The sequence below is a fragment of the Artibeus jamaicensis genome, unplaced genomic scaffold (genome assembly GCF_021234435.1).
Source record: "Artibeus jamaicensis isolate MK-2021 breed Jamaican fruit bat unplaced genomic scaffold, CSHL_Jam_final scaffold_612, whole genome shotgun sequence".
NCBI classification, from domain to species: Eukaryota; Metazoa; Chordata; class Mammalia; order Chiroptera; family Phyllostomidae; genus Artibeus; species Artibeus jamaicensis.
Genome location: NW_026522049.1, coordinates 8,964,603 through 9,108,781, shown reverse-complemented (window position 1 = coordinate 9,108,781; position 144,179 = coordinate 8,964,603).

Here is a 144,179-nt window from a genome sequence, read left to right as displayed (position 1 = left end):
CAGGATTTTGAAGAAGAATCACACACAGATTGAATAGGGCAGAGCCTTGTGGGTCCGAAAGGAGCTAGATGGGACACTTTGGAGACAGATTTTTTTTCTTTTCATCCAAACTGAGTGTGGTACAGTCACAGGCAGCCCTGCTACATCTCTTAAGCATCTTTGCCAGACACAGGAATTCACAAAGCAGATCCGCTTCTGGGCCTTGACTGGGAGAGAAAAGGGAGTCTGGTCCTCAGTGCCCACGGATCGTTGGCTCCGCTCCCAAGTGTGCCAGAGAGGGTATCGGATGTGATTCTCAAAGGATGCTGGAGGGGGGCGTGCTCTGCAGACCAATGATGGTTTCCTAAAACTGCCTTTTGATCCAGAAGGACCTCCATTTTAACATTTCATTAAGTTGAGAGAATAACTCCAGTGTGCCTGAAATAGCCCCTTATAATTTGGAACAGGATTCATACCTGCAAACCCCCATTTTTTTTTTTTTTACCTATTTTGGGTTCATGATGGAACTCAACTATTCCAGTCCACATAATCGTTCCCACATCCATGATTGCTATTCGTAGCTGGCTAACCCACAAATCTAAACCTGGTGTTTAGTTGATTCTTTGTCCTTTAGTATTAAACAGATTGAATATGGCGTTGCTCCCTTATGCACATCCATTTGAAAGTCAATTTTAAAGGGATTATGTTGAAGTTAATTGAAAAGGAGAACAATGGTACAGTATGGTTAGATACAATTTTTCTTTTCAGTAGAACTTTAAAAACAAACAAACACATATTGGGTCAGATATGGCATAGAGTAAGAGCCATGACCACACGGAGCCAGTCCTGGGTGGCCAGGACAGGAGGTGACAGCTGGTGACTTTAATAAACAGATTTCAGTGTAGGATTTTCTGAACATTTTAACATGCTTCTCCGCTACATCTTTTGTGCCCACTTCAATAACAATTCCATGTTCTATGTGTTGCCTTGAAACATCGAGTCTGTTAGAAAACAGATATAGAAGAAATAAAATCAAGGAGCGTTAACACAAGATATTTCTAAATATCGGATGCAGCGTTATAGTAATATTGGGGAGATGAGGTGAAGGGGTGTTACCGGAAATGAAAGAGCAAGAGAAACTTTGCAAATAACGAGGCATATGTAACATCTAATTTCTCTGAGTAATTTTCCTTCAGTTACATTCTCTCTTTCCCAGCATGGCGTCTCCCAACTTCTACCAAACTGGTAAGAGGCCCAGCTAACCGGAGGTGGCTTGAAGGATAAAATAAAAACTGTGACTAGTGAAAGCCACAATGGCGTTGAAGGTGTTGCTCCTATTAACAGCCTCACTTGTTGCAAAGATGTTAGACGTGGGAGGGGGCAGCTATATTTCAGCCCCACACTATGTATGGCATGTATCGCCTTTCTCAGTAAGTGCCCATTTGCATTTCTTGTATAGATCTGCCAATACCATCTTATGGCAGCTGATGTGTAATTGTTGCTGGCCTGGAGGGGCTGTGATTGGGTGCCTGGGTGCTGCTTGAATATTGTATGTGAGATGCGGTTTGGGCCGTGGGGCTCTTCTTGGAGTAGAAATGTTCTCCTGTGGCTTAAGGGAGGGAGAGAAAGCCTTCAGAATTCAGCTCTTTCCTTTCTATTTTTAGTGACATTGCATTCATGTTCCTGAGATAGTGCTTTTGCCTCAGCCCATGATGCGACCAAATTATGCTGCTAATGTTTCTGTAACTTTTAGAATGGAAAGATAATTGAAATCAGGGAACAATGAAGCATCGCATAAAAGTTAGCATTTCATTTCATTCTACTATGGAAATAAATCAGGTTTCAACAGCATGCTGGTCACGATTTCTTAATTCTAGTTGGAACTTACAAAAAGAATGTAGATTGCATTGATAGATTTATAAAATATACAGATAAATCTGTTTATAAAATATATGTAATCTGTTTACAGAATAACTATATGTCGATTTTAGTAAGGCTATGCTAGGAATATTGTGAGAATTTCAAGAAAAGAGCAATGGAGAAAAGGAAGTTTCATGGTCTCGCTCTCTCTCTTTCTCAGGATTTTTGCTTTTCTCCTTCTTCCCTGAGCAACAAGTAGCCAATCTCTATGACCTCACATGACTTTTAGCTTATGTCTGTAACAGATCACCCAAAATCTGTTCCCTTGTCTTCCTACACATTCAGCTCTACTAGTTTTCCAGCATCCCTTGCAGCTAAGGGTCATTCCATGACTTATTCTCACTTGTGCAAGCTGAAGACAAGCAACAGCTTCCAGCCCAGACTTTTAAGAAGAAGCATAGGTTCTTCACACACATTCTTTCTCTAGGGGATGACAGAACCCCAAAGGCCAGAGAGGATGGCAAAGCTACAAGGTCCCTGAACCACACCATGACCAGAAACGTCTAAGTAGACTATTATGTGAGTGACAATAAGCTTCTCTTGTGTTGGGGCATTGAAAGTTTTCACAGTTAGATATTGTGTCCTTCCTGAGGTGAACTAATCCACATGACCCTGATCATCACATCGTAGTTTCTTTTTGCCACCTGCCACCAATTCCTCCAGTCCCTCTATTTCCCTTTCCCACTCCCAGCAGTCTGATTGGCCAGCTCCTGGTGCTGATTCAAGTCTCACAGTTAACAGGCTCTTGCATCTGCTGCTGATGCTGGTCCACTCTGTATCCAGTCAGCTCTAATCATTGTGGGCACGTCACACACTTCTTGGTCTCTCCTGTGAGGTGACGAGGACCACGGGGCAGGACAATGGCAGCAGGGTGGTGCAGCTGGGATGCTGGGAAGCCTGCACTTCCGCCCCTGCTGTGAGCTTCCAGCAGGACTCAGCCTCTGATCACCCTAATGTGTGAGAAGTGCCATCTCTACACTCACTGCTGGCTCTCAGTATTGCATCTGCCTCTTTATGTGGCATTCTGAGCTCCAGGCACATGCACCCAAATCCTAAATGAAGCAATGCTGCTGCCAACCATGACTCCTTTCCCTGCCTAATAATTTTCCCCTTTATCTAAATGAAGATGTTTATTTCACGAGGCACGGGATCTTTGTCCTATCCCATCAGGGTCCAGCTGTGGAGATGGCCACTGGACAGAAGTGGGAGACACGGACAATGGTTCTGAACCACAACTCAGCGTGTGAGGCAGATGCCCACACAGGGGGTGTGCACTATACAATCTGTACAGCCCACTCCAGAATGACAGGGGGCAGGAATGGTGCATTCCAGCAGAGCCAGGGCTGGGCAGAACTGGCCCTCAAGGCAGGTCACTGCGGTTCCTGTCACCTTGCAGCTGAGGTCAGATGCAGCAGCATAATATGTCTTCAGTGATAACAGAAATATCACGTGTGGTTTTGGTTTTTGTTTACAAGAAAAAGCATAAATACTGAGCTCCACCCAACAAGGGAGTAGCTCTCAAATGGATACCTGGTTTTCTCCAATAAATAGCCTCATTTGTTAGACTCCCTGAATTCTTAATATTATTGGCCAGTTCATTTTTATTTACCCTTAACATTAGTACAGATGGAGACATATTTAATAGGATCACCCTTAATAATGCCCCCATTGCTTTTGTACTCAAGCAATTGAACTATTTTTCCAATGTTGTCATATTTACGCACATGATGAAGTTTTTAAAAATGTGAAGGTGCTGTGGTTGGTGTGCCTCAGTGGGTTGGGCATCCATCCTTCAAAGCAAAAGGTCACTGGTTCGATTCCTGGTCAGGGTACATGTCTGGGTTGTAGGTTCGGTCCCTGGGTGGGGTGTGTTTGAGAGGTAGCCAATCAATGTTTCTCTCCCTCTCTTTCCCCCTCCTTTTTCTCTCTGTAAAACTAATTAAATAAGAAAGTAAATGGTAAATGACATATACTGTCTTTGCCCTAAATAAAAGGTATCCTTTTTCCTCCTCCAGTATCAGGGTTATGGAAAGATACACTGCATTTTCTCAGAGTCAGTATTTATATTCTTCTAACAATCATTTCCTGATTTGTATTCTGTAGCATTAATGTGTTTAGGGCCAGTTTATTACCACACCTGTGCCTTCACACACACACACACACACACACACACACACACACACACACACACACACGTGTGAGTTATTGTAACATGGTTGCACTAATGCACAAATATGCACCTTCTTTAAAAAAGAGAGCCATTCAAATCCATGCTTCTCAAACTTTAGGAAAGTTTATAATGAAACAAAGACTCCAGATTTAAAAGATAAATAAAGACATCATCTGCACATAGGTTGCAAGGAAGATCTTGGGTAGAGCTAAGACACTAAACAGAAACTCAAATCTGGAAGGCGAGGGGAGGAAAAGCATTAGGAGCAGAGACGTGCTGGAGAGAAAGGGGCTGCGGCTTTGGCCAGAAGTTTCAGGGTGCGTGGCCCAGGCGTCTGTGGGTTCGCTCCATGATTCATTCCCACCAGGTTCTCAAACAAAGTCCGGTGTCCTAAACATACCTGGAGCTAACACAAAGCATAAGTTATAAATGGGCCAGGGGAATGGAAAAAGGTGTCTCAGGCCTCCTCGGAGCTCCGAATGATGCCCGCCATTCTCCAACAAGGAGACGAACATCTTTTATTTCATTGATCCCGAACAGCTCCTTCTGTTGGCTGTCATTTGCCCACTCAGCACCATGTCAATAATTGCTAAATTAGCGGGGCGCCTGTGTCGTTTCGGCTCAAGTGTTGTTTACCGACAAGTAAAACAATGGGCCCGATCGAAAAGATGGGACTGCATCTCCTTATTTAAATGGGTTGCGCTCAGATGGGGAAACCCGAGCCCCTTCTTCTGAAGAAGGAGGGGGAGCTTGGTTTACGTTTTGTTCAGCTCAAGGACACAGAGTCAGAGGAAATGCCTTTTTAATATAAACCTCTTTTCATTTCCAGGGGACAAAAATGAAGGTTATTGAAAAGAATCACGCTTGGTGGAAGAAGTAATTACATTTTTTTTTTTCAGATCTCGGAGGAATAGTGCTTTAGATTTCCCGAGATGACCTACTTTGCACGGTGATGTGCTCCCTTAGGTGTCAGTGAGCGGACATCTGCCCTGCATTGTTTTTCCCAGGAAAGACGCCCCAGTCGTACTTCTGACTCATTTGCATCCTGCTCGCTCACCGTGCAGAAGTGACTGCAGGCCGGGCTGTCCCTCCCGATGTCCTCTATTTGCCTCCCCCTCTCCCAGGAAAGTGCACCAGAAGGGGCTGCTGCTGTAAACCGTCTTGCAAACTGTATAAAGTCAGACCTCCCACCCTTGGAACAGGATAAGGAGTAACCTGCTATGTAATTGTCCAGAAAAAGAACCTGGGCAACTGGGTGTAGAAGCCAGTGGGTGGCCATGCATCCTGGAAAGTGGGGTCCGTGACCCCAAGGTTTTTCCTCCAGCGCTGTGTGTATAGATGTCTGTCTCAGGGGCTGGACAAGACCCAATAGTTCAGGAATATTTTTTCTCTGCAATAAGAAATAGTATTTCTTAACCTTTATTGACTATTGCTTAAAATGTGGGTACCACCCTGTCTGGCATGGTTTGGTTGGTTGCCATGTCATCCCATAGACTGAAAGGCCGCGGGTTTGATTCCCAGTCAGGGTACACACCTAGGCTGCAGGTTTGATCCCTGGTCAGAGGGTGTACGAGAAGCAGCTGATTGATGTTTCTCTCTCACATCCATATTTCTCTCTCTCTTCCTTCCTCTCTAAAAACAATGGAAAAAGAAATACCCTTGAGTGAGGATAAAAAAATCTGGGGACTCAACAATATCATTGCCTTTTACACAAAACGCATTTACACACCTTTGAAACATTCTTTGATTATTTCAATTCAAATGCCTCAAGCACTCTCTGGAAGTTTATTTGCATTTGTTACAGGTAGGACCTCACTGGGCATAACGCTAAACTTAGCTTTGACATGCCAAACAGCTCTTTGACCACCTCCGGCTTGTAGCGAGGTAAACATTTACTTAGGAAACAGAGACATCGCCTGTTTTAGTTATTCACTGACAAACTCTTGATTTTGGGGAAAGTGATTATTCATAATGTCAGGTAACAGATTGTCAGGTCTTAACTTTTTTAGCCTTCAAAAGAAAAAAAAAAGGAAAGAAAGATAGGTAGTCACATCAACAATGTTCATGAGGTCACTATAGTTTTTACGGGAAGTTTTCTAGTTCTTTAGTTCTTTTCATTCATATTCTCCCATCAGCTGGAAAGGCAGCCATGTGGATACTTTGGGGAGTTTTGCTTCAAGAGCTGACATAGGGCTGTGGTTTCCTGTCGCCTGTGGTCATTCAAGGGGGCCATTGCAAGGACTAGCATATCAGAACTCCAACATATGAAAGAGAAGTGGCTTGTGTTTCACTAATGTGAATTGCCAACACTGCAGTGAAACTCCAGAAAGTTGGTGTTCACTGGTCAGTGAATACGCTCACCTCCTTTGAAAAGGGCTGCATCCGTTGATCACTGATGCTCAAGAACAAAACTGGAAGTCCGGCGGATTTCAACAATAAGTCTTAAGTTGTGCAGAAACCTGCAATGTGGCTATTTCTTTCAATGGTGGAAATGGGTGGGGGATTTCAGAGCTCTGGCTACTGATTGAGGGGGTACATAAGACAAGGGGAGAAAAGGGAGGAAAAGGAACTGAAAGGAATTAATAAAATAAGGCATTGTAAAATTAGCTAATTTGACAATGGCAATCTCTCTAATATTTGATTTTAATGATTTTACCTGGGTGTGTGTATGGTTCAGTCAACAGAGTTTTTTCCTCCACTGCCCTCACTGAATTCTTTGATTGCTTGCATCAGTATTAACCCTTTCAAGTCCTTTGGTGTGTATTTCATTGGATGGTGTGAGTGGAAATAATTCTTGAACCATCACCATTCGAGTTGGTTGTTCTTCCTTTTGGGTTTGTTTCCTTATTTGTTTAATATTAATATTTTTTGAAAGAAGCGCTTATATTGAGGTGCTGCCTAGTAATTTGGGTAGGTCTGTACACAGTATCTTAGTAGGAATATCATATTTTGGGTAGGGATATATTTATTTGATGTCACAGCTCTGTTTTGGGGAAAAATATCATCAAGGTGCTCCCTACATTGAAGCCTAGATTTACTAGGAACTTGAAAGTAAATCAATGCACTCTTCCTCCACTGAGAATGTTTTGCTATTTTTAAAAAAAGTGATCCCTGGCTGATATGGCTCAGTGGACTGAGTGAGGCCTGTGAGCCAAAGGGTTGCTGGTTTGATCCCCAGTCAGGGCACATGCCTGGGATGTGGGCCAAGTCCCCAGTAGGGGGCGCACAGGAGGTAACCACATATTGATGTTTCTCTCCCTCACTTTTTCTCTCCCTTCCCCTCTCTAAAAATAAATAAATAAAATCTTTTTTTAAGTGAGTTGAACAAAACAGTGACTTTTAATACAGTTGGAGGGTGTAGGGACAACTACGAGAGCCATATTTACTTTGTCGGCCTTGAAAGCAAGTAGGGTCCAGAGGAAATTAGAGGACTGGTCATCCCTGAAAGGAAGGCGGTGCACGTAGGTAGTGAGGATGTGGACGTTCTGGTTATTTCTGTTTCCTCGTGCATGGAGGAAACAGGGTTGCTAGTTGAGAGTAAAGGGGAGCGCATGTGCTGGGTGTATGAGAAGTCAGTGCCGAGAGCTGCCACAGATCCTGAACCCCAGAAGTGACCATTCATCATGGCTTTGACTCCTCTGGCCATGGGGAAGAGCTCCGTGGGGGCTCTGGAGTCACCTCAGAGTCGGATTTAGTGTGGTTTGGCATTGTCCTGATGAATGTGATAAGGAAATGAGGACCAAGGCACTGAGGGGACACAGGACATGACTATGTCAGATCACTGGCCCTCAAACTCCAAGCTGCGTAAGAACCACTGGGAGAGCTTGTCAAAGCCCAGTTTCCTGGGCACCATCTGTGGAGCTTCCGAGCCCACAGATGGCAATAGGGCCCATGCTCCTTCACTTCTGAGGAGCTCACAGACATTTTCAGTGCTGCTAGTCACAGGGCCGTGCTCGGAGAACCACGGGCTGCGAGGGCCATTGTGTTATGCAGGCTGCATAAATAAGACAGCGAGGGGTGAGGTGGGGTGCACAGGGAATGGTGGAAAGTGAGATGCATTGTTGGAGCCTCTGGGCCACTAAAAGTGAGAACAAAGGATCAGAGGCTTTGAAAAAAGACAATACAAACGACAGAAGCTGTTGCTCATGATGGGGTACAAGGTGTGACTTCCAAGTAGGAGACTGAGATATTGGATGCACCATGAGATCCTTGGAGGTGAGCTGGCCAAGGACCTGAGAGGCCAAAGTATATCACCTTTGACTTGGTATGTAGATATTGGCATTAGTGGGAGGTTTAATAAAAGTAGAGTGTAAGAAAGTGATGGCAAACCAGGTGAGCACAAGAACCCAGCTGTGCCTCTAAAGCCAAGTGAGAGGGTGCAGGAGTGAAAAGAGCCAACATCTCAGAGGGTTCATGGGAGGAGAAGGTGCTCTCGAGGGCTCTCCGGGTTCATCGGAGTGTGAAGATGAAGGACACATTCACATGTGTGTAGATCAAAGGAGTTTTACTAATGACCGGTCCTTTAGTCCCAACGGAATAGACAGATGAAGAGTCTGGAGCACTGGGGAGAGTTGGATGCTTGAGTTGTATTGGAGAATGCCCATTCTTTTCAGGTGTGAGAGCTTGGCATTGACGGATGACCTGGGGGTGTCGGCTTCTTAATGAATGACAGAGCAGAAGCAGGGGCATCATGGGACTCCTGATTATGGGAGTCCAAGGTAAATAGTCCCGTGCTGAGGAGGGAGACACGGGGCCTGGCCACTGCATCAGGCTTCCTGAGTGCCTGCAATCCCTCTTTGTGACTGCTACTAACCCACGGGCTCCACAAGACATCAATCTTATCACCTCTCATTGCCAGTCACCTCTTGCTCTTGGTGCCAGTTCTGAAGGTGAGGAGGACAGACATCATCCTGACAGATGGGTTCTCTTCTCATAGAACAGATATGTAATCAGGAGACCGAAAAGTAAATCAACAAGTAGATAAGTTCATACATAAAGTTGTTTCAAAAACTGACCAATCCTATCATGAACGTTAGATATATTACATGAAAATATCAGTTGGCTGTTTTGGACAAAATGGTTAGAAGAGTCTCTCTGGGGAGAGACTGAGATATGAGAAGAAAGGAAGAGAGGGAGAAGGTGGATGATTATTCCTGGCAAAGCAAACATTCAGGGCACTAGCCACGGGGTGGGAAGGAGCTTGGTTGGTTGCAGACCAGAGCAGCTGGTGAGCGAGAACACCGTGCACCAGGGAGTGGGGGGGGCAGGAAGTCAGAGGAGACAGGTGCAGATCAGTTGAGTTTGGAGTATGCTGGAAGGCATGAGAGCCTTGTTAAGAAGAAGTGTGACATAAACTTATTTTTATTTATGTAAATGAGCTTTCTGGGTACTATGGAGAGCTAACTGTGTGGGGAGTAGACCACACCAAGGTGGGTGTTGTTTCCAGATGTATTAGAATTCAAGCCAGAGGCTTGACTTGGGGTGGTGACCACACAATACGGGGTCCAGATGGCGTGTTGTGGAATTGTGCACCGGAAACCTGGATAATTTTGTGAGCAGTGATGTATTGTGACCCCAATACATTCGGCAGGAAAGGAGACAATTTTCAAGCAGAGCAAGACTTCCAGGGATGTGGAGTAGATGCTTGCAAAGCGAGGGTCAGTCATGCCAAAACCCACTTACAGCTTGATGTACCGGCCACTCTGAGTCACTTTGTCATTTCTCATCAAGATCATAAGACCACGACTCACCCAGGCTGCAACTCCTTCCCTCTAGAGTATGTCTGTGCTCTGATTGGATTTTATATCTGCCTGGCCAGGTTCATGGGCAGAGGCCCTTCCATTGCTGCATTAGGGATGGTGCTCCTCTGGGCAGGGAATCATGTCATTGCTGCTCACAGCACTTTGCTGACTTTTCCATCCACTACATGGAGGTTCGGCAACCTGTAATATTCACAACAGGAAGGAAAACTGTGGCCTGTTTTTGTAAGTCAGTAACTTAACCTGTTGGTTCCCTCCAGGTTCAGTAATTGAATTTAACAAGTAAGAGGGAATGGGCTTTTTCTGTGGGTGATACAAACCTTTAAATTAATTTGCAGCATTCAGAATAATGGATGCTAACCAAGCAGAGTGGGGGCCCGGCCGCAGAAGGAACAAGGGCGAACCTTCAATGTGTACCCAGAATTTTCATGTTTCAGTTAGGTTCTGACTTTAATGTCAAGGAAGATAAAGAATCTGGTTGCGAGCAGTGACTTCACTGGTTTTATAATGGAAGGGCCCCCAGGGGTCAGGGAATGTGGATGGGCATTCGTCTCTTTCACCTCGTGGGACAGAACGATCGTACTGTTCATAACGTGCAGAAGGAGACAGTAAGGGCCAACCACGATGGAAGGCCTTGCCCAGGATCACACAGCTAAAATGCACAGACCTGGAAATAGCATCTGCTCATTCCCCTCTTTCCGTGAACCTCCTGTGCCAGATGATATGAGCTTCCTCTTGGTGAAGGTGGGAAACGTATATTGCAGTGTCCCTGTCCCTGCGTGGTTCTGACCTAGAGCTGGCTAAAAAAAGTTGCTGAGAAAGGAGATCTTGGGGTTTCTCAACACACACACACACACACACACACACACACACACACACACACACACAAAGAAATGGTAACATTTCTTATGTGTGACATGATGGAGGTGTGAGTGAACACTCCGGTGATAATCATTGATAATGGTGGTTTCCCATGGGTTCTAGCTGGGCTTCCACTCACTGAGCTTGATGCAGTTGCAGCTACTCTTGAGTTCTCACCTCGCCCATGAGCGCACCTGTCTGTCACCCCTCCTCTTTCTCATGGCACCTAAGACATCTTCCTTTGCATGTCACATTCTCTGAATGTCAGTGACGGAATTCATCTGTATCACTTAACTTCACTAGGGCTTGGGAAACTGATGTATCTTCAATAATCACAAGTATTTTGAACTCGTTGAAATCGAAGTAGAACTTTAGTAGGAAGAGTGGTGGGATCTCATTGTTATCTAAGATGTGACTCCGTCCGCATCCCTTAGTTCTGGCCAATATTCCATAGAGAACAGAAAGCAAGCAGACTACCTGATTTAAAGCTCTCTCGCGTCTACAGAATGTCTTGCAAACCCTCCGGTATAATATTTATTCCCCTTGCCCATCAAGATTTACTCTATAATTTATAATTACACTTGAACTGTCAGTTCTAAATCAAAGAACATTTTTGAGATGGTAACACAATCCTGCTGAAGACTACTAAATCTCTCCCCTGAGCATGCTTGAACTTTCCAACACTCCTTGGAGAAAACTCATAAGATACAGTATTATGCTATGCAAGCTACTTTGAGAAAATATTATGATATTTGCTAATTGGACCATTAAAGCATAGGTTCTGATAAAACTTGAACTCTTCCTTGAATAGACTCAAATCTGATAACTAGAATTCAACACTTTTTCACACCTTACTCTATAGAGCCGCATATACCAGCTCCTTCAGCCAGGCAATAAATATACACTGGTGGGCCAGATAAAACTGACTTATCCAGCCCTGGCTGGTGTAGCTCAGTGGATTGAGTGCGGGCCTGTGAACCAAAAGATCTCTGTTTAATTCCCAGTCAGGGCACATGCCTGAGTTGCAGGCCAGTTCCTAGCAGGGGCCAGTTCCCAGCAGGGGATGCACCAGAAGCAACCATACATTGATGTTTCTCCTCTTCTCTCCTTCCCTTCTCTTCTAAAGATAAATAAATTAAAGAAAACTGACTTATCTAGTCCAGCCACACTGATATGGACTATCTAAACGCCAAGCAGCTGGACCGATGACCAATTTTTAAAAAATAAATAAGATTGAACTTTCTGGATGAATTCAGTGGCACTGAAGAGGCCAAAGGCAGTTAGAATCCTGTTTCTGAGATGAAGCCAATAGGATGTGATGTTGGACAGGTACGGAGTGCAGAAAGGGGAAGGAGTGAGGGTGCCTATTGCCCGCATCCTTTTCCAAGATAGACATCCCTTCATAACAAGAAGTTTATCACCTTCCTTCATAAAAGGGTTTATCACCTTATTCTTCAGTGATAAACATTCCTCCTAGTCCATCGGTCTGCCTGGTCGGAATTTAAGCTACTCAAATATGTGGAAGATGTTTGTAGAGCCAAACACCTGCAAACCTCTTCCTATTGAAACTTATCCTTTTTCCTTTTGAAACATAGGAAACCTATGCTCAAGGTCAGGAAGCAAAGGTGCTGACCACTCCACCTAAACTGAAAATAATTGGACGCTCCCACGTCAAAGCAGCAAGACACACCAAGCTTGGTACCTGAACATCAATGGAAAGGCAGGTGGGTCAGAAGATGACCCGTGTCTCCTGTATCTCTCTGTATCCGCATCTTCTGAAGGCTCTTTGTAGAATGGATGGTGTTCCCTGGTAACCCAATGGAGTTCAGCCTCTTATTAAATTATGTTAATAATGCTGGACGGGCCATTGAGATAAGACCCCTGAGATGGAAAGAAGTCATCTTTGAAGGCTCCAGGGAATGTAAGAACCTAAAATAAACCTCAGCAAATCCCTCCACTGTAAAAGAACGCATTTGAAAATATTTCTAAACCAAGTCTCCAAGCGTAAAGGAACTTTTCTGAGCTAATAATAGAAAGGGGAAGAAAACAATTGGACAATTGAGTCACTTACGTGTGGTAATTAGAGTACAAAAGGGTGCAAGTAACTCTCACAACACAAGGGGAAAAAACTGCTGAATTTCACTCCAGGTTTATTCTCCAAGATATACTGACATAAAAGCACATAATTTCTTGACATTGAATTTAGTTACTGTATAATGAACACTCTGTGTATTTTGAAAGGAGTGTAGTATTCCGACTTAAGAAATTCCTCAAGGGATGAATATATTTTAGGTTGAGTATTTACTTCCATTCCAGGCTTCTCATGACACTTAAGTCTTGTTTGAAAGATTATAGATCCCGAGCACTGAAAAATGATTCCCCACTCCACCCTGGTAGTAACCAACTTCTAATAGATCCTGGGAGGCAGAACTGTACAGTCCAGAGAAGGGCGTGAGTCTGAGACTGGTCGAAACCCAGCCTGGTCCCATTCTAGCTTTGTGAATTCAGGAAAAATAGCTTACCCTTCTGAGTGTTAGTCTTTTTCTTCCTGAAATGGGGACACAGGAGCTAATATCGTTCACTATGGTTATTTATTCCAAAAACCCATTTAGAGCAATAATCAATGTTTACTATACATCCATGTATTTTTCTCTCCTGCCGTTCTCTCTTTTTTCATCATTTAAAGATGAAAAGATTTTCATCAGTTCAACTCTAATTGATAGAATACTCCAAATAACAGTAGCTTCAACCAGATAGAAGTTTATTTTCCTCTTCTGAAAAGGTAGGACATCCAGGGCTTCCAGGGTGGCTCTGTGATCATGGTCGTAGCTCAGTGGAGCTCCCCTTCTCTCCCCATCACAGTGGCATGACAGGGGACAGGGTGAGGGGTGACACGTGGCTTCACTTCAGGGACACTTCTTAGAACTTAGACTCAGCACATCCATCTTAACTTCACCGAACAGGACTTTTAGTGACAAGGCTGGTGTGGTGGCTAATTTGACATGTCACCTTGACCTGGTCATCAGGTGTCCAGATATTTGGTTAAACATTATTTCTGGGTGTGTTTCAAAGGGTGCTTTGATGAGATTAGCATTTAAGGCAGGGGACCTACTAAGGCAGAGTGCCCCCTGACCCCCAGGGTGGGTGGGCCTCCTTCTACCCAATGAGGGTCTGAATGAAACCACGTGTTGGAAGAAGGGAGTCTTGGATCTGCCTGATGGCCAGGCTGGGACATCAGTCTTCTCTTGCCCTCACACTGGACCTTCGGCAGGAGGGCTCCCAGTTCTCAGGCCTTGAACAGACTATAAGCCGACCACTGGCTTTCCTGAGTCTCCAGTTTGCAGCCAATAGATTATGAGCCTTCTCGACCTCCATAATGTGTGAGCCCAATTGTCACATACGGGAATACCTATAAGGTAGGTAAAGGCAGCTCTTAGGTAGATAACTGTAGACAGACTTGTGTTTTCACAGTTTTTAAAAATAATTATTGGAAAATGGAGAACAGAGAGGATGAAAACTAAACCTCTGCTACACATTCTTCCTGCTTCCTGCCCCTACCACCTGAATGAAGTCAAACATTTTGGTGGAATTCAAACAAAGGGTCATTTCGAAGGGAAGTATAGTCTCATCTCTATAAAACCAAGTACTCTTGATTCAGTGCACTGATTTCGGTGATTGACCAAGAGGATCAGTTGCTTTGGCTTCATATAGACCGATTCCAAATGGAGATAGATACCTCATTTATAATCCAAGTAATACATGGCTTGATCTGTGCCTATGTTCTTAGCTCTGTCCATGAGAAATTTAGAAGACAGTGAAGAGAAATTATTATAAATTCATAGCCAGAGATATCAAGTATGCATTAACACTAAAAAAAAACCCTTTGTTTTAAGGAGAATGAGTTGGGATTTTAATTTCAAAAATCACCTTTTCTCATGTGTCCTCCAAATGAAAAAGAAAAAGAAGGAAAAAAGAAAAGCAAACTGTGCCTGTGCATTGACAATCCAAGGAACATATGAAAACCAGTAGCTAAATGAGTTTTCTGCCTCGCTATGGGGCGGATGCTCTATTTAATTGTAGATAAAGGAGCCTGGAACGAAGTAAAAATAAATTTGGCAGAAATACACTTTACTTAGGGGTTTGGGGATGCAAGTTAGAGAAACAGTGTTGGCCTGAAATAAAATTACACAGTCTGGGGTCCGTGGATTGAACAGGTGCACACTGAGCTGGAAACTCGGGAATGGCATCTTTTTTGGCTAGACAATACCTGGCCTCCCTAATCATACCTGGGGGCGGGATCACTGGGGGCCTCCTGGGTGGGTGTCCCCCAAAGGAGCTGGCCTGGGAGGGAGACCCCGCTGTGCATTGAGGAGAATGATTTCGGTCTGGCTCTTTCCAGCGCTACGATTCTCTGTCCCTGAGACTTCATCCCTTGACATTTCCTGACAAGCTCCCCAATGTTTGGTGTCAGATAGAAGTGTCTTGTGCAAGGTGACAGGAAGTGCAGGGACATTGCTGCTTGATGAGCTCCTGCCAGCCTTCGAAGCTCTTCGCTCACACGGCATTCCCTTGAACTTGCACGATTACCCCGCTGCTGCCGTTTAAATGATAACAGCAAGTTCAAGTGGTTTGCAAACTGTCAGAAAATGGCCCCTTCCTTCTCAGGGGACTGTGGATACACCCTGAGGCTAAAGCCACAGCAGAATTTTAAACAAATCAGGACAGGTCTGAGCTGAATGACATCTCCACTTCTGACACTTTGGATCCTTCAGGCCTCAGCAGCCTCATTCCCATCCTGATTCCAGTAGAAATGCCACGTGGTCTGTGGAGGGACCCCCCCAACCTCCCCCCTGCCCCCAGGACTGGCATATTCTAAGAAGAAAACTCTAATAGACACTTTGAATTTCAGTGTAATTTCCTACGCCGACAACCTGAAGGGCCTCTCTCTTCCCCTACCCCTGACTATACTCAGGATATTTTCAACACACCTAACAACCATTTGCATTCATTGTAATAGTTGCTTTCATTCTGAAATCTGACTTCACTACCAGAATTCCATCTTTTTCAGAGCAGGGACAGAGTCTGTATTGTATGATTTGATATTGTTTCCCATTGAATCCGGCTCATGACAGTGCTCCAGAAATCTGTGCTGAAGGAATGAATGAATCGGTCAATCAATACATGGATCTAAATTCAGACAGAAAGCCTGACATGAGAGTCAAGGAAAAAAGCATAGTTGGGAGTTAATAATTAATCTCTTTCATTGGTGCTACCACATTTTTCTGACACATCCGTGACCTTCTTTTGAGTCGGACATACTTTCGCTCACCATTCAGCTCTATTTTTAATTTGGTTTCAAGGCACGTCATTTTTTTCTCTGAGGTAATATACTTTTTACTGTGTTATAGATTTTCTAAATGCATGCAAATGTACCCGAGGTGGCTCATTTTGTTATTAGTTCCCCAGAGGCTGGGGCCCTAATCACAAACTAATTGTCTCTGTGCCCCGCTGACAACTTGGCCACCTTCTTGCTAATTTTTGCTGACACGGCAGAGGCCCCCAAGAACTGGGCTGACCTTTGGCCAATCGCTCATGAGCCACAGGTGGGTGGACGATCGATCCGACTGGCCTTTATGTCCTGGGAAACCTCATCAGCGTTCCAAGTGATTTGTCTAACCAGGCATCAGTAATTGGTAACGGGCAGGTAGATGAAGAAACTTCTTGATGAGGATTATGATTTTGCTAAAATGGACCAGAGCTGAGCAAAGCAGAAGCATGTGTCATACCTAGTGGAATGAATGATGAACTAAAGACTATCTTTTAGGCGAAGGCAAGAAACCGAGGCGGTGTCCTCAGATTTCTGCTCATGTGCAAAGCCTATGCAAGACGGCAACGCACATTGGAAGGAATGTACTGTAAATCCACCGCCATCAGTGCTTCCCACTTATAACCCGTGGGGTGGGTTTGTGAGCGCAGGATTAGGAATATGGATATTTATTTATTTTCTTAAAAGAAAAAAAAGCAGCTGGGACAAGATAGGGTTGTAGCTGGGAAGCGACTGGACTGGCAGAAGCTGGTGGTGGACTGGTCTCACCGCCTGCACTAAGCAGCCTAGTTACCCTTGCACTGGTACATCAGCCTGCAGTAGCTTTCATTCATCCGACCAGCATGGACTGAGTGCTTATTAAGTCCCAGAGGCTGTTCTGGTCCACGGGGGTATATTGGTCTGTTGATGCTTGTACCAGTTAACACTAGAAGTAAAAGAATGTCTGCCCATGAGGAACTTACCTTCTAATAATGGGAGAGAAATGAAAAGTAGGGAAGAGAATCAGTGAACAAAGTGCATAACATCACAAGGTTATAAGTGCTCTTTACTGGAAAAAAAAAACACAGAGTGGGCTTAAGGGGATGGGGGATGGAGGTGCAGGGGCGTGGCAAATTTAAATAAAGGTGGTTAGGCTTCACGGAAGATCGGAGAAGTGGAAGAAGTCAGCCAAGCTGGAGAAAAGAACCAAGGCAGGCAGCATGCGTATTTAAGAAATCTGAATTCAGCAGTGGAATTGATTTCTATAAAAATTGCGTTCCATCATCTTTAAATGTTTGCAAACACACGACAACTAAATAGCTGTTGTGTTATTGCTTTAGTTTCTATTTATTTTCCTCATTAGTGAAACAGAGTTTGGCGTCTATTCGCCGTGTTGTGGGTTGCCTGTTCATGTTCTCGGCCCTTTATGTTACGGTGACGTGGGGCAGGAGGCTGTCATTGTTTGGGTTTTGTTTTTTTCCCACTGATTAGTATGAGCTTTGTGCAGATAAATAAATTTGGTATTAGTTTGGAAAAAAATTTCGAAACGTGAAATTGTACATAGAAACCATTTGCTGGCAGATTTTACTTTTTTACTCCTGCTAAATGAAGGTCAATTCCCTTTTCTTCTCTCTTTGGTGGCTTTGCTTGTGAAGGAGTTTTAAATGTTAGCCTATGACTAAATTTGTCTGTCTGTTAAATTGTATTTATTATATCTTACATTGGTGCAATTAATATAGGTATAAAATTATACATGAGGTCTGAGTGTCACTAATAGTCAGTGCTACCAATATAGCAGACCAGGTACTGTAACCTAGCAGTGCAACAGAAATGTAATAATTGGGGAAAATAATTTAAATCTATGTACAGCATGGCCACGTGGGGTCTGGCTTAGAGACCAGTTACCCTTAATAACACTGCTATGCTTTTGGAAACTCTTATTTTTCCTGTTTTAATGTGCCTCCTACTCTGTTCATCTGGTTTAAAGGGTTTTTTAAATCATGAAACTGCAACCAAAGTTGCGTGAAGTAACAAAATTTTATCAAGCCACGCAACTTGGCATGTTTGGATTGCGTCTGAGGAAAAATTAAAAGGCTCGGTTCAATGTGTAGAGTGGCTTCTCTTCCTGCTCTAATCTGTCCCTTTTCTAAGTGACCCTGTGCTGTAACATTGTGATCCCCAAGCGTTGAGTTGATGCTAACTTGCAGGGCTGAGCAGACACAGCTCTAACACCCCAACACCCCAGGGAGGCGAAGGCCCCTGTGTAGTCAGAGTCCCAGCCCCTACTGTAAATGGGGAAGTCCATCTGGTGGTCAGTTGTTGTGGTGTCCAGGGGAGGGCTGGGCTTGGGCTCCTGGGCCCAGCTGACCCATCAGTGACATCTGGATAAGGGACAAAGTGGGACAGTCCTAGATGCTGCCATGCCTCCAACAGGTATTTGGATCCAGTGAACCCACAAGGGATAAATTTGTTCTGCTGTTTGCTCTGGAATCGTTGCTTATACCTTGGTCATGTTATTCAGTCTCTTTACTTAGAAAGCAGAAAGAATAAGAGCAATTACCCTTAAATGGTTTTCTGAAAAGTAAATAATGTGGTGTATGCAAAGAGTGACTTGTGCCTGGCAGAAGAATTTGGTCATTGTCATTGTCATGTTATCATTGTTGCTATTATTGTTATCTTAGCTATGATTTGGGGTGAGAGTGTGACTTCATTATTTTCTCAATGACCTCGTTATTTTCTGTTATTCAGAGGTTTGGATTCAGTTCATCTGAACAATCAATCGATAGGGAAAAACTAGTAAATACCTAAAAGAGTTCTGTTATGTATCTGTGCTGTATTTTTGGAAGTCTAGCACCAGTTTATTAATTTGTGCAATCCTTTGGGAACTTGGCCGCATTAACACGGATTAATACTGAATCAAGTGTCTGAACTTGAAAGATAATTTAGTTCATCCATGAAAAAGGGTGTGTTTTTACCTACCAGTGTTAGTGACATCACTGAGACAGCTTAACTGCCATAAACGTTAAGTTTCAGGTAATCCTGCTTGGAGGTAAACATTTTAACTGGAATTCAGACACATAATCTGACTCTTGTCCAATTAAGCTAATGGATTAAAAGAGAGGAAGTAAACAAAACTGGATTAACAAAATAGGGGCACATCCTGCAGTTCAAGGCAAACAGAATGAGACAGGAGAAGGGAAGAGCTGTGGCTGACAGACTGCTATCGCCGGTTGCTATAAGTGAAAATCTCATCTATGGCTTAACCACACGCTTCTGCACCCAAATGTCACAAATACGGTCTGCCATTTTCACAGCAGGTTATTAGGCATTTGAAATTTTCATTATTATACTGTTTTTATTACTAACTTACTGTTAAGAGACCAACCAAACAAGTTTCTGGTCCTTATCCACAAAACCTACATAGGTGGTCTTTTCTTTCCTCTCCTTGTTATTTCTCATTTTGCACCCCCCAAAAAAGATAATTTGCCTCTCCTCTGACAATTCATGTTTAATAGCCTGATAACCTTCTGTCACACTCAAGGTAATTTAGTTTTAAAATGTTGACAACGTAGTATCTTGACCAAAACCTCAACAGGGAGCTTCGTCTGGAGCCCCCGGTTTGTTGCTGTGCACAGATGACATCTACTTGGCTCTATCTCTGGTTACCATGGAAATCATTTATTATCGTTGTCAAAGATAGATGGTCCGCATGCATTTGAAATAAGGGCAACGCAGAAACTTTTTCATCGAAGGAGACTAGTTCTGTCGCTGCGTCTGACGAGGCAGCTCCGGGAGGCAGCCCCTGACGTTGCGGTCCAATTACGGACGCCATTAGCAGGGAACTTCCGTAAATATTTTCAAAAATGCTTTATAATACCATCCATCTCTGTGCAGCTCCCCGCTTTTCTATTACTTTTCTAACCCATCTAATCTTGCAAAAGAGCAAGGGAAAGGTTGCGCATATTTTGACGTTATTTTCATTACGCGCTATAAATCAGATCATAACTAAGCACATACTCGCATATACCGACACATGGAAATCAGGTAATCAGTTGGTGTCTCTTTGGAATAATATCCTCTCAGTAAAATGTTATTGGACAGAATACAACCAGTTGTCTGCCAAATGGGCCAACAAACGTCCCTATTCAAAACGGTGTGTGTTTCCCCTAACGCTATATATGTACGTCCATCTGCGATCGCAAATGTTCTGGGTGTGTGCATGCACTTTACTTCAGTTCCCTCCTTGATGTGTCCTTTCTGGGGTCTGTTACACTGACTCAGTCTTAACACTTAAAGGGCCCAGTATAATCCTTTCTCGGATGCGCAGAATCCCAATAAGTTGGCAACTGCAGCAAAAACGTAAAACACATGGCAAGGAAACATTTCTTGGCTCTGCAATTTCCCCGATCAGACCGTGGAAAGCAAATGTTGCACAGGTACCGATGGAGAAATTTGTATGCGCACGTAGGAAGATGTTCTCTTTTGCAGTAAAAAGTAGCCAAAAGGGATTTCCTTCAAATTGGCTTCTTATTACGTTTCAGTTCCTTCCCCACAGCATTGCTATTAGAGTTCATACCAGCTGAGTTGTAAAACATCACCTTCTTGGAAAACTATCACATAGTAGGGTCACTAGGCCAGGTTGGTTTGCCAAGACTGTCCTGGCTTTAAAATTCTGTGTCCCAGGAATCCCCCAATCTTGTTAAACAAAAATGGTTGGCCATCATGTAGCCTAGCTGGAAGTTTTATTATCTGCCCCCTGCCTATCTCCACTTACTATCTATCTATTGCTCTATCGATCTATCAATTTATCTAATCCTTACTCTGCATAGGGAGGATGGCCTTAATATTTTTGTTTATTTTTTAATGATGCCAGAGTTATGCTGGGTTTCAATCAGGACTGCTTGTTTGGAAAGAGCCCACATTGGATAATGAGTTTGAATTCAGTTTTCCTGCTTGCAGACTTCGACCAAGGCAGTGGGGTGAGCGGCATAAGGAAGGTCAGGGCACACGTGGCCTGAAGCCAGCCTGCCACCCTTCTGTCCCTGGAACCCTGTAGGTGGAGCCCGGGGCTAACTCCTAGGTCTCTCCAAGTTGACGATGATTGATTATGGTGGTTCCTTCATTACTTTAAACCTAATCAGGGCTCAGAGTAATTTGAGTAATGATTGCTCATTATTGGCAATTGTGAAGTTTGAGTCTTTCTTTATGTGGCTTCACAGACAGCCCGTCGGGCGGTACCGAGATGCCTCCTGGTTCACACGCATCTTCCAGGCGACAGTGGGAATAAAGGGTTCACAGAGCTCAGCGATGGACAGGAAGTCGGGAGGTTTTGCAGAAGTTACATTATGTATCCTCTTGGCAGGAAACAGTGACAGCTCCCACTAGATCAAATAGGACCATCAAAGAGACGGTTCTTACTGGATTTGAAAGCCATTCAGCCTTTTACTGAAATTCCCAAGTTCAATAAATCATGCTATTTCATGTAATAGCGGTATATCGCTCTGTCTTATAAATGAAGATCTATGATTCATCAACCAATTTGCTATTGTTAAGAAAAGATAATTAATGAGACTAGCATATAAACCAGTGCTGTTTTACGTTACAGTGTATTAGAAGGTGCATTTTTTGAGGTGCTTTCTCCGCTCTCCTCAGTTAAATCAAATTTTAAAGTCAGTTTGCTGGTATCTTTTGATTCATTTGCAGCCTGCAAATTGGCTCCATGAGAGGGAGGCATTTTAGGCTGTTCAGCAAGTCAATAATTAGCAAAGCCATTAGATACCCAAGGATATTACGCATAGTGGGCTTATTAAATTAACATTCCAGTACTGCTTGAAGGACCATGAATTCACAAAAGAAGCTAAATTTTAAGAGACGGCATTCACAATCTTAAAGTTGCAGATAATGTGGCTTCTTTGGTGTGTGTGTGTGTGTGTGTGTGTGTGTGTGTGTGTGTGACAGAGAGAGAGGAGTCTATATTTGTGAGAGTTCTAAAGGCATTTATACTTTCAGACCACCATCAACAAAGCCATGATTCATTAGGAAAGTTTCCAATTTGATCCTCGAATTTCCAGCATTTGTTTTTAATGGTTCTTAGTCTCATTAAGCCAAGAGGAAGGTTCAAGTGAGAGAAGACAGTTCTTATACATAAAGCAGAATTCGTATCCATTTTTTTCCCTCCAAGGACACAAAAAAAGCCTCTTCTAAGCCTCACTCAGTAGAAATGTTTCTCACTGTACATCACTCTAGTGGAAAGTCTTTGAATTTGGCTGCCATGCTGGTTTCTCCAGGGAGAATGTAGACTCCTCACCTGGGGGAGAATGTAGACATTCCTGAGCCAGCTGAGGACAAATTCGAGAGAAAATTGGATCCTGGCCATGCAAAAGCTTTATTACTCTCCTTCTCTGCTTCTTTTTTTGTTTTTTTTTCTTAAGCAAGGGCTGGGGGCATCTAAATCAATGTCAGTTAGTGACGCCTCCTGAGATTTGTAAGAGAAGAATTATAACAGATACAATTGTACATAGAAACACACTCTCTTACTATACCAGCCTGGTACCAAAAGTTACCTGGTATGATGGTTTTCTCTTTTTCCTGAGCTATCCCACTCCTGACTAGAGGCAGGAGTATTTTATCATTAAGATTATTTTACTTAATGTGACTAATTAACAATATAATTAATATAATTATTCAACTTCAATTGAGCAGAAGTATCAGTAGAATTAAGATAGTATAATGACGCAACTTGAGTTGATCAGAGATACTGACTCCCGTTTGAGTCCCGACTTTGAGAACGTCATTTCTGCAGCCCGGGCCCCGGCCCTGGATTGCAGAAATTAGGAAATTAGGGCTGGTCCTTCCCTCCAAAATTTAGGGAAGGACCAGCCCTAATTTCCAGGCCTGAGCTATACCAGCAGAGATAGTAATGGTGAGGACACTGGAAAAGGGCAAACCTGGGCCCTCAACTGAAGTTCATTCAAATGGACCTTCAGATGCCTTAAAACTAGCATTTCCTCTTCCCATCAGTAACTATTTTCCCTTTTCACATTTGCTTCCATGAAATATAGAGACTATTACATAAACTGCAACAAACATACAGGAACTTGTATGTAATGACTTCGAAAATGAATTGATTAAGGCTAAATAGACCGAGTGCACCAGGACATCAAATGGCAACCAAACTCTGGAATGCTCAAAAATTGTTCTGTTTGGTGAAACTGTTACCCAGCCTTCTCTCTTGATTTCTGGTTGATGGACACCGAGTTGGAGCGTAAGCCTTGAAGCACTCAGAAACCACAAGGCACACAGCCTCCACCCCGAGAGAAGTGATGCATTTTTGCATCTGTTTCCAAATGGTGCTCCTCATTTAACCCTGCTCAAAATGCAACCTGTGTGAGCAGGTGGACGCGGTTTAGGACCACACAGCTTCTCTGTCTAGTGTTGGGATTATTTATTTATTTTATTTTAGAGAGTGAGGGAGGGAGTACGCATTCATTGGTGGATTCTTGTATGTACCCTGGCTGGGGGTCGAACCCTTAACCTTGGTGTATGAGGACAATGCTCCAACCAACTGAGTCACCCGGCCATGGCAGAAGGATTTGGAATCACAAGTGCCACAGAGCTCAGTCACCAGTTAGGGATTAAAGGATGACCTTCAACAGAGGTTTGCTGTTTTCCCAGCGTGGGCGCAGGACATCCGCTGAGGTACATCTGCAGTTCAGTGGCATCTCTCTGGCCAGTGGAATGTGTCCGCTCTCTGGAGTGAGTCTGGGTTCCTATGTCTGTTCCAAAGGTATCGCTTATTGCCGGACCCTCAGGTCTCCCTGGAACACACATTAATAAAGATCGTTCCCCTGGATGACACAGACAAGAGTCCCTGGGAAGTGGGCCAGGGAATCGGTGTCTTCAAAGGGTCCCAGAAGACACACTTAGGAAAACTGGCCTCCCCTAAATCACAGCACGTCATTGTCACAGGGTTCCTAACAAGGAAATGGAGAATGACGGTAGTTCTGATCCAATCCTTGCAAGAAGAAAGGATTTGAAATTGCGGGGGGGGGCGGAATGGAGGATAAAGTGAGAAAGGATGTCTTCGACATTAGTTTTGAAAACAAAACTCATGGCGTCTATTTAAATGGGTAAGATAAGCACCCACATGTGAACAGTTTACGTAACAGGCCTCAGATCTTGAAACAGTGATCTCATCAAACACGGCGATAGAGTTATCATCAAATAAGAATCATTTAACATGAGACAGTGCAGCAAGCTGCATACCTTGCTGCCTTCAGAACCGGCAAAAAAACGACAGGATAGAAGCAAAACACCAAACGTTGGTTACGCAATTTTAAAAATATTTTTATTTATTTATTTTTAGAGAGAGGGGAAGGGAAGGAGAAAGAATGAGAGAGAAACATCAGTGTGTGGTTGCCTCTCATGTGTCCCCTACTGGGGACCTGGCCTGCAACCCAGGCATGTGCCCTGACTGGGAATCGACCCAGCAACCCTTTGCTTCACAGGCCCGTGCTCAATACACCAGGCTACACCAGCCAGGGCGGTTACGTAATTTTTTTATTGCAAAGTATTTTACGTATAACACTGTGTAAATTTAAGGCATACATTGATCTATTCTACACCTTATGTTTGTATGTGGTAATATGATTGTCAGTGTAGCGATAATTAGCACCTTTTATCGCAACTCGTGATTATAATTTCTCTTTTGTAGTTGGGATAATTAAGATCTGGTCCTGTAGCGAGATGGGTGATTGTAAGACAATGCCGTTGTCTATATTCATTACATTCTGCATTAGCTCTCTGGGACCCAGCTGCTACTCACGGAAAGTTTCTACCTTTGAACAGCATCTTGCCCAGCCCCCACCCCAGTCTCTGGGAGCCCCCTTTGACTCTCTGGGCTTTTTCAGCTTCCACATATACCATATTTTTAGGACTATAAGATGCACCTAGGTTTTAGAGGAGGAAAACAGGAAAAAAATTGAAGCAAAAAATGTGGTAAAATATTTAATAAGCTGTGACCCTGCTCCACTGCCGCCCTCCCCCCAGTGAGCCACGTAAGCTGCATTTGGACTATAAGACGCACCTGCCTTTTCCTCCCAAATTTGGCGGGAACGAGTGTGCCTTATAGTCCAAAAGATACGGATAAGTGAGATCCTACATTATGTCTTTCTCTGTGTGACTTCTTTCACTTAGCCTGGTGTCTCCCAGGCCCACCCATGTTGTCACAAACGGCAGGATTTCCTTCTTCCTCGTGGCTGAATGATACTCCACCCTATCATCTGTTGACGGGCTCTTTCCATATCCGGGCTATTGTGAATAATGCTGCCAGGAATGTGGCAGAGCATGCATCGCACGGCTAGCTCATCTCCCCTCCCTTTGGGTAAACACGCCGACACAGAATGTCTGGATCCTGCGGTAGGTCTGCGTGTGGTTTTTGAAGGAGCCCCCGTTGTTTTCCGTGGAGGCTGCACAGGTTTGCCTCCCCACCAACAGTGTCCAAGAGCTTCCTTTTCTCTACCTCCTCGCCCACATTTGGGGGTCTCTCCTTGCGCTATGATATCTCCTACCTTGAAGTATTATGAAACGATGAAGGAGAATGAGGTTTTACTCCAGGCACGGTCATGGGCAAAATCACTGGGATGTTCTCTAGCTGAAAACGACATTATCTATCTCCCCTGAGTCCATGTCTCTGGCTTGCTTATGTTTACAAAGGCGCCTTGAAGAACACCCATGGTTCCTTTGGCTCCTGCGGCCGCTTCTCTTGAAGGAAAGTGCTGGGTGGGAAGTGGTTCCAGGGTTATAAAAAGGGCACTCGAGTATTATTTGTGACTTTTAATATTTTTACAGAGATCATATTTACATATTATTTGGGGGAGATGAACTACGCATTGAAATACAAATCATCCAAAGCAATAGAATTAATGACAGTACATTTCAACGAAAACCAGGCTGTAATGTGAACTCAAGATAACAAAATGAACTCAAAATTACAATGCCTTATATAAGGAGTACTGACATCTTTAGAACAAATACAACTGGAACAGTCAGTATATTCCTACCCGCTATGTCTTTTTTTGCCCTTTACAGTTTGGGGTTAGAAAACTAAAATATGGCTAATAAAAGAAAGGCACTGCTTTGAATGTGTTTCAGGAAGCTTATCGGTGTGAGCCCCACCTGCTACAGTCCCGTGGGTCCCCCCCACGTATTCGGGTAGCCATAAATGTTGGAAGACTCAGGAGCCTGGTGAGAATGAATTAGCACCACTCAAAAAGAAAACCTCAAATGTGGCGAAGATTTACGCAGTGGGTCAACTAGAGAAAACAAGATAAATGCAAATTATTTATTGATAAACTATCTTGATTCAGAGCCAATGTTGTAAATAAGCCCGGGATAAAAGTCTCAAGTCTGCCGGAGCGGACTCAGAGGCTCAGAAAAATACCCTTTCCACGTTGAGTTACGAGCGGGTACAGAATTGGGTCTTCTACCCTTAATTTCAGGAAGAATTTATTGATGGTCCACCGCTAAGTGGTGAGCATTGTCCCCAGGGTTGTGGCTTCAGCAGCACATGAGACAGAGAGAAGCAGGCTCCTACCTCCTTCACGGTACTGGTGACAGCGCCATTCAAGTCAACCCTAAGTGCATTCATAAGAAATTTGGGAAAAGCCTTACACCCTGTCAGGCTGCTCACAAAGAGAGAGACTGCACAGCCCGAACTGAAACTACAGCTCATGCTTGAGTTGCCAAAAGGAGCGAGGAGACCCAAGACCTCTGAGGGGTTGCGTAGGGAGGTTTTAATCCAGGCCACTGTGTGTGTGTGTGGGGGGGGGCGTGGGGGCGTGGCTTCATGCTGGGAGGCCTGCTGGGAAGGCGTGATCTTAGAGCCAGAAGATCCTATCTCCCCTGAACCAGATAGCTGTCAGTTCACTCCCTTCGCTGTATTATCTGGGGAAAGTCATCTCTGACTCGGAGGGTTGTTGTGAAACCTGAAAGGCGATAATGCATGTCCGATCCCCTTGAAACATACAAACACATGGTGTTGGTTTGAACTTACAAGCTCCTTCCCAAGTCCTTTTCCCATTGAAATCTCGTATGTTAACTCGGCCATGGTGCGTGCGTGTAAACGCGCCCGTTAGGGGGAAGATTTATGGAAGGAAACAGTGAGTTCATTTTTCTAATTTCCTGGTTACAGCAAGAACCCACTTAAGAGGAGGCTGTGCGTATATTTAAAAAGACTCTGCCCAGAGGATGTGGTTAAGGATGACATCTCCTGTTTATGGGTATTTATGGGGCCTTGGCAAATTCTCGTGGAACCATTCAATGCCAACTCCAAATTGTTGGACCACACATTCCTGAGGTTCCTTCACATAGACAAATTGCTTCATCCACCAGCGTGAGTGAGAAAATATCCTCTCCAAATTAAGTTTGCTTAGGATGGAGTATATATATTTCACCCTCGAAAGCACTCAGCTGATTTGATAAAGAACGCTTAATACGTCCTCTCACAAAACATTGCCAAACACATCACCTGCCGACTGAGGGCCTCAAATCCCATTTATAAGAGTAGGTATCTAGGCGAGAGCAATTCCCAGCGGGTGGAGGTATTCGCTGGAGTACATCTGATCACTTTTAGCCGAGCTTTCCCCTCTATCCACCCTCCACCCGGAATGCCTGTGTGTTATGAGTTAAAGTTGCTATGCATTCTCTCCGGGTGCTTCCCACCAAGCCAGGGAACCACTAGACACTCTTAACTTTTATAATAGCAAGTGCAGAACTGTAACCTTTTCTCTGTTGCTCTATTTAGGTCAGTCTTGAAATTCACCCTTTGACAAGAAGCTCAGGCATTACAAAGGGCAAATTAGGATGCAAGACTGGGGGTACGTTGGAAACCCAGTGTTCATACACCTACAAGTAATTCAGTGTGACCTGGTTCTTCCCGAATTCATCCAGTACCTACTCTATAAATGGCACTATTTCCTATGTAAATGAATGAATTTAATGGTGTTGTTTTTTTTCATGAATACTGAGTGCCTACTGAGTGCTACAGAGTAGGTCTGCAGGGATTTAAAGACAGACAGAAATTGTATGAATAGTGTTCTTAAACAAGAGTGTCATTCATAAAACTGTGGCGTTGGAATGTGACACCCCTAGATTTCATTATGATGTGGAATGGCCTTCAAGATCTTTTCTTGTCCTGATTTCCTACATTCCCACCAGAGAAAAGGGCCTGAATGACTGGAGGAGCTTGGTCAAGTTTGCGTGCAGATGCAGACTCCGCAAGCCACTGCAACCTTCAGGCTGCGGGAAAACATGGCCGACCTCATGCCAATCAAGTCCAGAAGACGCGCCTGTTGTCTTCCGGACCTGACACAGGCAAAGCCTTATTTGTTCGAAACTTCAATTAGTATTTGTCTTGGTGAGTATTTGACTACTTAAAATGAATCCCCCTGCCAGATCTTTGGGAGAATTCTAGTTCGTGCCAAACAGTCTGTTCCCATCTTATTTCCCAAGCCCGTGCGTGGCACACCTGGGAATGTGAGCAGGAGGACCTGCTGCCTTCTGTGCGTGCTGTGCACGTGAACCCTAAGGCCCCCTATCTATCCTGTCGATTTGTAATTTCCAGAAATCCTAATATATCCATGTCCCAACACTTTCATGCAAATGATCTCACTGGAATCTTCTCATAGTCCCGCAAAGGTAAAAGTAGGTATTGTTACTTCTACTCAGCAGTTGGAAACACCGAGGTCTATGGCCCCTGACAGCAGTACCCACTGAGTCTGAGCTAAACAGCTCAATCTGGGGAATGGAATCCATATTCAGGACCATTTCATTCCACTGCTGGGCCTGGATCTTTTCAAATGCACAGTAGTCTGTATCTGATACCTCGGACTAGAGGGTGGAGGATGGAGACCATGAAGGGTCTTCAGGGTGTGATGTGAATCATTGTCTCCCATCCAAGTACTAACCAGGCCCGACCCTGCTTAGCTTCCGAGATCAGACGGGATCGGGCGCATTCTGGGTGGTATGGCCGTAGACGTGATGTGAATCATTGTAACGTCACAAAAATGTCCAGATCTCCAGCTTTATATGACACCAAACATAAGATTTCATATATGAAACTATGTGACTGATTCTCATATTTCTGTTTCATCTGCTTCCTTTCTGCCTCTTGCATCTGTTGGTGGTTTTGCTAAAACAAAGCAAAACACCTTCTAGTAGCCCCAGAATGGAGCAAAATTACCTCAGAATCACTACTGCTTCTAAAATAACCACCTCGCTGTGAGCTATGCAGGTCAAAATCGATTGAACTTTTGAAATCTGTTCGATCTGGTTGTTGATTTGTCACTTTGTAAATCACACCTTATCAGACCTTCACTACCCGCTGTTGAGAATCACAGGTTAACTGTTTCAACAATGTTAATCAAACATTCAGACCCCCTTTATCTCAATGTTGGACTCAAGATGCGGTTCTGTATTTTGGGTTTCGTTTCTGCAAAAGGGAAGGTTTGAATGAAGATCTCTAAGTTTCCTCCACTCTTCCCACGTCCGGGACTTCTGCCCCACACCCCCGGTCCCCCGCAGGGAATCCATGGCACCTGTTTTATACACTAGCACACTCAGCACATGTCGTACTGATGCGATGCCAGGCATTTGCCACCCAGGGGCCACCCAGGGCATGTTGTTTAAGAGATGGCATCTAACCCCTGTGCAACTTCAAACAGCAGTCAGCTCTGTCTCTGTCTCCATGACTACAGTAACTTTCCAATAAGCTCCAACCTGCACGGGGCCATATAAGTAGTTAATCCGTCCTTAGCAACTTCTGAAGTCTGGCTGGGACACAGGAAATATCTGGCTGTTAACTAAGCAGCCGCTGACCCTCCAAAATGGCATTGATTCAGGGTTAAACTGACTTTCTGTTAAGACATTTATAATATATAGATGTAAGGCCTAGGAATCTATCTTATTATTCATATACTTTATACTGCCCATAGATTTTTTAAAAGAATTCTTTCTTATTTTACTCATCATCTCTAAAGACCTATTCCGTTGACTTCCTGGCATTCAAACCTTCCAAAGAAGGAACCGTTTTACTGTGGTTGTTTTCTGACATCACACTACAATTAAGCCCTGTCCAATAGGGGGAACCCTGTCTTTATGCCGTTCTACATATGCTAATCCTAACTTGAAAACTAGTCCCCTACCAGTGTCTCATGGCAATGGTATTATAATCTCAACTCAGCACTAACAAAGGGATCCCAGCATAGTGCATGGATTTGGAGCACAATGAAAGTTATAAATTCATAGATAGATCGGGAAGGAGCGTGGAATCAGCGGGAGAGAGAGGGAGGGAGGGACTGGTGTATAGAATCATATGTGGGTTTTCTTCTTCCTTTTGCTCACTTTAGGTAAAAGGATGCAACCCCCCAAAAATTATAAGTAAAAAAAAAACATACTACCCGTAACAGTGGTTTCCCAGGGAGTATCTAGAAAGAGTTGTAATTAATATTAATATAGGAGAATGCTAAGTGAAGATACATTTTTTGTATAATTTCTGTAAGTTCTAAATATTCAGGCATTCTATGCTGATTGCAGGTTAAGAATGCACATCAAGAAAAGAGCCCGCTTTATTATGAAAAATAGCTTCAAATATACCAAAATATGTCCCCGGTATTAGATTTTCATTTCAAGGCTTGTTATGCCTATTTCCAGATAAGCATGACTTGCAACCATGGACTTGAAATGTGGGCGATGATTTCACTGTGAATTAGCAAAGAGAAATCTCCATGGCTCATGTTTCTCTCCAGGGAGGTCTGACGTGTTGTTTTTTTTCCAGCCAGGCTTCTCCCTAATATTGCTAGCAATTCCATCCAGCATTTTTTTTCTTCTTCACCACATTTATAAACCACAGTGCATTTTGATGCCAGGTGCAGGAGACTCCCAACTCCAAGATCCAAGTGAAATTTTTTTTTTCCTGGCCAGGCCAAAAAAAAAAAAAAATCAATAAACCTAATCACTCAGGAAGCTGATCTTTTGCCTCTGTTTCCTTTAAGAGCGCAGTATATATGATAATGACTTCATTGTCATCAAATAGAATACAATTAATTTTATTTTTTAGTATGTTATCAGCAAGCAAAGCACCAGTATTAGCTCGACGCCATCTGGGAGTGACGGTTTCCTTATTACAAAATATGTAAAAATATGGATTCCCTTAAGGAATCTGTTGCGTTACATCTGCTCCGATTTTTGTTATATGCTAATGGCTTGAACCCAGCATCTGAAGCATGCAAAAAAAAAAACAAAACTGGAATTTTTCAGCTAAATTACGCGTTTCACATTTAAAGTGTCGCGAGGATGGAGGAAGCTACCCGAGCGGCTTCAGTGACGGAGGCTGGAGCAGGGACAAAGAAGGGAGGAGCCAGCCTCTTTCCTCACCTGATGGCAAGTTCATCTCTAGCTTTGTCTCCAGGGAGCTCCGACTGCCCCCGTAATTAAGGACACTTGATATGTGAGGGACGTGAAGGGAGAGGAACTATTGATGGGAACTCCCAAATGAGCACTGCCGATAACAAAGAGATTGTGGCTGATAAGACAATTATTATCCTTATAGCTCTGTGCTAGTAATATATTAAACAATCACAGTGATTAAAATGAGCTATTATAATTATGAAACCATTCTCTGGGGTAGGGGGTCTGTTCTCGCAATCCCTGGCCTTTCTGTATTTTCTCACCTTTACTTGGATGCGAGGAATTCATTTGAATGAATTCTGCCTATTGACAGAAAGGAACGCTTGGGTTGGAGCCAGGAACATGGAGCCCATCGGAAACGCCAGGCCTCTGAGTCTCCACCGTTCTGGGAAAAGTCCCCTTTGTGAAGGAGACGGCAGTGACACGCTAAAGGAGGTTTCCAGAATAATTCCAGGGCAGAAGTTTTACGTGGGGCTGCTGTTTCTCTCGCGTGTGTGTGATGAGCGATGCTTCAGCCTGGTGGAATTTTCACACACCAACAACAACTCGGTACGCGTTGCTTTTCCCTGTATATCTGGCCTCCAGCTCCAAGTCACTGAACATACGAGGCGTGATGTCTTCATTAGCATCATCCCACGGTGCATGTACATATTCAATCCTGAAATTTTTATCAGTGCTTTGTCGTTATAGTTATTGACCACAATGGATGTTTTTCTTTTGGTAACTCTCCGGTTCTTTGACATTAGCGGTGCTGGTTTTCCCTGTATAAACTTTTCTCCAAAAAGATGGGGCATTTGAAACACGGGTTGGTCCCACCAAACGAGATGCTGATGCAGGAAGGATGTACCGGAAGTCGCGAAAGGCATCTTTGGCCGTCCTTCCGGGCTCGCCGAAATGTCTTTTGGGGATTCACTGATTTAAGAACTCTGAAGCACAGTGAGCAAGAAGATAATATCTCCACCCTGCAAAGACTTCTGTAAGGTCTATTGATTAGGAATGATATGGTTTTTTAATTTTAAAAAGACACTAGGATAAAACAAAACATAAATACCTTTCTTTTGTAACTGTCCATCGTGGAACTATTTTTTTGAATTCCTCGTTCGCCATCGTTCCCGGTCCTGCCTCCTGAGTTCAGCCTCGTGCACCTGGGTCACGTGGATGCACCCAGGTTAATCAGTACTTTCACTCACCCAAGTGCCAGGCCAGGAAATGGTGCTTTGCCATAGAATCTGCAGCCTAATCAGAGCTAGGATGCTTGCCCCAGAAAGAAGGTAGCTCTGGTTTTCATGCAGAGCAAAACTGGCTACTAAAATGAAAAGGTAATATTTAGCTGCAGTCAAAATGAAAATCTGGGAGATCTTTCAGACAAAATAGCACCTAATCACCCAGAAGTAGCTGGGTCGGGCAGTGTAGCTCAGGACAAAAAAAATGGAATGCAGACACTGAAAAGAGATCACTTGGACTGTGTGAGAGTTGGCCTCCACCAAGAGGTGAGCTTTCCTTTCTCCCAAAAGACTTCCGGTAAGTTCCAACCCTAAGGAGGAGTGGTCACCTTCACACATTGCACGTGTAAGTCTTGTAACCTGTGTCCACTCTAAAAGCTCTCTTTTTGTTAATATTGCTTGGATTTGTGTGAACTTGAGCAACTGCCCGGCTCTGTGATGAATGCTTCAACTGCATTTTCTCATTGTTTTCTTGCATTAATGCTTTGGGACGGGCACTATTTTAATCCCATGCTGCTGATCAGAAACTGAGAGGTGGAGCCCTGGCCGGGTAGCTCAGTTGGTCAGAGCACTGGCCTGATACACCAAGGTTGAAGGTTTGATCCCTGGTCAGGGCACATACAAGACTCAACCAAGGAATGTGTAGATAAGTGAAACAACAAATCAATCTTTTTCTTCCCCCCATTTCCTCTCTCTCTCTAAAAATCAGTAAAAGCCATCTAATGTGCAAAAATGTCCCAGGTATTTTAAAAAAATTGAGTTGGAGGAACAGGAAAAATGTTCCCTGGTTCAGCTGGAGTTTAAAGCCTTGCAGCCACAGTTCTTGGTGGTGGCAGGTCCCAGGGGATGAATTGGGACTTTTTTGCCCACCACTCCTCCTGTGAAGTACTGGGGGCATTAGAATATTTGTTACCAAGTGGAGACTGACTCAAGATGTGTTAGAAGATATTTAAAAATTCCATGTGGAGCCCTGGCCACCGTGGCTCAGTTGGTTGGAGTGTTGTCCCATAACCGAAAGGTTGCAGGTTCGATTCCCAGTCAGGGCACGTACCTAGGCTGTGGGTTCAATCTCCAGCGCGGGCACGTATGATCCCTGATTCAGATATGTATGGGAGGCAACCAATTGAGGCTTCTTCCTTGCATCAATGTTTTTCTTTTCCCCTTCCTCTCTCTCTAACAAGCAATGAAAAAAAAAAATCCTTGGGTGAGGATTAAAAAAAAATTCCATGTGACGCGCTTCTGTAGTACTTCGTTTTGTGCCAAACCCAGAGGAGTTCCATTAAATCTTTACTTAAAGTGACCTCACACCAAATGTCAATGTTAACACCGAAGGCACATGAGTTCTGGAGGTTCTCTTGGGCTTCTTCCTTGAGCTCTCTCTTTTATGCCAAAGAGCTAGTGAGAGCCAGCTTTCAACTATGGCCTGACAACCCAAATATTCTGTTAATTTTAGATGTGACTGCTAATTGATGGGAACCAGAAAGAAGAATCAGCCTTCGTCATCTTAAAAGCTAAGGATTTTTCGTGTTGGAGCTAGGCACTGTGTGAAGACAGAGCCAAAGGGGAGTTTGTAATGGATCTCGGTGAAGTCAGACTGAAGAGTTCTTCCAGGTTTCAGTGGTTCTTAATGCTCCCCCACTGTGCGTTGTCAGTAGACTTTAAATAAAATCGACCTGGAGTGTAGCTTTGAACTTGGGGAGCCAGGAAAGCTTAGTAGAACTTTACTGATGAGCTTGCAAAAGCTAGTTCAAGTTCATGAAGATATAATTAAAAATATGGCTGCATGACCCTTGATAAAGTTCGCCTTTTAAATAATTCAAGAGATGAAACATTACTTTTTTTCTACACCTTGATGGGATGTTCCTAGAGATACAAAAGCCATTTGAATTTAAAATTTATTACTGGGCTTAGAAAGAAAATGTATCCATATGCCATTATAATTTTATTTTATTTTTGTTTTAAATTGTGCTAGAAAGAAAGAGAAGGAGTTACCAAGGAGTTTAAAAGTCCAAAAAATAATTTGTTTTGGGACTCTATATAATCGACATTTTTAAGTTCAGAAAAATAATATATTTGATGCCCAGTATGTGATAAGAGCACTTCATGTTTTGTTGGAGAGACTATCACGCATCCTCAGTCCAGTGGTTTTGGGGATCAGAGGTGCTGGTCTTACCCATCTTGCTCTGCTCTTAGGATTTGACCTTGGCCTCGCCATACAGTGATTAGTGATGGGGATACAGTCCAACCAACGTTCACCCTCAGACCTCTAAGTGAACATTGGTACAGGGGAAAAAACACATTCCCTTTCTGTGAGGTGTAGACTGGATAGCACATCAGCTTGATGCTGTCGGTCTTGCCCCAGTGGGAGGACCCCTGAACCAAGATCGCAACCAGCTAGTAGAGGTGGAATCTTGACTCTCCCTCCCTCACCTTTTGGACCAACCTGGCTGTCCTCTGCTCTTTTCCACTGCGAGAGCCCTGCTGCTATGCTACCGTGCATCCAGGTCCTCTCGTTTGAACCCCTCTACCTGTCTTGACATCACTGGTTTCAAACTTCATGATCTACCATTGGCTGAAGCTATTCTTTCTCCTTTGAGTGGTTCCTTCGTGAGCATAGTGAAGGACAGCCTGTCCTTTATTACTTATGGCCCTCCGTAATTATGGCCCGGTCATTTAGTCATTCATCCATTCATTCATTCATTCATTCACTCAACAAATGGTGCGCCAGTAGTGTCACAAAGCAAATACTAAGCTAAGACTAAGACAATACAAGTCCTTGTCCTTAGTGGCTTTAGAGAGTGGTGGTGAGAAGGAAGACAGACAATCCCAGCATTTTGTTGTAAGATCAGGAAAAAGACCAGAGCAAGAAGAGGAAGACTCCCAAGACTCAGGAGGATTCTTAAGGAGGGAGCCAGTCAATTATACCTTGTGGGAGAGAAGCAGCTTATGTTTCAGGAGCAAAGGGGACAAGAAAGACGTAACAGGGAGAAGAACCAGCCTGTGACAATGCAGAGAGACGGTGTAGTTTCTTTTTGTGAGATGACACGTAGTGATAACGAGAATGAATGGAAGGGAGAACGAGTCAGGGAAGTGAGCAGGTGGGGTAGGGGGTGTGCAGTGGAAGAATTGTTAGAGGACCTGCCTACTTGGGTGTGGCCAGCAGGGCCTCATGGGCTGGTGAAGGTTTTATCCAGAGTTAAGGGAAGTGGGAAAGAGATTGTAGCAGAACAGCCACCTGGTCAGATTGCATTTGGGAAAGTGTTTTCATACAGTGTCTCATTTAATTTGCATCAACATGATATACATGTATGTGGAGGTGTATTATTCTTCATTTCAGAGCTAAAGAAACTGAGGTATAGGTGTGTATCTGGCACTGGAATCCAGGCAGTTTGGTTCTAGTTTGTGTCTTTTTGAACGTGTTGAATATATGGATGTCTGGCAGACATCTAGCTCCTCCTGGTACAGCTTAGACAATTGGGGCTAGTGTTTAGGGACAAGACATAATTTTAGAATTAGGCGTCATTAATATATAGATGGTGACTGAAATCATTTTAGCTCGTGACAGCATCTAGGTTGAGGGAAATGGGGATCTTGAGAGATTTCTTGGACCATGCTGTGAAAGATGTCGTGTTTTTTTAATTCATTTGTTATTTATTATTATTTGTTTTGTGCATTAAGCGCATTCACTTCTAAACTGATCTAGAGTGATGATTGAGGTGGCAAAGTGATTTTGGGGAAAAACGAGGGCACACGCCATCCCTGAGTGTTAGACTTCAAAGTCCTCACAAACTCTACGATTACTGTATTAATCTCCTAGTAACCAAGAAAAATAACTGTTTAGTAGAGCATTAGGCAAGAAATGTATCTTCAGTTCTTTGAACTCTTATTTTTCCCAAAGTTGTAATGTGATCTCCCATAAATACCTGGTCCGCTTTCCTAGGGGAAAAACACACACAGCCCCCGCGTGGGCCTTCAGGTTCCGTGGATCACCCTGGGAATCATCCTCCGTGAACTTCTGCAGCATCTTGCTGTTGGGGGACTTTTAAATAACAGGACGGCCGGGACCCATCCCTTTTCATCTTGGCCTCCCATCTTCTTTGGCAGAGGTCTTGTCAGAAATGCTTGATTTTTTCCTTCCCCAATTAGAACTCTTCAAAGGAGAGAAAATGAGGCTTGGGGCCCGGGTTTCATGGCGAATGCGTGAAGGGCCCCAGCAGCTCTGGCTTTTGAAGTTCCCTCAGCCCACCCCTCGGTGACGATGCAGGCTTCTAATAGCAGAACTGCCAGCTCCATTTTCCGGGCTGATGAGAGGAGAGTGAGGCAAAGCCTTTCATGTAGGGCTTTGCTACTCTGCTACCATGCTTGAAAGATAAAAATCATTTTCATTCATCCGGTGCTAGTACATACATATGGATCTTAATTTCTTTGCTTAGTAAGCAGTAATGCCTATCACTTGGGATTTTTCTAAATGTTTTATTATGATTTGTTTTTAGAGCAAGAGAGGAAGGGAGAGAGAAACAGAGAGAGAAACATCGACTTGTTCTACTTATTGATGCATTCACTGGTTGATTCTTGTATGTGTCCTGACTGGGGACCGAACCCACAACCATGGTGTATCAGTACGATGTTCTAACCAACAGAGCCACCCAGAGAGGGCAGAGAGAGGAGAGAGAAGCACCAATTTGTTGTTGGGATTTTCTTTATTCCACATTAACTGATAGAGGTGAGCACTCTACACAACTAATGTGAATGACAGTTTCTCAAGGATGCGTCTATTCAATGCAGCTGCCGTATAAGTCACAGAGTAAGGCCCAAATAGTCCAAATAATAAGCCTTTTCTACCCCTCATCAGAAATAGTTAATGAAAGAGGTGAATATGTATTGAAATAATGCCTTTGCATAGCTAGAGAGAAAGTAAAATATATTGTCTATCGTAAAACTCAAAAGAAGAAAAATGTGCAATAAAATCAAATTTTTGCTTTCATGGAAAACAATTTTAACATTTGTGACTTTAGCTGCATCGATGCCACCTAACTGGACACATGAAGTCACTTCTGTCCACCACCCACAGCCCCCTGGTCCCAATGAGTACCTTTTTCTCCAGGACAGGGTCATAAACTGCTAAAAGATATGACTAACAAGAATGGAAAAAAAAGAACCATCTTAGTAAATTCCTTAATTACAACCCCCTTTCCAGGAAGCAGCACTGGAGATAAATAAGTCAACAAAAGCTCACTGAGAAAGAAGAGGCCAAAAGCTTTCAACACCCAGAGGTTTTGTAAAGTTTCAAGCCTATTTTCCTTGTTGGAGAACTTCTAGCTTTTTCTAGTTCTAATATAGGGCCACGTACAGGTTCTGGGACACAGTCCTTAGCAGGGAACTTATTAAGGACCTTGATTTAAACAAGTCACTGGACCGACGACCTTACTTTTCTTACGCCAAATGTGTATTCAAGTCCTTGATATTTAAGGAGATCCTTAGCATGCAGCTGATAGGGAACTACTATCGCACACTGATAACTTTTCCAGTTCAAACCAACACTAGAAATAAGTTTATTGTGACTAACACAACAGTCTTCCAGGTCGCTATTCAAATTCACCATATTTTGTGAGAAGCCTCCTCCAATTTTTAAAGAAAAACTTATCTTTCTCTTCTCTCCCTTCTCTTTCTCTCTTTCTTTTTCCCTCCCTCCTTTCCTCTTTTTCTCCTTCCCTCACTCTCTCATATTTTCTTTCTCTTTCTGGTTTTGTTTAAGGCAGATTTCTTTCTTATCACCTGGGACCTAAATTAGTCACCATTCAAAAACCCACAGTTATCATCATCAGCCACTAATTTATTAAAACTCATGCACAATAATCCTCTTAGTGGTACTCAAAATGTGGACAACATAGTAAGTCTTGGCTACAGCAATAGCTTAAGATACAGGAGAAGAGTCCCATTACCTCTACTGTAAGTAGCAGCCATTCGAAGACACCCTAGTGGGTTGGTTTTCCAACATGATTTTCCTGATGTCCCAAGTTCCTCCCATAAAATGGGCTTTTACAAGCCATTTGCTCTTGGAAGAACTTGACTGCTGGCAAACTGGTCCAGGATTGGGCCCGACACATAGACACCAGCTTTGTCTAAGCCAATCGGATCCTCCCAGTGGCCCTGTCGGACAGAAGGAGCGCCCACAAAGGCCTGGTACTGAGGTTTCTGGGTTCTCTCTGGCTCTTCGCTTTCCTGAAGTTGCACCATTCAACTTTTTCTCCGATTCTGCACCACACTATTCTTGCAGAACGCCCGATGAGAGACTCCCAGAGTGACTTGCAGGTAAAATAATTTCAACCTACGTAAGAAAATTCAGAGAGTAACCGTGAGAAAATGTCAAATAGGGATTAGATATAAGCCTCTACAGCTACCTTCTTCTCTCAGAAGAAGCTCTAAGGCTTGGTAGTCTTGCTGGGCCCCAAGGTTATCTCTGTTGATTTAAGAATGGCTGAATGATAACAAGAGGATTTTTTTCTTTGTCATTGATTTCTGCCTATTTCTTTTTATTCTTTCGAGGAAAAAAGTTCATGAAATAAAATGGAATGCAACCAGAATATAGACAATCGATTCCTAATGATGGTCCATTCAAATGATAAAAACACACACTCAAATGAGGAAAAAATATTCAGGCACCTGCCAAAAGGTCAAAATGGAATGCTAGGAAAGTTGAAATAGACTTTATTGTATTGCTTTTCAGTTCCTTAGGTTTTAACTGGTTGGTCCATTATATAATGTACCTGCTTGCCATGTTTACAGTGAGGTTACCTCACCGTTCATTCAAAGTTGCGGATAGTGAAGTTATATGGCCAGTTTAATTTCTGTGCATATATGTTGCTTCCCATTCCAAGTCGCAAACTGTAGGGTATTATACCCCATCTGAATTCCTCGACTTTGGGTGATTCATGGGTATTTATCTTCCTACCACCCACATGCAGTTGTCCAGTTGCTCACGCGAATCCACCTTGCAGGCAAGAGGTGTAGCATTACAAACCAGGGTCATAAAAATAAAATGTTATAAAAATGTTATTAAGTGCTAACACATACTTTAACCCTTTAATGAGTAGATAGTGCTTCAATCAATACAACCACTTTTGGTTCATTTCCTAAAAATTTGTTCTGGGAGAGCATGTTCTACGAGAGCTGAACTGGCTGAACCTGTGTGAGGGAGATACTCAGGGAAGCCACCCTGAAGGTGCGGTTCTGCTTCCGGAAGGTTTCCAGACCCTAGCGAGTTGCTTTTCTTGTTTTGGGAAAGTTCTAGGGGCATTCCAAACGGGGGTCGTCTGTTGCATGTATACAGAGAGAGGATACAAAATTCTTTGTAGGATGTTCACTCTTTATTAATGATCTCTTGTCTCTACTTCCCCTGTAAGCTTTTGGTAGCTGAACTGCTATGACTGAAAGTTTATAAACCCCATCACTTATTCAGAATATAATCTGAAACATATCATCAGTCTATCTCCCTGGGGACAAATCGAATATAGACGGACATAATAGAAACATTGAGATTTTTAGTAGAAGGGAAACCAGTTGTCTTTCTTTTCCTTTCAATCACTACAATAAAAGATTTTTGAATCTTTCAGCTATTTACATAAAGACAATTCTACCTAAGTGACGGAATGCAATTCTAAAAGTTGGGGTACTGGAGCAAAGTTAGTTAACGTTTTTGAGGGTGTCAATTGTTAAGTCACTTTCATACCTCATTTTACCTCATTTTTATAATATCCCAGGGTGGTAAGTATTACAATGTCCATTTTACAAAAGTTCAGAAACATTAAATAAATGATCTACATACGCATATCTGGTAGATAGAAAAGCCGGTGTTTGAACTTTGGTTTGCAACCACAGCTCTTCACTACTTCCTTCCGTTACAACATTGTATTAAAGTCACACAGTCTGAAGGGGAAGTGAGATCATTAAAATGCGTACTCTCTCGTAGAGAGCAAATCCTAGCCATCTAATTTCTTGGGTGTGCTTACCGTCTTTTTCTCATTTGCAAAGTCCCTTTTGCCCTGTGCAATAAAATACATTATGTGTAACGTAAAGTTATTAATAGACAAAATCGCCTGACTTGATTATTCTCATTAGCTGATAAGTGTGTTTCTGTACAACCACTAATCTTAGTCTAAAATGAGAAAAATGACAGTAACAAGTGATTAAGGGAAGGAAAAGGTCCTATTTTCTCACAGTTCAATGCAAAAGGCAGCGTATTTTGACTGTATCACAAACCATAATGAAATTCAATGAATGTTTACAAAGTGAACACGCTGGCATTTATCACGTCTTATACAGTTTGTCACAAGAACTAATATTTCCATGGGGTATAAATGATGTAAGCAGAGGAGTACTGTGCCCCCCCCCAAAAAAAAGATGTATTGGTTGTGATTCATGCAACCTATGAATATGTTACCCTATGTGGCAAAAGAGATTTTGCAGATGTGATTAAGTTCAAGGGCACGGAGATGGGGAGATGACCCTGGGATGGCCTCAGTGAGGTTGCTGGCTTTGGAGATGGAAGGATTGGCTTTGAGCCACGGAAAGTAAGCAGCTTCTAGAAGCTTTTGAAAAGACAAGGGACCCTGAGCTGGTGGATTAGAGTGTCATCCCCATATGCCAAAGTCGTAGGGTCGATTCCCGGTTAGGACACAAACAGGAATCAATTAGTGGAACAGCAAATTGATCTCTCCCGCTCTTTGCTCTCAGACCAATAATTAGGATAGTGATGGTCAGTCACAAGGAGAGCAGCAGGGAGAAGCACTGGGCCAGTGAAAATAATTTTTAAAATATTTCAGCAGAATTGCATGCAGAGTCATACAGTTCTTTGCTTTCTTCTTTAAATCTTTGTCCAAATAGTAAAGTTTTCACAATGTCTACTCCTGGAAGGGATTTCCAAGTTTTCTGTTTGTTGATGATCTCTAGTTTAATTCCACTGTGGTTAGAGAACATATACATATAATAACAATATATTTTTAAAGAATGAATTGAGACTTATGCTGTGGCTCAGTGTACGGTCAACCACAGAAAAGGTTCCCTGTGTGCTGGAAAAAAATGTCTTTTCAGTAATAGCTGAGCAGAATGCTTGTGTATGTTCGTTGGGTCAAATGGTTTGACAGCCTCATCCAGGTCTTCTAGAAACTTTCAGAAGGTCTGTCTGTGTGCGCTATCAGTCATGAGAGTGAGCAACTGATTTCTCCAGCAGTTATTATTGAGGACTTGCTATTCCCTTCACTTTGTTTTTATTTCATATGTTTGGGATTCTGTTCCTAGGTAAGTCTACATATTTATAACTATGATGTCTTCCTGATGTTCTTGGATTTTCTCTCTTTCTTTAGATACCTTTTAAAAATTTCCAGCTTCATTATGTCTTTGGATCTAAGGTGTGTATCTTGTAGGGGTTATGAAATTAGTTCATTTAAAAAATTTTTTTTTAAATCCGACCTGGTGATCTCACTTTTTGAAGTTTAGAGTCCATCAGAAAAGTTTTTCACCGCAAAGCAGAGAGCTATTCCTTTTTCTTTTGAACAGAAATTCATAATGAGGCCACTGTAGACCGTGAATTAGTTTGGGATTGAATTCATGACAGTTCAGGATCGTTTTCTGGTGCAAGTTCATCAATAAGCCAAGCACGACCTACTGACCTCTTTCTGCCAATAGGCAAAATACTCCCATTTCAGAAATGGCTTTCAGTTGTTTTCATTCTTTAATCTGCCTTAGGTAATGTATCAGCATCGAAAATTCTCTCATTCTTTTTTTAACCAAATTTGTATATGAATTATTTGCACAACCGGGAGTGAGATTAAAATTTCGTGGTATATGTCCACCTGATTAAAAGCCATGGAACTGTTTTACAGTCTTTTCTTCTTTCCCTTGATAGAATAATGGCATGCATTACAGAAAATCATCTGTTTTATACGGGTATACGCTAACACCCAGTCGTTGGTGTGTCACCCTGAAGACACAGCTCACAGCGGTCAAAATGTGTCTGTACCTATGGACCATTCTCTTCCACTGCACCAAACGTATCAGCATAAACTCGTTATTATTTTCTTCTATTAGAAGGTAAAACATATCCTTCTAATGACCGAAACTCTTAGTTCAATCTTGTTTATCCCTTGCGGAAGAAAAAAAAAAGTGGATTTTACTCCCCACCCACCCCGCCACTCACTAAATTTATGGCTTGCATAATTTTCTGCTTTCCTACAATATTTCACAGCAGTCAATGTAAAGATTTCATCACCTGAGGTAACCTGTGTTCGCAGTTTAATGTTAAAGACACTCAATAAACCACCAGTGGGCAGGGAAGTCAGGGAGGAGCCCTCTTAGAGATTAAATGGCATACTGTCTTACCCTTCATTAGCATAAGCCCTTCCTGTTATCCCTCCTCTCTGTTCCTCTCTCTGAACCTTATTTTGACTGTGTGTTAAAATGGGAATAATCCCTAATTTTGGTTAACCCTCTGTGCTCAAGCCCAATAGCTTCATACAATTCCCTGAACCTTAGAAAAAGGGATTACGTTAAGCATCTTGTCCTGACTGGTGTGGCTCAGTTTGTTGGGTGTCATTGCACCAAGTCAAAGGTCACCTGTTAGATTCCTGGTCGGGGAACATGCCTGGGTTGTTGGTTCATTTCCTGGTGCGGGCAGGTATGAGAGCAGCCAATTGATGATTCTCTCTCATGTGGATGTTTCTCTCCATCTCTTTCTCTTCAAAAGAAAATGTTTCCAAAAGAGTCTAGTCTATGACTTGAGCATAGAATTTTGAGAAGCAGCCCTGTATTCTCCTGGAGGAACGACACTCCATCATTCAAGGGGGTCATATGGGGGGAGCCTTGGCAGAGAGCCAGAGTTTTGTGTTAACTTCCAGAGCCGGGGTGATTTTTAATGGTTCAGCATCACTCATGAAATATTATATGTATAATTTGTACTCACAAGAACAAGCGTGCTCTCCAAGGGAACATTAAAATAAACAGCTTCTTTAACTCTTTTGTACCTCGATCATATCTTACTTTGATGAACCCATAAAAAGGAGAAGGTAAGATTGATGCCGGACAGAGCAGCCGGGCAATCGTGGCGTTTATTACATATTTACGGCTCGGAAAGCTCAAAGGATGTTTTTATGCACGTAACTTGGCAAACGAATTTCGCCGCATTCAGATAGGTTTCCAAGTGACTTCAGTGGCGGAGTGAACAGATCTGGCGCATTGCCTGTGATGCTGTTTGGCAAGACATTGAATGATGGTGGGATTGGAGAACACAGTAACATACTGTATTACATGGATATATATATACACACTCTCTATATGTATACATACACTCCCTGGTCTATAGGCAATGTGTGACTGTATACACACTCCATGTGAATATGCCCAACTCCCCGGGCAGCGGGATTAGATAAAATATCGGCATCTGTACCTACTGAGCAACCATGCCTTTGGAAGGACGGCAGGTTCTTTCTTATTATCACATCTTCCTAAAAATTGTAAGTAAAAAGGCTACTATTCATACCCTGCCAGCTGGAAGATGGAGGTTTATTGATCAAGTCCTGTGAGGTTTTAGTTTGACAGTCTCACATTTTGTTGGCTGTGCAGAGTGGCGTCTCGTTGCGCCGTCAGGCCAAGGCTGCTAAGGTGCAACATGGCTCCTGCCCCATAGATGGGTGCCTCCCAGCCCCCCGGAACCCAGTGACTTCCTCACTTTCCCATTCTGGTCCAGCAAAATAGGAACCTCTTAGCATACATACGGCTTGCAAATATATCCTTCCGTTCCATAGACTGTCCCTTCCTTTTGTTGATGGTTTCTCTTGCTGTCAGAACTTTTTTATTTGATGGAATCCCATTTGTTCATCTTTACTTTTGTTCTCTGAGTTTTGGGGGGTCAGGTGGGTATGGTGTGCTTGTGTGTGCCTGCATTGGGGGTGATTCAGTCTAGATGTTCCTTTGCCATTATTAATTCAATCAGGATTGTCCGAGGGGCCTAGTATCTCATTCACCAAAATACTTTAAGTTTAAAATTAGAATCTAAAAAACCATAACCTTTGATTAATTTTTCCTGTATTCAAATCATGGCTTTTCTCTTCTTCTATATCAACAGATTGTTAAAATTCCACTGTCTTGGGGTTTTTCAAACCAACATCGCAAAAATACATCCATCATTGGGCCCCTGATAGGGGTTGCGTCAGAAAGAATGCATCGGTGAAATAGATTTGGGGGAACCTTGAGTTTGCACAAGTTCAGATGGATTTCCACAGCACAGATGGGCTAGTATTGCAAACTTCCAGGAGCTGCCCCCGTTTTCCCCAAGGTGACCAGAGTTAATAATTTCTTCATGCATTGTATCAGGAGCCTTGTACAGAACAGACTCTAATAAACCTCTGATTTCCAGATGGGTCTGCTGTTGCAATAATAATTTACAATCTACTATGACTAGTCATGGAGCGCTTACACGCCCTTGCTTATTTTACTAAGTACTTACCTAAAGACTCTTATCAGATTCTTAAGTCATTCTGTAGACAAAGAGAGTGGATCTAGGAGAGATGGCAGAGCCTGTGGCCTTGTCAGGATTTGCTCCAGCTCTGTCGGTGTCAAAGGCAATTTTTAAAATGACTTTGAAGTGAGTTTATCATGTGAGAATGTTTCCATCGATGTATGAGTCTTTGCTGGATCAGGTAAGCTGAGAAAGCCCCATTCCATCCACTTCCTCGCTGTATAACAAGTCACAGTTCTTTGTTGTCTGGGGCCCACATGCTTCCTGCTCCAGTTACTGTGTTTTTACAGCTGATGCATCAGATGTCAGCTTATGTCTGCAAACCATTACTGCGAAAGTCACCAAAGGGCAAACATCTGATGCCAAGAATGTTTGCATCTGTGTTCATCAGGGATATTGGACTGTGATTTTTTTCTTGTAGTGTCCTGGTCTGGATTTTAGCATAAAGGGTGATGCCAGCCTTATGAAATAAGTTAAGAAGTGTTCTTTCCTTTTCCAATTTTTGGAAGAATTTGAGAAAACTAGGTATTAACTTGTTTTTAAATGTTTGGTGGAATTCACCATTGAAGCAAGCAGGCCTGAACTTTTATTTATTGGAAGGTTTTTGACGACCAATTCAATGTTTTTACTCATTAGAGATTGGTTCAGATTTTCTATTTTTTCATGATTCAATCTTGGTAGGTGGTACATGTCTTACAATTTACCCTTTTCTTTTAAGTTATCCAATTTGTTGGCATATAATTATTCACAATAGTCTTTTATGATCTTTGTATTTCTGTGGTATCAATTATAATGCTTCCTCTTTCACTTATAATTTTACTTAAGTTTTCTCTCATCTTTTCTTATCCTCACTAAAGATATGCCAATTTTGTCCTTCTTTTCAAAAACTCTGTTTCATTCATCTCTTGTTTTTCTAGTGTCTCTTTTAATGAAATATGATTCTTATTTTATGTATCAAATAAACTGAAAATGGATTAGAGACAAATAAAAGGTCTGAAACCATAAAATTATGAGAAGAAAATACAGAGAAAAATTGTTGGCATTGCTCTCAGCAGTGAAGTTTGGATCTGACCCGGAAGCTCAGAGAACAAAAGCAAAGGTGAACAAAAGGGGTTCCATCAATTGAAAAACTGCTGCCAGCAAGAGAAACAATCAGCCAAGGGAAGAGACAACCTATGGAATGGAGGATGTATTTGCAAGCCATATATATGCTAAACAGTTAATATCCAAAATATATAAGAAATTCAGACAACTCGATAGCATGAAAACAACCTGATGTAAAAAAAAAGAAAAATGAGCAAAGGACTCGAAGAGACATTTCTCAAAAGAAGACATAAAAATGGCCAACAAGTACATGAAAAAAATTCTCAACACCACTTATCACTAAGGTAATGCAAATAAAACCCACTAGTTAGATAGACAGATACGGGAATAAAATATTTTTCAGCCATGAGAGGAAAAGTAAATTTATTGGTTATACTAATTGAAATAAGCCAAGGAGAGAAAGACAAATGTTGTATGATCTTACGTATATGTGGGATCTTGAAAGAAATACAAGGAAAGAAGGGAGCTGGCTGTGGGGGAAGTAGAGGGAGATGGAAATGTGGAGTTGTTAGTGGTCGAAGGGCAAAAAAATATGTAGGTGGAATGAATCAGTCTAGAGATCTAACGTACACCGGCATGATGACTATATTTGATACTACTGTATGAGCACTGGTAATATTCTAAGAGAGTAGATTTTAGGGAAACTCATCACACACAAAGAATGATAACTATGTGTACAGATGATAACACTAATTAGCCCAACTGTAATCATCATTTCCTACTTATATCAAATCATCACATTGCACACCTTAAGTATATACAGCTTTGTTAACAACATATAAATACATGAAAAGAAGAAAGGTTGAGACTTCATACTACTCATACTTCACGTGTTTAAATCTCAAAACTGAGATATTTTTAGCATGCCAAAATTTGTTCTTGCAAATCATTTTGTCCCCAAATCATAAGGTTAACTCCATGTTTGAAAGCGTTTTGTTCTTCAGATAGGATAGGCAGATACCAATGCTTACATTTGAGCTTCATAAGCTTGAAAAGGAAGAGCAATTCCTGAGTAGGGTTTCGTACAACTCAACTGACTCACAAAGCTAAAGAAGGGACATGTCAAAATGCACTAATATGTCCAGAACCTGGCAACACTGTGGGAGGAATTATCAGCATTCCCTAGAGCCAAGCAGCTCACCGCTGCTCGCCACATTTGAGTATGGCTCTCATGCCAATGATATTTTTAGTGTGTGTGTGTGGTGTCATGGACTTTGGGTATGTTTTATGTTTAGCATGTTGGTATAATAAAAAAGAGACAGCCTAGGAAATGATTCCTGTTGTTCTGAAAAATGATCATTTACAGATACAAATGTGTGGCCAAAGGTATAACAAAATATATACAAGATCACTTGAAATCATATTTCTTAAATAATGCCTTTACAGGTGAATCTTTTCCTTTTTCTTTCTCTTAGGCTCATTTGATCCCATTTTTGTCCAATTCCAGTTGGATTTACTCCTGCTGACCATTAAAAGGAGATAGAAGCCAAGACTTCAGTGAGGGGGACCCCTTGCTAAGTCCTGTGAAATAAAATATCCCCATGATTATTCAGCAATTGAGAGAGAATCAAACCTTGTGAAAATCCCAGATTTGGTTTCTATTTTTGTGTCTTTGGGCAGCAGAGTCTCCTCTACAAGGGCTTCTCCGAATGGGATGTGAGGGGGAGGAGTCTCTCCTAAAGACCAGCGTTCCTGCAGGGGATGCTCTTGTCTCTGGGGCAGTCGCTCCGTGTGTGGGTGGAGAGGTGGCGTCTTTGCTTTCTTTGAACTGAAGACCCTCGTACAGATGAAAGCTTATTCAACCAGGGCCTCGCCTGGGCTTCCTGCCATCAGCTGTGTGACCTTGTGACATGGCACAGTTGTCCCCAGTGCGACAAAATACCTCCACTTGGAGGATACCCATGGCCTTATTCCTACAGGAGAGTTCATACAGCTTTCTGCATTCCTCATTGCACAACGGAGGACTTTATCTATTGCCTGAGGGTTTGCAGACCGCAAGGTGAGGTGTACTACATAGTGGCTTCTGAAATTTTGAAGTGGACTACAGGCAAGACTCTTTGCTAGTTATTTTTACTAATTAGTCTTGTAATCAGTCTTCGTTTGGCCTCCAGAAAACACTGATGAGAAAGAGCTACATTTAATTAAACCCCAGATTTGCCAGATGCAGGGCGGTAGCACAGAGACCCAAGTGTATGAAGATCCTGGTCTAATGCTTTGCTGCCACGATCTTGAACTTCTTTCATACTTTTGGAAAATGGGGCTCGGCCTTCTGATTTTGCACAAAGGATGTAGCCAGTCCTGTTCGTAAGTGCTGGGTTTGCTTTTCCCAAGTGAAGTCTCAGGTGTGGCTTTTGGGATCATATCCCTTGCTGTAGCCACACAAGGACAAGCTGGCTAAGTCTTCCTCTGGAAGACCAGTATTCTCAGGAAAGTTGGTTTTTCCCAATTCCCTTACACACAAATATTCCCACTCCACCAGGTTAAGTAGCAAACTCCACTCCAGTCTTTTTATCTCTCCGTTGGCTGTTTGCAAACACTGAATTCTAGGCAGGGGTCAGGTAGCTGCATTGGAGGGGCTTGGAGATCCCAATCATATGTAGATAGGGACACAGTCAAGCAAACAAGAGAAAGTTATGAGGTCCTGCTGTTTCCTTACCTGGTCTAGTCTGGAAACAGAATGCTGAGCAGTTGGCCTATGATCGCTCATGATTTTAAAACAGAAAGCCTTGTAAGAGAAAGGGTCTTCTAAAATCACGTGGAAACATTCTAAGGACATTTATATCTGCGACTGCCTTGTGCTCACCTGAGCCGGGGCACTTCTGATGTCCAGACTTGCAAGCAGATGAAAAGGAGTTCCCTTCACTTCCGAGGCACGGTGGCCAGACATGGATGAGGGCCTTCGAAGGGCAAGCAGACTGGTGGGAGTGGTTTTGATGTTACACAGGCAGAATTCTCACCGTGGCAATGAAAATGCTAACTTCCCCCTTTTTGTTTCCTGCTGAAATGTGCAACCCTTCATTTAAAGAGCTCTTTGTACCAGTTTGTTTGCAGTTCCCCATCATGAGGTCCTGAGAAAAAGAGAAATCTCTGGAGAATGTCCTTTGAGAGAAATATCTTCTTTCAATAAAGGCTTTTTTTCCCATGCTGCTGATCATTTGTATCATCTAAAGATGATACTCTTAATTTTGCCCTGGCTGGTGTGGCTCAGTGGATTGAGCCCTGGCCTGGGAACCAAAGGGTATCTGGTTCGAATCCCAGTCAGGGCACATGCCTGGGTTGTGGGCCAGGTTCCCAGTAGGGGGCACGTGAGAGGCAACCACACATTGATGTTTCTCTCCCTCTCTTTCTCTCTCCCTTCTCCTCTCTAAAAATAAATAAATAAAATCTTTAATTTTGGAAGAACCTACTGAATCAGGGGGATGAGGCTATGAAACCGCTACTTGGAAGTGGACCAGAGGATCACCGTTTTTCTGCTGCTGTCTTCACAGGGGCTTTTAATTCTCTCTCCTTTGTTTAAATGTCCCTACTGCCTTCCTGGGTCCCCTCTCCTCCTTCATCCCATACCCTTCTGAGGTCTCTGTCTCTTGAGGGGGATCTGTAGCCTTGGCGTGATAGCAAACGTCCCCTTAATGGGGGTTGGTGCCATTTGCGGGCTCTTGGAGGTGGCTTGGCTGTGTGGTTGCCCCGGAGCATGCTTGGCAAAGGAATCTTCTCATCTCTGAGAAGCTCCCTGGACAAGTTCAAATCCTTACTACAGTTACGTGGGAAAGCCTCACTGGTTAGGTGGATGTGGTCTCGGCCCAGCAGAGAGATTTTCTCCAGCACGGCCCGGAACTTTGGTTCTAAACTGAAGTGAGTCGGCAGAGAATCTGCTCTGAGGAAACTATGGGACACTGTAGAAAGATTTCCTTCGGGCCTACATAAGAATTTTAAAAAATTCTGTCTATTTTCTCCCCCCTCTCTCAGCTCTCTCTCTGTTTATTTCCATCCTACCTAGATGAGAGTTTTCAAATGCACTCACGCAGGGCAAAGACTAATTCATTTTGTTTGTTGGGGAGATGAGTCACATCTCCCCAACTTTCTTTCTTGGAAGTTTGAATGAAAAGCTGCAGTGAAACTCTTTAAGTACTTACCTTAACCCACGCTCATTAAAATCCTTTAACAGAGGCTCATGGGGGTTGCGGGACCAAAAGCACATGTCTTTCTACAGAGTCAGGGTTCCAACACCATCAGGTCTGACTCCCAACCCAGGGCTCTTTCTGCTCTTTCTCAACGGTTTTCAAAGATGCTAATCAGTGCTACCCAGTGATGGAAGCATCCACTTTCTTATATAAGATATACCAGCCACGTGGTGTAATGAGGAGTCAGTTTGAGAGCTGCATTTCGAGGTTTATATTAAATTGAAAATCATGGTGCCATTCCACAATCGCTAAGTGAATAAGCAAATAAAATCACATGTAAGTGTGTGTGTGTGTGTGTGTGTGTGCATAACCAGAAAAAATTCAGCTGCTCGCGGGCACTTGGCACACAGTAGGGACATCGTAATTATGTGCTGAGTAAATGCACATGCAATTCTTCATTCTTTCTTTCCTTTAACCTGCCCATTCGGCTCATGGGGCAGAATTTGGGCCAGTGATTAACGTTGGAGCTGGAAACATGTTTCAGAGAACAATGCTTTTGAAAGCAAAGACCCCCGTCACTTTGGTGCACAAGAGCAGAGCCTTCTGTCCCTCTGCAGCCGGTTTATCACGGGGCTCACCAATGAGCTGATCAGTCATTAATTTAATTATTAATGCTATTTACACTGGGGGATTAGCACGGTCATTAAGCAGCCCCGCCACCCTCCCCTTTTCCTCTGCATTTTAAAATAAAAACAAGAGGGTGAAGAAGTGAGGAGATAAGGAGCAGATGGAGCTAGAGATTCAGAAGGCAAAGCAACCATAGGAAGTTCTAAGGAGAGAGGCCACAAAAGGAGAAAGGCATTCCGTGGATGTGAGCAAAGGATGGGTGACTTCTCTGGAGAGAGCTCACCTGGGAGGCAGAAGCTACAGACAAATGCACCTTCGTACACAGTTTATAACAAAACAGGGGAGCTTGGCCGCCTGATCACACATTCAGTGACCGCAGCAGCTGGGAAGCCACACATCCCCGTCACCCCCGGTGGTGGCTGGGATGAGATGGAAGGCCTGTTCAGCACCTTTCCTCTGGGTTTTGTGCGACCTGGAATCAGCCCTCCAATGCTGCGCTTCCCTTCCAGATGAGCACAGCCTCCCCCGCAAGAACAAAAGAGGTATCAATTCTGACCGACTGAACAAACACAGCTCCACCGTCGAGCAGCCAGTCAATGGGGAGGGCAGGCAAAGGCAATGGAGCAAGATGATGTGTAATCTCACCAGTCGATGGGCTGTGGGCTGGCCGGGGCGGCCCATCGCTGCACGTGTCAAGGAGATAAATAGCAGAGTGTCCTCCTCAAAAATATGATTAATACCCTCTTCGGTCCACTGCGGAAGATGTAGTGGGTGCAGCTGTCTGGACAGCAGTTGCAGAAAGGGAAAATCCGGGACGATCGCAGTGGAGCAGAGAGGGCAGAGGAGGACAGCAAGCCCGCCGAGCAGGAGTGCTAAGGCCTCGTGGGCGGAGGGCTGGGGCCGCGGAGCTCAGCCACGCTGCAGTTAAGTAACGCTTAGCTCTCCTAGGCGCGCACACCTGAGCCCTGGAAGGCATGGACTTGGGGGGAAAAGACAAGCTGGGGTTGGATCTGGGAGGAATATTACATACGTGTGTGGCATTTGTAGAATGGCCACTGGGTGACTGACACACTGCCTCCAGAGCCACATTTCATGCTCACAGATCGGGGTGTGGCCCTGGGGGAGGGGCAGTTCTTCACGTGGGAGACTGAGGCACAGAAACACTAAGGAACTTGTTCCAAGTTGTGTAGCTATGAGGTTGTACAGGAATCCGGGACTCACCGATTTTCAGTCTTCTCGCCAATCACACTGGTGCCTCAGAGATTTAAAATACTTTTTTTCAAAACTAAATTTATTGCGGTGACATTGGTGAACAAGATTATTAGGTTTTGAACACACAGCTCTTGGATATGTGATCTGTATAATGCATTGTGCACCCACCACCCAAAATCAGATCTTCTTCCCTCACCACAGGTTGAGCCCCTTTTTACCCTTCGTGAACTCACAGTAAGAGTTGATCTCTGGGTACTTGCCCCAGTTTCCATTCAGCATCACCTTTGCCCCATTTTTAAAAGAAAATATTGGCTGCATTTTCTTGTCTAATTTTTTCTTTCCTTGTATACAAGGATGTCAACCAAGGACTTTGAAGCATTCCCAGCTGAAATGCCCCTCAACACACAGGCACACTCAGATACACACACCATGGCTGCCTATGATGGAAAGCACATTGTTATGGGGTTTTGTTTTGTTTTTTAGAGAGAGGAGAAGGGAGGGAGAAAGAGAGGGAGATAAACGTTGATGTGAGAGAGGAACCTGGATCAGTTGCCTCTTGTACGTGGCCCAACAGGGGACCGAACCCACCACCCAGGCATGTATTTGCCCTGACCAGGAATCAAATCCACAGACATCACTTGTTTAGATGAAATACCTTCATTATAGACAGAACCAGCCAGGTGGGGGCAGCCGCCTGCCCATGAGGCCTCGGGCCCACACGCAGAAACTGAGAATATTTATTGGCACAACCTAGGAGACTGTGTCAAGGCCACCGGCTCAGGCCACAGTAGACTCTTCCATTCACCAGCTTCGGAAGTTGGTTTCACAGAGCTTTCCCCGCTGTCTTCTAATGCTCTGCAAACACATGAGCAGAGGTTTGTGTTCACATGACTCTGAAGTCACCAGCCTACCCAGGTAATCGGGCCACGTCACTGAAGACAAAGCCTGTGGCCAGAATCCCGAATCAACTTCTCCTCCTAGACGCAGCCAGAGATACCTGTGTTCAGTAAACAGTCAAAAGATGTAGCTCTACTGAATGGATCATTCTGGTAACCCTAAGTCGCGTGTACATTTTCACATTTTGTATGACAGCCATTTGTTATTTCATTGTTGACACTAGGACAACTGCCACTTCCCCTCCTGTGGCCCCCCTTCACTCAGCTCCCGCCCCAGCCCTTCCTTCACCACATTGTCGTCTGTGTCATGAACTTTGCATGATGCATGCATGTTCTTTGGCTAATCTCTTCCAGTCCCCCCGCCCCCCTCCCCTCTGAGATCTCTCTGTTTGTTCCTTGTCTCCATGCCTTTGGTTTTATTTTGTCCATCCATTTATTTTGTTCACTAGATTCCACATATATGTGAGATCACGTGGTACGCGTCTTTCTCTGGCTGGCTCATTTCACGTAACACGATACTCTCCAGGTCCATCCATGCTGTTGCAAAGAGTAAGAGTTCCTTCTTGTTCACAGCTGCATAGTATTCCACTGTGTAAAGGTACCCCAGCCATTCTCGTAGGATTTTATATCTATCACAGTAACAACAAATATTTTCTTTTTTAAAATATATTTTGTTGATTATGCCATTACAGTTGTTCTATTCCCCCCTTCATTCCCCTCCACCCTGCACACCCCCTCCCCCCATCCCCCCCTTTAGTTCATGACCGTGTCTCAAGTTCTTTAGATTCTATATTTCCCATACTATTTTTGCCCTCCCCTGTCTATTTTCTACCTACTGTCTATGCTACTTATTCTCTGTACCTTCTCCCCCCTTCTCCTCCTCCCACTCCTCTGTTGCTAACCCTCCATGTGATCTTCATTTCTATGGTTCTGATTTTCTGACTCTCTAGCCTCAATTTTTAAATATTATGGATCATAATCTATTACCATAGAGAGAAACAGATATATAGTAACACATATAAACACATTTCTGCATATTTCTATAAATATACCTATTTCCACTTAGTATTAATCTGAAGAAATAACTAGGTAGATTTGATCACCAAATGACTTTGGGAAGAGTTGTAAGCCAAATCTGCTTCTTGAAAATTCAGAAGAATATGAAAATTCCTGTTGTAAAGAAATCCATTTAATTTTATTCAGCTTGGCATTTCTAACAGCTCTTTGTTTTTTATTTGTGTTTCTAAAAGACCCTCAGATAATGTTTTGTGGAACATGGCTTAGGAAATGGGTCCCATGTCATTGGGCCTGTGTCTGTCTTATGGTGGGTGGAGTGCAGGACAGTGGACACTATGGAATTTGGTTGTAACGATCCATTTTAGGTCTTTGCAGCAACCACACATTGTTCAGAGAAGTGCAAGGTAGATTGTGCCCTCTGGCAGTTTCTTTCTTGCACCTTATGTGAAATAAATGTTTCTAATTGGTTGGCTCCTTACACAAAATGTTTAAGAGATATTTAATTAAAGGGCAAGGTGGTGCTGTTTCTGGGAATCCAAGCTTTATGATGTGTAGACATTCACAAGCACCCCACACAGATATGTGCGGTATTTACTTAGCATGACAACGAAATGAGTTCTCATTTTTGGAAAGGCGAGAATTTCTTTATTACTACACATGATTTAGCATCAGGATATTATGTGAAAAATTTCGAACTTGTTCAGTGCGTCTGTCTGGCTAACCCTGAGCCTTGACCCTGAGCTTTCAGCTTACAGGTGTAGGAAGACACTAGGAGTGATGCCCTCGAAGTCACACGGCGGGTGAGGGGACCGGCGGTACCCTGTACTCACGTTTTGGCAGCAGAGATGCAACACTTCCCACACTGACTGCTTCCCAAAGCTCCCCAAACACATCTTACTGGGGGCTTTTTCCAATGTGCTGTGATGGGCTCTTATAGCCCAAAAGTACTGGGTGAAAAGTGAAATCCTGACCCAACCCGTAGTGTTGGGAATGGGCTGGGATGGAGATAGTTCCGAAAGATACATATAAAATCCCATCAAAGGAGACGTACTTATATACTGTGGGACACTACTCAGCCATAAGAAAAGGTGAAATACCACCATTTGCAACAACGTGAGTGGACCTTGAGAATACCTTGCTAAGCAAAATACATCAGTCAGAAAAACCTAGGAACCCTATGATTTCACTCATATGTGGGATATCAAACTGAAACTCATAGACACACGCAACAGTAGGGTGGTGAGTGGAGGGAAGGGGGTGTTGGGTGTAGAGGGTAAAGAGGTCCAAATATATGGTGATGGGGGATGATCGGACTTTGCGTGGTGGGCACACAATGTAACATACGGATCATGTATCATAGAAATGCACATTTGAAACCTGTCTGAACTTACTAACTAATGTCACCCCAATAAAGGTAATAAGGGAAAAATACATATTCACTTGACATTTTCCCATAATTTTTACATAATCAAAATGAAGAAGCCTGTTATCCAAGTTACTGAAATAGCAACAGAAGTAAATACTTAGAGGTCAGTTTTTAGAAAGTGATCTATTAGCCCTGGCTGGTGTAGCTCAGTGGATTGAGTGCGGGCCTGCAAACCAGAGGATCGAGGTTTGAACCTCAGTCAGGGCACATGCCTGGGTCACAGGCCAGTTCCCAGCAGGGGACGCACGAGAGGCAACTATACATTGATATTTCTCTCCTTCTCTCCTTCCCTTCCCCTCTAAAGATAAATAAATAATTTTTTTTAAAGAGTGATCTATGAGTTGACTTGTAGCATCATTTTCTGGACTCTAAATAAGTCACATGAATTGAAATGGCCTTCGGTAGAGTTTTCATTATTATATGTTTAGGACGGGGAAGGCGTCAGCACAATGTCAAGCAGGTATTTTCTTCTGTCCTGGGGATGAAGAAACTCTGACATCATCCCATTTTTCTCCCAAATACAGACTCCTTTTAGTGAAACACTAAATTAATTCATGGACTCAGGACCTGGGCTAAAACGGGGTGCTTCCAGGGACCCTGGTTAATGAGGAATCTTTTAAATGTCACATCTACAGTGCAAATGAGCCAATATTGCATAACAAAAATCCCTCACAAGAAGTCTGGTCAATGGCTTCTGACAAAAAAATTAATGTTTTCTGTCAAGAATAAGGGTTAAGTTTAGTATTAATCATAAAATGACCTTTAATTGCCAAACAAAAGCACTTTGTTATTTCACTGCAATCCCGGACTCACCCCGAGCATCGGGAAAAAAAGTCATAATTTGCTTAGTATAAATATATTAAAGTATTAAGCCCGCTCTGCTACTCAATTAGTAAACATGTCAAGGGCTGGGTGAGTTATTCATGGTTCAGAGGGCCAGCCCCTTTTCGCCGGGAACTTTTTTTCCCCTCTAATGAAATGATGGATAATCTGGAAGTCGATGCTTTAAGAAGATATTAATCATTTGGGGAGGTGATGTTATTCACGCGTTCCATCAGCTCCAGATGCCGCGGCTCACCTTCCTCGAAGACAAAGGGCACCCCAGCCAGGACAGTGTCTTTGATCATCCGTCCCCAGAGCCTCTCATGGGTGGCTGGCATGAGGGACACAGCCTTAGACGTCAGAGCACCCTGAAGATGCCAGGACAAGGGGGGCCCAAAACTCACTCAGCAGCTTCCTGAGAAACACATGGGCTGGGATCTCTCTCAGGCCCTGGTGATGGGCATGGTTGCCGACGCTCAGAAGAGAGTGGGAGAGGAATTAAACTGCAGAAGTAGAAGATCAAAGTCCACGGAATAAAAGCTATAAATGTACACCCCGGCAAAGCTCTCTGAGAGCATAGACTTCTAATCTTACAACGTGTTAGCCTTCCTTGGGTCTGATGTGTCTCTTAAAACATCTCTGATGTCTCCTTGAGCTAACAAGACACCGTGCTTCCACAGAGGAGATGTCTAGCCAATGAAACATTTTTATGGCCAGTGTTTTTTAAAAGGGCAAAAAATCCGAGGGTATATCTTACGCAGCTAAAATAGCTCTCATCACAGACTCATTCTGAATGCTTCTTGCATCTCAGAAGCTAGAGAAGGAGCTGGGAAGGATTCTGCAGCTATGAGGCGGTTCCGTATGAATTGCCTCCAAAAGATAAAACTTAAGGGGAACCAGTATGACACCTGTCACTGTGCAGAAGAGTGCAGGATGCTAGGGGTTAGATTATGTCTTCATGTGAAAGGGGCACCATTGTCTCAAACCCATGTGTGTGCACAGATGGGACACGGGGCTTACAAATGAGGTGATGTGATTGCTTTTGGAGTCCAGGCCCACTTAGAGGCCAGGACTGGCCAGGTGGCAGCTGACAACCCTCAGACACAGTCACTAAATATTGGTGTCCACACGTGTTAACAGAGCTCACTTCCTCTGCTGGAGAAGACTAGTTATTTTGTTCTTTCCTCCGAGAGGGTATTCCCGCCAGCATCCTCCCTGTCGTCTTTCAAACTGGTCCATGGATCTCAGTAACCCACCAGATTAGTAAAGCACTTCTATGTAGGCGCATTTATCATTTGCCTAATGGGTTATTTATTTTATTGGGTTTTCCAACTCCAGGTGCCTGCCCCCCACCTACCTGACTTCTCCTCCCCACTACCTGGACCACATTACGAATGGTACCTCTTCTGGACCATCTTCTCAAATTGTACTGCAGATTCACCTCAACGCTTTATTTTTTTTATTTATTGATGAAAGCGGGAGAGAGAGGGGAAAGAAACATTGATTTGTTGTTCCACTTATTTACGTATTCCCTGGTTGTTGCTTGTTTGTGCCCTGACCGGGAATTGAGCCCACAAAAAACCTTGACCTATCAGGATGGCGCTTGAACCAACCGAGGTACTTCTCCAGGGCCTTGTCCTGAAACTATAAATCTCAGCAGCCAATGCCAGTCCTAGAGATGCTATGTCATTTTTCTGAGAACCTCACTCCCATTACACTTCCTCACTGACCTCAGCACGGTTTACTCCCTCCTGTCCCTTCCTTGCTTGGTCAGCACAGCTGGTCAGAACGTTTTCTCTCTGGCCAGCCCTCTCTTTTTGTCCAATGCATCCAAATAAGGAGAGCTCTTAAAATAATGTCTGGAAGCCCTTTGCCTGGCGTGCACTGGCTCATCAAAACAAATCATCCATGCTTCAGCTTGGAGCTCTATAAATAAATGGCCTCCAATGTCACTTGGCCTCGCTAATAATCATACTTCTTGGTCAATTCCTTAATAGCCCACCACAAAGTTTCTCCACGCTTCCCAAGCACCGTCCTTGAGCCTGTTCTGTCCCTCAGCCTCCGAGTTGACCCCGGAGGCCCACAGAAGAATCCTCGGGGCTATATTGCTGTCATCCCCCAACAGCCTTGCCCTTGGCCGGGTTCTTCTCCTCTGTTCTCAGCAATGATTTCTTCTCTCCCTGTTAAAGATTTTGTTTGAGCTCTTGACTTGGATCTCTGCCTTTTCCCCCTGGGTACCTGGCCTGTAGTCATGTTCTCTCACTCCAAAACACCTGAATTAGCTCAGTCTGTAAGTCATCCCAATAAAATGCGGACTTTATTCTACACCTTCTCGGTATCTCTCTTCCAGGTACCATCTAACATCTGGAAAGCTAGGCCTGTGCCATTAGAGTCTTTACTACATCACCATCCATTTTCCCTCAAGCCCATGTGACTAGATTGAAAGTCACTGCAGTCCCATCCCCAGGGTCTGCAGTGAATTCCTCATGCATTTCAAGAACTTGTCATTGGCCTGGCATGGTCTGGGTACTTGGGACACAGCAATGATCAACACAGACTAATATCTCAACTTCCTTGGACCTTGCATTATATTGTGAAGTGACTTTTACATAAATTGTCCCGTGTCATGACTGTTTACTTTTATTGACTTTCTGGAACTCCGGACTTTCTCCTGCATGCATCGCTTTGACAAACCTCTCCTCAGGGATTAGTCTAAAATGTGAGCATACTCCGGAGTTCCGTTGCCTTTCTCACGCAGTCATTTCTCTACTTAATTTTGTCCACCTCACAGGTTCAGTGATCGTCTGTCTGCCGAGTTCTTCCAATCTTCCTAAACTCCTCTCCTGATCATTGGCACTAGAGCTCTCCCTGCCACTGGATTTCTCCACTTAGACATACCACTGACACACGACCTTGGCATTCTCCCACCTAACTCATTACCTTCTCAGAATCAGCTCTTCTCTCTTTTCCTCACTTCATTGCGGAAGCGCCCAAACCTACTGTCCTCTCATGGGAGTATTTGCTGATTATCTGTCATTCCTACAACGTGCCCAGCCAGGTGCCCACACCCACAATCTTTGCTGCTCCGTTTCCGCACAATAGCATTTCATCATTGTCTGTTTAGATCTCACGGTCTTCAACCAGATCGATGATACTGCTGGATGTCTGATAGTAGCCCTGTCCTTCTGTGCGGTGGGTATTGTCAGGACCAAAAATGCCTGGGGTGGGGGGCCTCTTAGACTGGTGATTATCTAGAAGCAAGGGCTGGGACCCACCTGGGGCTGGCTTTCTCTGAGAGATGACTCTTGCTTGTGGCACCATTATCAGCTACATCCAGGGGAGACAGTTTTTCTATGTGTCCTTCCCCAGCTGAGATCTTTCCCAAGAAGTCATCCAGCTAACCTGACGCGCATTTCCTAACATGGGTAATGTCCCATAGCGGTGCACCTCTAGTCACAGCCCCTTCACGGCCTGCCCACCAGAAGGAGCTGAGCATACACCTCATTATTCTTCCACGTCACAGCAAGTGTTGGACACATATTCCTCTCCCCAGGTGAACATGAAATCCATACCCAGTTTAAATCCGTAAGGAGAAAAAAAAAGGCCAAAGGGCCTCACCATTTTCAGGGCCACTGTGCCCACGAGGGAGTTGGCCCTCAGTCCTGCTCTTGACCTAGTGTATTTTAATGGCATAAATATGCATTGATGATCAATTCACCTTCAACTGAAAAGAGAAACAGAACATCCATTTATCCAGTAAACGAAGCTTGTGTTTACTAAAGTTAATGACTGATATTTAAAATACTAAATTTTAAAAAGCCAGCTTTAGAAGCGTATTTTCTTTTCTGCAGACAGACTGAAGTTGAGGTAAATGAGTCCTACCCAACTTAGCAGAGGTTCTGACTCTCAAGTGTCCCCGTAAGGACTGAGGCCACTGCATTTCCTTGGCATTACTTCTTGCCAAGGAAGGGGAGGTTGAAGTGACTGTAGGAATCACACGCTAGTTTCTTGAATTTTGTAAAATTGAAGAGTTTTGTAGCCTTGGCATGAGTTGGCGAGAATATTGGAATCTCAGACATAATACAGGGTTATGTGATCTAATAGCTCCATTTTCTCCTATTCTAATCGATCGTGTTGGTATTCTCACATCAAAATGAGTCCATGGAAATAAATATTTTTTCCACAGATAGTTTCAAAATATAGACTACAATAAGAAATATGTACAATATTGGGGCTATGGACCATAGTGTTTTCTGTCATTGTAAATAGGAGATAAAAAGAACAAAATTGCTAGTTCGTCTTAATAGGCCAACTAGCTAAAAAAAAATGCTCACCAGTTGAGTGGATGACATCATACTACAGCTCATTACCCTAAAGATTTGGATAGGTCACAGGTCAAAGGTAATTCTTCAAAGTGCCTTACGCAAACAGGCCCCTTAAAATATCTGCATCATTTGCCTAAAACATGAGTGATCCTTCTGCTCCCTCTTGCGAGCGCCAAAATGATTTTCTAGTGTAAAACTTTTCTTCTTAAGCCCAGCACCTGTCTTGACATGACCACATCCTGAAAAACCATGAGTAGATTTTCCACTGGCTGCGACTTACATGTCAGGATGATTCACAGATCCAAGCTGTAGTTAGCAGATGAACTAGACAGGAGTCAACCAATGCAGTCTTAGCAGCGGCCTCCTTCATTTCACAGGGACTCACCGATGTAGCTTGGCAAGCAAATGAAAGACTTCACAGCAGAACAACAGGAGGTAGATCCAAAGCGAGGCTGGCTTAGATTTAAATGTTTGCTCCATCCCTTGCTATGTGGCTGAGGATAGGTTGGCTGTGGAATCTCTGGTACTCAGTGTAAAGCAGAGATATTCATACCTGGAAACACCTGATTCTGCGCCTGCCCTGGGATGTCTGCTCAGTAATTCATAGCTGTTGAGTTCTTAGAGAAATAGAGATCTCTGGACGTGGGGGAAAAGAGAATCGGTTACCCTCTGCTCTTTCATCAGATCTCACCATGTATTTTTTTCATATCTAGGGCCTACTCTCTAAGAAAAGGGACTTTGGCGGATGAGTAAACGGGCCAGAAGAGTAGAGTCTAAATGGCGTCCTGTGAGCAATGGCACAGAGGCAAGAATACATCAAAAGGATAGACAGATTTATAAGATCCTTGCAGGTCCATAACGTCTGAGAAAATAGTGAACTAACTATGCACGGGGTCCCGTGAGCAGGACTGAGCCTGGGACAGGGAAACTCTACGGCCAGCTTGACTCAGCAGAAGGAAGAACTGGGTCCTGATCCAGCTGCTGATGTAAAGGGTGGTGTGAAGTTCATCAGTTCAGGCAGAGGCTGGCCAACTGTGTGGGCAGGGCACCAGAGAGTCTGTGGTCAGAGAGATCATGGAGTGAAGTGGATTATTTGATATCCCAGGATCTACTCCCTAAGAATCTGTTTTGACACTGTGTGAATAACATCACTTAAGTTGATGACTGTGTTTTCATTTTCAAGAGATAGAGCTTCTACCATGGCCAGTGAGGAAGCAGCCAAGGGACATCATCACCTCCTCGTCGTCTAGTCACCCCAAGGTCTGTTTGTCACTAACACCTCTGTTCTCCATCACCGAATCCATCTACGCAATCTGGCCTCAGCCTACGGCCTTCAGCTCTTGCTGTTGCCTCTCCCTGGCATTCCTGGGTGAAGCCACATCATGCTATTTGTGCACTATCTCAAAAGGGACATATTGTCCCTCTCCTGATGGCCAATGCCTAGAGAACGTCTTCTCCCCCCCTTCATCCTCAGAACCTCTCTTCTTGGCCAACCCTAGAATTGTTTTCAGGAACATGGCCGACTGTCCCTTCGGCAACACCAAGAAGCCCCAGGGGCCAGGATTCTGTCTCCACGCCCACCATTGTCTCAATAGCTCTAAGCACCTATAAAGGCTTTGATAATTAGGAGAGGTCGCTTTACCCCAAGCATTCTCATTCAAAATAAATACAAATGTTTCTTTGAAATCCTGGTTCTTTATAGGGGTCTCCAGCCATAGTCCGCTGGGCAACTCTTGAGCTAAATATTGTCACACCCCACTGAAAGACACAAGAGGGAGAGGAGATGTGAACCCCGTTGCTAGGTAAAATGGAGATGCAGGGAGGCGGTCCAGGCAGCAGGTTCACTGCGGGTGAGGACCTTCCACATTTCCTAGGGAACCGTGACCACAGGCCACGTTGATTGATGGGGTCAGGCTCCCAGGGCAGCTCTGGCTGGAGCCTGTCTTGGCTTTGACAGGGACGCCTGCTCTCTTCTCAGTTAGACGGGGTCTCTGCTCTCTGCTGGGCACAGCCCAAGCCCATGTGGCCTGTGTAGAAAGGAGCCGTGCCTTTCATTAAGACCCAGGAGGAGAGTTAAAGGACACGAATGAGAATCACTTGTTCCAACATCCCGCTTCCCCCCCCCCCCCACACTGCCTCGGGACACAGAGGCTTTGGGAGACCCGAATGTGCACTCAGGGTACAATGTGGGTTCAGACAGTCTCTGTATTGACCGTGATGGGGCCACCCGCCAAACAGCATCCATTGTATCCAGGTTACTCCGCTTCTAAACTGCCTTTTCCAATGAGATGTAGGCATAGTTTCCTTGAACGTCAGAGCTGCCATTCACAAATACTTCCTAAATGAGCTATATGTCAACTTCTGCCTTCCACGGCTGCTCCGAGTTTGGTGCAGTGACTCAGCCTGCAGCTTCCTTTCCTCCTTGACCTCCAGTCCGACCAGGGAGGTGAGAGATCCCTCTTGCCACACGCTGCCACCCCAATTGGGCAGCTGCTTCCTCTTTGGGTTTCAGTCGAGGCCCTAATTGGTTGAGCATCAACCCAACGGGCAGTGCCCGCCTGAGGTTATGGTTACAGTCGTGTCAGGAGCCTACCTTTGTAAAGGACCAGGTCTCCATCAGTATCATTATCAGAAAATAAAACCAGTTTCTTCAGGATCAAGGGGGAAAGAGAAAGGGAAGGGTAGCCTACAGTAAAATCACAGACTTCAAATTGCTGAAGGATGCGCCTTCCTTGAATGCAAATCTTGAACACACTAGAAAGTCGTCATCTTGTCTTAATGTTTCTGCAGTGTGTTCCATGGTGGTGAAAATATGAGTGCCACTACTTAAATCTCGCCTCTGCTTCCGGGGAAAATACACACACGTAACAAAACAGTGAACTGACTGGCCTGCTCGTTGGAGTCATTATCTTCGCCTCGATATGCCTTGCATTCCTGCTCCAGTGCGCTGGTTCGAGACAATTAATCCTAATATCCAACCTCTCCTGTGGTCATTTCTCATCTTGGCAGGTGGCTTTCTGTAATGACTAAGGGGGAGTGGCCAGCTCCCCGAGCTGAGCCTTGTCCAGATGCGCGGTCCCCCACGGGTGTGAACAGCTGGTCTGGGCTCTCTCTGTATCTTTCTTCCTCTTGTCCTTCTTTCCTTCCCTCCCTTTCTCCTGTCTTCCTTCCTTCCTGTTTTCCTTCCTGTCTTCCTTCCTTCCTTCCTTCCTTCCTTCCTTCCTTCCTTCCTTCCTTCCTTCCTTCCTTCCTTCCTTCCTTCCTTCCTTCCTTCCTTCCTCAGTTCCCAGAAAAGCATTTTGACTTCCACAACCAGAAATAAAACAAAGCAACCGAGTCCCGCAGAAGCCTACAAAGCACCGCAGAACTTTGGCTGTGGGCCCCTCTCCCCAGTGTCATTAGGTGACTGACACACCGCAGGTAGCAACGGAGATGGAAAAGCACCCCTATTATCATGCCTCCCTTACTCCCAGAAAGAGCCCCCGTGTCCTAATATTTCAGCCCGATTCCAATTTTCTATTTATGAAAAGCTAGTCTTGCCCACTCCCCGGCAATCTGCTTATTGAAAGTCCTTTTCTGCAAGCGTAATTATACCCTCTGCGCCTCGATAGCACATCCGCTCATGTCATTTTTCTCTCCATCCCCTGCGGTGCGGACTGCCATCCGCACGCTTCGTGCTCCCACCAAGAGAATCGGTCATTGATTTGTATTTCTCCAAGCCAGGACCACTCTGGGAATTGGTCTCGATCCCTAGAGATGGTGAGTGGGAGACAGAGAGAGATGGGGAGAGTGCGATCACTCAGCCACGGGACACCGGTCAGAGGTCCCCATCCACTCAGCTGCAGCTGCATTGTGTTTCCCGTGACCCACGAGCTGCCTCCCCCGACCACAGACTAGGTGACCACGTGAGTGCTCACACTAGAAACTGGACGGCGTGTGATTATCACACGTCCACAGAGGCTGGAGCCGAGATGTGCCTTTGGAAAGCAGTGAGCAACAAGGAAAATGCCCATTAGTCTACAATTTTAGATTTTTTTTTACCAGCTTCCTCAGCCTGCACATCATGTATTCACATTTGAGTCCGCTTGGCCAGACTGGTGATTTACCAGTGACTCGGTAAACCAGTCATACTCTGACGCTCTGTGGTACTTCTGATCTGACGGAGACATTAAGGACGGCTGCCGAGTGTAGTGGCTCTACCTGAGAAAGCTCGGTAGTGACACTCTCCTCTGGCCTAATTTCACTGTCTGCAGCTCACAAACAGACCCGATTTTTCCTCTCTTTTCCTATATATCTTCGTCCGAACGAGGATGGACCATTAAGGAGCCCTCCTCCCTTCCTTTTTAATTCAATTTCTTTTGCCCCAAGTCTCTTCCTAGTCAATCCTTCACGAATGATTCATGCATATTTTGACACATTTTTTTAGTCAGTGTCAATTACAGGTATTTTTGTGTGTTTTGCTGAAAATTCCTGATATTGGGTACTATCAAGATGAACAATAAACACGGTTGGTTCAAAGTGAGAGATGGTCTGATCTTCTGAGAAGAATTAAAAGTGATTGTTTTGGGGGGGCGAAGTACGCCCTCAGGGAAACTCCCTAAATATACTCCCCAGGCCTATGAATAAGGAGTACCTTTTTTTTTAGTTTCAAAAGATTTTATTTATTTATAGAATAAGAGAAAGGGGAGGAGAAAAAGTAGGAGAGAAACATTGATTGGCTACCTCTCAGAAGCCCCCCAACTGGAGAATGATCCCGCAATCTAGGCACGTGTCCTGACTGGGAATTGAACCTGTGACCCTTTGCTTTGTGGGGCAGCACTCAACCCACTGAACCACACTGGCCAGGGAGAGGCACTGCATTGTTACACATTAAACACTCCTATCCAGTGAGACTTCAAGAAGAGGAGTATCACCACTTCCAATCAAAGCTTACGTAGGCCTGTGTCTGCAAAGAGGAAAACCAATGGGGAACAAGAAAATCAATTGAGTGGTGTCCCACACAGCCTCCTGGGAAATTGGCAATGAGTTACTGTGACCTCAATATGCTCTTTCTGAAAAAAAAAAACAAAAAAACAAAAAACCCACCCTGACCTTTAACTGTTATGATGAAAAACAACAAAAGTAGACGGCACTAAACAATGAAGACTTTTACATCTTAATTCTGATTCTGCCCAGGCTGGCCAGACTTGGAAGGTTCAGCCCGAGGCGCAGTCCCTGGCATTGACAGAGAAAGCCTCAGGTGGGCAGATCCCGCCTACTGTTGCATCCGGATCGCTGCAGCCTTTACAGAACAGTAGGAATCACACTTTGCAACCAGAGCATTGCATATCACGCAGGATGGTTCTCGTGGTCCCAGCAGCAAACCACAGGCTTAACCCAACAAACAGCAGCGGCTCTAGGCTACATAAAATCCCGCATAATTGATAGAATCACAGGATTCAATAAAAAGAAATACATCTTGCTAAAAATTAGAGTCAACATGTAAAATAAGAAGTTCTATCACTTGTTGCACCATATAAAACTTTCTGAATAGCAGTGCGTGTATTGTAATCCATAAAAATGTATTTGGGATGTTTTTGCAAGTGTAACTATACCCTCCACACCGTGATCCCGCATCCTCTCCTGTCCTTTTTCTCCACTGCGTTTTCTGCCTTTGTTTATTCTTCCTTTGAGTCAATGAGGGGTGTTTTTCTAAATTTTGGTCTTCAGAACTTATTTATGCATGTTTATTAAGTGTTCACTTCATTCAGTAAACGCCAAATACCCAGGGGAGAACCTCATAATAAATAATAATGTTATCACTAAAGGTTTTGTTCTCCAAGGCTCCGCCACCCTTGAGAGGCTGTGGTGCTGAGAGAATATTGACCTTCCTCAATACACTACTGAAAAGTCCGCATTGATGATACAAGGTAATTGATCAGAAATAGCCCCTCACTCCTCTGCCTGCCAGCTATGTAGCAAATATCAATGGGAGCAGTTGTCTTTGATTTTAGAAGCACACATTCCAGTTTCTGAAGCTGCAAGCCGAGGACAAAGGGATACTTTACCCTCCCTAAGTCTCCCGATAGCTGCTTAACCAGAAACATAACTCTCAGGTACTAACTCTTCATATACGACCTTGCGTCACCCAACTTTTCAAATGTTCCCGCCTTTGTATTGTACAGTTTTATTGTTTTTTTTTAAATGGTGATGAGAGATATACTGTCGCAAGAGAATCTATTTTCATTTTGGGTCATACAAAACCCTGGCTGTAGTATCTAAATGGTACACACATCTGTTTATAGACCAAAGACTGACCGACCCTCGTGTTTTCTCTCTCTTTCTCTCTCTCTCTTGTTTTTTTTTTCAAACTTGGCAGTTAACAAATTTTCAAAAAGTAGACTCAATAGCAAATGTCATACCATTTTGATTTTTTTATTCATACAAGTAACAGTTCACATACTGATGCACACTTGCACATACGTGATGGTGCCTAGTAAATGCCTCTGGAGAGAGGGGGTAGTCCAGATTTCTTCATTGTTAAGAAGCTTGACTGCGAAGCTAAAGGCCCTTCTGTTTAATGGGACCTTGCTTTGACCTCTGCGGCTCCAGCTGGTGAGCTGATGCGTCTGCTCCGAGTCCATCCTTTGTGCCGTTCTTCCCCACAAGGAGCCTTCCTTACAGAGTTTAGCAGGACCGCCTCCATTCTGTCTCAGAGGTGCCGTCCCCACTCCGTCAGAGGCAGAGCGGGCTTATTATTCACACTCAGGACCACTAACACCAGCAATCCGTCACCAGGGCCCACGCAGGCATCATCTGCGGTAACAAGAAAATTCACTCGGAGACCGGATCGTTCGTCCAGTCCCAGAGTCCAGCGGCGCAAAGCAGACAGAACACACTGAATACAGGGTACGCCTGCATTTCCCCGGCTTTTACGTTCCTCCTCCGCCACCTCCTCCCCCTTCTCTTCCTCCTCCTCATTCTCTTCCCTTCTGGCCCCAAAGACTGGTTCACTCTGGCCACTGTAGCAGAGAGTTGGTTACTTTGTAATCTTTCTGTCCCAGAGGAGCAAAGCTATACATATACATACATATACAAACGCATATACATTCACATAGACATATATATATACACACACAGACGCACACATATGCATCTATGTATTCACTGTCCTATAGCCTCCAAGAAACGATTCTGCCCACATGGTCTGAAGCCTCTGTGTGTGAGTTGCCTCTGTCCACAATCCCAAAGAATCAAATCAGCGTTGCCACGTTCTGCCGTTCAAAATGTGATTTTTCTCACAAGAAGTACCTTATACAAAATATCTACCACAACATTATTTTCTTCTCTCAATAATGGGAAATAATTATCTTCTGGAAGAGTTAAAATAATGTTATTCTGCTTTTCGGGCACCGGAAATGCCTCTTTCCAGTGGAGTTTTGTAGCTCGGATTATCACCTTTGCTTCAGTCTCACTCCTTACTGTGTCCTGAAGAGCAAACAAATGCTTTTAGGCCGCTGAGATCAAGAATATCTTCCTCCTTTTTTGTTGTTGTTGTTGTTTAATATAATCCTAATCTTTCCAAGCTCAAGTTGAAGTCTTGCAGCCTCACTGATACATTCTCCGACCTGACGCTCAGTGTGTTTCCAATCAAGAGTCAGACGCTGCGCTTTGGGTCACGGGCAAAAGTCTATGGGCCTGCACCCTCCAGGAATTGAAAAGAAAGTTTTTACACAGGGTATTTCTAACTTACTTCAATGAAACATTGAAGTGCTTAGTGAGCTGGTCAGTTTAGAGAATAGAATTTTGAGAAATGTTTGCCGGATTTAAATAAACAGGGGTACGGGTCGACATTTCCTTTACAGAACCCTTTCGAGTAGGTGTGTTTTATATACAGAATATTTCTGACTTTACGAGGGGAACATGGTGAACCCAGGCAAGCTTAGGGCTGTCCCCTGTATTAAATGCTTCAATATTTCCAGCCACACAGCCTCTTACATTCTTAGTAAGTGGCATAAATAAAGACCAAAAGGGGCCCCACTTAACTTCTCAGATTCAGAGTTTTATGAAAACTAAAACAAATGACTAAAAGCTGTCACAACTTTCAGGGTTCTGAGAGGCTTGGATTTTAGAGTTACGGAGAAAAGATGGTGGACGTGGAAATCAGTAAGGACTTTCTAACGGAGTTAACAAAACCTTACCCAGACTTAGATCAAGGCCTCTGAGACGAATAGTTCATAAAACTATTAAAACTTGGCTTATCATATGCTTCAGTTGGCCCCAGACACTTTAAAAATTTTTATTGAATTTATTGGGGGTGACATTGGTTAATAAAATTATATAGGTTTCAGGTGCATGGTTCTATAAAACATCACCTGTACATTGTATTGTGTGATCACCACCCCAAGTCAAGTCTCCCTCCATCACCACTTATCCCCCATTTACCTTCTTCCACCACCTCCACCCCCCTTTACCTCTGGTAGCTTTCATATTGCTCTGTTATCCAGGCTCACTATACTTTACCCCATTGGCTCTCCTAATTCTCCAGACGTACGAAGTCAATTACAGAGTCGCCTTAATAATAGTAAACATTTATTCTGAGCTTAATCCAGGTCAGTCTCTGTTCTCAGGGACTTCGCCTGTCCACCCCTATTTAACTCTCACCCTAGCCTGGGGAGACCAACACCATTCCCACACTGATGGAAACAGGATTCGAGCCGTGGAGAAGTGAGTTGACTTGTCCAAGTTCTCACGGTGATAATCGGGGAGCACCGACTTTGATTCAGAGCGAAGGGTTCCGAAGTCCTGCAAGCCCGGTCATCTGTGCTGCCACACAGCAAAGAAAGCTTCTCAGCTGAACTGCTTCTGCTTCCAGACAGAATCCTGAAATGATTCCTGGGTGTTGTGTTCTAAATCCTGCGGCTCTGTGAATTCCCGTTCTAAATGTAGACACCTGTGCTTTCATTGACTCCCTGACAGTTTCCGGATTCCCGAGCGACATCTAGATTGAGAACATGAAAGCGTGGCTTGTCCGAACACACAAATGATTCTGGAGATATTTCATAAACGCAGCTATTAATGTCGAATCAAACATGTTCCTCCACACAGCAACATGTGGTTTGTTGCACTTTATTTATTAGCAATAAATTTTAAAAAATTGAGGGGCCATGCCTATTTTTGTTTTTCAGGGTTTTTTGTTTTTAAAATAGAGTATAAGAAAAGAAGCCCTGGCTGGTGTCGCTCAGTGTATTGAGCACGGGCCTGCGAACCACAGGATCGTAGTTTGGTTCCTAGTCAGGGCACATGCCTGGGTTGCAGGCCAGTTCCCAGCAGGGGGCTCACGAGAGGCAACCATACATTGATATTTCTCTCCTTCTCTCCTTCCCTTCCTCTCTAAAGATAAATAAATAAAATCTTTTAAAACATTTAAAAAAGAAAGAATGCAGTATCTGAGTTGAGATTATGTGGCGTATTCATTTTCTAGGGCTACTGTAACAAAGAACCATGAATCTGGTGGCTTAAAACATCAGAAATATACTCTTTTGCAGTGTGGAGGCTGGAAGTTCAAGGTGCGGGCCGGGCTGGCTCCTTCTACGGCTCCAAGGGAGCACCTGGCCCAGGAGCCTCCGCGGCCAGGACTCCGTGGATTTCCTTGGCTGCAGGGACCTTCATGTCATCTGGCTCCCATGTCACGTGGTTCCCAGTGAAGCGGAGTATCCGGTTACCAGAGCCCTCCCTTTTTAAAGATTCTTGTACTCCCTAGCTTTTCAAAATGCTTCCTTTGAATAAAGTGGCCTCTTTTCAGAATCTACATGCCTGATAAAGTAAAAACCCATTCTTTTAAATAGAGAAGGATTCATTGAAATAGTTTACTCACTGGAATCATTTCTCTCTATAGATGTATATTTGGTATGTTTATATTATGTATTATACATTTGTATATATATTTAAGCATACACAGTATTTCTATTGTATACTACATATTTCTGTATATGTGTACATGTAGGTAAATATATCATATATTTAGAGTGTAGCATGGTGATGAAAAAAATACCCCGCGGCAGCTACAGTGTACCCCACTCAGAACTGGGCCTCAGAGGCCTGGCTGGGTAGCGCAGTTGGTTAGAGCATCATCCCTGTATGCCAAGGTCTGGGGTTCGATCCCCAGTCGGGGCACATACAAGAAGCAGCCAATGAGTGTATAAATAAGTGGAACAACAATGACAAAGAACTGGGCCTCAGGGTCTCAGCCCCGAGTAGAGGCTGGCAGTGGGAGCTTTGTAGGAATTTGGGGCCAGAGGCAAAATCTTGTGGGTAAGAAAATCAACTCACGATATCAGCCTGGTTGTACCACGTGTTACCGCCAACCTAAATGAACCCATTTTCATGTTTTTCCTTGCATTTCCCTTGCTGTACCACTTCACAATCCTACAAAGGATGTTTTATGGGGGGTAACAAATGTAAAACCCCAACTCCCTCACTTTGCTGGGGTGAAGGTCGGTCTTCCACGTGCAGAACACCCTGAACTGTCTTCAGTTCCCCAAACTGTGTTTAGTGGCCCATCTCTGTGGGGGGGCTTTGCTGTTAGGTGAATACACAGGTGCTGTTCTGTCATTGTTCCCTGGGGCTCATGGGCCTCATTTATTCTTATCAGTGCCACATTAAGAGTAGGGCGTGCATTGCGGGGCACTTAGCGACAGTTCTCCCATCTGTTTAAAATTCACTGGGTTAAAAAAATAAATACCAAACCAAGAGGAAATAAAAAATATGCATTTTCCCAGCAAGCACTGGAATACTACTGGAGCCGACAAAATGACTCGCTGGCATTGATCTTGCTCGATTGATCCAAATTTGTGAGTGTATCTTTGTGCTACCCCAACAGTGGAGGGCACTTTGGGGACCCAGCTGGGGGTCCTTACTTAGGCAATTCCGTTTGGGACCTGGGTAGGATCTGAGGTCTGCAAAACAGTGTGATTCTTGCCCTGTTGCCAGGGGGCATGTATAGTCCCCTGGTGGGTGGAGACATGAACTTGAGGAGTAGCCCCGTCACTGGCTAGAGGTCATGGGGACATATTATTGTAGTCACAGTGTTTGGACAGTTGTTCTAGACTGTTCATTATATATGAAACAATGGGCTAATATCTTAAAAAATGGAACTTGCTGCCTCTAATGGACAGTTTTAGCTTATAAAGCAGGTATGAATTTGTAAAGATTTATTCATATAACAACAACCTCATGAAAAAGACCACTCTCTCCATTTTTACATAGGAGAAACTAAGGCCTAAATATATTCATTGCAAAGCTCAAGGTCATCCCAGCAATTAGGTGGTGGAGCCAAGATTTTTACCCAGTTATCTGGCACCCTATTCTTTTTTAAAAATATATTTTATTTATTTATTTATTTTTAGAGAGAGGGGAAGGGAAGGAGAAAGAATGGGAGAAAAACATCAGTGTGTGGTTGCCTCTCATGTGTCCCCCACTGGAAACCTGGCCTGCAATCTAGGCATGTGCCCTGTCTGGGAATCAAACTGGCGACACTTTGCTTCACAGGCCCGTGCTCAATCCACTGAGCTACACCAGCCAGGGCTGGCATCCTATTCTTTTAACTTCTTTCTACACTGTTGACATCACACAATAATTTATCTTGCCACACTTGAGATCATGAACCATTGCAAAAGTATTTTAAACCTGATATCAGATTTATGAAGCATTGATATATCCATCTGCAAAATCATAATATAAGAAAACTGGACCTTAATACATACTGTTACCTACAAAAATAGGGCAGACCCTAAAGAATTTTAATTTAGAAAAGATTTTAGAGTGCATAGCATAAAAAAAAAACACTAAATTAGGTGAAAAGAGTCCACATTTTGTGAATTACTGGTACATTGTAATTTTTTATTTCAATGTTTTTTTTCAAAGATTTTATTTATTTATCTTTAGAGGGGAAGGGAAGGAGAAAGAGTGGGAGAGAAACATCAGTGTGTGGTTGCCTCTCATGTGTCCCCTGCTGGGAACCTGGCCTGCAACCCAGGCCTGTGCCCTGACTGGGAAGCAAACCGCGATTTCTTAGTTCGCGGGCCCACGCTCAATCCGCTGAGCTACGCCAGCCATGACCTGTACTTTTTTACTAAACTTCAATTGCATCGTCTTTCAGATGAGCAAGTACTATATAAATGACCTCACAGAGTTCTTGCATGGATAAAAATTACAGTAACTTTTTCTGTAATACTGTCTGTTCTCATTTATATTGGGTTGGCCGAAAAGTTCATTTAGATTTTCTCTACAATGACTCCACTAGTGCTTAGCTGTCTTTAACTTCATCCGAAGAAATTTAGTTAGATTGTATTGTGACAGCTGTTTTATCGATATACATTAAAAAAAAAACTTATCAAAACTGGTGAATTTTTGTGCAACCATTAGATATTGAAGATGGAGAAAATATGCTACATTTTTGGCATATTATGCTTTACTATGTCAAGAAAGGCAAAAACGCAACTGAAATGCAAAAAAAAGATGTGTGCAGTGTATGGAGAAGGTGCTGTGTCTGATCAAACGTGTCAAAAGTGGTTTGCAAAGCTTCTTGGTACTATTGACATTCTGGCCAAAGAGTTCTGTGCCGTGGGGCTGCCTCATGCACTGGAAGGTGTTTAGCAGCCCCCCCTAGAAGCCAATAGCGGGAGGCAGCCCACATACTCCAAATATCCAAATCAATGAAGTTATTGGTAAAATGAAAAACGTGTCTTTTATTTTACAGAAAACAAGAGAAATGGGCTTTTTGCCCACCCAATATACGGAGTCTAAAAAGGCAGAACTGATGCAAGTCGAGAGTACATGGGGTGTCAGGGATTGGGGTGTGGGGTAAGTGGGGGGTAGCAGTCCCAGGGCGCAAATGTCCAGCTGTGCGACGAGCCAGTTCTGGGCAGCTGAAGCCCAGCCTGGGGCTATAACTCGCAGGACTGGATTATGTATCCTTGGAAGCCGTGAAGAGCGTAGGTCTTCAGCGTTGTCACCACACACACAAACAGGTGATTGTGCAAGGGACGTGTTTACTAAGGTCGCCGTGGAAGTCTTTTCACAAGACACATGCGCACCGAGACATCACTTTCAAATAACATCTCCATGAGCTGGGAAAAGCTTTGTGGCAGACCTTATCAGACATAAAATTCTTGTTTCATTCATGCATTTTTATGTATTTTAAAAGGGACTACCACCCATAGAAGAGAATACTAAACAGGCATTAAAAGTTATCTCAGCAAGAGCAATAATACAATGAGAATTGTTGAATTATAAGGAAATAAGCCTAAGTATGCCCCTCACTTGGTTTAAAGCAGCGGCACACACACTGTGTATTGTTTTTGACGCTCACCCAAAGGCTACCGGGTTCGGTTTACGAACATTCTAAACGGTGGCAGGCACGGGGGTGCCGTCAGGACAAAGGCCTTGGGATGCGCTTGTTTGAAGTGGTAGTTTCTTCGGGGTAGGTGTGGGGGGCGCTTAAAAAAGTGAGAGGTTGACCTTGATCTTGGGCAGTCTCTGGGAGCAGGAGCATTTAGGGATTGGATGTTTTAATGACCTAAAGCAGGGCTGATACTGTCATTGTCTTCCTCGTTGGCGACACTAACCAACAGAGGCAGACGGCTGGTTATTTTTGTGGGCATGTGGCACCGCTGTCTTTCTTGTGTGTGGAAGCCTGATGACGCAGTGGCCTTGACTGCTTGTTAGTGACCTCCTGTGGGGTGTGTATGTTCGGTAGGAGACCTTCCGGTCAGTCTGCTGGCTTCCACTCTCTGGGGCCACTTGGCTGTCTTGCTATCAATCTATAGTGAAAACAGTGGGTGATTCAGTAGTTTTCTTTGGCTATCCCAATTTCTACTAATAGCAGGTATTTTTAAAATTATATATTATATGCAGTTGTATAAATAACATCATTTTATAATTATATAAGACTTAGAACCATGCATAATTTGTACTATGAACTGTATGTGATTTCATGTATGTATGTATATACATGTATGTGCACGCACACACACATGTAAAAAGAGAGAGGAGGAGACTTCTGTTATTCTCATCAAGAACTACCAAAGAGAAAGGAAACCTCTGTGTCTTCCCTGCCCTGGATTCAAATCCACATCCATGAAACGTGGAGAAACCAGGCCCCAGGGACTGTGAGGCTCTGAAGGGACAGTGAGCCGACGTGGGGGACAGTTCCCACTTGGATGGCAGGGTGAAGCTCCTCCCTTTGACAAGGCGGAAGACACAGTCTCTGGAGACCAGGGAGACCCCTGGCCCCTCTGGCCCCTGACACTGGACTTGGCTCCCGCTGAGGCTCTGGGAAAAATGGGAAGCAACACACAATTCCCATGTCGCTGGATGAGACATCACTCAGGGACTAGGGGACTAAAGAATGAGGCCATTGACAGAAAACAGAGAAGAGACGCAAACACACGTTTGCGGCTTTGAAGGAGGAACTCGGAAACTAGTGTTCTCCCGAGAGCGACTGGCAACGTGAAACTCTTGTGCCTTTAATGAAATATGAGAAGTCTGAAACCGTGGTGAGATGGCCCATCAGCCAGCTAATCAGCCCTGCAAGATGAAGTGCAGGCACTGAGCTCCTTACTCTGAAATGGGGAGACAGGAGAGGCAGCCGCCTTACAGGGTGAGCTGAGAGCTGTCGGGAAGGGAGTGCGCATTTCTGTGGTGAGTGTCAAGGTGTTGCTGCAATGCCCTGGAGCCTACCCTGGGCCTGGTTTCACAATTGTATTTGGCTCCTGCGTGTAAGGGATTCCCTTCGCTGTCATTTGAAATAGTGCCGTTAGGACTGTAGGACTGGATTCAATGTCTGCCAAGAGCACATTATCTTAATACAATTTTTTACTTGTATAAAACCACATGGGGAACCCAAAGAGAAGATTCGGGGAGAAGCTGGGAGCCAGGCTGACCTCTCTGTTGAATCCTCCTCTGCTTTGGAAATGGCAGCCACTCTGAGGGCTGTTTCCTTCCAGTGAAAAATAAGAGTTGGGTATCTCCATCGAAGTGGGCAAGTTAGAGGATTCAGTTTCGCAAAGCCGGCGGGGATGGCCCGAAACTCAGTTCACACAGGAGGAGGAAGAAGGCAGCTTCATGCCGAGAGAGGTGAGCATTTTACCCTGCCTTCCAAAATAAAAACAGCAAATGCTCACCTCAAAACCTGGGACAAATGTGATTGAAGCCCGAGACCCCCTAGATTCCCTCCCTCTGGGAATCCCAGCAAAGATCGTCTCCGGCCGAGGGGAAGACTAAAACCCACTTGTTGACACCATAGGGCTGGTGGGCATGTCCCTGTGAGAGGCACATCACAGCAACTGGGCGCAGGCAGCTCCTCGCAGCACCGAGTCTTAAAAAATTGGACATACTGCTTCCAGTAATTTAATGCAAGATAGGGATGTCCTTTTTTCCCTTTCTTTAGTAGGCGCTAATCATTGCATTTTAATAACATAAAATTGAAGCGGTCATTCCGACTGCCATCATCGTGGGCTCTTGGCGTGTCTGAGTGTACATCTATGGAAGACCATCTTATAGGTGGGGGGGGGTAGGTGTTTGCTTTATTAACCAGCTTGAATAAACAGCTTTTGAGTTAACTGGTTGGAATGTAACCATTTCCCTGGACTAACAACAAGGGCTCATAGGGAAGGGCTGGTGTCGTGAGAGCAGTTGTGTTTCACGGAGGCTTTGTCACAGGTGCTTCTCGTGATTCAGAGCATCTTGTGGGGCTGAGAGAGGGGAGGGGACTAGGGCAGAACGAGAGCAGAAACTAGGAGAGGAAGAAATGGAAATGATAGATTACATAGGTGAATTACTCTTTATTGCAAGCTAAAGGGTGCTTTTCTAAAATCCTGTAAAAAAAACATTTTACAGGATTTTTCACCTGCAAAGTTTCACTTGTCCCCAAAAGGGTTTTAAATGGAGACCTCGTGTCACCATCGATCCTTGCCCCAAGGACATGCCAACCTGGGTTGCATCTTGATTAATTCTCAACAATACCTTTTTTAAGCCAACAGCCCACGTGCCTGTCCCTGATCTAGAAGAGAGGTGGCTTTGCACATTAGCACCCCCTCCCCAGTTTCCCAGAGAAGCAGCACGAGGATTCTACCTCTGCCAACTGAACCCATTCATCTGGTCTCCGCAGAACATGAAGGCTCAGTTGCCTGGGAGAGTGAGGGTAACGGCAGGAGAGAATGAGGGTGAAGGTACGACCATTGTAATTCAGTGCAGTCGCTCGGGGTCATTTACCCCTGGTGGCGGCTGCTGAGGAGTGCTCTGCGTCTTATCTACGTGGGTGCGGGGTCATGCAGGTCAGAGTGCAAATGCCAAGTGTGAGGCGGGGCAGAGGAAAGCAGGCGTGGAAGGAGAACTATTCCAGAGAAGGGGATCGATGGGGTGCAGAGGGGAATGCAGCATCCAAACAAAGAACTTGGAAGCTCCCCGGGAAATTTATAGCTGTAGGATCTGCACCCAAAGGGGGGTGTCTCCAGAAGAACACTCCCCGCCCATAAAAATGTATTAGGTGGTGATGGTCCCTGATGGCGCAGTGTTCTCTGCCCGACTGTGACACATCATATTTTGAAGGAGGCTGGAAAGAGAAGGGGAGGAGGTGTGGGTTCTCCGCAGCCAGAGCTCCCTGTGTAGTTGCTCAGGGCATTGGCCGTTTCAGGACCCCCGCTAAGGGGGCGGCCGGGGGCTGCAATCCAGCCTGAAATCGAGCCTGCAGCCCTGGAGAGGGTTGGGCTTTGCTGCATGAAGCAGAACCTTGGCCATGGAGTTGTCTCTGCGCAGGGGACGTATCTTTTTCTAATTTGCATAAAAGGTACCCGGTGGACTAGGGGTCTGCATTGTCTGAAGGCAAGGAACCTGGATGTGTCAGGAATATCAGCTTTTCCTGATATTTATATGTCTCCACCCTGTGATCTCTTGCTGTATCAGACCTTTCTGCGTTGAAAGTCAGCAATGGTTGGATCTGCCCTTTTCTAAGACTGGTGTTCTTTAAAAATGGGTATCATACAAGGAAAGTATCTCCTAACAGTGGCTCCATCAGGCTCATTGTCTGGGCGTGTCTGTTCCTGTTTTAATGTTATTGATTATAGTATTTCACATGGAACAGTCCACTGGTAAAATGAAAGTGGGCCATCGCTGCTGATTTGGAGAACAATGGAAAGGATCCCTCCACCACCAAGGCGGCTGCTGGGTTGAAGACACATCCTTAAACCCTCTCTGCTTCAGAAGGCCCTCAGTCTCCATCACCAGCTAGAGGTGGACGCTGGGAGGAGGCTTGATTTCTTTATACAAAGAGAGGGACCTCCTTACTCCCACACAGGTCTGCATTTCATAGGACAGAAAGCAGAGGATGAGGAAGAGACAGCGCTTGGGGGGCCCGGGCTGAGAACCCAGAAACTCAGATGTTGTAGGCACTGCATGGTTGTGGACACGTCTCTTGCCTCCCGTGATTATTGAAGTTTGGCCAACTCTTCCTAGTCTGTCTGCCTCTTGGAGACTGGCAACGTTCACTAGCTTATCAAAGGCTCTGAATGGTGCTACCATATGGAACACTGGTGGCCTGGCCAGTGTGGCTCAGTTGGTTGGAGTGTTGTCCAGTAGATTGAAAGGTCACAGGTTCAGGGATCCCTGGTCAGGCACAAACACAGGTTGTGGGTTCGATTCCCAGTTGGGCTGCGTACGGGAAGTCAGCCAATTTATGTGTGTCTCTCACATCAATGTTTCTCTCTCTCTTCCCCTCCTTCTCTCTCTCTCTCTCTCTAAAAGCAATGAGAAAAATGCCCTTGGGTGCAGATAAAAAAAATAAAATAAAAATAAAGAACACTGCTTACTAATTAGGCAATGTAACCTTATTTCCCCCCAAAGCATAAATGTCAGCGTACTAAGATGAATATTCCAGGCAGAGAGAATGTTAGAGAAGGTCTAGGAAAAGAAAACAAACAAATGAAACTTGACATTAGGAAGTTTGTTTTTGTAGAACATGAAGTCACATCAAGTGTGGGCAGAGGGAGCTGACCTGGAAATGCAAACTTTAAAGGCTGTTCAAGAGACGGCACGGGTTCCGGGCGCCTTCCCAAGCAGGCTGCTATCGGTGGTGGGCATAGCTCCGACCTGGAGGTCACAGGCACTCGCGTCTGTTCCGCCTCAGCCACGGGCACTTGGGCACACTCTTTCTCCTGTTTAATTACCAGTCCCCACGTTCGTAACACAGGCATTGCCCTGCACACTTTACATGGTTTTGAACGTCAGGTAAGAACCTGTGCACGTATTCTGTATCTGTCCTGGACACTCTAAATATAAAAATAAAACTCCACACAGGGTCTTCCTTTCACATTTTCACTTGAATGAAACATCCAAGGATGATGCATTTAGTATTTTTAACTGGATCCAACTGATAGGAATGAATACACCACAGAATCGAATCTGTTCTAGTCAACAGCATGCTTAGACGTTGGTTGCTGCCAGAATCCACTGGAATTCAGGGTCTCAGGCTGATGGCTCAGAATCTCTTTTCTGGACAGATGCAGAGATTTGGAAATAATCGAAAACACACAAACTTTACTTACCACGATCACTTGCAACATATTTATTGCATTGTCTTAGCTTAAATTTTAAATCAAGTCCAACCTAAGGACATTTTACAAGAGTCATTCGCTATAAAAGTTCCATTGTGAGTTTAAGGCTGAGGATGAAAACTTGTATCAGAGCTAAAGGGACACAGAACTTGAACTTGAACAAAGAAAAGTTTTATAAGATCACTTAGAGACCTCAAGGGTTTTTTTTTTTCCGCAGCTGAAGCAAAAAGATACTTTTCTTCTAATGGGAACAAGAAACATCTGAGAAGTGACTGAAATGTTTTAGTGTGTCTTACGCATAGACTACCTCCTTAAAAAAAAAAAAACTCTTCCTTGCTACTGATTAGACAAGTCAAGGGCGTCCTGTTAGATGGCCCGACTTTAGAAACAGATTTTCAAGCCAGGACGTTCCAGCCCTGCGGTTGGGTTGGGGGATGTTAAGCTTCACAAGTTCGGCCTTTGAGCAGAACTTGAGAAAGAAAGAAAGTGAACAGGTAAAGAATGGAGAAGAAAAGCAAAATAAATCAGAAGCAGCTTTCCTGGTTCCACTGCCATCTCCAAGGCCACCTGGGCAAGGGCTGGGGACTCTAATGATATCAATTAGGCCCGACCCCCTGGGACCCGGCAAATACATTGTCCCCACGGAGTCCGCTCAAGTTCAGGTGGAAAAGGTCATTCCCTGGTACTGAATGCTGCACATCGTCAGCTGGGGGTGCCTCCCTACACAGTGCTCTTTCAACAACCTGAAATAAATGATAACCAGTAGTGCTTTCACCCTGGCAAGCTAATTCCACTTTGATTTTCCTTCCTAAATCAAGGAAATGAATATTTTTTTAAAAATAGAATTGTGTGTTGGCTGTGGATTTACACACACACACACACACACACACACACACACACACACACACAGATAACTAGCTCCCAGCCCAGTTTCCCAGCCACAGGGAATAGGGACAATGGGTTAGGGACTTCTCTACAAGACCGAAGGTTCCGAAAACCACTGTCTTCCTTGGCTGCACTTCCCGCATCTCTGAAAAGGTGGGAGAGACCTTCACAGCAGTGTGTCCAATCTGCCAAAGCAGAAACTGCAAGCTCCTTCATAAAGGCTCGCTCTTCCGTATTTGCGTGGGAATATTTTGGCAGCCGCTGCTGCAGGAGATGTTGGCTCCCCCGGAGCTGTGTTTGGGATGCTGGGGACACCCAAAGGCATTGTCACAGGCTGACAGCCCATCCCCTTGCCCGCCACCCTCCCTTTGACAGCAGAGCCCCCGCTGAAGCTGCAGAGATTTCCAGTCCTTGCAAAGAAACTTTGCCAACGTAGGCAAACCAAACAGACTCCGCTTCCATAAAGCGACTTGAGCTGTGGCCCAATGGCATCTTCCCTGTTTGGCAGAATCTTGAATGAGTCAAGAAAGGGCCTCCTTTGATAAGATGCATCTGGCTGTTGCACCTCCAAGGACCAAGCTTGGAAGGCTGGTTTGGGGCAAGCCCTGGGTCTCCTCCTGTCTGTTCAAAGGAGGGAGTGAGTCCACTTAGGCCCGAACCCCCTTGGAAGTGCCCACCTGGGTTTGTCCTTAGTTTGTATTGTTGCTGTTCACCTTCAACGGTAATAGGAATAACAACATATTAAGGAGTGATAGGAATGCTACCAATTGCCAGTGCATTTAAAGGGGTTAGTAAAAGAGTGTTTATGATCAGCAAAAAGGCAAAAGATAAAACAAACGCTGGTGAGGATGTGGAGAGGAGGGGACCTCCAAGGGGAATGTCAACTGGGGCAGCCACTGTATGGAGATCTCTCAGATAATTAAAAATGGAACTACCATGTGGCCAAAGGAAATATAGTCAGGGGAAATCAAATCGCTGTCTTGAAGAGATATGTGCACCCTCATGTTCATAGTAGCAGCATCATCTACAACAGCCAAGACATGGAAACCAGATACATGTCCGTCCGTGAATGGATGAGTAGAGGCATTGTGACCCATACAGGGTCCAGCAGGAGGAACCCCCACTGGAGTGTGGTGGGCAGGGCCATAATTGGGGTGTGATCATTTATGGCTTTAATTTGAACATTTCCCCTAATATGTCACATGGTGTGCTTGGGTGTGATGTTGTTATGTCACAGAACAACATGCTCATGAGTTTGTAATAAAAGGTTTTGTAATCAAAGGGGGTGTTCTTTGTGCTGCACCCTGTGTGTATAATCACATGCTAGTCAGCCATTAAAACAAAAAAAAAAAAAAAGAAGAAGGAAATATCACCATGGTGACAACATAGATAGAACTTCAGGACATTATGCTAAGTGAAATAAGTCAGACAGAGGAAGGCGGGTACTACACGATCTCACTTATGTGTAGAATCAAAATTAAAAAATCTCAGAGACACAGAGAGGCCAGGGATACTGCTACACATTGCACAACATGCTGTGAAATCCCAGCAAAGATGTATCCAACTCCAAATGCCAACAGGGAAGGTTGGGAAATGCCCCTGTGGACACAGGGCACCCAGAATAACGATGTTCAGCGCAACTTATTTGTAACTGATTGACAGAAGCTGAACCCAAATTCCTTTCCTCCCTTCTCCTCTCCTCCTCTCTCTTTAAGAATTAATACCATAACTCATACAACTGACTGCATGCTTAGCTTTTTCAAGATGCTTTCATAACCCTTGACTCATTTCAAAATCCAGCCTCACTGGACCAGGAGGAGAGACAAAGTACATGAGCAGAAATAACCCTGGATTCAGGGTCTAGGTTAAATCTGACTTCACTTATCGGCCGTATAACTCCGGGGGAGGCGGAGAAACATCCTGGGTCTTAGTCATTTTTTATGGTTAACATGATGGTATAAAATGAAGCTCCCCGTGTCACACACCAGGAAATCGAGACTCAAATATATTCATTGAACTTCCCGTTCTAATGTGATTCGATAAAGTCCACAGAAGAAAGTGTGAGTCATTTTCCACTGCACTCCATAAGGGGAACCTTTAACCTCTCAAAGAGGTTTCTGCCTCATTACCATGACCATTAATTTGTACGTCCTTCTCCGCGTGACCGTAAGCACAGATAACTTATACTCCAATGGGCCACTCGCTTTTTTTACTTTTTCTGTGTTGAAAAATGGCCTAACGCAGGTGTGGAGGGGAGCCCGGCTGCACTTTATGACCCTGGTCTGAAAATATAGTTCTTTCACTTTCTTGGCCACAAAATATGATTTTTCCCTTTCTTACACCTTCCCTTTCTGAGCTGCTTTGGAAACACATCTGTTTTCTATCTCTGGAGGGCAGGGAACACAAATGCTTTACTATGCTCTGTATAATCCAATGCGTTACATTGCTTATGGGCCGTGCATTTGATAAAAAAAGAAGAAAAAGTCAGAAATCTCTAGAGGTACCGAGACACCGATCTAGAAACCAGAGCATTCACGGGCAGGGAGATCCAAGGGCAAGGCTCAGATCTTTGAGTGCTCCGGCCCAGGGGCTCTCTCTTCCCCTTTCAAGACTGACAAGTGATCGCTTAATCCCCTAATAAACTTTATTTATGGAGGAGCGTTTGAAATTGCAGGCCACCTGCGCACATCTGCTCACAAGAGCCAGTAGGGTCTGGACGGCAGCCTTGGTCTGTAATCAGCAGTGGACGTCACAGGAAAGCAGGGGCTGGACTGGCCCCTTCGCAGCCTGTTCCTGGACACACCCAGGGCTCCCCCCATTGCTGTGTCAGGTCGTTCTTGGGCCAGAAGGGAAGTCCCCCTCCATGCCCGCTGTGTAACTGAGGGAGATGCCAAGTGCGCCTATGGTCCAGGGATGAACTTGACCTTAGTCTTTTCAAAGAGGAAAAAGGATCTAGTGCCCAAGTCCAAGTTCACATTATATATTCTATCCTCTTCAAGAAAGAGGTTTTTTTCATTTTATTTTTATTTATTTTGTTCATTATTTAAGTACAGTTGTCTCTACTTTCCCCACCCACCCCCACCTCCCACCCCCAATCCTTCCCCCCTTTGGCTTTGTCCATGGGTCCTTTATACAAATTCCATGATGACCCTTCCCCTTCTTTCCTCCATTATCCTCCTTCCCCGTCCCCTCTGGTTACTGTCAGTTTGTTCTTTATTTCAATGTCTTTTTTTATTGTTTTCCTTTGCAATGATCTTTGAGAAATAGGACATTCTAAGGAAGAAAACAAAAGCCTTATATGACATTGGGCAGATTTGACCAACTAATTCACAGAGAAGGGAACATAAATGGGCATTGATTGTAAGAAAATATTTCTGGTCATGTGAATAATCATGGAAACAAAGTGAAATAATGAATGAAATACATTTTTACTGCCACCAGACGGGAAAACGTTAAGAAGACTGACAATAGCAAGTGACGATAGTGGGTGTGAGGCAAAGACACCCTTTACCCATGGCCGGTGATGTTTGATTTCAGTTATTTGACAAACATCCAGTAATATTCAGTAATATTTAGAAATATTAAAGATGCCTTTATTTTGCCCTGCCTGGTGGGGCTCAATGGATTGCGCGCCAGCCTGTAAAGCAGGTTCGACCCCCATTCCGGGCACATGCCTGTGTTGTGGGCCAGGCCCCCAGTAGGAGGCGTGTGAGAGGCAACCAATGGATGTCTCTCTCGCACATCGATGTTTCTCTTTCTTTCTTTCTCCCTCCCTTCCCCTCTCTCTAAAAATCAAGGAATAAAATCTTTTATAAAATAAAGCAAAACACCTTCATGAGGAAGAGAGAGAGACAAAGAAAGGGGAAGAGAGACCAAATTATAAATATGTTTAGCAACCAATCGGCATGGGCCTTGAGACAACAGGTGGCGCTAAGTCCCCGTTTGGACCGTGCTCCGTGGCAGCCCTGCCCGTGGGCCCTGATCGGCACCACCTGCAGATGGCGCCCTATCAGCTACCGACTTCCTGTCCAGAAACTCGGCGTCTTGCTCATGCCCAGGATGGAAGACTCCGTGCCTTTATTAAAATGCACCACCGACGAGGGTCGTGTGCTGTTTTTCTTTTTCAGGGCAGTTCTGATGCTGGCTGTTCCTCAGCTCCATTCAGCACCACACTGTTCCGCGGCATTTGGTTCAGTAACCTGTACTTCCCATCCATCCTTTGCCACTCAATAGTGACACAGATGCTTTGTCAGCGTTGTGATTTGTGGTTCGGGAGACAGATTCCCATAGGATGGATAGCAGCGATCTAGCTTTTATCTTAACATGCACATATGTGTTTCTTCTTTTTTTTTTTTTCCAAGAGAGAGAGGTACTAATGCATATGCAATAAATTCTCCATAAAGGCGTATGGTTTTAAGTATCACAAACTATTCTCTGGACCCCGGTTGGATTTGAACCAATCTTATATGACATGAATAACTCCCACTGCACCACTGACTGCTGAGGTCACTCTTGGGGGGCAGCTGGGAGGGGAGAAAAGTGCATGGATGCAAATAGGCCAACGAGAGAGAATGTGTTTTTGTGACCTTCCCATCCTCCTGATTTATTCCTGGGTTGAAAGAACGTGAACGTTACTGCAAAAGCATTTTGAACCTCATCGTGATGGAGGGATGCAGCGAAAACACAAATAGAATTTCGATCACCCCATCCGTGATATGCTGGTAATTTAGGTTAAGTCGAGAAAGGATACAGGCCCACTCTTTTCAATGCATCAGATATCAAAATGCTAGATAGACAATTGGATGGTAAAAGGCAGAAGTAGAAAAGGGTAACGCTGGTCAAATACATGGAGATTGAAGGAGACTTTACTTGGGGTGGGGAACACACAATGTAATCTGCAGATGCTGTGTTCTAGGGCTCGACCCCTGAGACCTAAATAATTTTATTAATTACTACTACCCAATGAATTTCATTAAAAAATTTTAAGAGAATATCAGAATGTCTCAAAAGGTATTATTAACTCTAGTTTTTATTTTTAGATGACGATCGTATAGCTTTTCCCATGGACACTTGCTTCATCAGCAACTCCCAAGTTCAGTAAATATCATGGTGAATTATAAGTCAAGTGATGCAGATGTTAATAGCATGAATTCATTTGCTCAGCATCTTGGTGCACCAACAGTGGACCGAATACCGAGATACAAGGGAAGTGCAGCCAACCCCTGACAATGTTTCTTTAGTTTACTCAAGAAGAGAAAAAAATATATAATAAATATAGTTCATACAGGTGGGACTCAACAGAAATGTGGGTGCTTAGCATTTGATGGGTCAAATGAGTGGAAGAGAATATTGGAGGGAATCGGAATGCGGAGGAGGTAACCGGGCTTTTGCAAAGACTCAGCAGTAACAATCAGGTCAGTCTTTCATGCCATTGACTTTGAAGGTCAAGGGCAGTACTGTTATCTGTTCCCAGACACCCTGATACATAGGAAGTGTTCAAAACCTCATGCTCAAGAAATGCATGAGATGCACCATGCAAGTGGGTGAGGTGGAGGTCATTTATATAAGAGTGAAGTGAAAGACAAAATGTGAAAGATTAAGAAAAAATATATATATATATATACATTTTTTTTTACAAAGGATGTAGGCTGGCTTCCAGACTGAAGGCACTCCCAGGCTGTACTGAATAGAAGATGTCGCCATTGATTTGCTCTTGGTTTGCGGATCATAACACAGAGTGTAAATCTTCTCTCGCGTGGTCATATTTCTCTCGTGGGATGGTCACTCCATGCATGCTGCTGATAGCCCATCTCTTTCTCGTTCCCGAATACTATATACGGCTTCAGAAAACTTTTGCTGTCTGCCACGCCCCCCTCCCCTCTCACCATCTGTCCAAATTCAGCCCATTCCTCTTTCTTTTAGAGCTTTTGACTTTTATTTTTGCAAATAATGAATCACGCCATATATATATTTTTACAGCTTTCTTTTTCTTACTCGGTTTATCATGGGCACTTATTCATTTGGCTTGCTGTTTTAACTAGCTACACTATATATGTAGTATTAATATACCATGATTTCAGCCCACCTTTCTTGATCCAGTTTACGACTATCTCCTTCACAGGCTTGGTCCAGTGGCCCAGTTGGTTGGAGCATCGCCCTGTATGCTGAAAGACTGTGGGTTCGATTCTCAGACAGGGAACATGCCTGGGTTGCAGGCTCAGTCCCTGAGCCAGACACATGAGGGAGGTAAATGATCGGTGTTTCTCACACTGAGGTTTCTCTCTCTTTCCTGAACTATCTCTCTGAAATCAATAAACACATCTTCAGGTGATGATTTTTTTTAAAAGGCTATCTCCTTTCTATTCATCTGTGTGCAATTATAATCCCTTCAAAGCAGAGACTTGTTCCTTAATCTTCCTTCCGTCATCACGGTATCTAGGACAACAAGTGCACAGTATTAAATACCATAATCCCCTGGTTGCAAGAACTGCCTCCAATAGCTTTAATTTCCAGTATCGTATGCAAGGCTCGGCACCCAGAAACTGCTCGATATATATTTATTTACGCGAATGAACGCAGGCGTGAGTGACGCCATTAGGCATGTTGCTCTCCTTTTTGGAATGTTTTAATCTTCTCCGACCCCAATATTTGAATGAAAATGTGACACGCTTTATTCTCCTTTCTCCCTTCTCAGCCTCTTTGCGTGGAAGAGAAGATAGCATGTGTGTGATGTTTTGACAAGAGTTTCCACGAATAGAACATAAAGGGAAAAAAATGAAAGCGAAGTGAAAAATCCCAGACATGATTTTTATTTTGAAGATTGGGAAACTACATTAAAGCTGAAAAACGACCTTGCAGATGAATTCTTAGGTGACGGCAGTGAGGAAGGGCCTCATTCCGAGCTCAGAAATGGGCCAAGAGTGGCGGGGAGGGGAGTGTGGGGTGGCAGAGGCCGCACTTTAAGAAGACTAGAGAAAATTTTACAAGTGAGGCTCCACATGAAGCCGCTGCTGATGTCACAAGCCTTTCATTATGCACAGCTATGGGGTGTTCATACGCATTAATAACCAAGATCAGTGAGGCCTTCTAGGGAAGAATGGGCTTCTCTTAATTAACTTAAATTTGTTATCACATTGATTGAAAGCTCTTATCCTTTAAAATTTTTTTTTTTACTTTCAAGTATTCTGTGCATAGGCCCAAAGCACATTTATCCTTACTAGTTGGTGTTTTTTATTTTGTTTTAAACCCTCGCCCAAAGATATGTTTTTATTGATTTCCTAGAGAGAAAGAGAGGAGGGAAAATGGGGTGGGAAGAGAGATTGAGAGAAAGAAAGAGAAACATGCAAGCCAGGTACGTGCCCTGACTGGGGATCAAACCTGCAACCTTTTGGTGCATGAGACAGAGCTACGCACTAAGCCTCCTGGCTGGGTCAGTAGCTGCTTCTTAAACGGCACACTTGCTTTGTGCTTCAGAAATATCAGAACAACAAGCCAGGGAATGGAATGAGAAATTGAAAGAAAAAAATTGCATTTCCCTACAGGCAAACCAGGGGCGTAGTATTCCCTCCCAGGGAGGCACAGAATGGCGCTCGCCTGGTAAACAAGGACTTGGCCCCTGTGAACTCTGCCCTATGCCTAACTTGTCTGCATTGCAGGCTGGGAGGACCATGCCTGACACCCGGAAAGACAATCCCTGCCGACACGTTGTGTGGTTACGCGCCTCTGTCCGCGGCAATGTGTTTTCTAATTGCAGTTCCCTGTGAGTGAGTCCACTCCTCAACACTGACCTTGGAGTCCACCGTCAGGGAGCATCTCTGCAGAGTTCTCACGAGCCTGGAGCCGGATGCTGGAGCACCTCACTTTGAGCAGTGGGTAGGGCTGTGCGGGTGGCTACCGTTGTTTAGGGGAACATCAAGGTAAGACAAGCTCCATCGGTCTGCATTTTATCTGTGTTTCTCTGCAAAGCTAGCGTGACCTGGCCTTGGTACACTTTCTAGTATGTAGTTCTTTGAGTTTCAATGATTTTCACACTCTTTGGATACAAATAAGGATCATACTCGCTTTTAGTGATATTTGTGGCTGAAATGTTTAAAATTGTTTCTAGTGAAGCACTGAGCAGGGATAATTGGGGGGAGGACAAAGCTTTGGGATAAAAATGGTGACTCCCTAAATAGCCATTCAGGTTACCCCCTTGCCCTTGGTAGTTTAAATACAGATTCCAGTTGAGTCACAGTTGTTAAGCTTTTGACCCATGAGTGCTACTGGAAATCTGATAAATGATATAGATCTTCTGCTCCAGTAAAATCATCTATGCGATTATGAATAGCATTTTACACGGTATGGGGAAGGCTCGTCAAACTCCTACATTCCGTTTGGACCAATAAGACAAACACAAATGAAGAAGGACCCCGAGCCAGCTAATCGGGGCAGCCCATTGGGATTTAAGAATCCATTGTCAGGGCCAGTTAAAGAGAGGAGGGAAGGTAAAGGGATCCCCCACTGCAGGTGCCAGAACAGCTTGTGCTGACGAAGGCACCAGGGTTTTGCATGTGGAGATAAATGCTGTCTTTACCCTAGTCCTTTTTTTTTTTCTGGTAGTAGCTCTTCAAACTCGATCCTCTCCTAATGAACAGCCCCAAGTGGAGAGGGTATAAACCTAGAAACATGAATGGGATTATGCAGAGTGCAACATGAGAAAAACTGCCAGGCATGTTTTGTTTCTGGTCCCCAGAGTGTCAGCCTCCATGACCTTTGTCACTGCGCCACCTGCTCCAGGGATCTGAACTTGAATCCTGAGTTACAGTTCTGCGGGCCCTTCATTGACTTCCCACACGGATCAGCTGATTTGCACTTTTGCTTTCTAGAGCTCGAGCAGAAATCTCTGCAGACCCACTGTGACTCAGGCTTACATGGGCAAGAGTGTCCCAAGAAAGCGCCTTCCCATGGTGCTTGCGGTTCAGAGGCCGGGGCAGTTAAAACAGCCCTCCCCACTGTGTGACTCCACAGCCCAAACTCCCAACTCCCACTGCGCACTCAGTTCCGGTCCAGGAATTTAAAGCGCAGAGAAACGCAGTGACTCGCACGAGGCCCCTCTCCATCCCAAAGCCATTTATTGAACAGCTACTCTGTGCGAGGCATTTGGACAAGCACTCGGGGACACCGAGATGGAGACAAAGCAGTCCCTGCGGCAGTCCTGTGTTTTCCTCAGCTGTTGTTTGGACAGTTTATTTTGTGATGCCTTGTGGTACACCTTCTGCACCATCGGCAGAAAATCTTTACAGCCACTGAGCCTGAGACGCATGGTTTGAGGATGTGAGTAACCCCGTGCATGACCTTCCCCTCACCCGCACGGGGCTTTTGCCAGACCAAGGAGTAAGATGTCCCAGGGCGCATCCAACCCTGTGAAATCTTCGTAGGGGATTTAAACTTGTGTTTAAAACCTGAGTGCTTTTACTTCATCTAAAAACTCATTGGTGTTCTCCCGTCAGTGTGTTTCTCGGTATTAAGCCGTTGTTCCTAATACACCTGACAATGTTGTGTTCACCTTCTAGATGAGGGTCCATCTACTTACTTCTCTCGTGTTTTCCCACCGCACGTCCATGGGATAAGTACTGTAATACCTCGGGCTTTGTAATAGAGAACGTAAAAACTTGTCTGTCCTTTCCGGGGGTCCCCTTATGACACCAGGACAGAAATGCGCTGGTTACATCATCTGTCTTTCACTCCTTTTCATTCCTCCATTCAACGAGGGCAAGGAGTTAAAGCATGAGTATTAGGGAGGGGCCAAGAGGATGAGTTCACAGAACGGGGTGAGAATTATGATGGAAAAAGTAACGTGATGTATAAACATGAGTGCTACCTTCATTTTTGTCAAACTGACATTGAAAGCAACTTGTTAGGCTGTGATCTCTGGGACAAGGGTCTCGGCTTCCCATTATTTCAAGTCACTGCCACAGGCCTGTCCTCACCACTGTGTGCTCCCAACTCACCACCTGCAGGGGCACCCACCACGGTCCTTTCATGTAAAGAGCCCCACAAGAAACGCAGCCAGCCAAGATGAAAGGTTCTCCCCTGACGTGCAATGAAGAGGAATTATACGGTTTGCAAGAGAAAAGGTAATAAAGGAGTGAGTCTATAGAAATACTTTGATGAATTATATGGAGGCAATTTTCTGACATTAGTAATGTAGGGCAGAAGACAAAGTTTCTGATAGATAGATGTAAATTCATCATCCAGACTCCATTAGCAAGAACTACAAAAGATGTGTTGATCTGAGCATTGCTTACAAGAGCTATCAGGGGGGTGTGAGCAGACCCCTTCCTAGAAACTTGGACATGGTAATAAGTAAAGGCTCATTTGGATGACATAGCTATCATTTGGGGCAAGTTGTAGATAGCAAGGAGCCGTATAGTGAAGTTTGGTCACCTTGTAACGCCTGGCCCAGGATTTGACATTGCACGTACAGACTCTGCCACCGACTGGGAGAAAACGTTTGCAATTCACACTTGTGAAAATGGATGGATACCCAGGATAGGTCAAGAACTAAAACTCAGTGATGGTGTTTTGAATGTCGGAGCAATGGTAATCATCAGAACATTGTAATATTAGCCCTGGCTGGTGTGGCTCGGTTGGTCGGGCATCATCCTGCAAAGTGAAAAACTGCCATATCCATCCCCGGCCAGGACACATGCCCGGGTTGCGGGTTCAGTCCCTGGTCAGGGCACGTGGGAGACGCAACCAACTGATACTTCTCTCTGACATCAGTGTTTCTCTCCTTCTCTCTCTAAAAATGAATAAATAAAATCTTTTTCTAAAAAAGAATATTTCTGCCTTAGCTGGTGTGGCTGGGTGGATTAAGTGTTGGCCTGCAAGCCAAAGGGTCGCCAGTTCGCTTCCCAGTCAGGGCACATGCCTGGGTCTCGGGCCAGGTCCCCAGTAGGGGGTGCACAAGGGGCAACCACACATGGATGTTTCTTTCTCTTCCTCCCTTCCTCCCCCTCTCTCTAGAAATAAATAAATAAATAACTGAAAAAATTATTTTTATATTATTCTTCACTGTGCTTATATCATTTTTTATACTTTTTTCTCCATTCAGCTCATGCTTGGAAGCTTGAATTGATTGAGTTAGAGTTCTAAACTCTCCAATGCAGAGTGCTGAAGGCATGAGTAGAGTGAGAAACTTTATTCTCTGTGTTTTCTTTTTTTCCCTCATTTTCTTCCTAGTGTTACAAATTAGCAGAGAAAGAAAACAGCTCTCTGTGTTCCTATCTGTGAATTTAAAATAGAGCAAGCATTCTCATTAGCTAGTGAGCTCTTTGAGCAAATAATTAAGAAGAAAAGCAGGCAGGCCCACGTAAAAGCTACCAGAGGCAGAGAGTCTTTGGCACTGACGATGGGGAGGCGGGGGAGGAAAGGAAACCTTGGTTCCTATGCGCTGGCTCCTATAATTATAACACGGTGTCACTAAAAGGCTCGAATTAAAACCACAGATATTCCTGCAGGAAAGGGGGAAAGAGAAGAAGAGCTACAGATGGAAATCACTGTCCAACTTTGCAGGACAGCGCTGAAGGGAGGTTGGTGGGAGTCAGCGAGCATTGTGGGACGGGTAAGTCATGTTAGAACAGCCCTGAACTTGGTTCTACCCCTGGCGAGAGCTCAGGTCTGCACATGGCCGTACACTTAATCTTACCATGGATGAACTTAAAAAAAAATAGCCTTAGCCCTGGCTGGGTAGCTCAGTTGGTTAGAGCATCATCCTGATGTGCCAAAGTTGCGGGTTCCATCTTCGGTTAGGGCACATACAAGAATCAGACAATGAATCCATCAATAAGGGAAATAAATCAATGTCTCTCTCTCCTAGCTTCCCCCCTCGAATAAATAAATAATTTTTTAATGCAATACAAAAAATACAACCCTAGACTGACCCATTTGACCGAGCATAATACCCTCTAGGTCCATCTATGCTGTCATCAATGGGAAGATTTCGATTCATTCTTTTTTATGGCTGAGTAGTATTCCACTGCATATATGTACCACATCTTCTTTATCCACTCATCCATTGATAGGCACTTGGGTTGCTTCCATATATTGGCTATTATAAATAACACTGCAGTGAACATAAAGGTGCATAATATTGAAAGTAAACTGATTTTTTTTAATACAGCCACAGATACATACCCACCTCTTCCCCACCTCTGTTGTCCATCTCGGTCCTCCCATACCCCTCTGCAGCAGGAAACCCACTGAAACGCCTCTCCTACCCAAGCCCTAGCTGCTCATCTGTTGAGAAAAGGAATGCCACCATGGTAGACTCTACTGAGTATCTATTATTAAGCAAGATCAGAAAGGAAATTAGTGAAGCAATGGAACTCTGCAATTTAGAGCAATAGTTTCCTTCTTCTGTGATGAGGGTAGAACAGGATATCAAGGGGCTGGCAAATCAAGAGTGTCCACACGTTAGTCCTGCATCTGGTAGGTTCTCTTACATTTCCCAGAATCCCAGAATAGTGAGTAACATGTGGTATCTTCTGCAAAGAAAAAGGTAGTGTCCTTGGAGTTCAATGTTTGGGGAGGTTATGGACTAGAATTCAGAATCGTGCTCTTTTCTTATTGTATATATAGCAGATGAATGATGCTAAATATTTATCCAATATTAGTCATGTTTTAACCTTTCACTATTTAAACTAAATACTCATTTGACTGAGTCAGTGAGAGGTTCAAACATCTCTTCCTCTTTCTTTCTTGCCTCCTTATTTTTTGAGTAATTCATAACGAGAACCAGCATGAAATATTATAGGTGCTCTATTTTCAAAAAATATTTTTAATGACTTTAAACTAATAATTTTGAAACATTTACAGTGATGACGCCTCTGATTATCCTTTCATAACAAGAAAACCTAAGGTGGTACCAGGGCAAAAGATGTGACCTTTATTTTCATCCTAAGGGGGCTTAAAGGTGATGGGCGTTTCCTTGGAGAAGATTCTCGTTGCTGGAATTGATTTCCTGTTCCAAGGGGACTATAGTGTCAATGTGACACTTTCATCAGCCACCAACATGACTGGGAGTCGTGGACTTCACGGTCAATGTCTTTGTATTTCATGTAGTCTCAGGGCCGAGACGTGCGTGGGGAGGGTCAAAGCATTTCATTAGTTTGCTTCATTTGAAGGCGAGTCCAACGCGAGAAGTTTGGTTATTTTATAAGCATTGCCTTTGGGTGACGCCGAATCCGTCTGGGCAGCCCCACACGCTGCAGTGCTGGAGGGCAACCAAATTGTCACCGAAACTCTTCTCTAACCGCTGCCTGTACAATGTGCTACCGAGAAAAGGAAATAAAAAAAAAAAGGAATCCAACTCAATTCACATAGCGGAGATGAGGTTGAAATATATCACACGAAAGGACCACGCAGATTGATTTTGATGGATACCAGTGGAAAGTAACCATCTTTTTCACAGTTTAATCATGCCGATGAAAATATTGATGATTCTGAAATTTAATAGTTATTTTTAATTCTATCACCACACATTTAACTGCGTTTATCTTCCCAGTGGACTTCAGAGTGTCATAGCTATCAAATAAATCTGAAAGGACTGTGTTAGTCTTGCCTCCTTCTGTCCTTTGGAAATCTTCAAAGGCACTTTAATCCAACAGTCCTTCTGGGTTACTTTTTCTCCGACCTCTTTCTATGGTGAAGAGCACCCCCCCCCCGTCTCTTATGAAGCTGATCTTGTGGAACATCTCACTATTCACTTTGACTTGTGTATGATTCGGGGCAGCATCCTTAAGTACCTGTACCCTTTGAGGGAACAGTCGGAAGTCAGGGTCTGAGAGTGATAAACAAAGCACATTTTTAGGTCAATTTCTGGACAGACTTCATCCTGTTTTATTGCAAATATGTCATATGTTGAAATGCATGTAATACACACTTTCCTCGTGGTACGCATCTCATGGAAGTCTCTTTACTGGGAGTGATAACATAGAATGGAAGCAGAATGGAAAGTGACCACGCTATTTAATTTTTTATTGCGGCCTGAATGTCTGATTATTCACCTGTGTATCTCTCTCATCTTCTTGCTCTGCCCTCAGTTTATTAACCCAACTTGTTTTCTGTTTAGCTACTCAGTAGTCGACAGGATCTCGAGGCTTGTGGAAAAAAAATTCCTACACTTTCTGTGACTTTGCAAAAGTAATTGAACTGACTCGGGACTTGACCTCCAAGCTGGAAATGAAATCGGAACTGCCTGAAACACCGTCCCAGGCCCCCAGAGAGGCCAGGTTGCTGGTACTCCGATTCCGCCATGGGCCGAGTTGGGGGCAGCTCCTTCTGCTTGTGAATGTGAAGGGTTGTTCTGTTCACTGGCCAAGCCAGTGAACAGGATATGCTTGTTACACTAGGGACCCTCCGACTACGGACAGGGCATGAGCCTTCTTGGAAAGACTCGAAATACAAGTTGCACTTTTGGGAAAAAAGTAGGTTAATTCTTTTCTCAGAGGCATTCACTTATGATGAGTTAAAGTAATTAAGAACCTGTCCTGGTCAGAACTGGGGGAAGTGGGGAGAAGAATTAGGTGAGGGGTTAAAAATGGTTAACTGCACTGAGTGTTTCAGAGAGCAAGGTTACCCTTCACATATTAACCATTTTGGTCACTAAATATTATTTTCTAATCAAAGTGTCTAGATCTAACTTCTGCATGACCAAAACTGGGGATATTCTTGATATTTATAGCACATTGATGGGCAAATGAGCCTTAATGTAGGGTTATGTACTGCCTTTTGGGTAAATGGTGTACGGAATTGAAGCAGTGTGCCCCGTAACATATTTAGGATGCAAAATGAATTAAACACGTTACAGCGAAGGTTACCAAACCTTCACATGAGCATCATAGCAAATGGGCCTCAAGGCAGATTCATTGTTTATCCTATAAAAGGTGAAGGGGGTCCAATGTGTGGTGACAGAAGGAGATGTGACTTTGGGTGGTGACCACACAACACCTTATACAGATGACGTATGGTAGGATTGTACACATGAAACCTATGCAATCTTATTAACCAGAGTTGCGCTGATAAAATAAAAGTTTTTAAAAAATGAGTCAACCGAAGGCCTGGCACGCTCCGAATAGGTGTCCCTGAGGACATACCCCCTGGCCCGTCCCTGTTGCGTGGGAGCATATTTGCGGTGGCATTTGAGCTCTGGGAAAGAGGGGTGCTGTGGAAGTTCAAGGTCAGGTTTTATTCTAATTGTTATTATGATAAAAACTCAATTGGGCAGAATAGCTTCGTTTTTCCTGGATTTTCAGTTTCACTGATAGTCATCCCAAATGCTTTCTTGTTTAACACCTGCAGCTTACCCCGGCCTTGTATGTATTAAGCTACTTCCCTGCTTATAAGCAGAGCAGACTAAAAGCAAAGTGTGTTAAAGAGTTCATCTTTGTATAAAAACTTTATGTTTCATTCTGATGGAATAAAAGCAGAGGAGAAGAAGAGGCAGAGAAAGGAGAGATTTTCTCATCCTAGCTTGCTCTGTCTTCAACGCTGCCCATCCTGTAAGCAGTTCTCTCCTCTCTAGAATTAAGAGCATAAGGCTGGTCCTGCCCCCCCGCCAGTCCTCCCAGAACTGTAAGCAATGTGCACGCCCTTCAGTGAGTCTGCAGCATCCTAGAAATATTAAAGATTCCATCTTCAGAGAAAGCACACCGACATAAATAGATCCCAACCCTCGATTATTATACCTTCAGGGGTTTTGCGTTTGATTCCTTTTTAGTGGTTCCTTGCTACAGCATTAAATTTTTAATAAGCTGCATCTGTTACCTAGCAGGCTACTTTGAAAATTATATCTGCCGATACTCAAGGATGTAACTTAGGTTCTAGTTTTTAAAAGGTTTTCTTGGCTCTTGTGAAATGAGAACAGGTTATGTCCTAGATGTCATATAGTTACATGAACTATAACCTCACTCCCATCCAAGACTTACCGAGAGCCCTGGCCCATGGGCTCAGTTGGTTGGAGTACCATCCCTTAACCAAAGGTCAGGGGTTTGATTCCCAGTCAGGGCACATGCATGGGTTGCAGGTTCTTTCCCTGGTTAGGACACATGAGCGAGGCAACTGATTGATATTTCTTTGGGACACGTGGGTGTCAGTAGGTGTCAATAATGCTGTACAACATCCATGTGGAACTGTTCGGGGAGTAGCTAGCAAATCAGGTCTCTGCCTCACATGTTATGGATGATGGAGTATCGGCCATCTCAGCCAAAGAGAGAACTTAAATGGATGAAGATACTGAAACCGCTTCCAAAACGCGCTCCTTGGCCTGCAGGGGGAGTCAACGTTTTCCTGTGACACTGCTTTCTCTCTCCTTTGCCCAGAACCATTGGTACCACCACACTGCACGTGCGCACACCCTTGCTTTGCCTTCCTCGGAGTGGGCTGGAGTTAGGTCGCAGTCACAACGAACTTGAATCTTGCAGCGGCCTCAGACGAGGAGAGTTACAGTATTTCCCACTCACGCCACCAGCTCATCATGTGTCTGCCTGTTGGGTGGGACGTTATTGATCATCGACCTCAGGAAGCAGGTTGATGTTGCTTCCACCATGCAAAGCACAGCCAGAGAGCAGGGGACGCATCTCGTTTCTGGCGACCCGTGTCTGGCCGAAGCCAGTCCCATGCCATACCCAGTTTCAACAGGATTGGAAGTGCACCCCAATAATAAATATTGTCAGAACACCTGAGGATGTGTTTATTGATCCTAGAGAGAGAGAGAAATGGGGTGGGGAGAGAGAGAAACATCCCTCGGTTGCCTCCCATTCGTGCCCCAACCGGGGATCAAACCTGCAACCTAGGTATATGATGCCCGGACTGGGGATCGAACCCACAACCAGGATGACGCTCCAACCAACTGAGCCACCTGGCCAGGGCTGTCTTATTTCTTTGAACTTCGTGCCACGGTCTGTGCAAACTAAACATGAGGGCATTAGAGGAATAATGCAGTCGGTCCTGCCAGAATCTCGCGAGCAAAAACTCCCAGGGTTGAGGCAGGCAGAGAGTCGCTGCGTCTAAACGCAGACATTTCACCCCCCACACGCTCCCCTTTGGGAAGCTGCCGGGGTCTATCATTAAGGCCGCGGGCTCCTCCGGGGCGCGCGTCCGAGTGCATTTTACAGTGATTTCCCACAACCTGAAGAGTAACATTATCACAGTGGGATTTCCCATTGCCGCCTTCCAGAGGGGAACTGCCTCAGGCGGGTGAGGGTGGACGGCGTTTAAAGCGGCCTTTAGCCGCTAAGGCTGCCAATTCAGGGAGGCGCGGAGCAGGAGCCGCAGCCTCCAGAGGTGCCATTTACCGCAGACAAAAGGTCAGGTGCTTGTGTGGGTTTTAAAGAACAGGTCGCGGTTTCTCCACACTCATGCTTGCAACACAACATTGGAAAACAAAACAGCAAGTTCAGATCTCATCTATATCTTCAATTAAATAAAAGAGCAAGAAACGCAAAATAGATAGAGATCCTGCTATAGATGGAGATTCTGTCTGTGGGGACATACCTCGTCAGACACTCTAGGGGAACCTTTCTCTGAATCTCTCTAGTTTCTGGGCTCTGCCAGCAATCTCGGGAGTCTGTTGGCTGGTCCTCATATCGCTTCAGTCACGTGGCCATCTTCCTGTCATCTTGCCTCCCCGCCGGCCTGTTTCCATGGCAGGGATAAACACCGGTGTCCCGGTTGCCGACATTCATCAAAGAATGGGAATCCATGATATGCTCTTCTGATCTCTGATGCCACCTCTTCTTCTTGTCCCTTTCTTCATTTTCTTTTAATAGAAGGTGAATTTGTTTTAGTTTTCCAGTTATAAAAATTGTACACGTGCACCGCGGGCTACACAAGGACATTTTTTTAATGGAAGAAGAAAAGCAACCAATCAGAAACCTACGCTCAGCAATCAATTCTTTTAATGGTCTTACAGTCTGCAGTTTTCTTTAGTTTAGTAATATTCTATTTCCAGGTGCGTATTTTTCAATTTATTTTTATTTTTCAATTACAGTAGACTTTCAGTATTATGTTAGTTTCATGTGTATCTTATAGTTTTACCTTTTTGAATGAAAGATGTAAATACAAGTTTTCTTATGCTATCAAATCCTTCATAAACCTTTCAACAATGACATGACATTGGCTTACATCATTAACTTTCTACCATTGGAGACATAGTTATCACTATCTTTGGCCATTATAAATAATGCTTTGATGAACATCTTTATGCCAGAAAGAGTTGCTCTCATTTATATTATTAATCTTCTCTGCCAGTCTCCTAGACTTCATCAGACTAAATAAGCTAAGTCAAATTAGTTTAAACATGTCTGTGAATTATAGCATATCTTCTCACTAAAGGTGCTTGGTCAAGGTTGGTATGTCCATATAATACAGTGTTTAAAAAAATTGAATACATTTTTCCTAATGAGCCTATAGACCCAAAGAGAAAAGTAAAAAAATAACAAATATTAGTTCAAGCTGAATGTTGCCCAACATAAACATTCACAGAGTCCTTTAGGTCCGAGCTTAGTTATTTTCAGTAAATGTTCAGTTCCTTAGATTTTTCTCTGCTCTCTTCCACTGTCTCCAAAAGTGTACTTAGGGGCCGAAGGTTTATGTGACCTCCCTGTGGCCAGGATTCTGGGGAGTGGAGGTCACACTAAGCCCTGTGGGTTTTCAGGGGGCCCCGTGAATGAGGGTCTGGCCCCCTGCTTGGCTGGAACTCCACGAGCACATCCGTGCCTCTCAGCCTTGCAGGGTCGCACACTGATGTCTGCAGCCTGAGTCCTCAGGTCCTCGGGGCAGAGTCCAAGCTTGACATGCCAACTGGACCTTGTCTCATGCCTTCACCAAGAACCTGTCTCTAAAGAGTAGGACTATCCCCCTAAGCTTAGCTCCCTAACAGCTTTCTGTCACCGCCTCCTGCTGCCATTTCTGCCACCATCCTATAGGACATGGCTGCACAGGAGGAGTCTCAAAAGAAAAAAAAGTGCCACCTTCCTCTGTCGTGCTCCTATGGAAATGTGTCTTTGCTGCTCCTTCACCAGCAATGGAAAGGAGGGAAATAAGTCTCATTTTGTGACTTTCTGTTGATCTCTTTTTTGACCCATAGTCTCCTGCCTTAGAACTGAGGGGCAAGGGCTTCTCATTTTCTCTGCCTCTTGCCCTTTATTCTCCCTTCTGAGCACCCATTTGGACTTGAAGCTCAAGTCTGTCTGGCTGCCCTGGCTCAAGGTGGAGCAAATGGAATATCTTAGATGTTGAGGCCTGAACGTTCATTCTTTCTTTTTCTTCTCATCCCAGCTGTAGTGATTCTAATTCTCTCTCACTACCAGGCTGACAGCCACCGTGAACAAATTAGGGAGGAGGTAAAGCACATGCCACTGCTGTGAGAAAATCCCTTTGCAGTGTTTGGAAATGTTAGCATCATTCCCGTCAAACCCCCCTGGCTCTCTGGGACGGCTCTCTAAGCTCCTGGCTCAGCACACCCACCCAGCGTCCCAGCCTCCTGCACAGACAAGTGCTTCTGAGTCTCCCCACTCACACCAGTGCGCCTGCCCAGAACGCCCTGCCCTTTTCCTGTCTCCCTGGCTACGTGGTGACTCTTCTAAGACTTCTCTCCAGGGGTCTCTGCTGGTGCTCTCCATTCATTCGATCTGTTTAGCCCTACTGAGTACCACCATGCCATACTGAGTTCCATTTATTCATTTGTTTATTTTGCATCCTCACCCAAACATACTTTATTATTGATTTTAGAGAGAGAGGAAGAGGAGGAAAGAGAGAAACAGTGATGTGAGACAGAAACATCGATGGTAGCCTCTCATTTGCGTACCCCAGCCGGGAATCAAACCTGCAGAAGGTGCACAGGGTGATGCTCCAACCAACCAAGTCACTGGCCAGGGCAGAATTCCATTTCTTTCCAATGAATTGTTGTCCCTGTAGAAAGTCCTTGATAACAGGGAACATCTATCCATCTGTGTATCCGCGGTGACACAGAACCCTGCGCACTAAATAGTCGCGGAATGAATGAATAAGACAAGTGCAGGTTTGGTAAAAGAAGCAACCTGAGTAGTAAGTGTCTGCCATATCTTTTTGTGTTCTGAGCAGCCCCCAAATGATGCCGACAATAGCAAAACGGCAACCAAGAGCATCCAAGCAGCCAACCACTCACACACAAACAATCGCTCTGGACCCCATGCTTGCAGCCGGGGCGTGTGAACTGGCCTGACCCACGGCAGCCCATCTCTAATGGAAATCTAATAGAAATCATAAATTACCGAAACAGTTCCACAGGTGCTGAAATTTACTACTGTGTTGACTGCTGGCAAGGTCTGTGATTGCAGAACGATGCCCGATGTGCTACAACAATGAAATATTTATTACATTCATATTCTCCCCCAAGCTTTATTTTTTTAAAAGCTTCCCCCCCCCTGGGTGGCAACATAATAAAGCATCCAAATTTCGGGACAAACCAATACGCACGTGCATTTTGGGAAAGTTTGTTAAATAATTCTCTTTAATGGTTTGGAGCTTTCTTGTACAGATGCAACTTCATGGATTGTAAATAAAATTTAAAGCCAAACGGGAGAGGGCAGAAGCACTCTCCCTCACAATGCAATCTGCACCTTACTTGGCAGGAGATACTGCAGCCCTACCAGTTCCTAACCTCTCAGAGCCAAATGAGTCATCTTAAAGGATATATGAGGCCCTGGCTGGGTGGCTCAGTTGGTTAGAGTGTCGTCCCAATATGCCAAGGTTGCAGGTTCAATCCTCGGCCAGGGCATGTACAAGAAGCAACGAATGAGTGTAACAATAAGTGGAACAAGATATCTGTCTCTCTCTTCCTCCCTCCCTCCCTCCCCCCCTTCCTCTCATTCTAAACTCTTCAGAAAAGAGAACGTAGAAGAAGCCAGTATCTGAGCTAGTTCGTAAAAAAGGGACTCGCATTGGGCTTGGAACAAGGTCATGGACAGGGTTGCAACTACACACAGTGACAGGAAAGAAGATGTTGGCATCTGTGGTTGGAGGACATGTGGCGGGGACGGAGTTCATGGAGCGACAGAGGACTCATTTCATGACACCTCCCTTTCCTGTAGGACTCCAGCAGTCCCCAGCCAAACCAGCGATGTCTTCTTGGGCTAACGTCGGATTAAGGTAGTATCTCCCCCAAAAGCAGCCCTGGCTGGTGTGGCTCAGTGGATTGAGCACCGGCCTGCAAACCAAAGGGTCGCTGGTTTGATTCTCAGTCAGGGCGCATGCCTGGGCTGCGGGCCAGGTCCCCAGTAGGGGGCGTGTGAGAGGCAGCCACGCATTGAGGTTTCTCTCCCACTCTCCCTTCCCTTTTAAACAGAGGGGAACCTCTGTTTAAAAATAAATAAATAAATAAATAAATAAATAAATAAATAAATAAATAAATAAAATCTTTTCTAAAAAATGGAGAAAGTAGATACTGCAACTACAGGAAGCAGAGAGAAATGGTTTGTAAATAAAACTGTAAATAAGTGACAAATCACTGGGTGAAAAGCGGTTCCTTTCAAAAATGTTTGACGCTCTCCAGCAGTCTCAAGAAGGAAGGTTCCATTGAATTTTGTGTGCCAAAATTGTATACACACACACACACACACACACATAATTTATATATTATATATCTCTTTCACATTTAGAAACTTTGCTCAGGTTTCGCCATGTGTTTTATAATTACCCATTTTCCAGATCAAACAGGAATGGTATTTTTCTCCTATTTCCTTAGTCCCTCGAAATTTTATTTAAAGCATATTTAAATATTTTTAAAAGTGACTCAATACCACACACGCAAACTGTGAAATCAGAACGTAGGTGGTACTCGATAGGGGAGAATCATGCTTGAACTCCGCGGAAGGCGGGTTTGGCGGTGCCTCTGTGTCACCCCCCCGTCCAGGAGGGCAAGCTGGGTGAGAAAGGTCCAGGTAACAGCCTCCAACCTGCAAAGCGGGAAACCCAGCTGGGCAGACTCCAATTTCCTGAACGCGGCCAGGACCGGAGACGTAACTGGAGCCGAGACGTACACCTTCGACCCAAACGCGCATTGAGGGTCAGGCTCTTGCAAAGAGCTCGGTGAGGCCTGCTGCGAGCCGGACCTCGGGGAGATCGGCCCCCGCAGCAGATGGAAGCCACATGGGAGGAGCAGGAATAATCAAGTCAGGTGCTGGGTTGCTGATGAGCCTCTTTACACCGTTAGTTCATAGGTACCCTTTGTTGGGGTTTGCATAACCAATTCTTCCTGTGTGATGAGGATGGGGATGAGGATGAAGGATTTGGTTTACTTCGTCTTCAACATGGGTGCATCTATCTTGGCGAGACAAAGCAATACAACTAAGGAAAAATTGGCTAACAATTCCCTTTTTTTCCAGATAGAACATAAAGGGAAGAAAAGAATGATTTTGTCCAATTAAGAAACACTTCGAAAAATGGCATTTGGGAGATATAGACATGTGACCACGTATTTAAAATATGAATCTTAAAGGAATCTGGTCTCTGAAACAACAGGGAAGAATAGGGAATAGAGGAAATGTTACTCACCCCTGGCAGGTTCTTCTAACCTCACAAAATCAACATGCATCTGACACCTCGACCGGCCTGCAGTGTCTGGAGGAGGAAGCTCTGCTGGAACGTTGGGTATTTTTTCATTTGAAACTAATATTTGAGTGAAAATTGAAAAGCGCAGATGCAATTTCATATTTTGTTGACATGGGGTCCCGCAACTGAACATGGGCGGAGATGTGTTTTTTTCAAAGCAGTGGTCACTATTAAAAGTGACATTCACCTCCAAAAGCAATTGAGGATTAAAATGAAAATGAGGGTAGCTCAGTTGGTTGGAACATCCTCTCGACACACAAAGGTTATGGGTTCGATCCCCAGTCAGGGCACATACAAGAATCAACCGATGAATGCATCAATAAGTGGAAAAACAAATCAATGTTTCGCTCTTATTCTCTCTTTCTGTCTCATTTAAAAAATTAAAATGAAAATATGCTAACACTTAGAATCATATATCATCTAACTATCAGCTGTTTAATGCTAGTGGAAGACAGATCATCAGGAAAAAAAGTCTAACCATTTGAAATAAATGCAACTTAAATATACACCTCAGCCCTTGCAAAGATAGTCTTGAATGAGAATATAAACCCTCGTCTGTACAGAAGACCATCTAAGTGGTGTGAGGTAGCAAACGCCAGTGCGGGAAGCCTCCAGTGATACTTTGTTCTGTCTCAGTTTCCCCGTGACGTTGGCTTGTGGGTGTTCACGGAAGAAACTCAAGAAGATCAGGGCACATTTCAGATTTCTGGGAATGAGTTGTGGCCATAGACTAGAAAAATCACCAAGCCACGTCCAGGGCCCTTTGCTCTGTTATAATAACGACAACCACCTGATATCCCATTCCTCTTTGAGGACACAGGGACTCAGAACACCTTCCCAGTAAATGCATTTTCCCATGCTGACTCTGGCCTGGGCTCTGTCTCGTGCAAGTGGGGTGGTAGAAAGGTTCACGTAAACAGAGGCTTCAGAGGTATGATTTCGTTCCTATGTGGAATCTGAAAACAAAAGCAAACACAAAACGACAGATAACAAGCTTACGGAGGCAGGCAATAGATCAGTGGCTCCCAGCAGGGACAGGGAGGGGTGGACCTCAGGCTCAGGGAAAGGAGAGTCATTGTAGGGTTACGGAGGGAGACTAACTAGACTCTTGATGGCAAGTGTGATATAGTGTGTACAGATGTGCCTTTATAACGCTGCACACCTGAAACTTATATGCTGTTGTAAACCAGTGTTAGCTCAATAAAATGCAAGTTACAAACTCTGTCTGCCTCTTGACGCCTTATCTTGGTCTCCTGCCACAAGGACGTGATGAGATTCCCCTGGTGACAGGGTGGGAGAGGCAACCCAAGCTGACTCCAGCTGACGGGGGCCCATGTACGAGCCAAGCTAAGGTCAGATGAACCCAAACCCAGACAGGACAACTACTCATCTGACCTGCAGACTCACGACAAGTAATACATGGTTGTTTTTTTTTCTTTAAGACACTAAGTTTTGGGGTACCTTGTTATGCACCATGATTATAGCAATAAAGAGCAAATACAAATGCTTACGGCATTATTTTCCTCATCATGACCTTGAATATGTATTTGTAAATAATGAGAGGGTAGAACAGTGAAAATATGAAACAGACAGGTGTTTACGACATGTAATCTCAATACAAAAACAGCTCCTTTACTAATTCAACCCCACAAGTCACCAGTCCATTTCTGTGGACGGCGTGATTATTCTCCTAATCACCCACGTTGGAGAGTGTGCTGGCCTCAGGAATGTCAAAGTCACCAAGTCCTGTGGATTCTCATTTCAGCATCTTGGCTTGCTCAGTTTTTCTTTCTCAAGGACCATTGCTAATGTGAAGCATCTCATCTCTGGACTTCTTAACCTGGAAAATGTAACCAACCTTTGTTCCACTGAAATGTGCCCTACATTCAAAGAATGGTTTCTCTAAAATAGCTGTATGCCTATTGTAACTTTCTATCTCTCAGTCCTTGAGGACTCCCCATTTTCTATGACAGGGAGATAGCACACATTTTGTTAACAGCCTGGACTCCCAGAATTCTCTCATCGATGCCAATACCAGAGTCCGCAGAGCGAGAGAGATTTTAAACCAAAAGTGTTCCAGAGACCAGTTTCAAAACACAACACCTGAGATCTCCCCCTTCCCAAGGATCAATAACTCCGAATTCCACAGCAATGGAAAACCTTCCACAGCTTTCCCAACGTACTAGAGAATAAAAAGTTTGTGGAGCAAAAGATGTATTAACATTGCATTTCATGATAGTGTCTTACGGGGAGATAATGACCCAGGGCTGCTGAATCCTCCTCATAAAAAAAAAAATCCAGATCAGAGAAGCACTGATCAGAATTGGCAGTGACTTGGAGAAGATGCTGGCAAAGGCAGAAGCAGTGTCAGGGAACTCATGAGAAACCACTTAAATATTTAATTCAGAAAAGAAATTATGCATAATAGTTACTTACACGCCATTCCTTCTGTCCCCAAAGAATGGTGATGACCTATAGGACCGTTTGGGCGTAAGAATCTTTCTTTTTCATTGTGGTGTTTCCAACTCCCGATTTTTAGGGCGGTGAGCTAGTGTATTATTACATACAACCTGCTATTCTTGCACGCCTATTTTCTCCCAAATGCCTTCATCAATCCAGGGGAAAATGCTATACATTGAGCTTCATTAGTTGTTGATGTGCTGAAAAAAACACTCATGGACAATTTTTGCTTGTTTACAACTCTTTTTGAAGGAAGACAGCGAAAATAGCCGTTTTGAAAGGCCACCCTGTGTCTGTGGGTGCCTCATCGATAAGCCCACCCATGGGAACAAAATAGCGCCCACTGAAGCTCTGGGGTCTCAGCGTAGTGTTTTTCCATATCCTTTTTCATCGGGGGAAGAAAATAAAAAGCACCCAATATGAGGCCTGATTTGTGATGTTCATCTGGAAATTAGTTCATCGTAACTAATTTCCAGAGGACATGGGTAATTAGGAAAAATGGTCCATGGGCTCTGGAGCCAGAGTGAACTCTTTCTAGCTGTGGGAGCATAAACATGGGACCCTCCCCCTTCTAGGCCTCAGTTTTCTTAGCTATGGAATGGGTCTGCCAATCCTGTTGAATGGGAGCAAGAATCAAATGAGATACACGGCATAAACGGTTTAATGGGATACCTGGTGTGTAGCTAAATCTGTCAGTGGTTATTAGCGTCCTATCGCTGACCTGCAAGGGGTCAGGGAGGCCTTTGTAAGCCACACTGGCCATTGGAAGAGGTCCAAACAACATGCACGTTCAGAGTGAGAGCTCCGGCCAGACTGCATACACTTAACACACTCACCTAACCCCACTCCCACGGAGCCTGAGTAACTCCGCCTTCCTAACTAGGTAGCCAGGTTGCGTGATCTTGCCAATGCCCTTGACCTTTCTCTGGCCTAATTTTCTAATTAGTAAGACTAGGGCAATGATAGCATTTGTTTGGAGGCCGCTATGAGATTTAAAGGCGTGAATATGTTGTAAGTGGTTAAGCCCATGCCAGACACTTGCAGCTGCAGTTCGGTATATGATAACTTCATTTGACTACAAACCGGGGCTGGATTTCTATACATACTCGCAGGTGCTTTTGGAAATCTGCGTGAGCCCTGGCTGGGGTAGCTCAGCAGACTGAGCGCCAGCCTGCGAACCAAAGGGTCGGCGGTTGGATTCCCACTCAGGGCACATGCCTGGGTTAAAGACCAGGTCCCCAGTAGGGGGCGTGTGAGGGACAACCACATTGTTTTTTCTCTCCCTCCTCTGGGAGGCCTTGCTTAGTGATATCCACTGGCTTCTCTTCTTCACTGTCCTTAATACGCAGCAAGATTAAAATACCAGCCAGTCCGGCAGCCAGCCTGCAAAACGTGGGTGATTTCCAACCACAGCGCTTGGATGCTTTCCAGCAAATGGGCACCGAGAAGCACATGCTTGCTGACGATGTCAACCAAGAAGGAAGCGTGGAGTATTTGTTTTGACAAGTTTGGCCCCCACGGTGTTGGAGAATATGCTCGTCTTGCTGTCTCAACCTTGGAGATTGGAACCATCGTGAACGTAGTGGTAGAAACCAGCTCCCTGAGCAACCGCCCTGATGGCTTCTCCTTGCCTTCAGGATAAACGCCTCTCCTTCAAGCAGTTCCAGACGCATGCGCGCTAAGCTCACTTTACCCTCCTCCCAGCTCGCTTTCACGTTGTCTGCAGAATAGGACTGCACCCTTTTCCTACCAGAGGGACCATAAGAAAACGGACGTTTGAGGCCAGAGTCATTCAAGAAACAACATCTCCTTAAGTTTCTCTGAGTTGCTCAGATTGCACGCCAGCCTGTTAAAGGCCGGATAAGTCCCGCATTAAAGAAACCTGCCTGATTTGATTGAGCTCCAGCTTTCCAAACCTTTTGAGCCGCGGCCCATAGGGAAGACCTTGTCTTAAAGGAAAATTGTATTCAGCAGAAGTGGCTGCTATTTTGTCCTGCAAATAACACGCAGCCCCCTTTTCTACCTGTGTATCTATAGGTGAGGTGTGTGTGTGTTCTCAAGTTAGCCACCCCCGCCCAGGAATACTCTTCTCCCTCATTTTGAGATGAACACACAAATAATTGTGCCTTTCCATCCTCTCCTGTCCCCTCTAAGCCAACAGTGACACCCCTCCCTCCACCCATCAAGATGCCTTTGGTGCCTTGCATATATAGGATCGCCTGCCATTTCTAGAGGGGATCGCCCAGTTGGTGATTTTCTACAAATCCAAACGGAGAGGGTACGTTTCTTGAAATCAGAGCCACTGTTTGGTGAACAAAATAAAGTGCCAGCTTTCAAGCCAGGTGGTTGGATGAGGCCCCACGGTCTAATTCCACTCTACCTGGTGGCCACGCTTTACATGAGCCTCTTCTCTCAGCTGGCATTGTCCTTGGGGCAAAGGAAGGGCTCTCCCTTGCAGGGCCTAGCCTACAGAGGACACACAACCGACACCATTGCCGCTGCTGTTGTCTCTCTCCCATGATGCCCAGCTTTGGGTTTTTATACCAGGGAACGCTTTTAGTCACTGGTTTAATTAATGGAATGAATACTGTTTGCTCTCTGAAAAGTTCTCTAGCTTCTGTCGTCCCATCTGTAATGTACCGAGCACCAGGCACAGAGTGGAGCTGAGAATGTGCAAAGCCTGTTGCAGGAGAAGACAGGAGGGACGTGGGGAGAGGCCCCGGGGAGCGGCGGGGGTCGGTCAAGCTGCAAGGGGCTGGGAGTGCCTGGCGCCTGTCTCACTGCACGGGGCACCCGGCTGCCTCTCTGCCCAGGTGTCCCAGAAAGGGCACACGAATCCCCCGTCATCTGTCCCGGGGTTTCTTCTTCATCATTAAAATGCCCAGAGCACATGCCGATGTCACAGTGCAGGCCGAGGGAATGATGATCCACCTATAAGAAATAGCCCCTTGTTGTGCAAATGGCTCAATCAAGTCTTTTTCCCACTGCACGATCCTCCTGAGGAAATAGTGACCCTTGTGGACGCTGTCCCTGCAGATTCGACACTTTTCCTTGTGCTGTGTCTTTGCACTTGAATATACAGGTGATAAATTTCCAGGGAAACGCAAGCCACTGATCAGATTCCCAGCATCCAGTTTCATATTAGGGCCCAAAGAGTTAGCCTGCCTGAGCTCAGCACAGCTGCGAACCAATGTATGTAAGCTGTACCAGAGGCCGAGCCTTCCTCTTTGCATTTATAAGCTTTCCGTTTTGGTCTGGAAGGAATATAACAGCAGTTTCTCCAGCTGTTATTTAATGAGGCAAAATATTCCTTAAAATAATAAATCGAATGCATGCCAGCAGCATTAAAAAAGATCACATCGTCTCTCAAAAGAAAAGCATGAATCAAGTGAGTTCATATTCCCTTTGAAAAGAGAGGTGAAGTCTCTAAATTGTAAAGACAGTAATTTATTTATACTTTTGGCGAGGCTCTCACAAGCACTAAAACCAGTACTTTATGAGGTCATTTGAAGTTTCTCCATCAGCAAAGAAGTTGAGATCTTTGTTAAAATTTGAGACAAACTTCTTACCAATACAATATCAATATTACTTCAGTGTACCCTTCAGCACTTCTTTTTTCAGCAACACACTGAGTTTCACGTTAAATTAAAAAGGTAAAGAGTTACTCTTCAAAGAAGGAGCAATGGCCACCAATGAATTCATATGTAACAGTGTAGCGCTGGTTTGGAGAATGGAGAACCAGGAGTCAGATGTGCTGTGATCGTCCCTGTCTCCTTTATGCTCGGCTTTTTAGAAACACAGGCATAGAAGCACAAACTCACACAGTAAATGTATGGACAAGCAATCGCATATACTATGTATGCTTAAAATTCTCATTAAAGACAGTAGCTGTGGGCTCTCATTTAGCGTACGTGAAATGAGTAGTTACGCTTGTTGAAAGAAGCTGGCAACGAACCGCAACAGAGCAACACACCGACCCAAAACCTTCCAACCAAAGTGAAGATGCTGGGCGGAGGGTTCAGGAGGCAGAGACTGGGCTGACTGCTCCCGGCTGCCCTGTCTCCAAGAGCGCTGGGCCGGGTTGTTTATTAGCAATGCTTTTAACGGACAGCATTCGAGGTCCAGTGTCCTGCCTTCCTGTGAAATGCATGTAGCCACCCCTTTATTTTAACTCGCCCCCCGCAAAATTTAATGCAAATGCGATCGCCATTCCATGGACGTCTTCAGTGCAGAGCATCTGTACATTGTCTGACTTGAGCATTTGGACAAACAACTCCGTTAAACTCCCGCCTACGGGAGCACTGTGTTGAAAAAACCCTGAAGCGCTGTATCATCGCACAGAAAGATAGTGTTTTATACGCATTTGTGCACTCAGAGCTGAGGAGAATGTTTTGAACTCATGCAAACATAAAAGGGATTTATAAAATGGAAAAAAAAGAAAGGAGAAAATGAGAACAACAAGAGGAAGAGAGAGAAAGAAGAAGAAAAACGCTTTCTCTTGCGTACGAGGAAAATAGCGCCGTGGAAGAGACCGGTCTGAAGTTGTCATCTGTTGAGAACTGGCAGCTCACCTTTGCTGAGCAATTTTCTGCTAGGACTTTGGTCGGTCACAATTTACGGGACAAGTCTCTTATGCCTGAGCCACCATTTCTGACGGTCTGACAAGGCTTCAACATCGTGGCCATCTGTTGGTTTATTTCCATGCAAAAACACTGTACCAAATCACAACGTTTCCTTAGTCGATTGGTGATATTTAAGTTTTTATCTTAATTCCTCCTTTCAAACAGGCAGTGCAGCTCCCAATCTGCCCAGGGCTGCAAATTACCCTCAAAAGTGCGTAGGGAAATCTGCAATGTCAAAGCCGGCCCTTTCTGACCTCCGCCACTAGGCGGCGCTGCAGCCTGCCTTATGAAGGGCATGAAATCTGGCGCCTTGACTATTGCGCACAGCCCTGCTCCGGTGTCATTCCCTATTTAATGGCTGTCAGTGAGGGGGAAAGACAACGTGGCGGGTAATTAAAACCAAATTGCAGGCAGGAGATGACTGCACAAGAATGATATTGTCATTAATACTGATTTAACATGCACCTGGGTAAGGTGAGCGGGAGGAGCAAGGGAATCCAGACACACACACACCCGAGCTGCCTGATTTAAAGATGAAGCATTTCCAGCTGAAGCATGTTTAAAAACTGAATAAAACCATCACATTATGACAGCAGAAATAAAATGGAAACAAATGTTCTACATATGTCTGTTTAAGAAAAAAAAAAAAAAGACAGAGAGAGAAAGGGAGAAAAATCTTGCATCTCCTCCAGCTCTGAGGACCAAGCATGTGTTGGGCCCTCTGAAGTTCAAAAGTACTTTTCCAGAAGGTTTATTCCCCACCCCCCCTTGTTGTTGGCTTCTCTAGTTTGGGCTTGTAATCTGTTTGTGTCGTTTTCTCTCTCCACCAGACTGTGGAGATGGAGCACTTGATTGGAGCCAACACCGCTGATGTACAAAAATCACATGCCATGGGGGGGAAGATTTCAACTCCAGGGACACTTTCGGGATTTTGCCCGTGGGACTCCGAGATTTTTCCACTCGCGAGGAACGCCTGGTTAGAAAGGTTGAAATCCGGGTCGGAAAGCCAGAGGCCCAAGTCAGTGAACGTCTCTCATGTCTGCTTGCTGCCCTGAACCCCGATATAAAGAAGAGGTCTTCTCTCTGTTCAGTGCCCCTAAAGGATTCCGCCTTTTTATTTTGAATGAGAAGTGGCAGGACCCAGAAAAACATAACCTGTGTTCCAGTGGAAGAGCCTGTTTTATTGAAGATCTATGAAAGAATTCTGGTGGCTATTTCCACGTTAACTCCATCCTTCCATGGTGTGGCTAAGATTGAATTTGATACTGGTTTCTCGGTGGCAGAAGAGTCCAGTGGTTTAGGCTGTGTGCAAATCGAAAACAAGCTCTTGTCTGAAAGATTGTGGGGTGTGTAAGGCAGAAAGTGCACCCCAATTTGACGTGTTTGTGGGAAGGGGGAAATTGGGTACAGAAAGAGTGGGGGAGCTCAGCAGATTCCTGAACACCCCTCTCTGATTGCTAACTATCACACGGTTTCTCCTTAAATGAAATGTGTGCATTATACAAACGGTGCCGAGAGGGATGAATCATTAGGGATGTCCTGAAGATTTATAATCACACCCTAGAGAAAGTAAATTCAGAGAGCATTCCTTGGGCAATAAAGAACATATTATAGGAAAGAGCTCCCTAAACAAGGTCAGGTAGGAAAATAAAGATGGTCCAATGTCATGGTGACTGGATCTAGACAATGCAGGTCGTTTTAATACCCAAATCATGAATCACGGAGCAGTGGTCAGGTCTCCTAGATTCCCAGCTTGGCTGCTGACATTTTTCTCGAGTTTTACATGTCCACAGATCTTTTTTATTTGTGTATTCATGTGCAGAGTTTGTGCCTTCACTGTTTGGGATGGAGCCTGGATTCCGGAGCAGGCGGCCACGGAGAAAAGCCCAGATAAACCGAAATGACACTGAAATAAATGGGTAAAAGCCAGGACTTTTGCTTTGATGGGGGAGTCCGAGAATCCCGTTGCAGCTTTGGCAGCTGAGATTTTTAGAGGATCCTGTGCGAGAAGCAACCACAAAGAACTTCATTGCACTTGCCCTTTATAAAATGCCAGAGACGTTCTCTTCCAAGAAGGCTTTTCTGAGCCTGCGACACTTATTTGTGACCAAACGTGTGCATTTCAGGCCGGTGCCCCGCAGCACGACCGCTTGCAGGAGACACCCAGATTCCCTGGGTGGGGCGGGGGAAGGGCAGCCATCCTTCCTTCGGACGCCAAACCGCCTCTCCAGTCTCAATTCTCTTCTCGTATCTGGACTGAAAAAACAGCAAAACTCATCCCCACTCAAGTCTGAGGATTATCTGGGATCAGTGGCTTTTATGAGGGGGAGAAAAAAGCTCTCAGTGGTCTCAAAGGGGAAATAACTTTAGAGATGATGAGTGTGCTCACCTTTTAGGCTGGACAAAAAGGCTGTAGTATCTGAAGCCCGATTGTTAAGAAAACTCGCAGACATGAGTAAAAGGGACAGTTATTTGAAGGGAGGGGGGGATGCTTTGTCATAATTAATATTGACTTAGGAACTGCTACAGTGGCAGCTACGGTTCTGGCAGGTCTGTACCAGGACACGTCTTGGGGACATGCCCGGCCTGTAGGACCAGCATTCAAGCTCATTTTCCATGTTCACCCCATTTACTTCTGGATGGGACCTGCACTCACAGTCTCTCGAACTGTTCTCCCAGGTTGCCAGTGGAACAAATATAATTTTTCAGCAAGATGGCTGCTGCCAGAAGCAGGCTCAGAAATGTCCACTCTAATTAAACATTTTACTTTCAATGACATGTCACAGCGCGTCCACGGCGACCTGCACGTTTACCTCCGAGAGAGGTTCAGCCCGCTGCTGTGGCCGGGCCGTTTTTTCCTACGCAAGGGAATTTGTGCAGCAGGAAAGAACTCACTAGGGGGAAAAAACTCAGCTTTTCCAACAACTTCATCAATGGGAAGTCATTCTCAAAACACAGAATAGTTAGTAGCGTGTCTAGACGTCAGGACAGATGTTAAGGTGTCCCCAGATTGAGAGAGGGACAGTCATACGACTGAGAGCCAAGGCAACCTGTATTTGGTTGCGTTCTCCCTTTATTGAGATGAAGGAAGACAAGGGCTGGACACCTTGACCGGCATTTCTTTGCCACAAGAAGCTTTAGAAATGTATGATTTTCATGAAAAGCTACTCCAAATGTATAATGTCCCCTAAACAGCCAATTAAACACTCGATTCCTACCTTCCGTCCACTCTCCTGCCAGAAGCTTATAATACCAGACACCTAGCCACCCAAATACTCATTCCAAAATGATGCACAAACACACATTTCGGGCACCTTTTTAGATGTCTGCAGATTAGGAACATATCTTTCCTGCGACCACATAGCGACCTCATTCCTGCCTCTCTGAGGCACACACCGCTTGAATTATTTATCATTCCAAGAAGGCCAGGGAGGACTTTCTGCCTGCCCTGTGCAGAGATGTGCAGGGCAGGGGGCACCATTTCAAACATTTACAATGGAGGACTAACACCGTTCGGGCGCCGTCTTCTTAACGCTGCATCTGAGATGGGCTTTGGGGAGGGGAAGCGGCTGGCGGGAGGCCTTTCGGGGGCGTTTACCCCAAGTCTCGGGCGGGGTTATCAAACCCCAGCTCGGACATCTGTCTGCGAAGTAAGCAGGAGCTGAAATACCTACCCCTGGACCAAACCCCCTGGGTTGGCCCCCTGCCCCTGGGCTCTGACAGGGGCTGACTCAGTCTCGACTGGGCGCTGTGAAAAGAGATGGAAAAGGTTCATTTGGTTGTTTCCATTTCACTTTTAATGAGGCTTTTTCTGTGTTTTTTTAAAAATTATTATCATATGATTATCAAATGCGCTTGCTCTGTCTGCTCCTTCTCCCTTCCTTCTTTTCTTCTTTCTTGCTAACAGAATGAGAGGCTCATAAAATATATTTATGTTTCGATATCTTTTAGTTAGTTATTTGGTCCTTACTATATATGTTCATTTCAGGGGAATCATCTCTATTAAAAGAATGGAGAGGTCAGCCCTGGCTGCTGTGGCTCAGTGGATTGAGAGCTGGCCTGCAAACCAAGGGTCGCTGGTTCGATTCCCAGTCAGGGCAAATGCCTGGGTTGCGGCCCAAGTCCCCTGTGGGGGGCGTGCAAGGGGCAACCACATGTCGATGTTTCTCTCCCTCCCTTCTTTTCTCTCTAAAGATAAATAAATAAAGTCTTCTAAAAAGCAGACTTAAGAGGTCACATATCATATTGCAGGAGATTATAAATATTGTATCTCTGTCCTATTGGGGTGCTGAGCCTTACATTTCATCCCTAAAGGCACGCATGAAGAAAATCTCTTCGCTGAGTGTAGGTTCAATAATTCCAAAGACAGGAAAATAGTCCAAAAATCTACCAGCGCACCTGTGAGTGATGCCGTGGCCGAGGTTCAAGGTGAGCCCTCTGAGTGGAACAGGTTTGCAAAGCTCATGCTTGCTTCTTTTTTTTTCTAATAATAACTCGCAGGAGCTAAAGCTTGTGACAGCCACACAGGATGAGGGGAGCGGGGTATTGCTTCTCAAATGGAGATGCGGCAGCGCCCAGGCAAAGCCACACGTGGGGATGGCCCGTGTAGGGACAAGGAGCCGCCTGGCGAGCGGAGCCCGGGAGGCCACAGCCCCCACGGAGCTGTGTGCGAAATGACGTGCCCAGCAAAGCAGGGCCTCCTGTTCACTGGTCTGAAGCGCGCTCCCGCATGGCTCCCCATGAAGACAAAGCCTTAACAGATCAGGTGGACGAAATCGCCCTAAAAAAGACTCTCAGGACTCGCCCCTTTGTACTGCCGTGACTTTGACCTTGAGCCACAGTGGTGGTCATGAAGACAAGTCCACCGGAACCAGTAAATAGAATGGTATTTCTCCCTAGCTTGCCTCGTTTTCCTATCCGCAGAATTGTAGTAACTCCAAGTGGCTCTAAGAATTCTTTTGTTACTTAACATTTCGGTAAGGGAGGGCAGGTCTCTGCTGCGACTTTAAAAATCTCTTAGGTATTTTCCCTGTTTTTAGTAATTAAAAGGGAGAAGAAGTTCATAGGTCCGAATTAATGAGCTATTGCAGGGATATTGTTGACAAGCCATAAAAAAATGTTTTGGCTTTAAAGCGCTCATTGGTAAGTTAAAGCCTTTATCTAGATCTCTTGCTCCAAGAGGTCCCGCCCTCATCCCTGGGACGACCAACTAAGATAAAATCACTCTCTGATAATCCCCGGGACCTGGATAAAACATCACACCTTGATTATGTTAGATCATATATTAGATTATGTGGCAAAGGCGACTTTGCATATGTGATTGAAGTCGCTAATCAGTTGAGTTGGATTCATCCCAAAGGGCTGGGTCCAGCCGAATCCTGTGAGTGTTTTAGGGATGCAGTTTTCCTGGACAGGTTAGCAGCAGAGAGTGTGCAAGAGGGACACTGCATGTGACAAAGATGTGACACTCTGTAGCATCCTATGAACAGAGGCGTCTGCGAGACCAGGAACGCAGGTGGGTGGGTGGGGAAGCCCGGAGCAGCCCCTGAGGGATGGCCAGCGTGGTGACAGGCACTTGGGCTCTGCACCCGGGAGAGGGTGTTTCCAGGAGCGGGCATCTGAGGACACAGTGGAGGACAGAGGTTGTCGGTCCCTCAACGTCAGCCCGTGAGCAGAGAGCCCAGCCACGCTTGTAACTTCAGGGCAATTTGTTCCCTGGCAAAAAAAAACAAAACTAATAAAGGTGGTGACCCCACATACAATACACAGATGGTGGGTTGTAGAATAGAGAGCCTGGAGCCCATGTAACTTTATGAACCAATGTCATCCCAATGAACTCAATAATAAAAATATTGGCCCTGGTGGTGGGGGGGGGGGGTCCGTCAGCATGCCTGGGTGCGGGCTCATCCCTGCAGGGGGTGATTTTGTTTCTCTCCCTCTCTCCTTCCCCTCTAAAGATAAATAAATAAAATTTAAAAAATATTGATGAGAAACAGTGTAACGCCTCCAACTTTGTTCATCGTTTGCAAAACTGCTTTGGATGTTCTCAGTACTTTTGATTTCCGTATACGTTTTTGGGTTGTCTCGCCCAATCCGGCAAAGACCTGCAGGATTGTGTAACCTCAGTTTCACTTCTCAATTGCAAGCCCAATGCCTTAACTTTTCCCCCACTCTCCATTATTGTACCTGCTTGAGCTTTCAGGAAAGTGTTAGCTAGAAAGCAGTGACGGTTGATACTCTTGCCATGTCTTCAATCTTAGGAGCAAAGAATTCAGTCTTCAACTATCAAACTTGACGTTAGCTATTTCATATATGTGCATGTGTGCCTGTTTCCCGAAATTAGAAGCTCCGTTTTATTCTCAGTTTTCTGAGAGATTCAATCACACGTGTGTGTCACATTTTGTAAACTGCCCTTTCTGCATCTATTGGAGTGATACTATGTTTTTTTTTTCTTTATTCTAAAAATACGGTGCATCGCTTTCATTGGTCTTTGGATGTGAGCCTCGGTTCGCGTTTCTGGGATATGCCCCACTTGTTTGAGGCTTTTTCTATGTGAAGGAGTTGGGTCGCTAGGGATGTTTTGTTGGAGAAATTCACGTCACTGGGTTGAGGGGCGCTGGTCTGGGGTTTCTCTTTCTTGTGGTGCTGTGATGGCTTCCTGTGGCCTCAGTGCCATAGTGACAATGACGTCCTCATATGAGTCGGGACATATGTATTTCCCTCCCTGTATTTTCCAATAGAGCTTTGAAATAGTGGTGTTCCCTGAATATTTTATAAGTCGACCAAGAAATACTCTGAACTTGGAATTTCCTTTATGGGAATCTTCTAAATTGTATACTCAATTTCTTTACTTGTTCTCAATGCATTCATTTATTCTACTTCATTGTGTTGCAGGTTTGGGAATTTGTGTCCTTTGAGGACTCCATCTATTTCATCCAAATTGTCTACATTTTGACCTATATTTGTTCATTGGATTTCCCTAGAATCATGTGAATTGTGTGGGTCTGGTGGTGATTTCTATCTCATTCCTGGGTTTAATATCTTATCTCTTTTTTGTCAGTTTGGCTAAAGGATTACCAAATTTGTTGACCGTTTGAACAAACCAACTTCTGAGTTCATAGATTTCCTTTACTATTTTTCTCTCCTATTTCACTGACTTCTAATCCTTACCATTCTTCTTATGTGGTTTGCGTTGGGTTTAGTTTGCTCTTCGATCACTAATGTGAGACATTTCTTCACACCTCAAAAAGACATTTCAAACCAAAAATGTCTAAATGCTGCCTTAGCTATATCCCATAATTTTTCATATGTTATACTTTCATTCAGTTCAAAATATTTCCTAATTTTCTTTGTGTTTTCTTCTCCGACCCATGGGTTAGTAAGATGTTTGTGGTTTAATTTCCAAATGTTTGGAGACAGTCCAGATCTCTAATTTAACTCCATTGTGATAAGGTGACAAACTATTCAGTCCCCAGAATCCACAGAGTCTCCGAGTGCCCCCCTGGGTTGACCCTTGGGGCTGAGGCAGGGCGCCTTCCCGGGTGTAACCAATCCATCTGCTCCCCTTTGAGAAGTTGATAGATTTACTACCGGTGTGGAGAATTTCTCCCTCCGCATTATTCCCATTCTGATGATAGGGCCCAACTATGAGTTAGATTACTCACCCCAAACAAATTTCAGATGTCTTCCTGTGCATGATAGAAAAACCAATATTTGAAATAAAAATAAATCAGTGCGAAGTTTTTCTCTGTAATTATAGTTTCTCAAAAGTTTCATTGGACACTAAAAACGTGAGGGTTTCCATATGGAAGGGAAAAGTGCGTACGTGTCTGGAGCCCTCCCACAAGGAAAACATATTAAAAATTGCACAGTCGCTGTAGCGTGGGTGGCCCCGTGGGTCATGCTGCCTTATCAGTAGGCATGATCGGGACACGCAACGTCACCAGTGTAATTATAATAAGGAGTAATCTACTTGAAGCTCCATAAAAATTAAAAATATTCTAACTTCATAAGACTCTTTCAGTCTTACCTTTCCAAAACTCTTATCTTTGTGCACGTAAATGCAAATTTAGCCGTAACCCGTTCGTGGCATCTTTGTCTTATTCCCTATTTCTTGCCACCAACTGCCCAAGCGTTATAAAATTAAACAGCTTGAGACCAGCAGTCAAGGCTTTAGTCAGAAATGCTTCTCTCTCAAATTCAGCATTATAGTTTAGCTACGTATCCATAATCAAATTTATAGTAATTACATAAAATGCATACGGATTTTAAATCCATCTTTCCCGTAATCTGATTTATATTTATAACTTCATAATTATATTATATGACAATGATTATTAGAGTTTTACGTACTGAGAGTGAATAATAGATTAATGATAGACTTTTATCTTTTCCTTGGTTATTCCAGCTCACTAATTATACATTTAATAATGATCAATTATAAGTTAATGTACATAATTGTTTGATTAAATCTAAATCATAGTTAAATGCTTATTTAATAATCCAATTTAGTGTGCCCTTTAATATCTGTCAGTAAATTAGAGTTGCATTTACCCACATTAAAATTTTTAAGAATTTTCAACTCTGTCTTGTTCTGCATTCCGCCACCCGGTCTTGAATGTAGAGTCAAACGACTTATTCTAGCAAAATAAAATCATAGAGAACCAAATTTTCCACTTGAAATGGTTGAGTCTGTTTGGTCAGTTGGTTGGTTTGTGGGCCCTGGTGTGACTGAGAGGGGAGACCCCTCCTTTTTACATAAGGCAATTAGGTAGGAACCCAAAGAAGAGCTGACAAATGTGGCCAGGCTCCTATCCTAAGCCCCTCACACCACCATCTCATTTAATCCTCAAACCTCCCTACAGGGTGGGCACTATTACCATCCCCTTTAAGGGGAGAGAACCACAAGGTGTGGAGAAGTTCGTTAACCACGCTCAAGGTCAAACAGGTAAGGAGTGGAGAACCCAGTTCATCCTCTTCCATCTGACTAACCTGCAACTTACAAAGTCTGACACATACACAGGGAACCAAGTTATTGATCACCTGATGCAATATCTCCCTGTGGAACCCTTACTGTAGTTCTTGTTAAAACACAAATATTTCTAGTGAAGCCGTGTGGGAGGGGCATTTATCAAACCGCACCCGAGCCTTGGATTCCACTGATGGCGTCCACGCTGAGTTCCTCACCATTGTGTTTTTGATCATTTCAAATAAAATTAGGAGCCCAAAGCGATTGTACTGTAAGTGGAAGTAGGTGTCTGGGGTAAGAATGAATGAGAGCCATGAAAACGGATGGATAAAAAGGGGGAGGAGTTTTATGTGTTTGGATATGCGTGTGCATACCCACACTTTGGGAAAAAAACCTGGAGACCGTTCCTTGAAGCTTTGAAAGTCACAAAGGTGCACACAGTTGTCATAGTTATTGAATAAAATCCATTGATGCTGCCCTTCTCAAGCAACTAATCTTGCAAAGCTGTGGAGAAGGCAGCCGAAGTTGTTGAGTGCCCTTAGGGCCTGATACTGTGTGTACGCACTCATCTATTTTTTTCTCACGCCCTAGTGAAGGAATCGTTATGCCGGGTTAAAGAGGAAGGATCTGTCTATGCGTTTCTCTATTGTGCTTGTTAGTTCATTTTGTTCATTAGATTCCACATATGAGTGAAATCATACAATGTTTGTCTTTTTCTGATGGACTTATGTCGCTGGCTAGGGGTGTGGGCGGATAGAGCAAAAAAGAAAGAAAAAAGAGAAAAAAATTCATGGGCTCGGATAACAGTGGGGTGATTACCAGGGGGAGGGGGTGGGGAGAGGTGGAGAAAGGGTAGGGGGTGCATGGTGATGGACGGAGACTCAACTTGGGTGGTGAGCGTATAGTATAGTGTACTGATGAGGTATTATAGAATTGTACGCCTGAAACCTGTATAATTTTACTAACCAGTGCCACCCGAATAAATTCATTAAAAAGCAAAGAAATAAAGATGAGCGGTTGAGACTAAGAGAGGTTAAAATAAAATCATAGGGAAATAGCATGGCTTTATTAAAAACCAAATTTTCTCTAATGCCAAAATCGGTCTTTTTTTCCCTTTCTCTTTTAAGATTCCTACTGCTTCCAAGTAATTTCAATATCAGAATGTTCACAGAGGGTCACATTTCCATGCTTGGTTGCCCTCGTACTAAATATGACATATTTATAGACTTAATAACACTTCCAAGTGAGTATACATTCAGTGTATGTCATCTGTTCATTGGAAAGAATAGTTACTAATTTACTAATGCAGGACTAGACAAGCGATCTCATAATATTTGAACACTGCTGATTATTAAAACCAAAGTTTCATGTGTGCGCTATGATGTTGGTCCCCCAAACTGCTGTCATTTGAAATAATTTTTGCAGCAGCGTCCTAATTGTTAATTAGATATCCACTGTTTTGTAATACAGGCATATCCAATCTGGATGCTCCGAACCATTTTCTTAAGCTTGCACACTTCTGAATTGGCATCATAGTCGAGCGGGTTGATTACAGTGAAGCCCACAAAACAAGCTTGCACCCTCAAATATTATGCCCTTTTTAAAATGTTGAAATTGTATTAATTATCCTTTTACAGCACCAAAAAATCATAAGCATAATTTGAGTCATTTCACAGAAGTGGTCACATTTGACAGACTCGTTCCATGACAGGGAAGAGCAATTTTTTTTTTTATAACTCAACAAGCCTGGATTTATGATATCCGCTCCATTCAAAGTAATGCTTTGCAGAAAAGCTACAGACAAATTCACTCCACTGCGCCAGGCCCGGTGACCCGGCCCCCGATGAGATACATTGCCCATCGGGCTTCCTCGCTTCTATCTTCTCCGATGGCAGGGTGGAGAGATGGTATCTAGAAGGTGGGTGATTTGATGAACACGGTAGTAATTTAGCAGCAATCTTCGTGGCTCCTCTACCCCAGTGGGAGCCGTTCTGTTCCCTCATAAGTAAAAGCTTTGATCAGGCATCCAAGTAGGCAGGCTTATGGGCTCGACATGGAGTTAAGTTGAAAACGTGGGGAAAACACACAGATCTTATTCCAGGCCAACAGGCAGGGCCCTGAGCAAGACGTGACGCGGGTGTATGCTGAGGCGTGTTGCTGTGGTGAGGGTCCAGATGAATCCGCGCCGTCTGGGCTATTCCCCTGCTCGGGCGTTAATGTATAAACAGACCCCGGGGGGGCGGAATGAGGAGGGGGACGGGTGGTAAACAGAGACGCGGGGAATAAAACCCGGCTCTCTCCCTTGCTTTTTCTCCTTGTTCTTCCCCAAAAAAGCATTCAGACCTTAACCTCCAAAGGCCTATGATAGGATAGTCACATGTTCAATTTGCGATCCTAGCAAGCTGTAAAAAAATTATTTGGAGAGACCCAGGGGGAAACCCATTTTTCTGTACGTGAAAGATGTTGAGCCTGTTGAGAAGAACTGTCGGTCTCACCGAAGGTAAAAACCACAGTCAGTGGGACTGGATGGCGTGAAATCCACAGAACGTACGTGAACTTCACTCCCTTATGAATCAATGTCATTGTTTATTAAACGGACTTTAGCGAGCGTACACTGAGCGCTGTTTTGGTTTCCTGAATCAGATTGAAAACATGTTGCCCCCAAAGGTTGAAACGAGCAGAGGCAGATTTGCCGTAAAGCTGAAGAAACTGATGTTTCAGAGCAAGTTGCTTGGTTGGTGATGTGTTGATGTTATAAATTTCTGCTAAATCTGGTTGATTTATAGTATCGCTCAGGTCTTCTATTTTTTAAAAATCTGTTGCAAATTGTTCCATCCATCGTTAAAAGTGGGGTATTTACCTCTGCAAGTAATTAATGTTCAGGTGTCTGTCCCTTCCTTCACTCCAGCCAGTTTGGCCTCATGTGGCTGGGATCTCCTTTGTTAGGTGATAGACATTCGCAATGATTATATCCTTCTGATGGATAACACTTTGAAATCTTGACCTGTGCCTTGGGGGGCAGGCAAAAGTTTCTTAGAGAGGGCCCAGAAAGCAATAAACATGAAACAGTCGCAATTTAGATTTCACCATTTTTTAAATTAAAAAGCTGCCCATTAGGACGCCATCAACATGGAATTGGTGGTAAAGGCTTGAAGAAAATATTTGCAAAACAGTGGGCTGTCCTCGCTCATGCAGAGAGAAGGACAGTAGACACTGTAGAGCATTATGCTTTTCACTGGTTTCCTAAAAGTTTTTAGCTTTTCCTCAAACAATGTCCAGGATGCCTTCCTCGCTTCTTTTTGAGAAGTCTAACGCAATGACATTGAAGGTGTGTTAATGTGTTCAAATAGAGTGCTTAGATTCTTTCATTAAACGATGGATTGCCTGTGGTCATCTTCTATCCACCCACCTGGATGAAGGACTGAGTTAGGGATTCCTGGTCATGGGCCAGGTGGCTCTCAACTGTGTGTCCATTCAGCCAGGACGCACACATTTTTGTTCTCCTGTGTTACTGAAAGCACAGTAAGTACAGATAAATTTCGGAATGACAGTGAGTGGCTCGCACCTACCGGGAGATGGAATGGGGGGGGGGGGTTTCCGGTTCTAATGCCATAGAAATGCCCAGATGGAATTAGAGCTTGACTGAGTGCTTCCTCCAGTCGTTCAGAGATTCAGGAAGCAGTGGTGTTTGGTTCTCCTGCCCTTCGGGGAGAACGATGGTGGCGGAGAAAACTGTATAATGTGACAGTGACACTAAGGATTGGTTTTGAGGTGACCAAACGAAGCGACCCACTAACGTATTCCAGAAAGTACTTTGCTGGAGAATACAGCTGTTAGTCAATTTCAGAGAATATGCCTGTGTTTTTTTTAATTTTTTTATTTATTTAAACTTAAAGAGAGGGGAAGGGAGGGAGAAAGAGAGGGAGAGAAACACCAGCGTGAGAGGGAAATACCAATCTGTAGCCTCTCGTACATGTTGAGACTGGACACCAAACCTGCAACCTAGGTATGTGCCCTGACTGGGAATTGAACCAGCGCCGTTTCATTTTGTGGGATGATGCTCCAACCAACTGAGCCACCACCCCAGCCAGGGCGACATACCTGCATTACACAAGGGACCCGAGTAAACTCCCGTGACCCCAAGCCTCCCTCCTTCCTCACAGGGAACGTTGAAGACTCACTCATGGACACAGTGCTGTGAATCCTACCTGGGCCCTCAGCATCCTTTCTCATTTCCAGATCAATCCATGACAGCGACAAACAAACGCAAAAACAAATGTAACATAGCAGTCACCTGGCTGTTTAGTAAATCATTTCCAGCTCTGAAAACATGTACGTGCTTCTTTAAAACACAGGGGACTCAACTGCCCTTTCGGCAACAGCGCAGGAAGGACCGAGGTGGACGCAGCCCTTCCGCATCTGAGTGCGAACTTGACCAAGGGGAAGACTGTCAACCCTGTGAGCCATCCCCTTGGAAATGCATCTTCCCTTCCCTCGCGGGCTCATTCCTCCGTCCACACTGAGGAGTTCGTCCTTTGCCATTGGCAAAAAAACAAATGCAGCCACTTTTCCACTGACGTATAGTATCTACGGCTGCTGTGGGTTTTTCAAAGGGAATGGATTCGAGCTTTATCAAGCTGAAGGCTGAGGAAATAATAATCACAGATCCTTCTCTTTAAAACCATTTGTCCTCCTGCTCCTGATTTTCATCAATTCTCTGTAATTTTCACCCACTCTGCCTCGGGATCATGAGTTATCATTGGTTGCCACCGGAAGCCTCTGGGGCCATTTGTCTTATTGAAACATGGGCCGGCCTCGGGGCTGTGAATAATCATTCACTCTGCAATGTATCATACGTTCTCTCGAGTTCTCTCCCCTCTTAAGGACGACAGAATGCCATCCTGGAGCTGACGAGGCTAGAAATTAATTGCTTCCTGGTGGTTGGAAAAGTGCGGTTGGTTATTTTCACGTGTTCAGCTTTGGAATTTGCACCAGGTGGCAGGCACTTCCTGGAAACAAAAAAGTTAAACTGTGCCCTGTGTATGGATAAGAATCACTTTGGTGCAGGTGAAGCCAAGCACCGATCTGGAAGTGTGACCAGAGTGAAAAAATCTCCTGAATATTTATTTTATTTTATTTTATTTCATTTTATTTTATTTTATTTTATTTTATTTCATTTCATTTCACTTCATTTCATTATTATTTTTTATTTGCCTAGATCTACTTTGGCTGAGAATGGGTTTATTTGAAAGACAGTAGTTCTGTTGATTTCATAAAGGTACAATATGTTTTTCTGATCGGCTACCAATGTTATGCTTAAAGGATACTATACCAGCATTTTTAATTTTTTAAAAGGTTTTAATTATTTATTTTTAGAGAGACGGGAAGGGAGGGAGAAAGAGAGGGAGAGAAACATCAATGTGTGCTTGTCTCTCCAGTGCCCCCTACCAGGGACCTGGCACACAACCCAGGCACGTGCCCTGACTGGGGATCGAACTGGCAACCCTTTGGTTCGAGGGCCAGCACTCAATCCACTGAGCCACACCAGCCAGGGCAATGTACCAGAATGTGTAATATGCATGTAAAATGGCATTCCTTTATTTCAATACATGACAGCATTTCCAATTTCAATAATAATACTCTTATTGATAATGGGGTGGAGATGCTGGCCAAGCTTGAGGTTCATTGTAGGATTTTGATAATTCAACCGACACTCACCAAATACAGTGTTTTCTTCTAGTTCATTGATTCTTCTTGGAAAATAGCATTCTGAAAGGGAAAGCGCTTGTAAAATTACGTTTAAAGGCCTTCTGGACATCGGTGTAATTTTTCTGAAGGCGCCAGTTGGGCGAGTTACATGCAAACACATCAGAAACATATGGATCGAAGATTCCTTAAAGAACACATGGGCTTAAGCATTAGGAGAGCCAGTGTTTGGCAAAAACCAGTCTTGGGATTTGCCAAACACAAAATATTTGAAAAGCGGTGTGATGTATTTCCAGCAACACGGACGACTGGGCAACAATAGCAGGGCCCACTCTGCCTGCGATAGACCAGCGGTCGGCAAGTCTCATTCCAACACGCAGTCCTGTTGGGGGCAGATTTGTCAGTCAGCTGCTAGGTATAAATGTACTGTATCTCCTGGCCATTAATAAGAACCACCGATAGTATTATTGGGTCATAGTAGTCCATTAGATGAGCTAAGTTCCTGGATATTTAAAATGAGGAAGCTCATGTTAAATTGTTGAATTTACCGAATTATTGAAATGATCCACCATGAATAATTCATTGTCAGTTTAATAATAAGTGATGATCAATAAAATGTTGGTGATGATTATTTATATTACACAGATTAAAATATGGCGTTATTTAGGCTATTTACATTCTTAAAAGTGCATAGCAAAACTATTGCAGTGATTGTCTAATAAGAACTGTTTGGAGACTGTCGTTTCAAGAGGGTTTCATTGTTCAGCCCCATCAGTGAAAAATACCAGACGATGCTACATCAGGTCTCCATCGCTGGGGCTCAGGAAGGGAGGCGAGTTCACAATGCTTTGCAAATATCAGTGCTAATATCATGATAGATTTTCCCTAGATCCTGCCTGTTGTTGTTTTCATGTTCAGATAAAATTATATGACGTGTATCTCCAACTTGGCTGGTAATCTCAATTCCAGCCCTCAGTCTCTACAGACGTGATAGAGTCACAGTTCTCTCTGTGTTTCTCCCTGTCTCTTTCTCTCTGACACACACAGACAACTTCCTTTCCTGTCTTTAGAGTCCGAGTTGGCATACCAATTAAACAGTGGCTACAGCGATTTCTAATATACACGAAATGAGTTGAAGCAAATACTCTTCCAACCAGCAGTCACGTGATGCCTGTATTACTGCAGCCTTTATTCCTGAAAAAAGGAGCGATGAAAGCGTGATCTGCAGAGAATTTTTGAACATTTCACATGTGAATTATACTGGCGTTGCGATGGACCAATTGGAGGAGGCCTCTACTCCTACCCGAAACCTCCGATCTCTAACAAAGTTCTCACCCGTGGTGGCTAATCTACAGTTTTTTAAAAGAGAAGAAAATAAGAGAGGGAAAATGACATCTTGGAATTTTTTGCATTCACTCAATTGGGAGCCGGGCGATTCAGGTGGGATTGCATTGAATGCACAAAAGAATGGCCGAATGAGGCTCACAGGAGCGCGCTTCTAAAAATGTGTGTCAGCCCATTGAAAACCTTCCAGGGGAAGGTAGGGGGTTCTCAGCCTCTTTCAGACCATGACCCTACATTCAGGCTCACACAAGCAGCCCTCTTTAGATGTGCCGAGAAATCCTTTGTTCTCCCTGCTCCTCCAAAGTCCTGCTCACAGGATCCTACAGTGAGACACGGAGGATGTCATGGGAATTAGCACAAAGGTTATGGGTGCTCCCGGCACATGATGAGGTCCTCGCTGCAAGTGACAGAACAAATCCATTTCAACAGAAGGGAGGTCAGCGCCTGGGAATGGGTTTCGGCCCCGAGACACCCCTGGGCCCTGAAACGCTGCCGCCCGAGGACCCTGAGAATGTCCACGGCAGTGCCACCAATTGCCTGGCTCTGGTCTGTGTGACAGTCCCACAGCATGTGTTTAATTGCTGCTGGAGAAACCCTTTGCAGGTGGCGACAGAAGCGTGTGGAATGATCCCCATTCCCCTGTGTTCAGTGTCTTGATGCTCTGAACATAAGCAGGCTTGGGCCATGAGAAAGGCTGCTGTCTGCAAACCTGCATGCCATAGAGGCAGTCAGGCACTCCTTCTGGCTTCCTGCCTGCATTCATTCATGCATCCATCCATCTACCCATCCATTCATTCAATTATTCATTCACCCATTCATTCTATCATTCATTCACCCATTCATTCTATCATTCATTCACCCATTCATTCTATCATTCATTCACCCATTCATTCTATCATTCATTCACCCATTCATTCTATCATTCATTCACCCATTCATTCTATCATTCCTCCACCCATTCATTCTATCATTCCTCCATTCATTCATTCATCCCTCCACCCATCCATTCATTCATCATTCATTCACTCTATCTCCCACTCATTCGTTCATTCATTCATTCATTCATTCAATCTCTCATTCATCCATCCACTTATTATTCACTCCTTCTGTCATTCTTCCATTCATCCCTCCATCCATGCATCTATCCATCCACCCATCCATTCATTCATCCCATCATTCTCTCACCCATCCATTCATCATTCATTTCATCATTCTTTCTTTCTTTCTTTCTTCCATCCATCCATCCATCTGGCTCGCCAGATAAAGTTTCTCCTGAAAATTAAGTTGAGGACCTGCCACTCTCAGGACTTCAACACTATGGTCAGAGGTCAGGGCTCAGGCTATAGGAGTGTGAGGTCAAGTGCAATCGCTTTTCCTGGAGATTTGACCATCCCTAAGATCACGCCAGGCCGCATCTCCATAGCACTGCTCTGTAGCCCGATTGTTTTCTTTCCCTGATGTTAGCAGGGTTGGTGAAGGTGAGAAAAGCAGGTCGTCATCCAAACCAGAGCTGGTGGTGCAGGAAGCCAGTGTCGTTGTCCTTCCTTCTGTTCATGTGTTAAAAGCAAGCCATTGTTTGGTGGCTACAACAGTTTCATTTTTCATCCAGCTTATTATTATATTCAGGGTTTCCCTCTTCCTTTTGTTTCATAAGAGAAATATATCTTCAATCTCCTCTAAGAGTTGGAGCTAGAAACTCCTCATAGTTGGGACATGGCTGGAAAGAAAACTTTTTTAATCTTCAATTTTTTATGCTAAGGCTGTGACCCCATAGAGCAGTCCGAGAAAGGAGTGTGCACTGCCTAGCAGCGTGGGCTGTTTGCACTCTTCTTTCTTTACAGAAAGATCTCCCTTCTGGATCTTTCTGTAATTTGAATGGGCAATTCAGAATTCAGATTTAGTCTATCACTGTGCAAACACATCAGGCCAGAAAGACCACTAAACTGGTGATTTTCTTATACATCACTTTTATTTCTAAAGTCACTAGGAGGCCTGAAAGATTGCAGTCTGGAGTGACCATGTGAATGGCCAGCTGTTCTGATACTTACTCCTCATCACTTAGTTCGACAGATATTTTCTGAGTAAATTAGTAGTAAAGATTCCCTGCAATTTGCCTGCAAGAGGAGTCTTATTTAAAGTATAGAGGCACAGAAATGTGCCTGTTAGGAGAGAAGCACTTTGGTTTAAGCTGATACTGAAGGGTCACCTCTTCTATTTGTGTTTTTCTGGACCCTGTAGCAGGCAAGACAAGCTTTGCCCACACTCCCTCCCGGTTTTATCCCTTTCGCTGCATTCTGAAATCTTAGATACATATCACTTCTTCCTTTCTCGAAATAAATATATTGGGCATGGAAATATCACATCTGTTTATCACAGCACTCGGACCAAAGTTTTGTTCTCCAAGCACAATCCTCAGGGCGTGACGACATCCCAGGACCTGCTTTGTGTGTGAATATCTGTGTAGTTATCAGTAGGAGTAAAGCCATCGGAAGGCCAGACACACTTACCCGGATGAGACAAACAAACGCACCCACGAAGAGGCAAGGGTACGAAGGGATCACTGTTGCCCAAGCAGTGTCGTGAATCCAGAAGCAAACGAAGAATTGCTTAAGGATGTTTTCATACTTTGCTATTCGCCTTTTTTATTGTCACTACACTTGTGTCTTAAAATAATATATTTTGGAAGTCCCCTTTCCTTATCTTAATAAATAATAAGCATTCAAAATAAATGGACGTGGAGAAAAGGGAAGCTTCGTGTACTGTTGGCGGGATGGTGATTTGGTGCGGCCACTGGGGAAATGGTATAAAGATTTCCTCCCAAATTAAAAATAGAGCCCCCATACAATGCAGCCATTGTACTTCTGGGTATATAACTGAAGAAAACAAAAACACAAATTGAAAAAGATATGTGCACTCCTATGTTCACTGCAGCATTATTAGTGATTGCCAGAGTAATGAAGCATCCTACAAGTCCCTCAATAGATGAATAGGTAAAGAATATATATATATATACTATATATATGTGTGTGTGTGTGTATTTGTGTGTATATGTGTATCTATATACAATGTATATGAATAGATACACAGTTCATGTGGATATATATGTATTTATTATATATACATATCTACATACACTATGTATATATACATATATACACATATCTACATAGTGTATGTAGATATGTGTATATATACACAATGAAATGTTACTAAGCCATAAAAAAAGAATGAAGTTTGACCATCTGGGCCAACGTGGTTAGACCCAGAGGGTACACTATGGGAAGGTAAATACGTCAGAGGAGACAAATGCTGTATGGTTTCCACTATGAGAGGAATAAAAAGATGAATAAACAAGATGGAGGCAGACCATAGAGACAGAGCAGAAGCTGATGGTTGCCAAGGCGGGGGGTGGAGAAGGGATGGATGGAAAATAAGTAAATAAAGGAGGTGCCGGTCCAGACGTGCCTCTGAAATTATGAAACAAGCAGCGTGAACCCAGGACTCCTGCGTTTTGGACTAAACGTCCACCAAGCCACAGACACGCTGTGAGCCACCTCGGAATTACTTGTCACCAGTATTTCCCCGTGAAGGGTCTCACGCAGGGAGAGATTTTTTTCAGCCTTTTGGGAGGCCTATTTGGGAGACTGAGTCAAGGTCTCAATAAGCATCATTATTGTCTGTTACTCATCATTGTGAACTTTTACACGGGGACCAAACTGGTGGCTTTTTAACCGACTTCGGTCTGTGTGGCTTTTATTGGGTTTGGGGAGGGTCAGGGGGTCGCAGTTTCTCTTCTGTTTACGTTGTCGGTGTTTAGCAATCAATGTTAATATGACACACAAATCTTCTAAGTCATTTAGTTGTCCAACGTCTTTCTTCAGGATTATTTTCTAATTGTATTTAGCTGGGGCCAATATAGATTTATGCAATTATAAGTGAGAGATTCTGCCATTCTGACTCTTTGAATATATTGACATACTCTTCATAGAGATCTGATTTAAGGTGATGTTTGGCAGTGAAAATTCCAGGAAAAGTTAAGTGTGTTAGAGCATCTTTCTTTCCCCTCTGTGGATAGCAAAAAAAAAAAGTGTATTATTATTTAAACCTCTTCTTTTTTTCTTCCTTGTTTGCGACTTCTTATTAAACATGTGCCCGCAAACACGGCCCTCCTGGCTTCAGGTAGGAAGTTTCTATGATGTATCAGAAAACCAGTCCGTTAGGTGTCCATATCTCCTTTGGGACTATCAGGACATCAAATCACCCAGGGCCAACCGGCTTATCTGTGCCTGCCGCCACATGTCCAGTTTGGGATTTGAGCAGCTCTCGACCAGTCCTGAGGATTCTCCAGGCTGCTTCCCCGAGGGAGCCCAGAGATGTCGCAATCTGCGTCACCTCAGTAGTCACAGCACGCCTTGCTACACGCCACACCACCTACGATGCTTGGCGCCCCTGAAAACCCATAAATGCCCCTTTTCGATGCATAGCATCTCTCCAATTAAAGCTCTCTCCACTAAGCCTGCCCATTCTCAGACAGGAATATCGATTAACTTGCCTATCATTGGTGCATAGAAGCATCTCTTGATGAGGATTATAATAACCTCTGAACTCTGCTCTTTCGCTCTCTCCCCTTTTGGTTTAAGTGTTCCAGGGGCACATCACCCGAGATAGACTCTCGGTCCTGTATCGTTGGCCTGGGAAATGCATGGAAGACAAGCTCGGAGCCTCATGTCTGGGGCGACGGGGGTGGGGCCAGTGAGTAAAAAGGTCACCTCTACACAATGCTTTCTGCTTGTTTGACAGGGTCCCACTAATCAACCCAACACTATTGGGGCGGGGGGGGGGGCGTGCAATTGTCCATCAAACACTCAGGGAGGAGAAATACTATTAAGAAACCACAGATTGAACTTCCAGGTTCACAGTCATTTCAGCTGCATAATTCTGTATGTCGATGAATATATTACTTACAGTCTTCCCCCAAATCACTTCCAGTTGCCAGACAGAGCCCGAGCTGGGGGCTCTGAAGGAGCTAGAAGCCCATGCTGTTACAGCAGCTCGGAATCCACGCCCGGGACCTGCCCCCGCTGTCTCCTACCCCCGTTGCGCCGCCTGCCAATGCGGTCACAGGTGGCTGTGAGGGCGTTTACCAAGAGATTAAAATTTTTGTTGAGAGCGTGCACACACTTCCTCGAAGATAAATGCACACCAGAGAAAATCCTAACAGCTTTTAATTTCCATGCTTTTCAGTTTTATTGTTGTAAATGCAACTGTTTGTAGGACTAATGACCCAGGCTGGCTCTGCTGAGCCAATTACCCCAGTAGGCAGTTGGATCCGACTCCTGACTCCTATTCCATTTACACTGTGTGCATGCCTGGAAGCCGACTAGATTGAATTGCACCGGCGAGCCGCGGGGCCTTCCAGGCCCTGAATCTCGGAGCACTTTATACAACAATGAAATCAGCAGTAATAGGCTGGATGCGCGGTGGTGGCTGCGCACCAGCACGCACAGCCAGGGCCACCGCGCGCGGTGACTAACAGTCCACAGCTCCCTGCGTTGTTTCACGTGCCCCGCGATGGCAGAATTCCACGGGAGGAACCTTTTCAGAAGCGCGTGCGTGCGTCCCTTTGAGTGCATTACCGTCCTGTTTATTTGGAGAGGGTGGCGTCAGTGACAAGAGGAAAACAAGCCTTTTACGATGTAGAGCAGGAGCATTTGGACTTGGGGGCGCGCACGGGGGGATGTGGAGAAGCTTCCATGCGCTCCTGAACGCCAGAGCGCTTCTCTGCTGACCCGCAACTAAGCACGCAATTCTGGTAACGAGTCGCCTGGCTTGCGGAGCTCTTGGATGGCCCCAGTTTATGCCGCACTACGTACGGGCAGATGCACGAGACAGGGAGGGGCTCGCCAGGAGCCTGCCTGCGGCTCGTGGCCTCTTCCTGGAGGACATGGGCTGTGTTAGTCTTACCATCTCCGCAGTTCCGAACTGAGAGCCAGACATGTTAAGTGAATTATCAACTTAACAGCCACAGCAAACCCCAAGCAAGCAGGACCCGTCACCATAATCCGTAAGAAACTGGAGATTTGAGGTATTTGTGTATTTTTCCTAGAGCGTCTGGCATTAGAATGGAAGCCCAGATCTTTCTCCATCAACGATTTTCCATCTTATTCAAGAAGCGGTGCACATAAACTAATCCAAAATTCCGTGGTACACCAAAAAACATATTTTTTCCTATCTAACAAAAAAAATAGGTATAATTTTGACTCATTCACACCAGATGGCTATTGTTGTGTTGGCTATTGTCATTTTTAAAAACATTGACAGTCTAAGGAAAAAGAAGTCAGCACCTACGTAGTCAGGTACTGCATGTTTGAAAAATTCTTGCAGCACAGCGGTGGAAAACGCTGATCTAAATCCATCACATTCTCTATTATGTTGCACAGCTTCTCCAACAAGCAGATCATAATTTAAAATTTGGCTAGTTTTTAGGGCCAGGGCCCTTACAAACCTTGCAACATTATTTTTGCACTAACATTCATATGTTCATAACTTCATTTTTTAGAAGATTAAGTGAATCGGCCCTAAACATAGTGTCAAAGAATAACCAGGTAAGTCCTGGTAAAATTCAGGGTCCAGCAGAAGTACCACCAGGGTCACAGTAGGGTCACAGTATGGGCGGATCACAGTATGGGTGTCATAACTTATAGTTTTAATTTGAGCATTTCACCTAAAATGTCGTGCGGTATGCTTGAGTGTGCTATTGTTATGTTACAGAATGACATGCTTATGAGTTTGTAATAAGAGAGTTTGTAATAAAAAAAGGGGCATGATTTGTGCCAGGCCCTGGATATACTGACTCCTCATGTATTTTTTTAAAAAATAATTACATAATCTAGTATCGAGGGGAAAGAACTTGTTTGAAAACTGAAGTTCAATGATCGGTTTGGAATTAACGTGGTTGAAAGAAGTCACTAAGCTTGCAGAGTCTTATAATTCCCGTTAGGTAGCGGGGCCATCAGGACAAATGAATGAACGGTGGGGATGCTAATTCTGCATGTGCCCATCAGTGAATCTCAGGGGAGAATTCACCTAATGCTCTGAGCTAAACCACGGATGGTACAACCGCTTTAAAAGTAATAAGCAAAAGGCAACCAAAGCGATTTGTTTTCACTCTGTCTTGTAGGGGAATAAGTGTTGTGAGTTGTACCTGTCCCTGAGTCAGGGGCACCTAAGATGAGACTTTTTCTCTTTGCTGATCTGTCATTTGAAGTTTTACATGGAGACAGCTCTCCAGGGTCATGACCGCAGCCGCAAGTCTGTGTCAGGCACACACAAGGAATAATGCGTCAGTACTTATTCCAGTAAAACTCCTGCAGAAGTGCCGTTCCAAGCTGTACTTTCCACACCAGTCAAGGGCATAGCGGAAAAGTGCATTGTAAATACACACAAGAGTTAGCACCATTACATTCCCAAGGGCGTGTGATCTTGTGATTTGAATTGGGTTCGTACATTTTCATAACAACCTTCTCCAGTTTCTGGCTAAATCGCATGACAGACAAAATATAGAAAACATACTTGAATTTTAATGTGCGGTAATGTGCCGTACAAAGGTATGTTTGCAGCTTAATCTCTATGCTTTGGTTTCTGTCTCCCAGACTTAACACAGTCTTAGAAGCTACATAATAAGTAAAAAAAAAAAAAAAAAGAAGAAGAAGAAGGAAAGAAAGAAGCTCTCTAGTAAAAGCTCTAGTAAAAATTTTAAATAGTCAATATATTGCAGTTACTCCTCAAGGTTTACTGCTCCCTTACAATGGCCTTAGAAATTAAACTGAAAACGTCAAAATAAAAAATGCTTGCTTAAAGGCATTATGACAATTTTGAGCATCAACAACTTAACTATATATATATATTTTAGTTTTCAAAACGGAGACATGTAGAATAACCCAAGACCCAAAGAAAGCTGAGCAAATTGTCCCGTGTGCATGGAAGCTGAGGAATTCAATAGCAAAAACAACATCAGTGACAAAAGGGCCACCATATACATAGTGGAAACTGGCTTGGAGCTGAGCCCCGTGTCTCAGCCACTCTGAAGAGCGAGTGTTTTACTTTGCACAGATGAAGAGACTGGGTCCAGAGAGCCAAAGCACCTTCCCCTGGGCCATGTGACTCCTAAGTTGAGGAGAAAGAATTTGTCTTGCTCATTCCAAACCCATGTTCTCTGTTCATTAATCCCCTCCCGAAAACAGGCCTCCTCTCTACCTAAAAACTAATCAGATCCTTTCTTTCTTTGAAAAAGCAAATGAATACAATGTATGGTCCAGGGGTCCTGGTTAATGTTATTGCTGTCTTCCCAGGTCCAGAGCATGAACGCATGGTACACTGTGGCTTTTTGCCACACAGGAAGTGTTGATGGGGCCATGCTGGCTAACGCCTAGGCACCTAGGCACTGGCTTCAGATCCTCTTAACTTAACTGTTGGTCCTATCACTTGTGTGCTGTGTCACGCTGGGCTGCTTACTTGCCCTCTCTGGGTTTGAACCACTATATCTGCAAAATGGAGGGCATAATTGTTTTTACCCTATAGGATTATTACGCAGATTGGGTAAGTTGCACGCATATACACACAGTAAATACTCAGTAACTGCAGATAAAATTATGAAGAAAACAATAGTTGCGCAAACAGGGGTAGACAAGCCCGCAAGATCCCCGCCTCCCTGCTTTTATCTTATCTTCTACTTTGCATGCGCTTGTGCTTTCGTCAACAATATCTCTCTTAGATGTTTTCTTCCTCTCTTTTTTTAATCCTCATCCAAGGATATGTTTACTGATTTTTAGAGAGGATGGAGGGAGAAAGAGAGAGAGAGAGAGAAACATCAATGTAACAGAGAAATATTGATTGGTTGCCTCCTGCAAGTACCCAGATGGGAAATCGAACCCACAACTCTCTGGTGTCCAGGACAACACGCCAACCAACTGAGCCACTAGCCAGGGCAGATATTTTTCTTTCTTGATGTAGCACCCTGGTGACTTTGCCAAGTGGATGGAGACAGGTTTTTTGTTTGTAATACTTTTTCTACAAGTGGTGGAGACAGGTGGTGACTACAGTGGATGGAGACAGGTTTTTTGTTTGTAATACTTTTTCTGTTGTCAACCAGCTATGTGATACGGGGAGTATAAATTTGCTCTTTTTAGGCACCAAGGTGTGAACTGACATATCATCTCGATCGGGGCAGTTGATGGCACCCTGGGGCCCGATAAGACCATTTCTATGAACGCCAGGTGAGCCGATTATTTGAGGGAATTCCAGTCACCTGATTTTCTCCTAGCACAGTTTCACAAACCAGAGCATGCGTGATTTTTAGTGAAATGATAACCCTCCTCCAGAAAGTAGGTGCGTTAAGGACACATATTATAATTATGTGTGATGGTCCCATTTAGTTGTTAAGGGAATGAGACATGATCAGGATTCACGAAGCTAAATGACTGAATAACAGGACACCTTTTTTTTTTGTATAGGTAGGTAACTCGTGATTCAAGTACAAACAACAATGGCGTTTTAAATGCTCATTTTAAGAAATCGCTTTATGAATGAATTACAGTTTCTCATACATTTGGCACCTCCGCGGTGGCAGTGACCTCATATAGATCCTGGAATATGTCCATTACCAATGGGGCCTTTGAGGGGCATGGGGTACGGATTCCAGGATCCTAACTACTGCGGGAAAATCAGAGTCTTGGCTTCCAGCTGGCACGGCAGAGGTGGTTATAACAGAGAAAAAGAAAGCGATTAGGCAGCCAGCCATTCAGGATAGCCAAGCTGTTTCCACCCTACCCTCGAAATTCAACTCCCATCAGTCTAGAACAACCCTCCCTCCCAAGCCATCTTTTCTTTATGGATGTCAGTTGCCTTTCTAGACTTTGGGAAACATCACTTGTTTGGTCCGGAATTTTGAAGGCGACTTTGTGTGGCTCTTAATTAAAAACCTGAGTTGGTCAGGACCACAAAGTAGAAGCGTTAAGAACAGAATCTGATTCAATTGCCTTGAAGTGCAGCGCATGCTGAAATTTGCACAGTGCTTGATTCTACAATCTTGGCCAAGGAGATGGGATGTCCGGGAGGTAGTCATGGAGGAAAATCCTTCAAACTAATCCATGGTTTTGATTTTGAGGCCCCTCCCCACCTTCTTGGGGACAAGGGCCCCTGGCTCCTCTTTGACCTTCCCAGCTGTGGTCATCGTTTTAAGGAGCTGGCCCTTTAGGATCAGTCTTTGGCCCTTCTGTCACCGAATTCACCCATGTTTATTCTAGAGACATGAATAATAGCTATATTTTATCTTAGCTCATGCCACTGTGAAATCAAGCATCTGGCCAGCTGCAGGAAAGCATCGGTGCCATTTTGTTTTATAACTTAGAAGGTGCTGAACTCTATCTTGAAGGAATTAAATTCTCACAGGGCGTTTACCTGGGGCTGGCTTTTTGAGAACGCATCATCCTCAACATTCCGCCTGATTTTCCACCCGAACCTCTGTCTTTCCCAGATGAAGTCATGGCAGCTCAAAAAGCAGTGTTACCGAAATAAAGACTCCTGTCTGTGGAGGGGACCCTGATCTCCCTGTGCCGGTCAGAAACTTCTAACTGGATCTGCTCGCTGAATTTCCTCTGTAGTTTTTATTGGCTGGGCCCGCAGCTCTCTGCCCATAGAAGCAACCTTGGACCATTCAGACACGCTGTCCTAACATTTTTTTCTCTGCCATCTTTTTTTTTCCTTCTCCTGTCTTTTTTCCCCTGTTTTCTTTTCTCTCCTGTGTCTCTTCATCACCAGCAGCCGTGTCCCCTCCCCTGTCACACTGGCTGGGGGATGTGGTTCCAGCATACCTCACGGGGCTCCTGCAGAACTTGTCTCTTTTACCATCTCAAAGAAATGCCCACGTGTCCATAGATCACACGTAACAACAGTGCCAGCTCTAGAAGCTTCCATAGACCAACCATCGGGAGGCCAAGGATGGAACGCGCCCGAGAAGACAATTTTCCCCCCTGCAATGCTGAATCATATCATCGCCATTCACACCTCAACCACCGGCCCACACGTCCCTTGCAGAAACTTCCTGTTCCATTTTGAGACATGACTCACTGCTCCTGGGGATACAGAGTTTGCTTTTGCAAAGCAAAGCGCTTGGCATTTATGGGCCCTGCTGAAAGGGACGGCGGTCTCCTTGTGGCTTGCTCCTTTTAAAATCGGAGGCTTTCAAAACGGATAGAATTCTCCAGAACTCCATGTACAGGAAACGGACTTCTTACCGCACACTGCTGAGCATAGTGGGGTGTCGGTCGCACTGCCTGGCGCAATGCCTCCAGGCACCAGCAGGGGGCCTCAAGGACCCCAGGCCACTTCCTGCTCCGCGGCCGGCCTGCTGGGCGACCTGGTGGGAGAGGCATTTCATCCCATCCCGCCCAGGCCGTCATCCAGAAAGGGAGGGATTCTGTCCATGCTACTGAAGGCAAATATTGATCTTCCGAGTCGAGCCCTGCATTTCTTTGGGTGCTGGACTTTGGTTGCATCATTCAAGCCCTAATGGAAGCCACTCCCTCAAGCCACAGGATTAAACGTAATACAGAGCATAGGAATCTGTATGCTTAATTTTTTAAACTTTTTTTTTTTAACGTATTGATTTGGGGGGAAGAGAGAAAGAGACATTACTTTGCTGGTCCACGTCTCGATGCATTCATCAGTTGATTGTTGTACGTGCCCCTGACCAGGGATTGAACTCGCAAACTTGGTGTACTGGAATGATGTTCTAACCCACTGAGATCCCCAGCCAGGGCTACATACTAATGTTACATTCGTTTCAGGCGTTCAACATAACGATTAGACATTTACTTAACAAAGTGAACACCCAGTATGTCTAATACCCATCCGACCCCATGCATAGTTATTAAAATGTTATTGACTGTATTCCCTATGCTGTATGTCACTTTAAAAATCAGAGTTTCCTTAATGGTTATTTGTTCTAGCTAAGCAAGGTAGGTGTGATGAGAACTTTGGAAGTAGAGGTAGGATTTATTAAAATGTAGCCTACCACCTAATGAGAGTTAAGGTGGGAAACCATGAGGGGCCGTTCTCTATATTTTTCTCTATTTCTTTCACGGAAAACAGAAGGAGCAAGAAACTTACAAATAAATTATGTTCCTTTTCCAGAATTCCCATCCTCTTGATTATAAGGGAGCGGGGTTGCCCATCCATCATGAGAACAGATCAGTTGATATCTCGTTTCCATTTCAGATATCCCAAATGCTGTAGCCAGTGGGGTGGGTTGGTTTCCATTTCTTCCAGGAGAGGATATGGTCCTTTTGGGCAAGTGGGGAGGAGAAAAAAACACATTTGTCCAAACACGCGATCCTCCCCTCTCGCCATTCGCCAGCTCTGCCGCAAACTCTATTACTGCTTCCTCAAAGGGTTAATGGCACCCCGTCCGGGAGGACAATTCATTCTCCTGCTAAACGCAATGACAAATAACCATTATTCTTTCCAAGCGCACTGATAATCGGGACAGCTTAAACATTTTCGCTGGTATAAGTGAACCCATTAATCCTCTTGGATTTCATGATAAGTGGCGACGGTGAAATAATGACCGTGTCATTGAAGGCAAGAAAAAATGTTCACAATTAAAACAAGTTAGCCATTATCTTCCCGGGTACTGAATCGCTTTCACATTTCATTAGCAATATTGTAAATGATATGTACCTTATTAAAAAGCTCTTATTATCCAAGAAACCTAATTAGTCAAAAATTCTCCGTCGCCACTACGATTTTCTAATGATATAAGTGCTGCAGTGGATGTTGGGATGGGAAGAATGTTGCTGTTTATCTCCAAAAGCTTCACAATATGGAACTGTTACTCCAGAAATATCATAGCGCAGAGGTATAACTCAGGGTAGTTGTTTCTTTATATAATGATGTTTTCTTTTAAGTAACCCACCTGGCTACTATAGCACAAAATATAAAAATCTCTCCTTAGCTAACAGCCTCTTTAAGCCAAACATGAAGCTTTTTGCCAAAAGATTATAAAAACCCAAGAAAACAACAATTACAATTTTATAGTGGGCTTTGGAGATTTATTTTTCTCTCCTTCTGCTCGACCCTTAAGTTTCTTATCAACAAAACTGCTGGACGGACCCTCGAGAATCGTTAGGCCTAATTTCTCAAAAGGAACATCCAAGATCAAGTTCAAATCCAACAGCTTTATTCTCTAGGCCTGTAGAAAATGGTAAAAATAACACCAATATTTTTGTGGAAAAGAGTATGAATACAAATATAGGTATCTGGATATCATCTATATGTTTCTTAGAATGAAGGTGGCAGGCTCCGACAGAAGAATTCTACATGCAAACACAATTTTTTTTTCTTGGAAAATCCTATGAGAAAGAGGGAAATGCATGCAATCCATGGAATCCTGAGTGTGTATTAACACAACACGCTAACACAGCTAACGCCAGCTGAAATGATGCATGCCAGACACTTGGTAGAACCCGCGATATTTGTAAGTGCTCAGTACATGGTAGCTATTTAATAATCATTGACATATCGGGTTACTGCAGGAACATCTAATGGGACATGCGTGCATATATATACAACAGACAGAAATGGACTCCCCTCCATAATCTGTGTGGTAATAGAAGTGACAGAAGGCAGAGGGCCTCCTTCTCTGCAGTGAGATCCTGTGCTTGTGAGTAGCAGCTCTCGCTCACTTTTTAAGAGTTTACAAAAATTGGGTTCAGATATTTTAAAAAATTATGTACTCGTATCTCTATTTCGAATTCTGGACAAACCAGACCATTGAAAGGAATAGCATGAAGTCTGAAAAATCCTCAAGGAATGGGGAGAAGGGGGCAGAGGAGGGAAATCAGGCATATTGGGGTCCGCAGGGCAACCCACCTGTGCCTGCCGTCCCTGGGTACCATCCCCCGGACACACACACCTTAGCCATTTTAAAGTCATAGGCTGCTAGCCATAGTGCATTCTTCAGTAGGGAATTTAAGTCAGGTCTGGTACGAGAATGCGTGTCTGCCCATCCGTGTAGGTGTTGCCGATGACCTCACCCATGTGCACACACAAAGGGTGTTTGTTAAATGTGTCTCCTCGGCCCTGGCCAGGTAGCTCAGCTGGTTAGGGCATCATTCCAATACACCCAGGCTGCAGGTTCAATCCCAGGTCAGGACACATAAAAGAATCAACCAATGAATGTATCAATAAGTGGAACAACATCGATCTCTTTCTCCCTCTCCCTCTCTTTAAAATCGATCAAAAAATAAATAACAATAATAAACATGCTTTTCACCTCTGTAACCTCCTCCGTCCGGCTACTTTGTACTCTTCCTCCACATCCACACCCAAGCATCGCCTCCTCTCTGTGGCATTCCCCGCTTCTTCCAGTTGAAGTCTGCCCTTGGGTCGCTTGTCCTCTCCTTCATCAGCTGTCTTCCATGAACACATTAGCTACTGTGACCTAACCCCTGGACACCCTCATGCTGTGTGTCCTTGGGTCCTGCAGGGACCTCTGTCCACTCAGCAGACATTTATTGAATGGACAGATTGAGAAGGATAAAACCATCTGAATTTTCAAATCTCAAGCTGGACAGCGCGATTTCTTGATTAATCCACCTATCTGTATAGAATACCTCCCAAACCTATGGTCTTAAACCAGCGCCAGTTCCATACTTAGTGGAAGTCCTTCGTTGAAAAGAATGAATTATGTAAAGTCAGACCTGACCTGGCTGCACGTGGCCATGTGTTCGTGATGGGCCGACTTCACCCTCTCGTACACAGTGACGCCCACTCCTGACCTGGCCAGGCTCCCAGCTCACCCTTCTGTGCTCCGGGGGCCCATGCTGAAGTCAGCAGAGGAAAAAAGGCCAGGAACGTGAACAAGGGCTGGAGAGGAAACTGGCTTGTCAGTGGTAACAGCAACCGGCCATTTCCCTGACGTCCACACTCACCAGGAAACCATTTTCCTTAAATACATCTCATAACGTCCGGGCTCCGAGGCCACACAGAAGCCCAGGCATAAATCGTGCTAATGGCTTCATCCCCGGAGAATCCCTCCAGCATTCCAGCAAGAACATTTCGCCTTTCCTTCCTACAGGGAACCTGGCATGACCAGCACCTGAAGCCACGCCTCTCAGTCCCCCCTGGGCAGTCCAGGTGACGTAAGGTGCTTCCTCCAGCTCCCACAGCCTCAGTCCCCCTGGGGACAAAGAGTCGGCCCTGGAAAACAACATGCAGGCCACAGCTCCCACTAACACTAACCGCCCTGCACCTGCCACAGCGGGGCTGACTTATACATCGGGGGCTGGCCCACCTGTTTGTGGACCTGAGCAGAAACACATCATTCGAATTCTCTCTCCATCCTCGTGAATTCAGAGGAAATGGGCTTTGTGTGACCCTTTTCAATTTCCATCACTGTCAGGGAATTCATAATTTCTAATGTCAGTATATCGATTTAGAAATAGCAATGTGATTCCACAGTCCAGACCCCACGTGTACTGCTGATAACTACATGAGGAGAGATTCCACCGATAAGGAGCTCAAGGTCATCGTCCAATGTCACGTGGCTGGTCAGGGTGAAACTTTACTGCGCACTCAGCATCTTGGGCTCCACTTCTGGTTGTGTTAGTACTGGGCACTTTCTCCCACTTTTCGGACAAGCGTCAAGGTCAAAACCACCAAAGAACGCCGAAGGACACTCATGCAGGAACTTGTCTCCACTGAATCACTTACTTTGGAAATATCCGCCATGATTTATTAATACGTCTGCTTTTGACATAAAGAAATGGTCTTTTTTGCTTATCTGATTACGGGCTTACTGGAACTATCAATTCGTCTGCGTAGCTGAAATCTTAAAATTCTGGCACATGAGTGAGCATCAACTTTAAGATCTTCCTGCCGAGCCCAGGTCAGATTGTGAGCTCAGAGGAGAAGCACGCATTCAGCATCACGGATGAACCAGTGAGGTACGGCCAGGGTGGGAGGGCAGTCAACAAAATAATTGTACTGATGGACTCCACCCGAAAAACCACAGTCTGCTATCTGGGAAATGCAATGGGGATGTCAAGAGTGCCATGTAGGAGTAGAAATGCCCCAGGGGAAGATTTGGGAGTTTTGTACCTGACCCCCTGGTCGGGCCTGAATTATGATCCATTCAATTTACCTTGTTTACCTGGAGGGTGGAATGCACAGGTCATGCCACAACCACGCAGTGACAGCCAGTGCTTTGAGAAAGGACATAGGACAGTAGGCCTGGTGCTGTGTCTTGTCAACTGATGGGTCGTTCCAGGCTGGGTGGATGGGAACAAGGGTCACGGCCTGGCCCTGCCCTGCAGTCCCAGGTTTACCTGAGCCTGCCTGAGGTCATTACTCCCGAGGTGACCGCCTGGTGGCTAAAGAGAGGGTACAGGCGAGCGGGGCCTGTCGTGTTCCATCTTCGCCCGGGGCCTCAGCCCATGTCTGCAGGTGTTTCTCTGTATTGAATCTCCCCGGGGAACCCTTGGCTGCACCGCAAAAGCCGGCTGAAGTGAAAGTGATTTGATTTGGATCCTATTACAGGCACTTTACCTCTTCTATTTCCGTGATAATAGCAGATTGGAGTCGATTATTGTACTGGGAGGGGAGTTAATGGGATGTTGAGAAACATTGGGAACTCGGGGAAGAGGGGCAGATAAGAAGCGGAGTGCAGATGGCGTCTCGGCCCAGAGAGGTGCTCTGCAGGGCGCCCTGGGTAACCTCCCTCGCCGGCGCTGCTTAAGGGCCAGTGAGCGTTCTGGGGACTCAGCTTATTTTCAACCCTCTCCTCCTGCCTCCTAATTCTTTGCCCTTCCTCCTCAGGACTCCCCAGCCAAGCTGTCTGCCTGCCTGTCTGTCTGTCCACCCAGGGCCTGCATGAACCCAGGCCCTGGAGAGCTCCAGTCCTTTGTCCCCGGAGGGCAGAGAATACCTGCCCGATGCAATTCACCAGTAATGGTTAGAGAAGCCACGAAGCAGTCGGGGCTTATTTGAAAAGAACGGCTTTGTGCTCTCGCACAAAAGAGAGGGAAACGTCAGAGAAATCGCCAAGGACTTCTGCTGGGTAGCCAGGCAGTATCAGCAGTGGTGCCGGTCAGCCCACCTTCGCTCTGGGCCCCCCAGCCATGAGTCTGGCATCAAAAGGAAGCTGCTGTTGGTTAGAAAAACCTGATACAACAGACAAGTCCCTCCTAACAGAATGAAAGGACAGCACTGGACCAGCCCAAGTCTGAATTTGTCAGAATAACTCGATGGGGCCGGCTGGTTTATGTCTTGCATTGGACTGACACCTGTCCCTATTTATCTCTGCACATGCTGTCACTATTGTCATCATGACCTCGTGATGCAAATATCTGGTCTTGCACTTGAATTCCACTTCTGAAAAGGACCTCCCTTGTAATCCTGCTTTCTGGACGAGCCACGCTAAGAAGCCGCATTGTGCATTCGAGACAAGATCTTCAGTTCTCTGCCGTTGTGTAAAATGGATACACAGACCCTCACTTCACAGGGTGAGAGAGCAGCGTGGACCCAGAGATGCTTTTTTTTCACTTTGCTTTTTTTTTTTCTGGCTTAACTTGGAAGGATGTCCACCCAGAGGAGCACACTCTTCACTCGTGTGCATAAACCGAAAGTACCCGGATGGAGAAATAGCCATGTTTCTAGTGACCGAAGTCGGGCTGTGTCCTGGGGTCAGACCGCACAGGTTACTCTGCTCTATTCTAAACACCAGCGGAATCACACGTTACCCGTCCTCTTGGGTCTCTCTACCTTCGCTGGCATTATGTCTATGGGATCCACACATATCGATGCATTGTCGTTTTCCTCACTTACGGTGTGTTTGTGTGAATGTGCCACCATATACTCATCCCCCCTGATACTTTGGGCATGGGGGTAGCACCCAGAGATGAGAGCTGAGAATTTACACAAACATCACTAACACTCGTGAAACAGACTACTGGATAAAATGCCCCCCCCATAATAAAGATCTAAGTAGATTATCATGTTTTTTCATAATAATAGCTTTCTCTCTCTTTCTAGAGGGAACGTGTAAATGGCAGGGTGCTCCGTTTATTTAAAATCCTACGGATCACTATTTGCTGGCTCCATCTGTGTGTATAGATGTGTAGCTTCGTCACTGTCCTATTTCCTAACCCAGTAATTTCTTCAAAAAAGTGTC